The following is a 144,179-nucleotide window of genomic DNA, read 5'->3' as shown; positions in this document are numbered from 1 at the left end:
AGTGATGTTCCACGAGGATCGATGCTGGAACCACTGTTATTCACCATTTACATAAACGATTTGGACTTAGGAATCAAAAGTACAATTTAATGCGGATGACACCAAATTGTGGGGTATCATTACCACTGAGGAAGACTGTGGCAAAATACAGGAAGACATTAATAAACTTACAGAATGGGCTTGTAATTGGCAAATTAATTTCAACATATATGTGTAATGTGGTACATTTTGGTAGGAAGAATAAGGAAGTCATATACTCCTTGGAAAATAAGAGACTAACTGAGGTGGTAGAGCAAAGGATATCTAGGGGTACAGATACACAAATCGCTAAAAGTAGTGACACAGGTTAATAAGGCTATTAAAAAAGCAAACAAAGCACTGGGGTTCAATTCCAGAGGGATAGAATTGAAAAGCAGAGGAGTTATTTTAAATTTGTATAGAACGTTGGTTAGACCACACTCGAGTACTGTGCATAGTTCTGGTCTCCATATTATAAAACGGATTTGGAGGCACTGGAGAAGGTGCTAAAAAGATTTACAAGGATGATACTAGAACTGAGAGGTTATACCTATCAGGAAAGATTGAACAGGCTGGGGCTCTTTTCTCTAGAAAAGAGAAGGTTGAGTGCTGACCTAATAGAGGTCTTTAAGATTATGAAAGGGTTTGATGGGGTAGATGTAGAGAAGATGTTTCCACTTGTTGGGGAGATCAAAACTAGGGGCCGTAAATATAAGATATTCACTAATAAATCCAATCGTGAATTCAGCAGAAAATTCTTTAAGGACATAAGAATTAGGAGCAGGAGTAGGCCATATGGCCCCTCAAGCCTGCTCCGCCATTCAATAAGATCAAGGCTGATCTTTTACCTCAACTTCATTTTCCTGCTTGATCTCCATATCCCTCGATTCCCCATGAGTCCAAAATCTCTCCAGCTCACCCTTGAATATACTCAACGATTCAGCATCCACAGCCCTTTGGGGTAGAGAATTCCAGAGAGTGGTTAGAATGTGGAACTCAATACCACAGGCAGTAAGTTGAGGCAAATAGCATAGATATATTTAAGGGGAAATGAGATAAACACATGAGAGAGAAAGGAATAGAAGGTTATGCTGATAGGGTTAGATGAAAAGGGATGGGATGAGGCTCCTGTGGAGTTTAAACACCAGCAGTTAGGCCGAACGTACTGTTTCTGTGCTGTAAATTCTATGTAACCTAGCATTGTGAGTCACCTTTAAATTTCTCCTGAAGTTTCGTATTGCCATAGCAAGAATTAATTTAACATCTGGCACCAACGCAACTGATCTTTCAGTATAATTGGCTCCTATTTATTTTGGGGGGAGGGGGAGGACTACCACTTGATTTATAATAGAATACATTTATCATAATGCTGGTCTAACAATCTCTTAGCAAATTCCACATTAAACGCTGTGCCTCATCTCTTAGTACACTGTTTATATTCCTTATTATCAGTAATGAGATATTTATTTTCAAGGCCTTACCTAATGCACCTTTGTTTGTTATGAATAAACCCAGTTCTTCCTTTTTCTTCTTCTTCAGTTTTATTCCAGCAAATACCTTCTTTCTGAAAAAACAATACCTGTGAATACTTTGAGCATGAGCCAATAGCGAATCTTTTGAAACAAACGAGAAATAATACAGGAATTAGTTAGCTCCCCTACATCTGATTCATGGGTATATTAACAATGTGAGGATTGGATGCTTTTATTTTTAGCTACCCATTAGTAACAACGCAAAGGACAGCTGGCCTGCAGTCCAGTCTATAATATCTTCCCACCATTTCCCTCCTCACTGTCAGAGAGAAATCCATCACAAGATTAGATATTAAATCCTTTTTTATTAGAATATTGCCAATGAAGGGATAATAACCTAAGAGATAAAAAAATCATCAACCACCTAACATTGCCCGTCACCGCCCCCGTCTCAGCTCATCTGCTGCTGAAAACCTCATCTATACCTTTGTTACCTCTAGACTTGACTATTCCAATGCACTCCTGGCTGGCTTCCCACGTTCTACCCTCCGTAAACTTGAGGTCTTCCAAAATTCTGTTGCCCGTGTCCTAATTCGCACCAAGTCCCGTTCACCCATCACCCCTCTGTTCGCTGACCTACATTGGTTCCCGGTTAAGCAACGCCTCGATTTAAAAATTCTCATCTTTGTTTTCAAATCCCTCCATGGCCTCACCCTTCCCTATCTCAGTAATCTCCTCCAGCTTCACAATCCTCGAAGATGTCTCCACTCCTCTAATTCTGATTTCTTGAGCATCCCCGATTTTAATCGCTCCACCATTGGTGGCCATGCCATCAGCTGCCTAGGCCCTAAGCTCTGGAATTCCCTCTCTAAACCGCTCTGCCTCGCTACCTGTCTTTCCTCCTTTAAGACATTCTTTAAAACCTACCTCTTTGACCAAGCTTTTGGTCATCTGCCCTGATATCTCCTTATATGGCTCAATGTCAAATTTTTTGTCTGTGAATCCTGTGATGCACCTTGGGACGTTTTACTACGTTAAAGGCGCTACATAAATACATTTAGAGGAAGGATATTAAAGCCCATTAGAGGAAGGATATTAAAGTCATGCAATGGGTACAGGGAAGATTCATTCAAATTATACCAAGAATGAAAGATTATAGTTAGGATGAAAGACTCCAAAAATTGGGGCTTTTTTCACTGGAACAGAAAATGGAGATAGAGATTTTCAAAATAATGAAAAAAGGAAAAATAAACAACTTGCGCATTTATACGGCACCTTTCACAACCTCAGGATGTCCTAAAGTGCTGCACAGCCTATAAAGTACTTTTGAAGTGTAGTTACAGTTACGGTCCCACATTACAACAGTGAGGACACTCCAAAAGTACTTCATTGGCTGTAAAGCACTTTGAGACGTCTGGTGGTCGTGAAAGGCACTATATAAATGCAAGTCTTTCTTTCTTTAATGTAGCAAAATGCAGCAGTCAAATTGCACATAGCAAGGTCCCCACAAACAGCAATGGCATGAATGACAGCCAACCTTTTTTTTAAGTAATGTTAGTTGAGGGGTAAATATCAGCCAGGACGCCAGAAGACAGCGAGGGCTCCGGGTGTCGGGGACAGCGAGGGCTCCGGGTGTCGGGGACATCGAGGGCTCCGGGTGTCGGGGACAGTACAAAACAAAGTACCGAGCCAGGATGAATTGTGTTGTGTTACGGGGGGTCTGGGCATTTTTATAACACGGGAGGGAGAGCCTCAGAAGCAAAAACCTTGAGAAGCCCTGGTCTAAAGTGTAATTACTTGCTGAGCAGCAGTGCTCTGCAGTGCAGTGATTGAGCCATTCTCAAAATCCTTCATAGTTAATCAGTTAAATCTCGTTTACATTTATATGCTTGATTGAACAGTGTTACAACTGAAGCAGCCGTCAACAATGGGGAAACTGGCAAAACCAAGTGGCACTGACCACAATAAACAATTAGATTAACAGAGTTTGATCATTATAAGTAAACAACTATAACTGGAAACCACAGTATGACCCAAAATATGAGGTTAGAGAGGATAAATTATTACAAAACAAGGTTACCCAATATGAATAACTGGGTCATGGATATCTCCAACACTACGGCCTAGAAATTCAGTATAGCCACTTTTGGGGCGGAAAAGTCGGGCGGCTGCTAAAGTTTGCGCCCGGCGCAAAGTCGAGGCCACTTCGCCGATATTCAGTAGCTTCGCCCTAAGAGTTTGCTCGAGCGCTAAAACTGGCGTTCCACAACTATCTTTAGGCGCAAAGCCGGCGGTGCTGAGCTAAGCCGCCGAGGCCGGGCGCAGCGCAGGTGCGGTCATTTCTTGATTGACAGCAGACACCCTGGTGCCGGCCAGCTCTTAAAGGGGGAAGGGTCGAGTTCGTCTGCTGCCACGCCCTGGACACTGCAGCCCTCCAGCTAGGCCTAAACACTGCTGCTGAACAGAAATAGCTGGCCCACAATCAGAAGGCCCGTGAACGAGCGCAGCGCTTCTCTGGCCATAATTTGAAGCTGCTGGTTGGGGCTTTGGAGAGGAGACGCAAACACCTGTTCCCGGACAGTGGGAAGAAGCCTGCGACCAGCGTCTACAGGAAAGCCTGGAGGGAGGTCGCCATCAGGGTGACAGCCAACAGCGAGGTCCCCAGGAACTCTGTCCAATGCAGAAAAAAGTTCAATGACCTCACCAGGATTGTCAGGGTGAGCACCCTTTCCAGTGTCCTCCTCATCCTTGCATGTGCACCTCACATTATGGGCAAAGGGACCTGAAAGCCCTAATGGCCAGCCCTCATCCCGCAGCTATGGGACTGGCATGAACATCAATTGCACATTCTGCACTTTCCACACTGGCCAAGCTATTCGACCATGGGAGGCAGTGCACACCAGATCAGGGCTCCACACTGGCCAAGCTATTCGACCATGGGAGGCAGTGCACACCAGATGAGGGCTACACACTGTACTTAGAGGCCGTCCTTTCTCTTGCAGGCCGAGCTGGCCCACAATCAGAAGAGCCGGACTGAGACCGGGGGAGGCGGTCCCCAGATCCAGCAGCTCACTGACCTGGAAGAGCGCGTGGGTCACCTCATGGGAGCCCGGGTGATTGGGCCCGTTGCCAGTGGAGATGCCGACCCTGTTCTGGGCACCAATGGTAAGGACATCACCTTTTGGACCTCTCTCGTCCCACTTACGCATCAGATCTACATCCTTTGCCACTGTCCGACCAATGCGCTGAATGCCACCACTCATGCCTCCCTCGCTGACGCCCTCTCCTCAATCTAAAGCTACTCTTGTCCCTTCCTGCTTTCAGATGGTGAGGAGGAGGTCCCTGAAGCTGCCAGTGACAGCCCCTCGGAAGAGGAGGAGGAGGAGGAGGAGGAAGAGGAAGGCGGCCCATCAGGGGAACCCTCACCCGCGCCAGGGGATGCCAATGTAGGGGACACGTCTTCCCTGGAGGAGAGCGTGGGGGAAGTGTCGGAGGGGAGTGTCGCTCCTGGGACCAGTGGCGTGCAGCAACGCAGGGGGTGTGCGGTTGCTCAGCGGCCTTCTTCCCAGAGGGGTGTAGTTGCTGGGCCCAGTGGCATCCAGCAACGTGGGAAGGGTCGGCCAGCTCGGCGGCCTTCTCCCCAGAGGGAGAGTCCGGCCTCCAGTCCGGCGACGGTCAACTCCGAGGAGCTGCGCCTCCTCGATCAAATGTCCGTGGATTCGGAGCGCCGGCACACCGAGCTCATGGGGGTTGTGGCACGAATGCCTGAGGCCATCGAGTCCCTGGCTCATAGTGTGGCCGAGTTCGGGGCCTCACAGGCCAGGAGTTTGGAGCTATTCGGGGCAGCACAGGACGCGAGTCGTGCCGAATTCGTGGCAGCACAGGCAGCGAGTTGGGTGGAATTCGGGGCAGCTCACGCAGCGAGTGGGCAGGTGATCAGTAGTGCCGTGCAGTCACTGGCTGGTCTGATGCGGTCACAGACCAGGGCAGCACGGGCACTCACTGCTGCCACACTCGCTGCGTCAGCCAGGCATCGCCAGGACACCCGCCGCGCTGTAGCAGCACAGCGGTCTGTCGTTCGGCACATTGCAGCGCATGCTGCAGTGCGGGCCCAGGCGAGTGCCAGTGTGTCACTTGACCAGCGGCCGCCTGCCATACGCCAGCTTGCCCCCATTCCTCCAGCCGCCACTGTCACTCCCCCAGTGGAGCTGCCACGAGATGCTGGTCCGACTGATGCTGGCCAGCCACAGCTGCAGCATTCACCAGCCGGCCCCTCGAGGGCCAGACCTCGTCTAGGCCGACCCCCAAGAGCATCTGCCGTGACGACATGTGCCCCTCAGGAGCCTTCCCCCAGCCTTGCAGCAGCCACTGGGCACGGTTTGAAGAGGAGCAGCAGGGCGGCCAGGGGCCGCCAAAGGCTGGACAAGGAATCGCCCTCGCGGGCCACAAAGTAGGGGGTGTGGACAAATGTTTGTTTATATTGGGATGGTTGTTTTGTTTCTGGGGATGGTTGTTTTGTTAAGGCCGAGGATGAAGGCCATTTTTGTTTAAATGTTTTGTTATTCCTCCCCAGGTTGTGGGAGTGAGTCATGTGTGTGACTGTTTTTTGGGGGGTGTTGTCTGTTTTTGGGTTTCATGTGGGAAGGGCCCTGAGTTTGTTCAATAAAGCATTTTATTTATTCATATTGTCCATGTTTGATCTTTGAAGTGTTTGTTGCCTTAAGCGGCTGAGGGCTTGCGGAGCGGCTGCATTCATGTTCTTTCATTGGCACAAGCCATTCCCTGACAGGGGGCCTAGAAGTGACGTTCAATAAGCCGCCGACGGGCGGCCCTTGGACCTTGTGCCTCCCTCCTGGCCTGGTACTCCTCCTCCTCCTCCTCCTCCTCCTCCTGAGGTGGTGCTCCAGCGTGAGGTGGCAGTGCCTGAGTCCTGCGGATAGCCAGGTTGTGCAGCATGCAGCAAACGACCACGAACTGGGAGACTCACTCCGGCGAATACTGCAGAGATCCGCCGGAACGATCCAGGCAGCGGAACCGTTGCTTGAGGACACCAATTGTTTGTTCTATGATGTTCCTAGTCGCTTGATGGCTCTCGTTGTATGCCTCTTCAGCAGGGGTCCTGGGCGCGCGGAGCAGGGTCATGAGCCAGGTACACAAAGGATAGCCTTTGTCCCCGATAAGCCATCCTCTTGGGTGAGGCTGTGCCTGGAAGATGTCAGCCACAGTAGTCTGTCGCAGGATAAAGGCATCGTGGCTGCTGCCTGGAAAGCGGGCATTGACAGCTAGGATGCGCTGCCTGTGGTCACACACCAGCTGTACGTTGAGGGAATGGTAGCCCTTCCGGTTGCGGTAATCCTCAGGATGGTCCAGAGGTGCCCGCAAAGCCACATGCGTGCAGTCAATGGCGCCCTGCACCATGGGGAAGTCCGCGATTCTTGCAAATCCCACTGCACGCTGCTGCTGCCTCTCCAGGGTCATGGGGAAAGAGATGAATTGGCGTCTCCTTCTGAAAAGGGCATTGGTGACCTGGTGGATGCAGCAATGGACGGCGAACTGGGATATGTTAGCTATGTCCCCAGCAGCTGATTGGAAGGAGCCGGTGGCATAGAAGTTCAGAGCCACCGTCACCTTCACTTCCACCGACAGAGACGTCCTGCAACTCAGCTGTGGACGCAGATCTCTGTGAAGCAGATGGCAGATCTCTGCAACCACCTCCCTTCTGAATCGCAGCCTCCGAACACATTGCGCGCCAGTCATGTTGAGATACGAGACCTGCTGGCGGTATTGCCTGAGTGGGTAAGGCCCACGTTGCCAACGCCTGTTGCCCCCTCTGCGTCTAGCCAGGGCTGCCCCTCTAACACAGCGTCTGCGAGCCCTTCCGACATAATCCTGAAACTCAGCATTGGCACCCCATGCAGCCCCCATAATATGCTGGCAAACAATGAGATATCAGTGAAGGCGAATTGCAAAGCTCTGGCCTGAAGCCAAAAATACCTGTCCTAGTGTTGGCCCAAAGCAGTAAGCTCCCTTCCTTGGTTTTTTTCAAAAAATCCGTTGCACAAGAGTGATTGCTGCAAAATGCCTGCCCTTTATAGTGCAGGGTAAGTGCCCTTTAATTTGCGCTCCCCCGCGGCCCGCTTCGGCTGTGCACCGTTCCACTCCACAGTCGTTAGGGCCACCCGGCGCACAATGGGCCGGCGCGACTGAAGTTCCGGTTTGGGGCGCACAAAGGGCGTTGCACGAGGAAATGACGTCATAATCTGCGCGCGCAGCAGGGCGCGGGCAAAGACTTTGCGCCGGCGCTAAATGTCTACTGAAGTTGGGGCGAGGCGCAGATCGTGCTGCGCCCGGGCGCTAAGCGCCTAGCGCTTGAGATCTACTCCTCCTAAGGCGCTAACGGCTGGCGCACGCAACTGAATTTCTAGGCCTACTTCTTTAAACTATTAGTCTTCATAGCTTTGGCATATTAATAAACAAAATCCTTAAAAGTATTTTGAAATGGTCACAACTGGAAGTCATTCTGGAACAGTTAGTTAAAGTTTACCATCAGATAGAAACATAGAAACATAGAAACACACATAGAAGATAGGAGCAGGAGTAGGCCATTCGGCCCCTCTAGCCTGTTCCGCCATTCAATGAGATCATGGCTGATCATCCAAGTTCAGTACCCGGTCCCTGCTTTCTCCCCATACCTCTTGATTCCTTTAGCCTTAAGAAATATATCCAACTCCTTCTTGAATATATTTAATGAACTGGCATCTACTGCCTTCTGTGGTAGAGAATTCCACAGGTTCACCACTCTCTGGGTGAAGAAATTCCTCCTCATCTCTGTCCTAAATGGCTTACCCCTTATCCTTAGACTGTGACCCCTGGTTCTGCACTCCCCGACCATCGGGAACATCCTCCCTGCATCTAGTCTGTCCAGTCCTGCCAGAATTTTATAAGTTTCAATGAGATCCCCTCTCATTCTTCTGAACTCCAGCGAGTACAAGCCCAATTGACCCAATCTCTCCTTATACGTCATTCCTGCCATCCCAGGTATCAGCCTGGTGAATCGTTGCTGAACTCCTTCCATGGCAAGAATATCCTTCCTCAGATAAGGCACACAAATCTGCACACAATGCTCAAGATGTGGTCTCACCAAGGCCCTGTACAACTGCAGCAAGACATCCTTGTTCCTGTACTCAAACTCTCTCGCTATGAAGGCCAACATGCCATGTGCCTTCTTAACCGCCTGCTGCACCTGCATGCTTACCTTCAGTGACTGGTGCACAAGGACACCCAGGTCTCGTTGCACTTCCCCTTCTCCCAATCTATTGCCGTTCAGATAATAATCTGCCTTCCTGTTTTTGACACCAAAGTGGATAACCTCACATTTATCCACGTTATATTGCATCTGCCATGCTTCTGCTCAATCACCCAACCTGTCCAAATCATCCTGTAGTTTCTCAGCATCCTCCTCACAGCACACACGCCCACCCAGCTTTGTGTTGTTTGCAAATTTGGAGATATTACATCTAGTTCCCTTGTCTAGATCATTAATATATATTGTGAATAGCTGGGGTCCAAGGACCAATCCCTGCGGTACCCCACTAGTCACTGTCTGCCACTCGGAAAAAGACCCGTTTATTCCAACTCTTTGCTTTCTATCTGCCAACCAGTTCTCTATCCAAGTCAATACCTTGCCCCCAATCCCATGTGCCTTAACTTTACATGCTAACCTCTTATGTGGGACCTTATCGAAAGCCTTCTGAAAGTCCAAATACACCACATCCACTGGTTCTCCCTTATCTATTTTACCAGTTACATCCTCAAAAAATTCCAGTAGATTAGTCAAGCATGATTTACCTTTTGTAAATCCATGTTGACTTTCTCCGATCCTGTCACTGTTTTCCAAGTGCTCTGCTATTACATCTTTTATAATGGACTCTAGCATTTTCTCCACTACCGATGTCAGACCGATGTAATTCCCCGTTTTTTCTCTACCACCTTTTTTGAATAGTGGGGTAACATTAGCCACCCTCCAATCCATGGGTACTGTTCCAGATTCCATCGAATGTTGGAAGATGATCAGCAATGCATCTACTATTTCTAGGGCCACTTCCTTAAGTACCCTAGGATATAGATTATTAGGCCTTGGGGATTTATCGGCCTTCAATCCCATCAATTTCCCTAACACCATTTCCCTACAAATACTGATTTCTTTCAGTTCCTCCCTTTCATCAGATCCTATGTTCCCCGACATTTCTGGGAGGTTATTTGTGTCCTCCTTTGTGAAGACAGAACCAAAATATGTATTTAATTGGTCTGCCATTTCTTTGTTCCCCATTATAAATTCCCCTGATTCTGACTGTAAGGGACCTATGCTTGACTTCACCAATCTTTTTCTCTTCACATAGCTATAAAAGCTTTTACAGTCAGTTTTTATGTTCCCTGAAAGCTTACTCTCATATTCTATTTTCCCTTTCTTAATTAATCCCTTTGTCCTCCTTTGTTGAATCCTAAACTGCTCCCAATGCTCTGGATTACTGCTTTTTCTGGCCAATTTATATGTCCTCTCCTTAGATCTTATGCTATCCCTAATTTCCCTCATTAGCCACGGTTGAGTCACCTTTTTTGTTTTATTTTTATGCCAAACTGGGATAAACAAATTCTGTAGTTCATCCATGCGGTCTTTGAATGTTTGCCATTGCCTATCCACCATTAACCCTTTGAGTGACATTCCCCAATCAATCCTACCCAATTCGCGCCTCAGACCATTGTAGTTTCCTATATTTAAATTCTGGACCCTAGTCTCTGAGTCAACTACTTCATTCTCCATCTTACTGAAGAATTCGATCATATTATGATCGCTCTGACCCAAGGGGCCTCGCACAACAAGATTGCTAATTAATCCTTTCTCGTTACATAATGCCAAGTCTAAGATGGCCCGATCTCTGGTTGGTTCCTCGACATATTGGTCCAGGAAACCATCCCGTAAACACTCCAGGAATTCCTCCTCCACAGTATTGTTACTAATTTGGTTAGCCCAATCTATATGTAGATTAAAGTCACCCATGATGACTGCCGTGCCCTTTTTGCACACTTCTCTAATTTCCCTTTTAATGCCATCCCCAACCTCCGCATTACTGTTTGGAGGTCTATATACCACTCCCACTAATGTTTTCTGCCCCTTGGTATTTCTCAGTTCTACCCATACAGATTCCACATCATCAGAGCTAATATCCTTCCTTACAATTGTGTTAATCCCTTCTTTAACCAGTAATGCTACCCCACCTCCCTTTCCTTTTTGCCTATCTTTCCTGAATATTGAATACCCCTGGATGTTGAGTTCCCAGCCTTGGCCACCCTGGAGCCATGTTTCCGTAATCACAATCAAATCATATTCATTTACCTCTATTTGCGCAACTAATTCATCCACCTTATTATGAATGCTCCTCGCATTAAGACCCTTCAGGCTTGTTTTTTTAACGCTCTTAGACCTATTAGAATTATTATTTACTGTGGCCATGTTTGATTTAAACCGTTGGTTTCTCTGACTGCCACTTTTGTTTTTCTTCTTCCTATCTTTTGCTTTTATCCTTGTTTCCCTTTCCTCTGTCCCCCTGCTCAGGTTCCCAACCCCCTGCCATTTTAGTTTAAACCCTCCCCCAGAGCACTAGCAAACACTCCCCCTAGGACATCGGTCCCGGTCCTGCCCAGGTGCAAACCGTCCCACCTCCCCCAGAACCGGTTCCAATGTCCCAGGAATTTGAATCCCTTCCCCTGGCACCATTCCTCTAGCCACGTATTAATCTTGTACAATATGCTTGAAAACTCTCCAATATGATCGTAAAGATTTTTTTTCCAACAGGCTATCATAAAGAATTGTTCTTGAAATTGTCTTTGCACTTGAGTGACTGCAATATCTTAGTGGCTAAGTTGGCTACATGGTCTGTACAGATCAGGAGGATCATAGGTTGGTTCCTGGTCTAACTGAGTTAGCTAATCCTTGACTAGTTATATTATGTTAAATATATTTAAAATTATATAAAGTGTATATGTAAAATGTATATGTAAAGTATAAAAATAAAGATTACCTGCACAGTTATCAGTTTTTACAATACATTTAGAAGGAGAGAATACTTCTCAAAGAACTGTGATTCTCGATATAATTATGAACAAATTGATAAAGTTTGTATTTGGAAACAGCCTATTACATGGTCACTCCCTGGAAAATATATTTCCCGTGGTTACTGACTCTTTAATCACGCGTTATCGAAGCAGTTTTTAATCACAATACAAAGCTCTAATATTTTCTTTAAAGGATAGAACCGAATATTTGGAATCTGTTTATCATAATGCAATTGTTAGCCATAACTTCCTGCGAAACAATCCAATAAAATGTTTCAATATTAATATTTTTTTTGGCCATTAAAATTATTTTACTTGGCCCTTGCGTTACAAGATCGCTTAAAAATAATGACTAGGTTGCACTTTAAAAAGAGGAAATCCATATTTAAAAAATGTTGCAAATGTATTTTCACATTCATTTTTCATTCTCAAAAAAAGAAAACTCACATTTTGAATAAGTCCATGATTATTTGCATTTTTTTGAATCACAGGTAGAAATAAATTCACCTGAAACTAATGTCATTTTTAATTAAGCATCCACGTGAACAGAAAATACATCGACTCATGCTACTTACTTTTGTAGGGTACCAGGCTCCATCTGTTGTAAAATAGTTTCTCTCTCAGGTTCCTGCAGCTTCAGAAACTCGATAACACTATTTCACCGAGCTAAAACAGTGATGGTTTTCCTTCACTTGTGCTCTGGACTGGTTGCTGCAGTCTGTAAAGTTCATGTAACTACATCTCTTTGTGTTTGAGTACTGATTAGCAATCATATTATTACAACAGAGGGAGGTACAAGTGTTTGTGATAGGTGGTTCACGCTGTATGCAATTTGATCACATGGAAATGATTATCTAGGTAAGTCTCAAAATTGGATACAAGCATTAAAGCTGAACCATTCCAATTATTGTTGTAGACCTGTTTCTATAAATGTCCCGTTTACCTGGTGACCTGAAACAGTTACCTAGTGCCAGCTGCACAATTGAGGACGGTTACATTTTAGAGAAAGAGAATGCGATTTGTCTGTGCTGAATTTTCAGTTGGGCATGAAGGGGGAAAGCAGATAAATACTTGAACAGGAAAAAAATTAACATGACACGGGGAAAGGACAGGGTAATGGGATTAAGTCCTTACGGAAACTCGGCACAGGAGCAATGGGACAAAATGGTCATTTACCATTTCTTTGATTCCATCAATTTCTTTGATTCCATAAATAGCCATAAACCCCTTCTTGGATTTTCCGTTGCTTTTTACAAGGTGTGGATATAGGTTTGAATTTTGTGATCATCCATCCAACCCTCCCTTCCTTCCTTCAAGGAGATATGGGGGAAGCAGTGATAAGGAAGTCATAATGTAGGTGACTCAGTTTGCCTGGAATATCGATTTGCATTAGATCTACTGAACTGGGTGCCTGACAGATACAACACACTTGAGGTGCACTGAGGCTGTGAAGAGGCAGCTCTCTGCATTTTTCCTCCCCTGGTTCTTATTCACGGCACGAGAGGAACTTTAGGGGCAGGGAGGAAATCATGGCACAGTTGTATCTGCGCTCTGGGACGGCAGGATCTGGCTGCTGCTGGAGATAAGCAGGTCCAAGCACCTCAAATGTTCCTGTGGGGGGAGGTGGGGAGCGGAGTAATTAAACATAAAGTTGAATACCTGCCTTGGTTTCTTCACCCTGGTCCCCTCTACCCAGTGCAGGCACAGGGCAGGTCACAGCACCAGGTTTTGACAGGGGCCCAACAAGTGGTTGCTCCAGAAAATGAGTCAGGTGGCTGGGTACGTCCCCTCCCACTGCATTAAAATGTCTACACTAGGTAGGTGCAGGCCCAATTTCGACTCATGGGGAAGCTCCAAGAAAACTCAGGGAAACACAATGGCATGGAGACTTGAAATAATAACTTCTTCTTCATCTTTCCTGCAATTCCAGGTTTGAATATCTTCAATCAATTTTCAGCCCTGCAATAGCACTAAAATGGAACTAACCAAAGTCACAGATGATGTCCTCCACATCCATGGTGCATTACCCCTCCTCGTACTCTCTGCAGTCTTTGGCACAGTCAACCACACCATCCTCCTCCAATGCCTTTCCTCAATTGTCCAACGCAGTGAGGCTGCCATCACTTGGTTCCACTCTTAAATATCCGATCATAACCAAAGCATCTCTGACTTCTCTTCCCACCCCAGCACTATTACCTCTGGAGTCCCACAAGAATCTGTCCTTGATCCTGTTGTGTATGTACCTTTAAGAGAATAACTGGTCTCAGACTGCAGTACCGGCAGTGACCACCCCTGTATAAAAGGCGCTAGTAAGCCTCTGTAGTTTCAGTTTCCCGATTGACTCCTTTCAGCAAAGACTTGTTTTGTTCAACTCCTGCTGTCCGTGTCTCAATCATACACGGACATAATACTGGCGACGAACAGATACGAACTTACCTACAGTCTGCACCACTTCCTGGGATCCATTCCTGCAGCGAAGTGAGCAGAGGTCGAGGCCAGAAGGAAGAAAGAAGCAGGAGAAATGGGCGTCGACCATGGGCATCCGCCCCTGTGTTAGCGGAGTTGAAGATTGCTGGAGAAGCTGTCGAAAGCGGGGCGTGGTTCCTGTCGACGGTGCTTCAGCTAATCGGGCTGGTGGCAGGCAGTACACTGATCCTTCCTGGGCTGCGGCGGTCGCGAACTCGAGCGGGTGGCTTGCAAGGGGCCAAGCAGCGTTGTCGGGAAGAGGAGAGAGAGAGGGTGGAGCACACAGGGCGCGGCCGGTGCTATGCAGCCGGGCTGCATATAGACCCGAGAAGAGGGAGGCAAGAGTCCCACAGGGTTGTTCCATGACGGGAAAATAATTTAAAAAAAAGAAATATTAAACGCGCAGGAAACCGCGAGGAGCTGCAGGTTGCAACGGAAACCGCGGATAGCAGCGCTAACAACAGCGGGGAAGAAGGCAAAAGCGCGGGAGGCACCATCTTAATCAGCGGGGGAAGAAGGCAAAGCGCGGGAGGTGCCATTTTGTTCAATCGGGGAAGAAGGCAAAGCGCGGGAGGCGCCATTTTAGATTTTCAAGATGCCGAAGACTGGCTGTATCACTGCCTTTGATAATACAATAGAGGACTGGACCACGTATGTGGAAAGAGTCGAGGTATATTGCGAGGCAAATGAAATAGCCGATGAGAAAAAGGCATCGGTATTGCTAAACGTAATGGGCGCTAGAACGTACGGCCTATTGTGGGACCTGATTACTCCAGCCAAACCGAAGGCGAAGAGTTTTAACGAAATTGTTGCTGTCCTACAGGAACACCTAAACCCTGCACCGCTGTTGATAGCCGAAAGATTTAAATTCCACAGGAGAACTCAGCATAAAGATGAGAGCAATGCTGAGTACCTTACGGAACTACGCAAGCTATCAAAGCACTGCCAGTTCGGAGCAGGACTGGCAGATACACTACGGGACAAATATGTCTGTGGACTTCTGAGTGAAGGAACACAGAAGTTACTCTCAGAGAAAGAGCTGATGCTAGATAAGGCTTTCAGCGTGGCAGTATCGTACAAAGCAGCAGCCAGGGGAGCTGCGGAAATTCAACAAAAGCCACAGGAATACGGCACCCACGAAATGACACGGGGATTTGCAAAATGTTATCGCTGCGGCAGAACTAACCATGACCAGAAGGACTGCTGGTCCAAGGACAAAATATGCAGGCAATGCGGAAAGATGGGACATATTGCACGAGTTTGCAGGTCTGGGAAGAAGAGCAGCGACAACAAAAAGGCTACTAAGGAACCGTACAAGAAAGTACAAAAGATGACGGACAGTAGTTCCGAAGACCAGATGAGCGATAGTGAATCCGGGAACAGGAGACTAAGCTGTCTCAAACTTCACAATGTAATCGCAAAAGAGGATCACCGAACCATTTGGGTCACCCTCACGATAGCAGGGTCCCAAGTTAAAATGGAATTGGATACAGGATCAGCGCTAACCGTCATGAATCGACGAGACTACGAGCGGCTATTCTCACACATACCCTTGAGAGAGACATCCATCGTCTTGACGACGTATACGGGGCAAAAAGTATACCCCAGAGGAAAAATAAGGGTGCCTGTCGAATACAACGGCAAGAAAATACGTAAATTGTACCTCTACATACTGCAAAATGGTGGACCACCGTTATTGGGATGTGAATGGATCAGGAAGATAAGCTTAGATTGGCACTCCATTCATGCAATGACGGTGGACGGTAAAAAACATGAAGACGTCACTCCTGGACGATTGTCAACAATCTTAGCTAACGCCAAAGAGGTATTTCAACAAGAACTGGGCACTCTTAAAGGCGTAACCGCCTCGATAAAAATAGAAGTGAATGCAATTCCCAAGTTTTTCAAAGCAAGACCGGTACCATATGCAATTCGCCCAGCCGTCGAGGCAGAGCTGGAGAATCTGGAGAAGGCAGGCGTGTTGTCTAATGTCGACTGGAGCGAGTGGGCGACACCCATCGTTCCTGTCATGAAGAAAACGTTAAGCAATAAGTCTGAGGAGCCAAGGAAGGTTCGCATCTGTGGGGATTTCAAGGTGACGGTGAACCCAGTCCTTCACACAGTACAATATCCTCTTCCAAGGATAAAAGACATCTTCGCCTCACTGTCTGGAGGGAAGCATTTTACAAAAATTGACCTAGCACAAGCATATTTGCAGATGGAGGTTGAAGAATCCTCTAGGAAGTATCTCACGATAAACACTCACAAAGGTCTTTACCAGTATCATCGGTTGGTATTCGGAGTAGCATCGGCTCCGGCGATATGGCAAAGAGCGATGGAACAAGTCCTGCAAGGGATTCCGGGGACTCAATGTTACTTGGACAACATCTTTGTGACAGGTGAAGATGACAGTGAACACCTTAACAACCTAGAACAGGTGCTCACTAGACTACGGGAACATGGGCTACGAGCCAACCGCCCCAAGTGCGAGTTTTTTAAGAAACAGATATCGTATTGTGGCCACGTGATTGATGAAGAGGGGTTACATAAGTCCCCTGACAAAATTGAAGCGGTTGTTAAGGCCCCAGCGCCTGAAAATGTGTCGCAACTGAGGTCATTCCTCGGATTGGTGAATTACTACCATAAGTTTTTGCCGAATTTGTCGACAATCCTGCACCCACTGAACGCCCTGCTACGAACGGGAGTAGCATGGAAATGGAGCAATGACTGTAAGCGGGCCTTTCAGAAGAGTAAGGACTTAATCACTTCAAGAGAAGTATTGGCTCACTACAACCCAGCACTGCCGATCAGACTGGCGTGTGATGCGTCTCCCTACGGCATTGGGGCGGTACTGTCACATAAATTCCTTGATGGTTTAGAGAGGCCGATAGCTTTTGCGTCACGCTCGTTAACTTCTGCCGAGCGTAACTACGCCCAGATTGACAGAGAGGCCCTCAGCCTAGTGTGGGGGGGAGGTGAAGAAGTTCAATCACTACCTGCACGGTCAAAAATTTACTCTACTAACCGATCATCAACCTCGTCTCCATTTTCAACCCTCAGAAGGGCGTACCGATAATGACAGCGCAATGGCTGCAGAGGTGGTCCCTTTTCCTAGGGGCACACCAATATGACATTGAGTACAAAGGAACTAAACAGCATGGGAATGCTGATGGATTCTCATGCCTACCGTTGCCGACGGTGGAAGAAGAAGACCTTGCAGTGGATCCAATGGAGTTATTCCACTCGACCATAGTCGAATGTCTCCCTGTGACGAATGCAAACATAGAAAAGGAAACACGGAATGACCCGACACTATCACGGGTCTATGATTTAACGGTGAAGGGATGGCCAGCACATGGCGAACCACTGCTGCCAGCATTCTCGCCGAGAAGAGAACAGTTGTCAGTGTGCAGGGGAACCTTGATGTGTGGATCCAGAGTAGTAATTCCACCTAAGTTGACGGATAGAGTGCTCAATGAGCTTCACGAGGGTCATCTGGGTGGGGTAAAAATGAAGAACTTAGCCAGAGCGTTTGTGTGGTGGCCGGGAATCGATAGAGAAATCGAAGAGATGACCAAGAGCTGTGCAGGATGCCAGAAGGTCCAACACGCCCCACCACAAGCTCCTCTACATCCATGGGAGTGGCCCTCATCTCCATGGCAAAGGGTGCACATTGATTTTGCTGGTCCCTTCATGGACTCGATGTTTTTAATTGCGGTGGATGCACGTTCAAAGTGCCCAGAGGTAATAAAAATGTCCTCAACCACCACGGAAAAAACTATCACAGTTTTACGAACCATATTCGCCAGGAATGGGCTGCCTGAACAGATTTGCTCTGACAATGGACCACAGTTTGTGTCTGAAGAGTTCCGGAGGTTCTTAAAGAACAATGGTGTTAAGCATTACACATCTGCCCCATATCATCCAGCCACTAATGGATTGGCCGAGAGGTTTGTTCAAACATTCAAGAAGGCTATCAAGGCAATGTGTAATGAAGATATACCCCTACAACACAAGGTGGACAACTTCTTGTTTGCCTACCGGAATGCGACACATGCGGTTACCAACCAAACTCCAGCCATGATGTTCTTCAATCGAAGACTACGATGCCGCTTGGATTTGGTTAAGCCAAACGTCCGAAGAGATGTGGAGAACAGGCAGTTTCAGAATATGAATGAAAGGCCGACCAGGAGTTTTAAGATAGGTCAACCAGTTTTGGCCCGGGACTACCGCACTGAGAAATGGCAGCCAGGAACGATTTGTACACGGCAAGGACCTCTCATGTATACCGTGGACGTTGGAGAGAGCATTGTAAGACGCCATGCTGACCAGATTCTAGGGTCACTGGAAAACGTCAACTCCACACCACGATCTGATACACCTGGTAATGAAATCGATGTACCAATTGCAGCTACCGCAGAATCGGTGATATTGGAAGCAGATGAACCAAACAACGACATTGATCCCGACTCAACCTTGCCAGAGGAACCTGATACCCCAAAGAGGCGTTATCCAGACAGAATCAGGAAGCCTCCTCAAAGACTGAACTTATAATTGCTTAAACTTAACCAATGTATCTAGCAACCGTAATTGTGATTGTAATTAGTTATCATTTAGTTGTTAAATGAATGTTATGTACTGTTTATCTAAAAGGGGAGGAATTGTTGTGTATGTACCTTTAAGAGAATAACTGGTCTCAGACTGCAGTACCGGCAGTGACCACCCCTGTATAAAAGGCGCTAGTAAGCCTCTGTAGTTTCAGTTTCCCGATTGACCCCTTTCAGTAAAGACTTGTTTTGTTCAACTCCTGCTGTCCGTGTCTCAATCATACACGGACATAATAGATCCCCTTTCACTTCCTCATCTACATGCTGCCCATCCGCAGATATGGGTTCAGCTTCCACGTGTATGCTGATAACACCCAGCTCTACTTGTCCCCCACCTCTCATGATCCAACCATTGTCTGCTTGTCCGATATCTAGTCTTGGATGAGCCGCAATTTCTTTCAGTTAAGTGCTTGGAAGACTGAAGCCATTGTCTTGAACCCCTGTCACAAACTCCGTACTTGTGCCACTGATTCCATCGCACTCCCCAGCCATTGTCTCAGGCTGAACCAGACTGTTCGAACTCTCAACATCCTTTATGACCCCGTATACTCACCATCACAAGGACCACCTATTTCTGTTTCTGTAACATCGCTCCTCCCTGCCCCGGCCTCAGCCCACCCACTGCTGATAACCCTCGTGCATGCTTTTGTCACTTCTGGACTTGATTATTCCAATGCTCTTCTAGCTGGCCTCCCATTCTCCACACTCTGTAAACTTCAACTTATCCAAACTCGGCTGCCTGTGTCCTATCTTGCTCGAAGTCCCGTTCACCCATCACCCCTGTGCTCGCTGACTTACATTGGCTCCCGGTCCTCCAACACCTCAAATTTAACATTTTCCTCAAGTTTAAATCCCTTCATGACCTTGACCCTCTCTATCTCGGCAACATCCTCCAGACCTATAATTCCTCCCTCCGCTTCAGAACTCTCTGTTCCTCTGACTCTGGCATTTTGCTTATCCTCCCTCCCTTCACCCCACTTTGGCTGACTGTGCCTTTAGCCATCTAGGCCCCATGCTCTGGAATTCCCTCTGTATATCTTTCTGTCTCTCCACCTTCTTCTCCTCCTTCAAGATCCTTCTTAAAATCCACCTCTTCACCCTCCCTAATATCTCCTTCTTTATCTCTGTGTCCATTTTCATCTTGGGACATTTCTTCTGCGTTAATGGCACTATATAAATGCAAGTTGTTGTTGTTGGTATTGGCAAAACCAACCAATAGGAGAACCTGTCCATCCCTTTGTTTTTACTCGGGTTTAGCCTCCCGAGAGATTTTTTCAGTTCTCATCAGCTTCTCATTCCAAATTGCAATTGATACCAGTTCAAACAATTATCAAAGTAATCAACATATATCCTGTGTAAATGTACACGTAGAGAATCATATGATCTTCTACACAACTACACTCCCAAGGACTCACTTTACATCTGTTCTCGAACCAGCCCTTGGTAAACATGTGTCTAAGAACGCACGCAAAGCTGGCTGAAAATTACACCTTTCGTGTCAGTGTTTATGTAAACAAAGTAAAATGGAGTTTGCAGAAGACTTTAGCCGGCAATAAGTAACATTATTCTTTGAAATCCCTACAGAGAAAATATCAGATCATCTGTTTATTAAATATTGTTGTAACGCAGGTTCACAAGCATAGACAATTCAACCATTCATCTCTCGGTTACATACCAGGGTTGAGCAATTGACCAGCATTTTGAACCTGAAGTGGCTTGCATTAATAATGCTCAAATTTAATATAATTCAAGTCATTTGAATGGACCAGTTATGTCCCTTCCTGATCCCAGCTGCCTGACTTGTATAATCAGTGGCTGATGGTTGCAAACGTCGAGAGAATGGAATTCCTGTGTGCGAGCTCGTGTAAGTCAACACGTGTACAATCTATAATCTCCTGCACCTTCAGGAATCTTGCCACTTTCAGGTTCGGGCTTCATTTGAATGTAGCCGGCAAACCGCGGCGCCAAACGTGTGCTCGGCTACAGCTCATCCCTTGTGGGAGGACGGGAGACGGTCTCGGAGGGGGTTGGGCACAGGCTGGCATCGGGCCACAGTATTTGTGGAGCTAGGAGGAGCATGCCCGCTCCTCCCGACACCACAAAAACTCACCCCCAAAAATATTTGGGCCTTTTCCGGAGTGGCCTTCAGAGGTCCTTATGAGGAGCACTGGTTCGACCACTCACACCTGAAAATTGCAAATGTAGTCCGCCAAACGGCACAAGAACCCTGATTTATACACATGAGCAGCCTCCTGCCAGAAACAGGTGGGCATGCTGCTCGCCCATTTACTGGTGCGCCTGAAAATTGCATCATGCGGCCCTTAGGCGTTCATGGGAGGTGGAAGTATTACCCTCCCAGCACACCAACAGCAACCCCCCCCCACTCCACACAATTTTCAACTGCCCATTTTTCAGGCATGAAACGAGCGGCCGACAATTGAAATCGCCCCACACAGAGAGACTAAGAAGAGGTTAGAAGTAGTTTGACCAATCTGTGCAAACCAAACAACAGTTATCAAAAAGACAGACATTGAGAGCATTTTCCAATGGAAGTGCTGGTTTAGAGAAAGTCCACCATCGTGTTTAGAAACCGGAAAAAGAATCCAATCAATTATGGTGATGTCATCACAATGCTGATTGCATCATCGTACAGACGGCTGTGTCCGACATTGCAAATTCATCTTAGCTTTAATAAAATTAAAAAATTCACTGGTGGCAATGAACCATGGTTCACGGAAGATCCCATATCTGGTCTCTGCTAAGTTTACAGTTTGCTTGATCGGTGCCTGTTACTGAAAAAGAAAGAACTTGCATTTATGTAGCACCTTTCACAACCTCAGGAAGTTCCGAAGCGCTTTACAGCCAATTAAGTAATTTTCAAGTGTAGTCACTGTTGTAAGATAATTTGCGCACAGCAAGGTCCTAGAAGCAGCAATGAGATCATTGACCAGATAATCTGGGGGGCTGTTTAAGCAATGTTTGTTGAGGGATAAATGTTGGCCAGGACACCAAGAGAACTCCCCTGCTCTTCTTCGAATAGTGCCATGGATCTTTTATGTCCACCTGAGAGAGCAGGCGGGGCCTCGGTTTAACGAACGTCTCATCCAAATAGATGAACACAATAACCACCGCTTCCACCACCAGGGCACACTGGCACGATCTACAGAATGCACTGCAACAACTCACTGAGCTTATTTCAACAGCACCTCCCTCCCTTGCGACCTCTACCAGAGTAGAACAAAAGGAGCAATGTGGTGGGAACACCCTCACCTCTGAGTTCCCCTCCAAATTACATACCGTCCTTATTAAGATGCTTATCGGCGCTGGGTCAGAACCCTTGAATTCCCAACTAAGTTAACACTATTGCGGGAGCACCAGCACCAGAAGGACTCCAGCAGTTCACGGAGAAGGTCCATCACCACCTTCTCAGGGCAACTAGCGATGAGCAATAAATGTAGCCTTGCCAGTGTCGCCCACATCTAGAGAGCAATTTATTTTTAAATCCCACTATCAAATGTCCCAATATGTAAGTTTGAAAAAAGGGTATTCCATCCAGCATTTTAATTGTATTTCTTTTCACACTTCTTCCCGTTACTTAGGATGATTAGTACAGTCACAGTTGTGGGAGGCATTCAAGAGGGGGAAAAAACTGAGCTAAAATTGTTGTAATTTAACAGGAAAGTAACAGAAAATATAACACAAAGGCAACTTTGCTATAAGCAAAACTCAGTATTGTACATCATCACAGCTGACCCATGAAATGGTTAAGGAGGCTAAACATAAATTCTGACTCATATTCCCAAGTTCCCTGTTACTTCAAATTAAGCAAAATTAATCGTGTTGTCAGTGAGTTTAAGGAAATCCTTGTATGTGGTTTAACAAGTCCTGTTCCATGAATTTACATTGCATTGGATTAAATTCACACAAACGTGATTGTTAGGTTACACATCAAAGATGGCTGTATCAGCTTCAGGTGCCAGACAGGAAGCAAATACAAAAAGGCGGGGGGGGGGGGGGGAAGGTGAGCAGGATGAAAGTTCATAATAAGGACACTGAAGGTGATATCACAAGGTATCAGTAGTGTACGATGGTCACCATGAATCAAGCTTAGTCTATCAAACTACAAACAAGAGGATGGCCCCAATCCAGGACAGTAGTGGATTCCACACAAAATTTGATATAATTTACTAAAATAAAAGTGACTTTTTTTTTTAATGCTGCAGAGGTCTCTCAGCATGTGAAAGGTTAAAGCTCAATTAAAAACTGAGTGAGAGGGTTTGCAAAAGCTGCAACCAATTGACAGCTGCAGGACCCTATCTCACAACACCATCTTTTTTGAAGACATGATAGGTGTGGGACTTGGATCATTTCTTTCTTCTTTGTACACATGCCACCGACACGCTTTGGGAAATATTCCAGGAAAAAGAAACCTTAGACCGGTTATGGAGATTTTTCCTTCATCTGGGGATTCTTTATTTTATTGATATATAATTAATGTCCTGAAAAGATTACTGCTAACACTTTCCTGTTTGTTGATCTATCACCATCTCCAGGGGTTTCAAACATCACACAACCACTTCTGAGTTTGAATGTAAGGTGCATTCTTGAAGAGTACAGTAAGATTCACTCTGCTAATCCATAGTTACAATTTAGAACCTAACAATGCTTGATGCTGACACTAGATTCAAGCTCCTAGGCATGTCATGGGGAGAATTCCTGCCCAGGAGCAACATCTGGGACCAAGCCGTGAGGTGGATTTGTGAGAAAAGGGGACACAGTTGCAGGGAGCAAGGTTTCCAGCCCGTCAGCTGGCTTGTCACAAGCTGTCCTCTGTAAGTCCCCTCCCCCCACCCCCCATCACAGTGATGGCAGATATCTAGCTAGGCTGATGAGAACATTCTAAGTCTTGGGATCACAGCTGAAGAAGTATCCTGAAGGCCAGGTACATGAACAAATGTTCATCTATCTAGTGCTCAGTGCCTACCATGTTTGGGTGGCAGAGCTGATATTGGACTTTTGCATTTACAACTGGTGGAGCCACCAATCAATGGGGTATCAGATGTCCATGCTATGGGCCAGGAAGATAGAAACATAGAAAAATAGGAGCAGGAGTAGGCTATTCGGCCCTTCGAGCCTGCTCCACCATTCAATATGATCATGTCTGATCCTCTATCTCAATACCATATTCCCGCTCTCTCCCTATACCCCTTGACGCCTTTTGCGTCTAGAAATCTATCTATCTCCTTCTTAAATATATTCAGTGACTTGGCCTCCACAGCCTTCTGTGATAGAGAATTCCACAGGTTCACCACCACAAGATGGCAAAAATTAATTCATACACTTTACAGTGAGTTGTGCTGTACAGGAGTTGTTGCTGGTACCTGTGGTACAACCAGAGAGGGCTCAAACTCACACTGGTCAGTTGTCTAATGACCAACTTATGATTATCTTCTGTGGCAGACTTGGAATTGGAAGAATGAGCTAGGCTCTTGCACGGCATGTTTGATGATTGATCGGCCAACCAACTGGCTCAATTGAGACACCTGGAGGGAGAGACCAGTCACTGGGGATTGGTATTCTTCCCAGTCAGTTCCATATAGCCTGGCAATGCAGTACCCCAATGGGTACAGTAATCCCAGCTGCACAAGCAACATAAAGCAAATCAGATCCTTTGTCTGCTGCAAATTTAGCCAATTAAACTTTCGTGTCAGCTGTGGCTCAGTGGGTAGCACTCTCACCTCTAAGTCAGAAGGTTGTGGGTTCAAGTCCCACTCCAGGGACTTGAGCACAAAAATCAAGGCTGACACTCCAGTACATTGCTGAGGAAGTGCTGCACTGTCGGAGGTGCCGTCTTTCGGATGATACATTAAACCAAGGCCCCATCTGCTCTCTCAGGTGGATGTAAAAGATCCTATGGCACTATTTCGAAGAGCAGGGAGTTAGCCCCGGTGTTCTGGGCCAATATTTATCCCTCAATCAACATAACAAAAACAGATTATCTGGTCATTATCACATTGCTGTTTGTGGGAGCTTGCTGAGCGCAAATTGGCTGCCGCGTTTCCCACATTACAACAGTGACTGCACTCCAAAAGTACTTCATTGGCTGTAAAGCACTTTGGGATGCCCAGTGGTCGTGAAAGGCGCTATAGAAATACAAGTCTTTCTTTTTACGCAAATTTAGGGCCATAAGCCATGGCACTTGCCAACATGTGCCTAAGTTCAGTAGGTTTATGTAAGTGGGTGTATCCCTATGGAACAGAACACAAGAAGTAGGAGCCGAAGTAGGTTATACGGCCCCTTGAGCCTACTCTGCCATTCAATATGATCATGGCTGAACTTCGACATCAGTGGTGGGCAATATACGGCCCCGGAGCCGTATCCGGCCCTCCAATTGATTCTATCCGACCCGCGGACCCCTGCATGTCCATGGAGGCTTTCCAGGGGGGGCCACGAAAAAGATTCAGAGGCTTTCAGAGGGGAAGGAAATCAGCTTACCTGCTTTTATCTGTATAAGGTAGACCTTGAATGAATGACCACAGGAAGTGGTCCAGAGTAAGCCAATGAACGACGACCAGAGGCAGGCTTGGTGCGAGGTGGGAACGGAGTGCAGTGAGGATGTGAACACGCATGGAGGATGTAAGTAACCCTCTGATTGTCTCCTGCTTTCTGCTGACTTTGTGTTGAACACTGGATCAGAATTCACTGAAATGGTTTAAAGTGCCAGTAAGAATAGGTAAGTTATTAAATTTGCCAGTTACTATGCCCATCAAATATTTTCATTGATCTGACAACAAACATTTATGCTGTTGTGATTTCAATGATTTATTGATCAATAATGATTTCATCCCAATCAAGAACACAAAAGCAATAGTGGAGGAAAATCTATATATCTGATATCTGTTTTGCTAAAAGCATGATTAAAATACTCTTTAAATGCAGCATTTCACATTATGAGTTTTATATAGTACTAGCTGGAGGAGCCCGGCGGTGCTGAGGCTTTCTCGAGGGCATGTTGTTGTTGGAAGAGAGAGAGGGAGCGACTGGGGGAAAGAGAGAGAGGGAAGGAGAGAGAGAGAGGGAATGAGAGAGAGGGAAGGAGAGAGAGAGAGAGGGAAGGAGAGAGAGAGAGAGAGAGGGAAGGAGAGAGAGAGAGAGGAGGGAAGGAGAGAGAGAGAGAGAGGGGGAAGGAGAGAGAGAGAGATGGAAGGAAGGAGAGAGAGAGAATGAAGGAGAGAGAGAGAGGGAAGGAGAGAGAGGGAAGGAGAGAGAAAGAGGGAAGGAGAGAGAGACAGAGAGAGAGAGGGAAGGAGAGAGAGAGAGGGAAGGAGAGAGAGAGAGAGAGATTGGGAGTGTGAGAGAGAGAGAGATTGGGAATGTGAGAGAGAGAGAGATTGGGAGTGTGAGAGAGAGAGAGAGATTGGGAGTGTGAGAGAGAGATTGGGAGTGTGAGAGAGAGAGAGAGAGAGAGATTGGGACGTGAGAGAGAGAGAGAGAGATTGGGAGTGAGAGAGAGAGATTGGGAGTGTGAGAGACAGGTTGGAAGTGTGAGAGAGAGATTGGGAGTGTGAGAGAGAGAGAGATTGGGAGTGTGAGAGAGAGATTGGGAGTGTGAGAGAGAGAGAGAGAGAGAGATTGGGAGTGAGAGAGAGAGAGAGATTGGGAGTGAGAGAGAGATTGGGAGTGTGAGAGACAGATTGGAAGTGTGAGAGAGAGAGATTGGGAGTGTGAGAGAGAGAGATTGGGAGTGTGAGAGAGAGAGACTGGGAGTGTGAGAGAGAGACTGGGAGTGTGTGAGAGAGAGACTGGGAGTGTGAGAGAGAGAGGGAGATTGGAGTGTGAGAGAGAGAGAGATTGGGAGTGTGAGAGAGAGAGAGACTGGGAGTGTGAAAGAGAGAGAGAGATTGGGAGTGTGAGAGAGAGAGACTGGGAGTGAGAGAGAGAGAGACTGGGAGTGAGAGAGAGAGAGATTGGGAGAGAGAGAGAGAGAGATTGGGAGTGTGAGAGAGAGAGAGAGATTGGGAGTGTGAGAGAGAGAGAGAGAGAGTTTGGGAGTGTGAGAGAGAGATTGGGAGTGTGAGAGAGAGATTGGGAGTGTGAGAGAGAGAGATTGGGAGTGTGAGAGAGAGAGAGATTGGGAGTGTGAGAGAGAGAGATTGGGAGTGTGAGAGAGAGAGATTGGGAGTGTGAGAGAGAGGGGGGAAGAGAGAGCGACTGGGGGGGAGAGAGAGCAACTGGGGGGGAAGAGAGAGCGACTGGGGGGAAGAGAGAGCGACTGGGGAGGAAGAGAGCGCGACTGGGGGGGAAGAGAGTGCGACTGAGAGGGGAGAGAGACGAGGGGAGAGAGAGCGACTGGGGGGGAAGAGAGAGCGACTGGGGGGGAAGAGAGAGCGACTGAGGGGGGAGATGAGAGCGACGGGGGGAAGAGAGAGCGACGGGGGGGAAGAGAGAGCGACTGGGGGGGAAGAGAGAGCGACTGGGGGGGAAGAGAGAGCGACTGGGGGGGAAGAGAGAGCGACTGGGGGGGAAGAGAGAGCGACTGGGGGGGAAGAGAGAGCGACTGGGGGGGAAGAGAGAGCGACTGGGGGGGAAGAGAGAGCGACTGGGGGGAAGAGAGAGAGCGACTGGGGGGGAAGAGAGAGAGCGACTGGGGGGGAAGAGAGAGAGCGACTGGGGGGAGAGAGGAGCGACTGGGGGGAGAGAGAGAGCGACTGGGGGGGGAGAGAGAGCGACTGGGGGGGAGGAGAGAGAGCGACTGGGGGGGAGAGAGAGCGACTGGGGGGGGAGAGAGAGAGCGACTGGGGGGGAGGAGAGAGAGCGACTGGGGGGAGAGAGAGAGCGACTGGGGGGAGGAAGAGAGAGAGGACTGGGGGGAGAAGAGAGGAGAGCGACTGGGGGGAGAGAGAGAGCGACTGGGGGGGAAGAGATGGAGGAGGAGCGACTGGGGGGGAGGATGGGGAGGAGAGAGCGACTGGGGGGGGGAGAGAGCGACGGGGGGGAGAGAGAGAGCGACTGGGGGGGGAGAGAGAGCGACTGGGGGGGAGGAGAGAGAGCGACTGGGGGGGAGGAGAGAGAGCGACTGGGAGGGAAGAGAGAGAGCGACTGGGGGGAAGAGAGAGAGCGACTGGGGCGAAGAGAGAGAGCGACTGGGGGGAAGAGAGAGAGCGACTGGGGGGGGAGAGAGCGACTGGGGGGGGAGGAGAGAGAGCGACTGGGGGGGAGGAGAGAGAGCGACTGGGGGGGAGGAGAGAGAGCGACTGGGGGGGAAGAGAGAGAGCGACTGGGGGGGAAGAGAGAGAGCGACTGGGGGGAAGAGAGAGAGCGACTGGGGGGGAAGAGAGAGAGCGACTGGGGGGAAGAGAGAGAGCGACTGGGGGGGGAGAGAGCGACTGGGGGGGAGGAGAGAGAGCGACTGGGGGGGAGGAGAGAGAGCGACTGGGGGGGAAGAGAGAGAGCGACTGGGGGGGAAGAGAGAGAGCGACTGAGGGGGAAGATGAGAGCGACTGGGGGGAAGAGAGAGAGCGACTGGGGGGAAGAGAGAGAGCGACTGGGGGGAAGAGAGAGAGCGACTGGGGGGAAGAGAGAGAGCGACTGGGGGGAAGAGAGAGAGCGACTGGGGGGAAGAGAGAGAGCGACTGGGGGGAGAGAGAGCGACTGGGGGGGGAGAGAGAGCGACTGGGGGGGGAGAGAGAGCGACGGGGGGAGAGAGAGAGCGACTGGGGGGGGGAGAGAGAGCGACTGGGGGGGAGGAGAGAGAGCGACTGGGGGGGAGGAGAGAGAGCGACTGGGAGGGAAGAGAGAGAGCGACTGGGGGGAAGAGAGAGAGCGACTGGGGGGAAGAGAGAGAGCGACTGGGGGGAAGAGAGAGAGCGACTGGGGGGAAGAGAGAGAGCGACTGGGGGGGAAGAGAGAGAGCGACTGGGGGGAAGAGAGAGAGCGACTGGGGGGGGGGAGAGAGCGACTGGGGGGGAGGAGAGAGAGCGACTGGGGGGGAGGAGAGAGAGCGACTGGGGGGGAAGAGAGAGAGCGACTGGGGGGAAGAGAGAGAGCGACTGGGGGAAGAGAGGAGAGCGACTGGGGGGAAGAGAGAGAGCGACTGGGGGGGAGAGAGCGGGGAGAGAGCGACTGGGGGGAGGAGAGAGAGCGACTGGGGGGGAGGAGAGAGAGCGACTGGGGGGGAAGAGAGAGAGCGACTGGGGGGGAAGAGAGAGAGCGACTGGGGGGAAGAGAGAGCGACTGGGGGGAAGATAGAGAGCGACTGGGGGGAAAGAGAGAGAGCGACTGGGGGGAAGAGACGAGAGCGACTGGGGGGAAGAGAGAGAGCGACTGGGGGGAAGAGAGAGAGCGACTGGGGGAAGAGAGAGAGCGACTGGGGGGAGAGAGAGCGACTGGGGGGGGAGAGAGAGCGACTGGGGGGGAGAGAGAGCAACGGGGGGAGAGAGAGACTGGGGGGGAGAGAGAGAGACTGGGGGGGAGAGAGAGAGACTGGGAGAGAGAGAGAGTGCGACTGAGGGGGGAGAGAGAGAGACGGGGGGAAGAGAGTGCGACTGAGGGGGGAGAGAGAGAGACGGGGGAAGAGAGAGCGACTGGGGGGAAGAGAGAGCGACTGGGGGGGAAGAGAGAGCGACTGGGGGGGAAGAGAGAGCGACTGGGGGGGAAGAGAGAGCGACTGGGGGGGAAGAGAGAGCGACTGGGGGGGAAGAGAGAGCGACTGGGGGGGGAAGAGAGAGAGACTGGGAGTGTGAGAGAGAGAGAGATTGGGAGTGTGAGAGAGAGAGAGAGAGATTGGGAGTGTGAGAGAGAGAGAGAGAGATTGGGAGTGTGAGAGAGAGAGAGAGATTGGGAGTGTGAGAGAGAGAGAGAGATTGGGAGTGTGAGAGAGAGAGAGAGAGATTGGGAGTGTGAGAGAGAGAGAGTGGATTGTGAGAGAGAGAGAGAGAGATTGGGAGTGTGAGAGAGAGAGAGAGATTGGGAGTCGTGAGTGAGAGAGAGAGAGAGATTGGGAGTGAGAGAGAGAGAGATTGGGAGTGTGAGAGAGAGAGAGATTGGAGTGTGAGAGAGAGAGAGAGATTGGGGGGAGAGAAGAGAGCAGATTGCCGAGTGTGAGAGAGCGAGAGATTGGGAGTGTGGAGGAGGGTTGGGGGGGAAGAGGCAATAGAAGCCCACTGAATTTCGCTGTTTTTGTTGGGTGTTGTGTTGTCTTTTTTTGGGTTTGTATTTAAGGATATCTTGGCTGAATCAAATATGATCATCCAAAAACTAGCAGCTAAACATTTCCTAAGCTTCAGCTAGCTACTGAAACTAGTACTCCTACTCAGCCGACCCTGACGAAGGCCCTGAGTAGAACTGCCGTCCAGAAAAGCGTAAACCCAATCGAGTGAACCAAATCATTAAAGCAAAGAAAAGTACCTACCTGGAACATTGGAACAAAATAACCAAAAGCCAAAGCAGATTAGAATGTTACCAGGCCCTAAAAAGAGAATATAAACTGGAGGCAGACTTATCTCTCGACATCAGAGACACAAAACAGAGACAGACCCTCACCAGGTACAGACTAAGCGACCACCAACTGGCAATTGAAAAAGGAAGATACAAGAAATCCTGGCAGCCTAGAGAGAGAATAGAATATGTGATCAATGTCTGGCCGGCGAGGTTGAGACAGAGATGCATTTCCTCCTAAAATGCGAAAAATTCAACACATCAAGAAACATATTATTTGACAAGCTCAGCCAAACAACCCCAGATGTCAAGGAATTGGATGACCTGTCAAAATTAAGATTAGTCCTGGGAGAAGGAGACAGACCATACCTTGGTGCCAAATATGTAACAACATGTCACAACCTGAGGACTGTTTAAAATTAATACTGAATGTACCCACTGATGTACAAACTGTTTAAATTAATATTGTTTAAAGTAATATTGTATGTACCCAACGAAGGTCAGAATTGTTTGACACCTACAGAATGTTGGAAAACTGTACTTTTTGTTATGTAAGCTTTGGCAATATGGTTCCCTGTAAACTTTCATGCCAATAAAGCATTTGAATTGAATTGAATTGAATTGATTGGGAGTGTGAGAGAGAGAGATTGGGAGTGTGAGAGAGAGAGAGATTGGGAGTGAGAGAGAGAGATTGGGAGAGGAGGGGGAGGAGGGGGGACGGGGAGGGAGGGGGAGGGAGTCCCTGAGCCCCACCCCCCAATCACCCGAGCCCCGCCCCCCATATCCCGAGCCCAGCCACCCCCCCCCCATCTCCCGAGCCCCGCCCCCACCCCATCTGAGGAGCACGGCCCTCCCCCCGATCTCCCGAGCCCCGCCCCCCCCGATCTCCGGAGCCCCGCCCCCCCCTGAGGGTGGCCCCCCCCGATCTCCCGAACCCCGCCCCCCCCGATCTGTAGTCCGGGCCCGCGAACTCCGGATGTCCCGCCCCGCGATCTCCCGATGTCCCGCCCCCCGATGTCCCGCCTCCCCCCCCCCGATGTCCCGAGCCCCGCCCCCCGCCCTCCCGAGCAGGGGCGTCCCACTCTCCGGAGCCCCGCCCTCCCACTCTCCGGAGCCCCGCCCTCCAGATCGCCGATTGCGGCTGAGAGCCCCGCCCCCCGGCCGAGCCGGCTTGAAGTTTGCCGGTTGCCGGGGTAACCCTTCCCGCTCACCGAGGCCGAGATCCGACGCCGCGTCTCACCTGCTCCTGCTGCGCGCGCACCCTGACCCTCGTGGCTGACGCCGTTGCCCCGGGTAACGACGCGGGGGGGGCGGTGAGGAGCTTAGCAGAAGCCCTAGCTCGGGCCTGGCTGGGCAAGAAAGTCCCAGGCTTTCAGGCCTAATAAAAAAACGGGAAAAGGTAGGAAAAAGAATGTGCAGTTTAGAAAAAATATTGACAAATGAATGAAGTTTTTTTTAAAACAATTTAATAAATTCAATTTTATTTTGCTGGAAATGTATATTTGAAAAGAAAGACGCAGAAAGCAGGAAAAAGAATGGAAGCAAGATGGCGGCCACTCACCTCGGTTCAGAAGGATAAGGCCCGCCCACATACGCACTGATTGGTCGACCGGTCAGGTCACCGAAGCGTAGGATTGGTCAATCGTCGAGTCACTCGACACTCAACTGTAGGACGGCACGCGCCAGGAACCCGCCGTACGATTGGTCGACCTCGACGTCACACGGTCGCTAATGAGATGCTAATGAGCGGAACGCTGAACGTTTTTGGGATACCGCGGGCGGGATTTTTGTCCGGCCGAAACGTAAATACGCCTATGACCGGTCCGGAATTGCAAGCTTTCTTTTGAGGCGACGCGCGCGTCGGTACGCTCTGTAACTTTCAAACGTATAGAGAACGGACAGACAGACATCGGGACAGACAGAAGAGCCGCTTTATATATATAGATTATAATTTAGATGGAGGGTCCATGATTAATAATCCATTTGAAAAGGGGTCTTTCAACCAAAAAAGTTTGAGAATGACTGGTCTAGCAAAAGGAAAAACCATATATAATATTTATCGCTGCACATGAATAACAAAAGCGTTTCTCTGGGGTACAGTACTTGTGAGCGATTTGGGCCTCGCTGGGGTTCATTGATTTTGATGTCACTATGTTACAATGTTGCCAGGTCCGACCAGAAAAATACGCTCGAACCCTAACCCAAATTCGGGAATGAGCTCATCAAAGAAAAGAAAGGCAGACGCTGAATACCAAATATTCAACAAAGAATGGACTTCTCCATATTTTTTTAACCAATGCGGGTGGAAAAGCTGTGTGCTTAATTTGCAAGGAAAGTGCGGCAGTGCTCAAAGAATACAATTTGAATCGGCATTTTGAGAGTAAACATGCATCTAAATATAAAAACCTGTCTGCCGAAGGAAAAGCAAAGAAAGCTGATGACATGGTTGCTCGTATGCTAAAAGAGCAATGGTTTTTTCACAAAAATGATCAGCGGCACAGGATGGAATTACGAGAACGAGCTACATGATTGCACGCAAAATCACCAAGAACAGCAAACCGTTCTCTGAAGGAGAATTTATAAGGGAATGTATGGTTGAATCTGCCACGGTTTTGTGCCCAGACGAGAAAAAGCAGTTAGAGAACATTTGCTTGTCGAGGCGAATTATTGAGAGACATGTCGAGGGTATCTGAGAACCTGGGCCTGCAGTTGAAAAGTGAGGTAAACAATTTCCCCTATTTTGCATTGGCACTCGATGAGAGATGTGATGTCAAAGACACAGCCCAATTGTTGGTTTTCATTCGAGGTATCACCGAAAATTTTGAGCTCTCAGAAGAATTGGCATCAATGCAGTCAATGAAAGACACGACAACAGGAAAAGATTTATTGGAGGCTGTAAATCAGTGCATGTCAACATCAGGAGTGGAGTGCAAAAAATTGGCGAGTGTGACCATTGATTGACGCCCAAATCTGTTGGATTACTGAAAAGAATTCAAGACCAAGCCAGAGAAATAAATCCAGAACAGAAAATTATTTTTCTGCATTGCATTATTCATTAAGAGGTCCTCTGTAAAAGTGTTCTAAAACTAAGCAAAGTCATGGACACAGTTACTGTTGTGTATGTACCTTTAAGAGAATAACTGGTCTCAGACTGCAGTACCGGCAGTGACCACCCCTGTATAAAAGGTACTAGTGAGCCTCTGCTGTTTTCAGTTTCACTATTGACTTCCATCAGTAAAGACCTGTTTTGTTCAACTCCTGCTGTCCGTGTCTCAGTCATTCACGGATGTAATACTGGCGACGAGCAGATACGAACCTACCTACAGTCTGCACCACCTCCTGGGATCCATTCCTACAGCGAAGTGAGCAGAGGTCGAGGCCAGAAAGAAAAGAAAGTAAGAGGCAGTAGAAACGGGCGTCAACCGTGGGCATCCGCCCCTGTGTTTCTGGAGTTGAAGATTGCTGGAAAAGCTGTCGGAAGCGGGGCCTGGTTCCTATCGACGGTGCTTCAGCTAATCGGGCTGGTGGCAGGTAGTGCGCTGATCCTTCCTGGGCTGCGGCGGTCGCGAACTCGAGCGGGTGGTTTGCAACGGGGCCGAGCAGCGTTGTCGGGAAGAAGAGAGAGAGAGGGTGGAGCACACAGGGTGTGGCCGGTGCTACGAAGCCGGGCTGCGTATAGACCCGCGAAGAGGGAGGCAAGAGTCCCACAGGGTTGTTCCACGACGGGAAAATAATAAAAAAAGAAATATTAAACGCGCAAGAAACCGCGAGGAGCTGCAGGTTGCAACGGGAACCGTGGAAAGCAGCGCTAACAACAGCGGGGAAGAAGGCAAAGCGCGGGAGGCGCCATCTTAATCAGCGGGGAAGAAGGCAAAGCGCGGGAGGTGCCATTTTGTTAAATCGGGGAAGAAAGCAAAGTGCGGGAGGCGCCATTTTAGATTTGCAAGATGCTGAAGACTGGCTGTATCACTGCTTTTGATAATACAATAGAGGACTGGACCACGTATGTGGAAAGAGTCGAGGTATATTTCGAGACAAATGAAAAAGCGGAGGAGAAAAAGGCATCGATATTGCTAAACTTAATGGGCGCTAGAACGTACGGCCTATTGCGGGACCTGATTACTCCAGCCAAACCGAAGGCGAAGAGTTTTAACGAAATTGTTGCTGTCCTACAGGAACACCTAAACCCTGCACCGCTGTTGATAGCAGAAAGATTTAAATTCCACAGGAGAACTCAGCATAAAGATGAGAGCAATGCTGAGTACCTTACGGAACTACGCAAGCTATCAAAGCACTGCCAGTTCGGAGCAGGACAGGCAGATACCCTACGGGACAAATTTGTCTGTGGACTCCTGAGTGAAGGAACACAGAAGAAGTTACTCTCAGAGAAAGAGCTGACGCTAGATAAGGCTTTCAGCGTGGCAGTATCGTATGAAGCAGCAGCCAGGGGAGCTGCAGAAATTCAACAAAAATCACAGGAATACGGCACCCACGAAATGACACGGGGATTTGCAAAATGTTATTGCTGCGGCAGAACTAACCATGACCAGAAGGACTGCTGGTCCAAAGACAAAATATGCAGGCAATGTGGGAAGATGGGACACATTGCACGAGTTTGCAGGTCTGGGAAGAAGACCAGCGACAACAAAAAGGCTACTAAGGAACCGTACAAGAAAGTACAAAAGATGATGGACAGTAGTTCCGAAGACCAGATGAGCGATAGTGAATCCGGGAACAGGAGACTAAGCTGTCTCAAACTTCACAATGTAATCGCAAAAGAGGATCACCGAACCATTTGGGTCACCCTCACGATAGCAGGGTCCCAAGTTAAAATGGAATTGGATACAGGATCAGCGCTAATCGTCATGAATCGACGAGACTACGAGCGGCTATTCTCACACATACCCTTGAGAGAGACATCCATCGTCTTGACGACGTATACGGGGCAAAAAGTATACCCCAGAGGAAAAATAAGGGTGCCTGTCGAATACAACGGCAAGAAAATACGTAAATTGTACCTCTACATACTGCAAAATGGTGGACCACCGTTATTGGGATGTGAATGGATCAGGAAGATAAGCTTAGATTGGCACTCCATTCATGCAATGACGGTGGACGGTAAAAAACATGAAGACGTCACTCCTGGACGATTGTCAACAATCTTAGCTAACGCCAAAGAGGTATTTCAACAAGAACTGGGCACTCTTAAAGGCGTAACCGCCTCGATAAAAATAGAAGTGAATGCAATTCCCAAGTTTTTCAAAGCAAGACCGGTACCATATGCAATTCGCCCAGCCGTCGAGGCAGAGCTGGAGAATCTGGAGAAGGCAGGCGTGTTGTCTAATGTCGACTGGAGCGAGTGGGCGACACCCATCGTTCCTGTCATGAAGAAAACGTTAAGCAATAAGTCTGAGGAGCCAAGGAAGGTTCGCATCTGTGGGGATTTCAAGGTGACGGTGAACCCAGTCCTTCACACAGTACAATATCCTCTTCCAAGGATAGAAGACATCTTCCCCTCACTGTCTGGAGGGAAGCGTTTTACAAAAATTGACCTAGCACAAGCATATTTGCAGATGGAGGTTGAAGAGTCCTCTAGGAAGTATCTCACGATAAACACTCACAAAGGTCTTTACCAGTATCATCGATTGGTATTCGGAGTAGCATCGGCTCCGGCGATATGGCAAAGAGCGATGGAACAAGTCCTGCAAGGGATTCCAGGGACTCAGTGTTACTTGGACGACATCCCTGTGACAGGTGAAGATGCCAGTGAACACCTTAACAACCTAGAACAGGTGCTCACTAGACTACGGAAACATGGGCTGCGAGCCATCCGCCCCAAGTGCGAATTTTTTAAGAAACAGATATCGTATTGTGGCCACGTGATTGATGAAGAGGGGTTACATAAGTCCCCTGACAAAATTGAAGCGGTTGTTAAGGCCACAGCACCTGAAAATGTGTCGCAACTGAGGTCATTCCTCGGATTGGTGAATTACTACCATAAGTTTTTGCCGAATTTGTCGACAATTCTGCACCCACTGAACGCCCTGCTACGAACGGGGGTAGCATGGAAACGGGGCGATGATTGTAAGCGGGCCTTTCAGAAGAGTAAGGACTTAATCACTTCAAGGGAAGTATTGGCTCACTACAACCCAGCACTGCCAATCAGGCTGGCGTGTGATGCGTCTCCCTACGGCATTGGGGTGGTACTGTCACATAAATTCCTTGATGGTTTAGAGAGGCCGATAGCTTTTGCGTCACGCTCGTTAACTTCTGCCGAGCGTAACTACGCCCAGATTGACAGAGAGGCCCTCAGCCTAGTGTGGGGGGGTGAAGAAGTTCAATCACTACCTGCACGGTCAAAAATTTACTCTACTAACCGATCATCAACCTCTTGTCTCCATTTTCAACCCTCAGAAGGGCGTACCGATAATGACAGCACAACGGCTGCAGAGGTGGTCCCTTTTGCTAGGGGCACACCAATATGACATCGAGTACAAAGGAACTAAACAGCATGGAAATGCTGATGGATTGTCACGCCTACCATTGCCGACGGTGGAAGAAGAAGACCTTGCAGTGGATCCAATGGAGTTATTCAACTCGACCATAGTCGAATGTCTCCCTGTGACGAATGCAAACATAGAAAAGGAAACACGGAATGACCCGACACTATCACGGGTCTATGATTTAACGGTGAAGGGATGGCCAGCACATGGCGAACCACTGCTGCCAGCATTCTCGCCGAGAAGAGAACAGCTGTCAGTGTGCAGAGGAACCTTGATGTGTGGATCCAGAGTAGTAATTCCACCTAAGTTGATGGATAGAGTGCTCAATGAGCTTCATGAGGGTCATCTGGGTGGGGTAAAAATGAAGAACTTAGCCAGAGCATTTGTGTGGTGGCCGGGAATCGATAGAGAAATCGAAGAGATGACCAAGAGCTGTGCAGGATGCCAGAAGGTCCAAAACCTCCCACCACAAGCTCCTCTGCATCCATGGGAGTGGCCCTCATCTCCATGGCAAAGGGTGCACATTGATTTTGCTGGTCCCTTCATGGACTCGATGTTTTTAATTGCGGTGGATGCACATTCAAAGTGGCCAGAGGTAATAAAAATGTCCTCAACCACCACGGAAAAAACAATCACAGTTTTACGAACCATATTCGCCAGGAATGGGCTGCCTGAACAGATTTGCTCTGACAATGGACCACAGTTTGTGTCTGAAGAGTTCCGGAGGTTCTTAAAGAACAATGGTGTTAAGCATTACACATCTGCCCCATATCATCCAGCCACTAATGGATTGGCCGAGAGATTTGTCCAAACATTCAAGAAGGCTATCAAGGCAATGTGTAATGAAGATATACCCCTACAACACAAGGTGGACAACTTCTTGTTTGCCTACCGGAATGCGACACATGCGGTTACCAACCAAACTCCAGCCATGATGTTCTTCAATCGAAGACTACGATGCCGCTTGGATTTGGTTAAGCCAAACGTCCGAAGAGATGTGGAGAACAGGCAGTTTCAGAATATGAATGAAAGGCCGACCAGGAGTTTTAAGATAGGTCAACCAGTTTTGGCCCGGGACTACCGCACTGAGAAATGGCAGCCAGGAACGATTTGTACACGGCAAGGACTTCTCATGTATACCATGGACGTTGGGGAGAGCATTGTAAGACGCCATGCTGACCAGATTCTAGAGTCACTGGAAAACGTCAACTCCACACCACGATCTGATACACCTGGTAATGAAATCGATGTTCCAATTGCAGCTACCGCAGAACTGGTAATATTGGAAGCAGATGAACCGAACAACGACATTGATCTTTACTCCACATTGCCAGAAGAACCTGATACCCCAAAGAGGCGTTATCCAGACAGAATCAGGAAGCCTCCTCAAAGACTGAACTTATAATTGCTTAAACTTAACCAATGTATCTAGCAACCATAATTGTGATTGTAATTAGTTATCATTTAGTTGTTAAATGAATGTTATGTACTGTTTATCTAAAAGGGGAGGAATTGTTGTGAATGTACCTTTAAGAGAATAACTGGTCTCAGACTGCAGTACCGGCAGTGACCACCCCTGTATAAAAGGTGCTAGTGAGCCTCTGTTGTTTTCAGTTTCACTATTGACTTCCATCAGTAAAGACCTGTTTTGTTCAACTCCTGCTGTCCGTGTCTCAATCATTCACGGACGTAATAGTTACGAAATTGGTCAACTACATTCGAGCAATAGGATTGAACCCAAGGCGATTTGTAACTCTGCTTGAGGAGCCTGAATCCGAGCCGACAGGTGTTCTGTATCATACCAACGTAAAATGGCTTAGTTTGGCTAAAGCTTTGAAAGAGTGTGGGAACTGAGAGCCGAGATTGCTTTTGTCTTTGAAAATGAAAGAAAAAGATTTGCATTTTCCACAGTTGAACAAAGCGGATTGGCTCTCTGATTTTTCATTCGCTGTTGATACCGTGGGCCACATGAATGAACGACTTCGAAGGAAGGGACTTTTTGCTCATGAATTGCATTTCAGTGTCAAGTCATTACTCTTTTTCTCCCATCAGATAGAAAACAAGCAGTTCAACCTATTTTCCACTTTGCGACAGATTACGGTTTGCGATCAAAAGCTGAAAAAGTACACATCATCACTACTCGACTTGGTGCTGGATTTTCTCACCGATTCCAGGGTTTTGAAGTGATAGAAAATGACCGGTCTTTGGCATCCTCACTGTTCTCATTGAATGCCGACAACGCTCCATGTGACCTCCAACTCGCGCCTATTGAACTTCAATGTGACGCACTGTTTGCGGAGCACTTCAAATCGGTGCTACTTCCTGGGTTTTACGCCTCTCTCAATGAACAGAGCTTTCCAAAGATCAAGGCACATGCCCAGAAGATGCTTGTACTGTTTGGATCAACATACATATGCAAGCAGACATTTTCTGTGATGAAATTCAGCAAATCAAGACACAGATCTTCGATGAGCAATGACCACCTTGCAGCAGTGCTCCACATTGCAACTGCGGAGATGATGCTTGACTTCAATTCTCTGATTAACGCACATCGGAGGCTTCATTCTTCCCATTGAGTGAGTTTCTTTGTTTTTCTTCAACCCAATTTTTAATATACAAGTGTAAGACTATATTTTGAGCTATCATGCAATCGCTTCTATACACACTAAAAAAAAATCAGGACAAAAATTATTTTGTAATAAAATTTAAATATTTTACAGTAGATGTTTCATTGTTAGTTTATGATTAGTTTATCGCAAATTAAACTAATCTGTGTCTTGTGAAATACAACATCATTCATGTCCGAGGCCAGGACCCAGGAGCGAGGACAAGGCTCAGTGGTGAGGTCGAGGCCCAGGAGCAGGGGCGGGAGGAGAGCGAGGGCGGGACCCAGGAGCGAGGGCGGGGCCCAGGAGTGAGGACAAGCCCAGCAGCGTTGTCAAGGCCCAGGCGTGGTGCAGCATGGACCAGCAGCGGGGTCGGGGCCCAGGGAAGGTACAGCACGGGCCAACAGCGAGGTCGGGAGGACCACAATGCATCCTATGAAACCCAGGCAGAGAGGGCCTGCGGGAAGGAGGGAGGAGGACAGTAGGAGTATGTTTGTGTGTGTGTGCTAGGCCATTGTAGCAGAGCCTGGTCTCCAATCGCCCTTGCTATTGGACCAAGACCTTGCTCTGTCAAGCCCGTGTGGTAGCTGGTATGCAACGGCCACCCCACGTTAAAAGAATTCACGCACAGGCATCTTCCACCCTTTAAAATGAAGTTCGGGACCTGGAACGTCAGGACCCTCATGGACAACCCCAACAGCGACAGACCGGAACACCATACTGCTATTGTTGCCCGGGAGCTCAGAGTAGTTTATCATCTGTAATTGCTAAAATGATGATATCTTCTGAAAGTTTATAACTGCTTAAAGTTTTTTTTTACAAAATTTTACAACAGTTGTCGAGTAACCAGTTTTAATTATGGCACGATAATAACAATGGCTAAGATAGGTTTTGGGTAAACCTGTATCATGTTCGTTAGCATGTTAATAAGTTGTTATTTTTATTCAAGTGTGGAAACGACAATGGGTTCTTTATACAATAAATGCCATAACAAATTTTAATGGTAGCTGTTGTTAACACATTTCATTGTGTGTGTGCGGTCCTCAACAGCTCACCAAAACTTAAGTGGCCCACCAGCCCAAATAATTGCCTACCCCTGTTCTACAGCAACTCCACTTTCCCGCCCTATCCCCATATCCTTGATTCCCTGAGTGACCAACAATCTATCGATCTCAGTCTTGAATATACTCATCGACTGGATTCCCAAAGCAACTAAAAATCTAAAATATCAACAGAAAATGCTGGAAACACACGGCAGGTTCACAGCAGCATCTGCAAAGGGAAAATAAAGAATCCCTGACTAAAGGTTTCTTCCTGAAGCAATAACCTTTTCAGATTAATTTCCAATCATGAAATGATACAGCACGGAAAGAGGCCATTTGGCCCATCGTGTCTGTGCCAGCTTTTTCAAACAGCTATTCACTAGTCCCATTCCCCTGCTCTTTCCCCATAGCCCTGCAATTTTTTTCCCTTCAAATATTCATCCAATTCCCTTTTGAATGTTACTATTGAATCTGCTTCCACCACCCTTTCAGGCAGTGCATTCCAGATCACAACAACTCGTTGCGTAAAAAAAAGTTTCCTCTTAAGAACATAAGAAATAGGTGCAGGAATAGGCCATTCGGTCCCTTGAGCCTGCTCCGCCATTCAATAAGATCATGGCTAATCTTCTACCTCAACTCCACTTTCCTGCACTATTCCCATTTCCCTTGATTCCCTTAATATCCAAAAATCTATCGATCTCTGTCTTGAATATACTCAATGACTGAGCCTCCACAGCCCTTTGGGGTAGAGAATTCCAAAGATTCACCACCCTCTGAGTGAAGAAATCTCTCCTCATCTCAGTCCTAAATTGTTGACCCCGTATCCTGAGACTATGACCCCTAGTTTCAGACTCTCCAGCCAGGGTAAAAACAGCCTCTCAGCATCTACTCTGTCCAGCCCTCTTAGAATTTTATACATTTCAATGAAATCACCTCTCATTCTTCTAAACTCCAGAGAATACTCAATCTCTCCTCATAACAGCCCTCTCATCCCAGGAATCAATCTAGTGAACCTTTGTTGCACCCCCTCTGGAATCAATTGGCAGGCCGGAAATGACCCCCAGGTCATATTTTGCCCAACACTGATGTAGGCCATCAGATCCAGGAGATTTGCCAGCTTTAAGTCCCATTAATTTCTCCTGTACTTTTTCTTTACTAATATTAATCACATTGACCCGGATTTTGTGGTGGGTATGAAGATGTACTCAGAGTACGCCATCACACTGCCTTTGAAATATACCGCAAATTCGGGATTTCCTGCGCTAAATCCTGAACTTGCAATCCGTCAAGGTACGACTTGACAGATGATCCGCACTGCCTTGGAAATCCCAATTGCTGGCGCAGAGTTGGGCTATCTGCCCATCAACTGTCCAGCAATTACAGACATTTTTCTTACAGTTAGTGAAAGCAGGCGCAGGAGCCGGTTTCACATCTTAAAAGGAGCTCTCTGTATGAACATATTAGCATCGAGAGGGAGGAGGTACTAGCGGTTTTAGCAGGCTTAAAAGTGGATAAATCCCCAGGCCCGGACAAGATGTATCCCAGGCTACTATGTGAGGCAAAGGAGGAGATTGCAGGGGCTCTGACACAAATTTTCAGAACCTCTCTGGCCACAGGGGATGTGCCAGAGGACTGGAGAACAGCTAACGTAGTACCATTATTCAAGAAGGGTAGTAGGGATAAACCAGGGAATTACAGGCCAGTGAGCCTAACATCAGTGGTAGGGAAATTATTGGAAAAAATTCTGAGGGACAGAATTGGTCTCCACTTGGAGAGGCAGGGATTAATTAGGGATAGCCTGCATGGCTTTGTCAAGGGAAGATCATGTCTGACCAATTTGATTGAATTTTTCGAGGGGGTGACTAGGTGTGTGGATGAGGGTAGTGCAGTGGATGTGGTTTACATGGATTTCAGTAAGGCTTTTGATAAAGTCCCGCATAGGAGACTGGTCAGGAAGGTAAGAGCCCATGGGATCCAGGGTGCCTTGGCACATTGGATCCAAAACTGGCTTAGTGGCAGAAGGCAGAGGGTGATGGTGGAAGGTTTTTTTTGTGACTGGAAGCCTGTGTCCAGTGGGGTACCACAGGGATTGGTGCTGGGTCCCTTGCTGTTTGTGGTCTACATTAATGATTTGGATGTGAATGTAAAAGGTATGATCAGTAAGTTCGCAGATGACACGAAAATTGGTGGGGTGGTAAATAGCGAGGCGGGAAGCCTCAGGCTACAGGACGATATAGATGGGTTGGTCAGATGGGCGGAACAGTGGCAAATGGAATTTAACCCTGAAAAGTGTGAGGTGATGCATTTTGGACGGACTAACAAGGCAAGGGAATACACAATGAATGGTAAGACCCTAGGAAAGACAAAGGATCAGAGGGACCTTGGTGTGCATGTACATAGATCCCTGAAGGCAGCAGAACAGGTGGATAAGGTGGTTAAAAAGGCATATGGGATACTTGCCTTCATTAGCCGAGGCATAGAATATAAGAGCAGGGAGGTTATGATGGAGCTGTACAAAACGCTGGTAAGGCCACAGCTGGAGTACTGTGTGCAGTTCTGGTCGCCACACTATAGGAAGGATGTGATTGCTTTGGAGAGGGTGCAGAGGAGATTTACCAGGATGTTACCTGGGCTGGAGCGCTTCAGCTATGAAGAAAGACTGGACAGGCTGGGGTTGTTTTCCTTGGAGCAGAGAAGGCTGAGGGGGGACCTGATTGAGGTATACAAAATTATGAGGGGCATAGATAGGGTGGATAGAAAGGAACTTTTCCCCTTAGTAGAGGTCTCAATAACAAGGGGGCATAGATTCAAGGTAAGGGGCAGGAGGTTTAGAGGGGATTTGAGGGGGAACTTTTTCACCCAGAGGGTGGTTGGAGTCTGGAACTCACTGCCTGAAAGGGTGGTAGAGGCAGGAACCCTCACAACAGTCAAGAACATTTGGATGAGCACTTGAAATGCCATAGCATACAAGGCTACGGACCAAATGCTGGAAAATGGGATTAGATTAGACCGGGCTTGATGGCCGGCGCGGACGCGATGGGCCGAAGGGCCTCTTTCTGTGCTGTATAACTCTATGGCTATGACTCTATGGACATTGTGTACATTTTGGTGGAGGAAACTTTTTTTTGTCGGTCGAGTTTAATTTTAATTACTTGCGAAGTTGAATAAGAAAGTTAAATAAATTGAACATCTATCAGATTTCAGTGACCAATTCAGTCCTTTCAACTCAAAAATGAACATAACAAACAAGATATGTGGTTCACTTTAATAACCTTGATGTGTGCTGCTGCAGATCCTAATTTACAGATCGTTGAGCACCTCTACAGCTTCACACCACACGCATACCCGGCTGGGCTGTTCTCCGTCACTCGCAAGATGCAAACACAATGAGTGGCTTACACAAACACCTTCCCAAATAACCATGCACATGAAAGCATTTACTGACGACAGGAAGGTATCTACGTCTTGTATGGGGCGGAATTCGTACTGTTCTTTTCTCTGGGATTATTAAACAAATCAAATATTCCCACCTCCCAAAATAAAGGTAAACCTGATTAGATAGTAAAACATATATCTGGGAATGTGGCAACCCTTTGTATACGCTCAGTTCAACGTTTAATGGAGATCGTGTCAGAGGGAGTAAGGCGCCTCTTTATAATTTGAGTTGCAATTATTTTGCAGTTGACTTACCAGTGGAAAAAAACTCTCTGGGTAACATAACTTTACCTGAAGAACATCTGAACATGGGATTGTTTCTCAATCTCTCATTCGCGTTACCACTGGTCTGTTCAAAAGTATGACCGTCACCAAATAGATTACTGTCAGAAAATGTGAAGAACAAGATAATCACAGGAATTCGAGCTAGCTAAACATTTATTTCTCTGACTTTTTCATATAAATTATCAACATACTCGACAATAAAACTTTCAAGATGTTACTCCAAAGTAATAAGTAAAGCAGCCTTTAACAGAACGAAAAGCTCAGCGCAGTTAATATAATGCATCTATAACAAGGAACATCAATTTATCTATTACCAGTCTAAATGAGGGCTGAATAATATATTTTAATCCTGAAAATTAGCATTGAATATATGGCTGGGAATCTCTTTCTGAAGTTCAACAACATCACTTGTAGGAGATATAAAACATTGTTAGACCTTTACTGAGTATCAAAAGTTGTATACATAGGAACTAATAAATTGTGAGCTTGGATGAAAAAAAAACAAAATGCTGATATATGAAATAAGTCCAAGTACCAGTTTAATTAAAAGTTTTTAAAATGTAATTTCAATCGAAGAGACTGAAAGAAGTTTCTGTGGGCGCCCCTTAGTTTTGACAGCTTTTGTGGCCGTGCCTTCACTTATGCAGCGCTCCTGGCCTTCCTGATGTCATACACTGCGCAGACCTCTGCAGCACCGAAGAGGAAGTCTCCGTTCCGGGCCTAGAACAAGGTAAATTCGTATTCTTTTCGTAGGTCGGTGGAGTACTCCGTAAATACGCCACTGACTGCAATTTGTGGGTCTTTAAGTTCCTCACTCTCATTAGACCCTTGGTTCCCCACAATTTCTGGTATGTTCTTTGTTTCTTCTACTGTGAAGGCAGACACAAAATATTTGTTTAATATGGAAAGAGTATTTGTGCCCTATCAAGACAAACAGAAGTTCTATTTATCCAGATTTCTCTAGTTTAGTTTGGAGACTCTTACACTTGATGATGAGTTTCCATGTCAAGCATATAGCTGATGAAAAAAAGTGAGGAAATGTTATTAGTCTATGCTGCTGATGGAGCACCTTGTTCACGGGCAGTGCAAATCAGAGATTTGGATTTACACTGTGAGCAATCTTCTAACCATGAAATGAATGATGTGGAAAATCATAGGCAGCGTGCACCTGAATTTTCGATTTAAAATGCCATCAAGCAAGACTCCCTCTCGGCATTGTGTGTAACATTCATTATGCACAGGCCACAAAATGTCGCCTTTCAATTTATTCCATATGTACCACCTGCCCAAGCCAAACCTCACACAACCTTACAGCTCCTTCATTGCGTCCCATGCATTCTCAAACTTTGATAGGCCACAAATTCAAGCCGCAACTTACAATAGAAAGCCTTGCACACTGATATTTTCCAAGCGGTTCGCACATCAAACCATGGTAACAGAAACGTGGTCATTTACTGACACCCTGGACGGCATTCAGGTTAGACTTATGGCAATCATTGGCATCTTGTATTTCATTAAATGCAGCAGTGTAGTGGCATTGAGCAGTTGTGTCACGCTATTCGGTGAAAAAGATGAAAATGATGGCTATGCTGGTTCATCTGAGAGCAACCCATTGGGCCAGAATTTGCGGTCGGAGGCGTACCTCTGGAGTACGCCTCCGACCTGAAAAAAAAATCCGCACCTACTGGCTCCCGGGCTTCGGAGACTTCGGGTCCTAGGCCTGCAGACGTACACCTGCGCAAAGACCCAGGGATCCCAGGGATCCCAGGGACGCAGGCGGTTTGGAAGTGTCCCTGGGATCACCTGGACCAGGTCCTCCAATCAGAAAGGAGGATTCCTCATAAGCTTATGGGGATTCCATTTATGAGCGGAATCCCCATTAGCATGAACCCAATCCACAAATAATTAAATAATTTATACAACTGGGATAAAAATAAATGGTCCCATTTTCCAATTTAAATACAAGTCCCTTCAATTAAGTATTTACAATAAAAATTGAAATTTTTGAAACATAATTTTAATCCAGGCCAAAATTTACATGAACTAATTTTAAATGTTTGTGCGTGGTTTCTTTATTTTTCAATTTTTAATTTAAGATTTATATTAACCCTTGCGCTGGTGAAATCAGTCCCCACGCCTGCTTTTACCAGGCGCAAGAGTTTTGTGGGCATTTGCTGGGCAGTAGTTGGGCAAATAGCCCAACTCTGTGCCAGCGAAAGTGATTTTTGAGTCGGTGCGGTAGATCTGTCAAGGCGAACCTTGACAGGTCGCAAGTTTCGGGTTTTCGTGTATGCGCAGCGCATGCAGGAACCCGGAACTTGTGGGGCCTTTTACAAGGCTTACACTGTGCACACACTGTCATCGGCACTGCAAAATCCGGGCCATTAGCTGATATTGCAGTGTAATGAGTCACAAGCAGAACAACGGAGGGATGTGCTATCCATACGTTGCAGTTTGCCTGCAGTTGGCTTATTGCAGATGGTAAAGCTCTGCAACGAGCACCCTGCTGACCAACATGAGGCTGAAGCAGTTATCCTCGTTCGCAGCTGAGTGCGCCAAGGCCAGCACATACGGTCTGGGAGCTACTGATCTCCAGCATCCTCCTTTTATCTTGTACCACCCAAACTATGAAATACTGTATTTGAGGCACTTTGAAAACAAACTTATCTTGAGATAAACAACGTTTGTCCCCCCATTTGTTCTGAACTTTATTATATATTAAAAGTGACGAATGGTCTCCAGATTATAAAGGTCTTGCAATAGTAGTTGGTGTAGTTAACATGTTACATGACAGATTGAAAACAATGGGGTGCCACCTAACATTGTGACGAGCGCACACAGCAGCCTCTGTGATCTCTAGACATTGACTGGAACTTAAATTTCACAGTGAAGATGTCCTAGGGAGCAGTTGAGCAAACAAAAACAAATTCATCATTTTGATCATAACTTGTGAAAATTAACATAGCAGTGTTCTTGAATCATTGAAACACAGGAATAAGAGATGACTATTCATCCCCTCAAGCCTGTTTCATCATTCTATTAAATTGTGGCTGATCTGCACCTCAACTCCATTTACCCAACTTTGCTCCGTATCCCTTGATACCCTTACCTAACAAATCTATGAATCACAACACTGCACAGCCTTTTGAGAGATTTCCACTACCCTTTGTGTGAAAAAGTACTTCCTGATTTCATTCCTAAATGGCCTAGCTGTAATTTTAAGATTATGCTCACTTGTTCTGGATTTTGGAAATAGTTTTTCTGTATCTTCCCTACCGAATCCCGTTATCATTTTATCAAGGGTTAGGGCATTCCAATCTAAATCTTAGGTGGCAATGGGCCGCTCATTTCCCCTTTAACCAAATAAACCACCACAACATCAGCGTGGGAAATATTCTGTGATGGATGTTTAGAGGAGCAGCTTTGGATTTCACCGACTCAAACCCACATGGCTCCTACCTACATATTCAGGTTGAAGAATATTTCTCTCTGCAGAGTGGTGGATCTATGGAGCAGACTCCAAAAAAGTAGGTGCCAATTAACTTCTGACAAAATATCTGTTTGGAAACAAGATTGAAGGTTCAAAAGGATGTTGAGGCAAGAGAGAGTGAGTACAGTGCCTAGAAAAAGAGTGCCCTGCACTATTGGAACTGTACGAAGATTCTGACGACCCAGACATTGCAAACCACTTGCTTGAATTATTTGCTGCTGCTCGTTGGGAAGAGTCAACCTCACAGATGGATTTTACTCGCTTGTGTTGGAAAAGCTGGAGCCTCATTCATCACCTGGGTGCTGCTCAATGTCCACCAGCGCAGACCTGGTCATCTTTGTCAACCAATGCCGATGCCAGTCACTTACTAAAAGTGGCAAGAGTCCCCTGCAACAAAATCTTACCACCGCTTTTGTCAGAACGTCCCAAACAAGGACCCCCACCAGAACTCGGCAGTCCTGCATAATATGAAGGCTGGTACTGCAGCCACCTACAGCAATATATACCATGAATTTTTGAAGAACCTTGGTCCACAAGCTTGTAATTGGCCATCACTTTTCTTCACTGCTGTCGTCCTTGAAGGCTGAATTCCAGCAGTATGGTGCCGAGCAAAGAACATTGGCCTACTTAAGCCAGGCAAGGACCCACAGTTAGTAGCGAGCTACCGACCAATCTCTCTCCTGAGTGTTTGCTATAAGATACTCGAGCGACTGGTTTGACAACATATATCTACATTCATGGATGCTGCGCTGACCCAGACTAAGCTGGCTTCTGCCATTGCTACAGCACTTGTGAGCAAGTACTCAACCTAACAATCTGCATTGAAAATTATCTTTCGAAAACCTTAAGTTTACTATTGTCTTCCTTGATCGAACAGCAGCCTGTTTGGAAAATACATCGAGAGTCCTGCCATATTGGGCCACTTGCTTGGTTAAATTACTGCTACAGGATTGATGTTTCTACACATGGCTGACCACACCAGCTTGTGGAGATACAAAATCAATGCTTTCCTGCAGGGATCAATTCTAGCACCGTACCTTCTTAATCTGTACAGAAACAACCTGCCTGTGACCAGATCGTGGAAATTCATCTATGCCTATGACAGTGCCTTTGCTACTTAAGTTAGCAACTTTTCCACCCTGGTAACCACACTCACTAATGATATGAAATTTATGGTGGACTACTGCCGCAAACAGCAACTTCAACCAAGTACCACAAAGTGAGGGTACAGTAGCATTGTGGTTATGTTACGGGACTAGTAATCCAGAGGCCTGGACGAATGATGCAGAAACACGAGTTCAAATCCCACCACGAGATTTAAAATCAGTTAATTAAATAAATCTGGAATTAAAAAGCTAGTATCAGTAATCATGAAACTACCAGATTGTCCAATTGCACCAAACTGCTACTAAACAGACCTTCACCACACAGACTGCAGCAGTTTAAGAAGGTGGCTCACCACCATCTTCTCAATTAGAGATGTAGATGCCCACATCCCGCAACTTAATTTTAAAAAGTTTGTGAACTCAGTATAATTCTAAATCATCTTGTTTAATTAACTTACAAAAATCACTGAAAACTGCTGAAAAAGTCAAAACCCAAAATAACCTTATCACCAAGCCAGCTGTTCCTCTGGAGTAAATGTTCATCTACTCTCGCATTCTGCTATTCAATATTACGCTCCCATTTGGCCTCGCTAACTGCACACCAAGCTAGTGATTACACGACTATGCATTTTGAGTCAGGCATATTGCACCCTATTCCACTCCCATGGTTACCAGTCCTCTGCATCATAGCTCCTTCACAACTTTGTTGTTCAGATGCAGTAGCAAAACTGGTGAATAGACTTCGTGGCAAAATCATGTTGCTAATTCACTCTGAGTTGTTCTACCCAATATGGTCAGTCTTTCCTGATCCCTTTGAATTTCCTTACCAACTCGCTGGCGTGAAGAGTGAACAGCAGATGCTCCTAAAAAATCATCTGATCATCTCTGACCCTACAGACTGTTAACTAGAATTCAATTGGCCACGCCATAGTTAGGCATTTCTCAACTGCTTTCGAATTGGACAGAGATAGTGCACCTCAAATCTTCACCTATGGGGCCTTCGTGACGATGAAAAATGTCCTTGCGGACAAATATAAACTAATTAAACTACCTGGTGGCCTATTCGCTTTGCTTTAGGACTTGTAAGGAATATATCATTATTAAAACGTACCAACATTGATTATGCTGTTGTATGCTCCATTATGTTGTATAGTCTTCTAAAGAATATCACTCTCCATGCACCAGTTTTAATGAAGTCTGCCATAAAGCAAGTCATCTGTCCAAGCATTAAAATAAATTTGCCTTTCAATTTTTATTATAAATTGAAACTGGTGATATTTTACAAGCAGTGCTTATTTCAGGCATTTGGTGCAACACACTGACAAGCATTGTCAATTAGTTTGTAGTATCTAATGCTTTTAAACATGTTCTTGGATTGTCTGCATCAAACCATCTTTCTTTCTTCAGCTGTCTATCTCCTGAACTGCTGCTTCATATCTCTGCCTGCCTCTGCAATTGTTAACAAGTTTCTAAAAATAATTGTTTCCTCTAGTAGAAGGTCCCAGTGAATCCCGTCTGTGTAGGAAGTAGCTTTAATCCCTTAAATTTCTCTACTGGACGCCAATTCATATATTGCCACTTTTTCAGCTCTGTAGATATTGCCGTTATCTGCAAGAGTATTTTTGTGATATGCAAAGAGTACAATCGGTCAACATTAAAAATTCTATTGTGGGATTTTATTGGTCAGTTTTTTAATTATTTGCAGTGTGTTAAAAAAGAAAGAATATTTTTTTCTGGCAAAGTTTTCTCCTCTTTTCCTGAAGGCATTGACTCCTCGCTGGGTTATGGTCCCATGAGCTTTGGGCAGTCTTCATTACCTCCCCACATGCCCACTATTTACCTACAAATCCCAGACAGGGTATCCAACTGCACTGGGCTGCGTAACCAAGCCCAATTCTTCCCTCGCCCAGCATTCATGTACTTTTAGCGAGGGTTGGTGGACAGAAATCTGGAGTGGAAACTCTGGCCTATTTTTCTCTTCCTTGAGTGTTGAGGCCTATTGCAAAACTGATGCTGCTCACCTAATGGTGCTCAGTTAACTGAGCACAGCCAGGGACTCAAACCTGGGATCTTCCTGATCAGAATCCATCAGCTGTTCCATCTTTAGAAGCTGTGCCATTGGAGAAGCCCGTTTATAAATCACTAAACTGTAGAAGTAATTCATTCCAAAATCTTTAATGTCTAAAAAATACAAAAGTATGGAGCATGGGTTAAAAAATCTTGTTCATGTAATAAATTTAAAATGCTCAAGCAGGGGAAAAAGCCTGACCTGTACAAGATTCAACGCTGAAAATCTTTAATGCCGCCTACTCTCTTGCACATTACAGCTCTGAAGCCATCAATTAGAGACAAATCCCTTCCATATTACCTTTAATAAGCAATTCCATTTTTATTGCAGGTTTTTTGAAATTTGAGTTTGCTCCTGTGAAGTAAGACATCCTCCATCACTTTCTGCACTCAAAGGAACTTCAGTGACACCAACGCAGGCCTCCAGTGTTTGCACTGTCAAAGTGGATAATTCTGGTTTGAGATTTAATCAAAAGAAATTGTAGGGGTTTTGCAAAATCCCCTATTTCCCTGAAGATTGAAAATATTGGTCCACATCGTGGACGAAGAATTGGGTGATGTGACTTGTCTACAATGTTTTAAAATGTGCCTAGAACTGCAAAAGACTGCTCTGAGATGGAAAGAACGTGGACAACACGGGAGTCGAAGAGATCTGTGGAAAATATTCACACACCTTAGGACAGTACTTTTATGAATAAAATTGTTCCCTGGAGTTTGGGCAATCACAAAAGGTTTTAAAATGGCCACAGAAAGCATTGGCCAAGAAGAATGGGGCTTGAAAAAAAGCAACTCGAGTTGTCTGTGTGAAAAAGTGGGAGGATACAGTGGCAGTCAAAGATCTGCCAATCAAAGGGAGCTTCCCTTCAGAAGCACTTGAAGTTGCTTATTTACTTAAGAGATTAGCCCACTTGAGAATAACCGCAGGACAATCGATTCGAAACTGCTTCTGTTTACACAGCCATTCAAAGCACTCACAGACAATGATAGACTGAAACCATGGAACGGATTTTGATATGTAACAGTTTAAGCAATGAATGGGTTTTTGAATCACCCATTATTGGACAATACGGCAGTTGGATTCCCTTTTGTTTTAGCCCAGGTGAGCTCCGGATGTGGGCGGGAACATTTTGGCCCTACAGTGCAGACACATTAACCCATTCCAACCACTTTGAATTAGCCAATCACAGCATTTCTTTTGTGTATTGGAACTTTTTGGGCGCATTTTCCAGACAGGCAAACAGCAGGGGGCTCACCAGGTATATAAGATAGCTCCTGAGAAGCTATCGCTCTGTTTTTATTTCCTGGGACCACAGGTGAGCTTCTCTCTCTCTCTCTCTCTCTCTCTCTTACTTCACTGGACCACATGTGAGCAGAGTTTCTGACTCCTCAGCAAAGCAACCGGGTGAGGAGTTAGGGGATGGTGAATTAAGGGGATATTGCTAAGATTGTTTAATTAACATTGTAGCCATTTAATCCCTCATTTTTACCGTCTGCATTCCCCCATTTAAGCAATTTTACTGTCATTACTGTGTTCGTGTGGTATAGTTTATAATTTGATGGTAGTTCATTTAGTTAATAAAACTTGATTTTTTTTCTCTCATCCAAACCACGTGTCCGTTTTAATATCATTAATTAATTATAAGTCCTTCAGTGAGAACTGGAAGGTGGGGTAGCGATTCAAAACCGCTGTTTGAAAATTGGTTTATTGGAAATTGGTTTACAGTGTAGCAGCAGGCTACCTGACCAGGTGAATTACCGTAAACCAGGTAAAAGATTGGAATTGGTCAGAGTACAGGCAAAGGCTGCAAGACCAGGTAAATTACCTTAAACCAGTTAAAAGAGGCCCCCCTACAAAATGGCGACCACAGCAAGACTGGAGGCAGTTCTTGATTTGAAGAGTGGTTTGGACCTGGAGAAAGTACCAGCTCTTGTTTCTCTCGTTTTCAGTATGTGGGTAGCCCTGCGAATTTTAGCGGCAGTGTGTAGGCTGACCTATCGGGGTATAGGTGGTTGGTTTAGGAAGGATGTGATGAGGGAGCAGGAGGAGGTTAAGGAGGCCAAGAATTGGGAGTCCCAGTTTGAAAAATGCCAGGCATTTATAGAGCGCCTGGTGCAGGAAGTCACTGAGGCCAGAGATAGCGAGATGAGACTGCGGGAAGAGAATGCCCGCCTCATCTCAGAAGTAAAAGAGCAGGAGGAAAGGTTTAGGGAAGTAAAGGCAGCCTATAAGCTGGCCTGCGCCCAAAGGTTTAGTGAAGCAGATCATGGCCCCTGTAGGGCAGAGAAAGAAAGCCTTAACATGGCTTTAAAAGCAAGGGGGATGATTTGCACGATCAGCCCGAAGGCAGGTCAGCCGGATTTTACTGGCAGCCCAAGTGAAAACATCCCACAGGCAGCACCCAGAACGGGGCTGGATAGGGAATTAGAGATCCCAAGACTGCAGCCCATGGCCCCAAGTCTCCAGGGGCTCTGGCAGCAAGACAGGGTGGACAATGGGGTGGTAGGAGAATGCCAGCAGGTCCCGCTAGGCAGGCAGGGACCAGGACCAGTATACCCCCTCAGACAACGAAGGTACGGTCAGCCCATGAACAATAATGACCCAGGGGCTGTTCAGAATACCTATCTGGTCCCTTATGATACCCCACAGCTCAGGGGTATGGTGAAACATATTCCCATGCTCTCTGAAAAGGGAGACCCCCTCACTGCACTTCCAACAAGTAGACCAGGCAGCCGGTGTTAACGGCTGTGATGATGAAGAGAAAGCCAGAATGTTGCTTTTCTCTGTGGATAGCAAGCTCTATCAGACCCTTTCAGATGAGGCCAAGAGAGGAGAGAAGGGTTTTGAGGACCTGAAGGAGGAAATACTGGAAGCCATGGGTGCGAACGACGGCAATCCGTTTGATCGCGTTGGGAGAACCCTGCAGAAGGAAGGGGAGACCCCACAGGCATTTGCAGACAGGCTGTGGCCAGTCTACAATCGTGCCTGTGCAGGGGGACAAGATAGGACATGACTGAACCAGCGGCAGCAGACCCAATGGCTTCGTTGCCTGGTGTCCAATTGCCTGCCCCAAATAAAGGTAAAAGCTGATACCTGGTTTGACTCCCGAGACCCCCTAGCAACCGAAGAGACTGTAATCCGGCAGCTCATGGTAGCATTTAGGAACAGGAGGAATAGTGAGAGCCCCCAGCAAAAGGGTAAAGTCCACGAGGTTAAACCTGGGGGCTCCATATCAGAAAGAGTGGCACCAGGAGGGGAGCTATCCCTCCCAGAACAAGGTCACTTGTTACAAGTGCGGGGAGGAGGGCCACTGGCGCAGGGATTGTAAAAGGCCTGGGAGAGATGATACAGCCAGGAACCCCACAGCCCCAACTCAGAAGGCAGAGACAGACACAATCGAGTCTGTCCTGGAGAAGTTAAAATCTCTCATGAGGGCTAATCAGGGAAAGGGAGCCGCCATCAGTGGTGCTGCAGCCCCCTCGCCCACCTCTGCCTCCCCACAAGGACTGGAAAGAAAGGGGTTTAAAGTCAACCCCAACCAGGCAGCTGGGAGTGAGGCTGAGAATAGGAATCCTCAGCCCACAGTAGGTACAAGTTCACAGGCAAATGCTATGGCTTGTGTGGGGGGAGGAGTCATTCCTGGGCAGAGTAAGCTGTTTAAGCCAGGGAACAGGGAAGGAGAGTTCTGGGACCCCTGTAGAGCAGGTCCAGTAGCAGAAATCCGGGACAAGGGAGGCACAAAGGGGATAGTTTTGGCCCCAGACCAAAGGCAGGTCCAAGTCCAAAATTCCCCATTTAAAGCCACCCAGGTAAGAGGACATGAGTTTGCCCACCAGACAAGTTCAAGTTCACAGCCTGTAAAGACAGGCACTGTGGCTTGTTCCCAGGGAAAAGAGTTGTCCAGCCCATAAATTGGGACACTTCCCTACCCTAGTGGGACCCTAGTTTTGCCCAAAGTTTAAATTCGAAATGGTTGGGTGGCTTAGGAACAGAGAAACAGCAGCCTGGGATCAGAAATCTACAGGCTGCTGCCACTCCATCCACTGAAACTGCTCGCGCAGGCGCGGTTCCCCAGCCCGTACCCCCAGCGGACCTGCCTCAGTTTTCCCGCACAGGCGCAGTCGCGCGCCTGAGGGGAGAGTTTTGCCAAAAGGAGGTTCGCGCAGGCGCAGCCGCGCGCCCGAGAGGAGAGGTTTCTCAACACCGGGTTCGCGCAGGCACAGCGCGAACCTGGAACCCCCAGCGGCTCTTGCTCACAGTGAGGCCGAGCGCACAGGCACAGTCGGCCATTTAAAGATCCCTGCTGCTCAGTTTTTACGTGCAGGCGCACAGGCCTGCTTGGAAGACCCAGCGGTTCTCCCAACCCTTTTTAAAGTAACCGAACGCAAGCGCAGTTGCCGGCGGGACCCCAGCGGCTCTTTCTAAGTTATCCCGCGCAGGCGCGATCGCCTGTTTGAAGCCAGAGGCTTCACAGCCTCTGCCGTGGGACAAAGAGGAGGCGGTTTGCGCAGGCGCGGCCGCCTGCTTGAAGCCAGAGGCTTCACAGCCTCTGCCGGAGAACTCAGGAAAGGAGGTTTGCGCAGGCGCAGTTGCCGGCGGGACCACAGCGGCTCTTCCTCAGCTTTTTCACACAGGCGCACCTGCTTGTTTAACGACAGAGATTTCACAGCCTCTGCCGCGGGACTCAGGGGAGGAGATTTGCGCAGGCGCAGTCGCCTGTTTAAAGGGACCAGCTTCCCAGCCCGCTTCCAGAGTGGTTCCCCCCCTGATGTGGGACCCTAGGGAGGCAGGGAGAGCAATTCCTCTTGCAGGGGAGCTGGTAATGGGTTTTGGACATGGGGGAGAAGGCTCCCAGCCAGCTAGGGCTGCGACCCTGGCTCAGGTCCGCCAGCCAAAGTTTCCCCCACAGAGACGCCCCTCAGAAGGTCTCAGCGGGCCCGCAAGCCCAAGAAAAGGTGGTCACCAGGGTACCTGCCACAAAGAGCAATCTCCCAAACCGGGGAGAAGCCAAAGGGCAGGGGTCCCCACTCAACAGCCATAAGCTGCGGGGGACCAGAGACAGGAGGCAGTCCAGCTTTGCTGCAGCCAGCAGTAATCTGCGACAGTGCCAGAGATTAGCCTGGCCGTCCGGAGACGGGCGGCATTTGTATTATAGCTATATGTGTATATAGCGTGCTTTTAAGGTTTGTATTTTAAGTTTAGAATGTTTCAAATGTTTTAAGTTAAAGTTTAAGTTTATAAGTGTGCCAAATGTTTGTATTTTGGTCCGAGGTCGAGGGACCCGACCATGTCTCCACCTAAGGCAGCAGGTCAGTGAGACCTGGCTGCATGTCCTTTTAAGTTTTGCAGGAGAGTGGAAGATGAAGCAGCCCTGTTTGCCCAGCCCGAGCTGGGCATCGAATGAAAATATAGATACAGAATGTTGGGGATCACCTCGCCTCCGGGTGAATCCAGAGGGAATCCCCGCCGCGACCTTCGGGAGAAACTGGACAGGGTCCGGAGGAACTTGCCTACTCCTCCTACGCGGAAGAGATGGCCCCAGCTGGGTGGTGCACGGCCCCCAACCCAGCACTATCCTGACCGAAGTTCACTTGCGGGAGACCTCGCTGTTGAGGAGTCATGGTGGGGAAGCGCGGGCGCCTTGCCACAAAGGGACATGTTCCCCGGGGGTGGGTGGTGATGGCCCGGGAAAGATTGTAAAGGGAGGGGGAGGCCCGAGAGTCGCGTGGGTGCGGTCGGGGGAGGGAGGAACTCACCCGGGGGCCCACGGGCAAAGAGGGTAAGTGTGGCTGGGAAGGAGGAGTGGGTGGCCGGATCTGGGATCCAAGTTTCAGTGTGGGGCCAGTGAGAGCCGCCACACAGACACCCATCATTTTCTGCAGCCAGTTGAGGGAAGACGGGAGGGGGAGGGACTGGGAGTCACGATCCCATACTCCCCAGTCTCGGTCTGTGCCAAGGTAATTTTAAACATGAGGGGTACCCCGCCTCCACAAAGGGACAAGGGAAAGGTTTGGGGCTGGCAGAGCAGGCTGATCTGTAAATCCATTCTGTCTGTTTTAAAGTTTAAGATGATCAAAGGGGGGTGGAAGGTACATTTACTGCCCGGGTGGGAGGAGCAATTACCCACTCGAATTTCGCGACCCATCATTGGCACGTGATGGTCGGGGTTTGTTTAAGCATGTTGTAGTGTATGTGCCTTTAAGAGCCCCAGGTGTGCTGTGGTGCCGGTGATTACCACTCGGGCTATATAAGCCTGTGTATTGTGTATATCCGTTAGAACCCCCCCCAGACTTTGCTTAGTAAATACCTATGAACCAACTCCTGTCTTCAGTGTCTTTATCAACAAACGGACACTACAGTGGCGACGAAGTGGAAACGGGCTTACCTGCAATTCGGCAGCACCTCAAGGACATCGATTCCTCGGGCGTCCTGAAGACTCAAGGAAGTGAGAGAAGCTGTGGTTTCACCAGCTGGCCAAGCTGGTGGCAGGTACTGCGCTAATCCTTCCTGGGCGTCAGGCTGGGGCTCCAGCGGCTGGCTCTACAGCTGAGACAGGCAGCGAAATCGGAGGCAAGCAATAACGGACTGGGAGGGAGCACTCGGGAGACAGCCGGCACGGCAAGCAGGTCAGCGTTCAGACCTGGAGAGACACTCCGGCGGGAACGAGTCTCCAACAATAAATTAAAAAATAAAACAAACGGAAACCACAGTAAACAGCGTTGTCATCGGCAGCAGCGGCGGGAAAGCGCGGGAAGCACCATATCTTTTCTACAGAAAAGAAAGAAAAGCGCGGGAAGCGCCATATCTTTTCTAAGATGTCTAATTTTGGCAATGTTGATGTTTTTGATAACGAGATAGAGGATTGGACAACATATGTGGAAAGAGTGGAGGTATATTGCACCGCAAATGGAATAGAAGATGAAAAAAAAGCTTCAGTACTTCTGGATCTAATGGGCGCAAAGACATACAAGCTGTTACAAAACTTAATCACTCCAGCCGAACCGATGGACAAGAATTTTAAGGAGATTGTTGATACCCTACACTGCCAATTCGAGGCAGGACTGGCAGATTCTCTGCGAGACAAATTCGTCTGCGATCCCCTAAGTGTAGAAACACAAAAAAAGCTATCTTCTGAGAAAAATTTAACACTGGACAAGGCTTTCAGTGCAATAGGAGCTGCACAGATACAGCAAAGGCCACAGGACTTCGGCACCCATGAAATGACACGGGGTTTCGAGAGATGTTATTGCTGCGGCAGATCCACCCATGACCAGAGGGACTGCTGGTTCAAGGAAAAAGCATGCAGGCGATGCGGAAAGATGGGACACATTACACGTGTGTGCCGATCTGAAAACAAAAAATCCACTAACAGGAAAAGAATCAATAAGGAAAAGCACAGAAAGGTACAAATGATGACGGACAGTAGCTCCGAAGACCAGAAGAGCGATAGCGACTCCGGGAACAAGAGACTAAGCTCTCTCAAATTACATAATGTAATTGCCAAAGAAGATTACCAGACCATTTGGGTTACCCTCACAATAGCAGGGTCCCCAGTTAAAATGGAGCTAGATACAGGATCAGCTCTGACCGTCATAAATCGACGGGATTACGAGCGGCTATTTCCGCATATACCTTTAAAAGACACATCCATTATCTTGAAAACATATACGGGGCAGAAAGTACACCCCAAAGGAAAAATAAGGGTGCCTGTTGTATACAACGGCAAGGAAATACAGAAGTTGTATTTATACGTTCTACAAGATGGTGGTCCACTGCTGTTGGGTCGTGAATGGATCAGAAAAATACGTTTAGACTGGCACTCCATTCAGGCACTGACGGTGACCAGTAAGGAAAAAAAATGATGATGACGTCATACCTGAACGATTAAAAGACATCTTGGCCAATGCCAAAGAAGTGTTTCAAGAGAAACTAGGAACCTTGAAAGGCATCACCGCCTCAATAAAAGTGGAAGATGCAGCAATTCCCAAGTTTTTTAAGGCAAGACCGGTGCCATACGCAATTCGTCCAGCAGTCGAGGCAGAGCTGGAGAATTTGGAAAAGGCAGGCGTATTATCTAAAATAGATTGGAGCGAGTGGGCAACACCCATCGTCCCAGTCATGAAGAAAGCATTGAAGAATGATAAATCTGAAGAACAGAGAAAAATTCGCATCTGTGGAGACTTCAAGGTGACTGTAAACCCGGTCCTTCACACGGTACAGTATCCTCTTCCGAGGATAGAAGATATTTTCGCCTCACTATCCAGAGGGAAATGTTTCACCAAAATTGACTTGGCACAGGCATATCTACAGATGGAGGTTGAAGAGGCCTCTAAAAATATCTCACGATAAATACACACAAAGGTCTGTACCAGTACAATCGACTGGTTTTCGGAGTAGCATCCGCTCCAGCTATCTGGCAAAGAGCTATGGAGCAAGTCCTCCAAGGGATTCCGGGGACTCAATGCTACCTAGATGACATCCTTGTAACAGGAGAAAACGACAACGAGCACCTTGCCAATTTAGAGCAGGTGCTCACTAGGCTGAGAGAACGGGGCCTACGAGCAAATCGCCCCAAGTGCGAATTTTTCCGAAATCAAATATCATACTGTGGCCACATAATAAATAAGGAAGGGTTGCATAAGTCACCTGAAAAAATTAAGGCGGTCATAAAAGCCCCAGCACCTGAAAATGTTTCACAATTAAGGTCGTTCCTGGGATTAATAAATTACTATCATAAATTTTTACCGAACTTATCAACTCTTCTACACCCTCTTAATGAACTGCTACAAACAGGAGTAATTTGGAAATGGAACGAAGACTGCAAAAGTGCCTTCCATAAATGCAAAGACTTAATCACATCCAAAGAAGTTTTGGCTCATTACAACCCATCACTGCCAATCAGACTGGCGTGCGATGCATCCCCTTATGGCATAGGAGCAGTATTATCGCATAAATTCCCTGATGGCTCGGAACGGCCAATAGCTTTTGCGTCACGCTCATTGAACTCAGCTGAGCGTAACTATGCCCAAATCGACAGGGAAGCACTCAGCCTGGTATGGGGAGTAAAGAAATTCAACCATTACCTACACGGACAAAAATTTACCTTGTTGACTGACCATCAACCCCTCATCTCCATATTCAACCCTAAAAAGGGTGTTCCCATTGTTAAGTCTGTGTGTTATAGTGAGAATTACTACACAGACCACAAGAGTAAATTCAACAGGTCTTTACTGGTTGGAGGTCAGGACTATACTGAATACAATATTATTACACTGTGCTTATATACCGGTGTGGTCACCACCGGTATTACGTATACAGCAGCCAAAGAAAGTAGTACCTTTCTTAAGGTGGACCAGGCTTAAGTTCTCTTAAGGTGGAACAGGTTACATACACCACACCCATAATGACAGCGCAAAGGCTACAGAGGTGGTCCCTTTTTCTAGGGGCACACCAATACAACATAGAATGCAAAGGGTCAAAACAGCATGGGAATGCTGACGGTTTATCGCGCCTACCGTTGCCAACGGTAGAAGAGGCACCTACAGTAGACCCAATGGAGATGTTCCACTCTACCATAGTGGAATGTCTACCAGTAACAAATTCTGCCATTGAAAGGGAAACGAGAAATGACCCGACTCTTTCACGGGTCTACGATTTAACAGTGAAGGGATGGCCAGCACATGGCGAACCACTGTTGCCAGCATTCTCGCAAAGAAGAGAACAGCTGTCAGTGTGCCGAGGAACCTTGATGTGTGGATCCAGAGTGGTGATTCCACCCAAACTCCAGGATAAAGTGCTAAAGGAGCTTCACGAGGGGCATCTGGGTGGAGTGAAAATGAAGAACCTAGCCAGGGCATTTGTATGGTGGCCAGGTATCGATGGAGACATCGAAGAAATGACCAAGAGCTGCCTAGGATGCCAGAAGGTCCAAAATGCTCCACCACAAGCCCCTCTACATCCATTGGAGTAGCCCTCATCTCCCTGGCAAAGGGTACACATTGACTTTGCTGGTCCATTTATGGACTCAATGTTCTTAATCGCAGTTGATGCACACTCCAAGTGGCCGGAGGTAATAAAGATGTCCTCCACCACCACGGAAAAAACCATTACAGTATTAAGGACCATATTTGCCAGGAATGGGCTGCTGGAACAGATCTGTTCTGATAATGGACCGCAATTTGTGTCCGAAGAATTCAGAAAGTTCTTAAAAAACAATGGGGTTAAGCACTACACGTCCGCCCCATACCATCCCGCCACCAATGGATTGGCGGAAAGGTTTGTCCAGACCTTCAAGAAGGCCATAAAGGCCATGGGTAATGAAGACATAAAACTTCAGCACAAGGTGGATAACTTCTTATTCGCATAGAGGAATGCAACACATATGGTTACCAACCAAACTCCCGCCATGATGTTCTTCAATAGAAACCTAAGATGCCGGCTGGATTTGGTCAAGCCCAACATCAGAAGGGACGTGGAGAACCGGCAGTTTCAAGGCATGAATGAAAGGCCAACTAGAACCTTCCAGATAGGTCAACAAGTTTTGGCTCGGGACTACCGTACCGAGAAATGGCAGCCTGGAACTATCTGCACACGACTAGGACCACTGATGTATACCGTGGACATCGGAGAAAGCATAATAAGGCGCCATGCTGATCAAATCATAAAGTCATCCGAAAAGGGACAACCTACACCACAACTCTATACATCTAACGATGAAGTAGAGATACCCTTATCTACCTCCAATCCGGTGATACTGGAACCCGATGAACCCGACACTGGCATTCAAGCCGAATCAGCCTTGCCAGAAGAACCTACTACACCACCAGAAACTACTACACCCCCGAGGCGTTATCCGGACCGAGTCAGGAAGCCTCCTGAGAGACTGACTTATAATTAATTAACTATAGCAATGTATATTATTTTGCTTATAACATGTAAATTAATAATTACTTAAAATATGATGTACTGGTTAGCTAAAAGGGGAGGAATTGTAGTGTATGTGCCTTTAAGAGCCCCAGGTGTGCTGTGGTGCCGGTGATTGCCACTCGGGCTATATAAGCCTGTGTATTGTGTATATCCGTTAGAACCCCCCCCCCCCAGACTTTGCTTAGTAAATACCTATGAACCAACTCCTGTCTTCAGTGTCTTTATCAACACACGGACACTACACATGTTGTTTAAGATTTTTTTTCTTTTGTATTTTGTGTTACAGCGCCAAGTGGAGCAGAGGCGTAGGACCCTCTCCGTGCTTGGGATCATTTTGATTACATTGTGTAACTAAGATTACAACATTTTGTAATAAGCTATAATGTAACAAGCGTTTGTAAATTTTGATTGCATTGTAATTTTACAAGCGTGTAGGGGTATGAGACCCCTTATTGTAAACTGATGTATCTGTAAGATGCCTACCGTACTATGTTTTTTTTCCGAATTTTAGGGGAAATAGACGGGTCGGGGGATCAGTGGCAGATAGCTATTAGGTAAATACAGAAGATGGTTGTTTGTGAGGGGGTCTGAAAATTTTGCTCACTCCTTCGAGTTGATACTACAAGCAAGTTGGGAGTATCAAAAGGGCGGAATGTAGGGGTTTCGCAAAATCCCCTATTTCCCTGAAGATTGAAAATATTGGTCCACATCGTGGACGAAGAATTGGGTGATGTGACTTGTCTACAATGTTTTAAAATGTGCCTAGAACTGCAAAAGACTGCACTGAGATGGAAAGAATGTGGACAACACGGGAGTCGAAGAGATCTGTGGAAAATATTCACACACCTTAAGACAGTACTTTTATGAATAAAATTGTTCCCTGGAGTTTGGGCAATCACAAAAGGTTTTAAAATGGCCACAGAAAGCATTGGCCAAGAAGAATGGGGCTTGAAAAAAAGCAGCTCGAGTTGTCTGTGAAAAAGTGGGAGGATACAGTGGCAGTCAAAGACCTGCCAATCAAAGGGAGCTTCCCTTCAGAAGCACTTGAAGTTGCTTATTTCATTAAGAGATTAGCCCACTTGAGAATAACTGCAGGACAACCGATTCAAAACTGCTTCTGTTTACACAGCCATTCAAAGCACTCACAGACAATGATAGACTGAAACCATGGAACAGATTTTGATGTGTAACAGTTTAAGCAATGAATGGGTTTTTGAATCACCCAGTATTGGACAATACGGCAGTTGGATTCCCTTTTGTTTTAGCCCAGGTGAGCTCCGGATGTGGGCGGGAACATTTCAGCCCCACAGTGCAGACACATTAACCCATTCCAACCACTTTGAATTAGCCAATCACAGCATTTCTTTTGTGTATTGGAACTTTTTGGGCGTGAATTTTCCAGACAGGCAAACAGCAGGGGGCTCACCAGGTATATAAGATAGCTCCTGAGAAGCTATCACTCTGTTTTTACTTCCTGTGACCACAGGTGAGCTTCTCTCTCTCTCTCTCTCTCTCACTTCGCTGGACCACATGTGAGCAGAGTTTCTGACTCCTCAGCAAAGCAACCGGGTGAGGAGTTAGGGGATGGTGAATTAAGGGGATATTGCTAAGATTGTTTAATTAACATTGTAGCCATTTAATCCCTCATTTTTACCATCTGCATTCCCCCATTTAAGCAATTTTACTGTAATTACTGTGTTCGTGTGGTATAGTTTATAATTTGATTGTAGTTCATTTAGTTAATAAAACTTGATTTTTTTCTCTCATCCAAACCACGTGTCCATTTTAATATCATTAATTATAAGTCCTTCAGTCAGAACTGGAAGGTGGGGTAGCGATTCGAAACCGTTGTTTGAAAATTGGTTTATTGGAAATTGATTTACAGTGTAGCAGCAGGCTGCCTGACCAGGTGAATTACCGTAAACCAGGTAAAAGATTAGGGGCTAGATTTTCAGTTGCTTGCGCCAGCACTTAGCGCCTTAAGAGAAGTGATTTTCGGGCGCAATGCGTGTAGCGCCCGGGCGCAGCGCAGTTTGCGCCCCGCCCCAAATTAAGTTGCCCGTTAGCGCCGGCGCAAAGTTTAGCGGCCGCCCGGATGCGCGCGCAGAAAATGACGTCACATCCTCGTGCAACGCCCTTTGGCCGCCCTGAATACAAACTTCAGTCGGGCTGCCCCATTGTGCGGCTGGCGTCCAGAGCGTTTGTAAAATGGAACGCAACACACCCTGGGGAGCGCAAATTAAAGGGCATTCCTCCTGCACTATAAAAGGCAGTCTGCATGTGTTGTGTGGAAGGATCCAGTGTGTTGTTGTGAACGGTGTATTTATGTTTCCGGCCACCACCACCACCACCACCACCACCACCTCCTCCTCCTCCTCTCTTCCCCCCCAGACTCTGCCTTTGACAAAAACACATGCACCCTTCCCCTTTAAGAGCTCACTGGCACCAGAGTGTCTGCCGTGCGCTGCGCCCGAGCTCGGGTGTTGCGCTCTGCACCGCCGGCTTAGTGCCTAAAGATAGTAGTGGAACGCCTCTTTTAGCGCTCCACCAACCTCTTAGGGCGAAGCCACTGAATTTCCGGCAACGGGGCGCTACTTTGGGGTGGGCGCTAACTTCGGGCGGGCGCTAAGGTTAGCGCCCCAAAACTGTCTATACTGAAAATCTAGCCCTAGAATTGGTCAGAGTGCAGGCAAAGGCTGCAAGACCAGGTAAATTACCTTAAACCAGTTAAAAGAGGCCCCCCTACAAAATTATTAGCCATGTTGCAATGAAATAAATCAAAAGGATGTAAGTTATGTGCTATATTTAGAACCTAACTTCACGTCTTTCCACAGTGTTTCTGGTTCAATGTCAGTTTATGGTGTCTTCTACAAGGGGTGAAAGGGGTTAAATTGATAAAATGCACTCTATGGCAGGGGGTCAGTAATAATAATGCTATAACATTTGCTAATAAGTTCCAGCTATGTCGCTATGTAACAGTTACCAGGGAGACTGACCACATTCACAGGGTTCTGGAGCAATGTGCAATATTTTTGATTTATTTACAAAACTCCAGGATTTCGTTTCCCCAGGAAGCTGAAATTTCCAACTAATAAAAGTTGGCACGATAAAATATGAACAGAAACAGCGATAGCTGACATTGTCAGCCAGACTCTCATTTTGAATGCATTAAAATAAATCATTAGGATAAGTGTAAAATTATGAAAGGCAATGGATGCCTCATTAAAATCCACTGCCGACAGGTTCAAGATGCTGCAACCTAAAATGTCAGTCAAATTATGTTCTCTCCTCTATTCATTTGAAATGTCCCACTGAGTGACATCATGACATCACAGCTTAACTGATGCATTAAGACCAAGATTGAGTTTCAACCCATAAATCATCAGAGTAACAGCCCATGTAGAAGGTGAAAAGCAACTTTGTAGGAATTGTCAGATTCCTAATCAAAAGACTGAGATCGAGTCAGTCTGTTAACCAAACGAAGTTTAATACTGTTTTGCAGAAGTAACAATCAAACGCAGGAGAACTAACAAACAGGTCTATGCTCAATGCTGGCTCCACAAGGACTGAGAGAGAGAGCTCCTCCCTCTGGCGTCATGACATCATCACGTTTCCCGCCGTTGGGAACGTCACGTGACCCACGTGGTGACATCATCGCGTTTGGTCTTAACCCTCTAGGGACCGCGCTATTTACATGTAGTAAAACGAATACAGGTACATATTCATTCTCTTACAGATAATTATGTACATCAATATAAGAGTCCCTTGGTGGCTGTGCCACATGCGCCCCCCCAGAATTGTCTTTAACAGTGAAAGTCAATCAAAGAGGAGGTCGGACAAGTCTGTTCGAACGGCTCCTATATTCCCAGAGAGGAATTTGTTGAGCGGTAGATGGGCTGACAGGTGGAACGATCCGTTCGGACATAGTAGCAGCGGGCGGTTGACCATGGCGTGGTGGCTGTGCAGTTTCGACCGGCCGGTCGAGGTCCAGGTGTGCGGGCTTGAGGCGGTCAATCGAAATGTAGTCGGGTTTGCCCCCGATGTCGACCAAAAAACTCTTGTCACCTGCCTCCTGCACCTGGAAGGGGCCCGTATAAGGAGGCTGGAGTGTACCGCGATGGGCATCATGGCGAACAAAGACAAACTCGGCCTGCCTTAACTCCATTGGAATATGAGAGGAAGGAAGGCCGTGGTGTGACGTCGGAATCGGCTTAAAGGAGTCGGCCGTTTCTCGGTGGGTGCTGAGTTGATCAGCCGCGGACCATGGCTTAGTTGGCGATGGCAAGAATTCGCCCGGCACCTGGAGTGGCTGGCCATACACCAGTTCCGCGAAGATGACTGCAGGTCTTCTTTAGGCACCGTGCGCAAACCAAGCAGAACCCACGGGAGTCGATCTACCCATGCAGTGCCCTGAAGGGTGGCCCTTAGCGACGCCTTTAGCGACCGATGGAAATGCTCACACAACCTGTTCGCCTGCGGGTGGTAGGCCGTGGTGCGATGGAGCTTGGTGCCCAAACCTGAGGCTACAGCGTTCCAAAGTTCATACGAAAACTGTGGACTGCGGTCGGACGAAATATCTGATGGGACACCGAAACATGCGACCCACGAGGAGATAAAAGCCCTGGTGACATCAGCGGAGGTAGTAGACGCCAAAGGAACTGCCTCTGGCCACCTTGTAGTGCGGTCGACCATGGTCAGGAGGTGTGTGAACCCTTGTGGCGGCGGAAGCGGCCCAACGAGGTCTACGTGGACATGGTCAAAACGGCGTTCTGGCACTTCGAAAGTGGCCAAGGGGGCTTTTACGTGTCATTGAACCTTAGATTTTTGACACACAATGCAGGTGTTAGCCCAGACGCGAACATCTTTACGCATCCCTCTCCAGATGAATTTAGATGCCAGTAATCTTTGCGATGCCTTCACGCCAGGATGCAAAAGTCCGTGTATGGCATCGAAAACTTTGCAACGCCAGGAGGTCAGAACGATTGGGCGGGGATCCCCCAAGGAGATGTCGCAGAGCACGGAGGAGCCTGCTGAGTGGAACTGCACATCTGCTGGCTGGAGGCAGGAGGAGTCGGAATGGAACGCCTGTGTTTCCGGATCGGTGGCTTGGTCGGCAGCCAGTTGGGAATAGTCGATCCCCAGCTGAACGGCTTGGACGGTCGCACGCGAAAGACAATCAGCCACCACGTTGTCCTTTCCGGCCACGTGCTGGATGTCGGTAGTAAACTCCAAAATAAAGGTAAGTTGTCACTGCTGTCGAGCTGACCATGGTTCGGCGGTCTTGGCCATAGCAAACGTCAGTGGCTTGTGATCCACGAACGCGGCGAAGTGGCGTCCCTCTAATAAAAATCAAAAATGGCGGATAGCCAGAAACAGCGCCAACAACTCCTTGTCAAACGTGCTGTATTTGCGCTCATTACGTCGTAGTTGGCGACTAAAAAACGCCAGTGGCTGCCACGTGCTGCCGACCCACTGTTCTTGCACGGCGCCTATGGCGTAGTCCGAAGCGTCGGTCGTGAGAGCGATAGTGACACCCGGCAGTGGGTGTGCCAACATAGTTGCGCTTGCAAGAGTGGTCTTCGTGTCGCTGAAGGCGCAGTCCATCTCGGGCGTCCAAACCACGGGCCCTTTACCCGGCTTTCCCCTGAGAGCCTCGTAGAGTGGTTGCATAAGTTGAGCAGCCCTGGGAACGAAACGGTGGTAAAAATTTACCATACCCAGGAACTCCTGGAGGGCCTTGATGGACTGCGGCTGTGGGAACGCTGTAATCACCTCTACCTTCGACTGAAACGGCATTGCACCCTCCGAAGTGATGCGGTGGCCCAAGAAGTCGATATGTGGTAGGCCGAACTGACATTTGGCTAGGTTGATTATCAAACCATGTTGATGGAGGCGGCGAAAGAGGGTGCACAACTGGCAGATGTGTTCCTCTTTGGTGGAGCTGGCGATCAGAATATCGTCAAGGTAGACGAATAAAAAGGGAAGGTCCCGCAGCACCGAATCCATCAGACGCTGAAACGCCTGCGCCGCATTCTTAAGCCCAAACGGCATCCGTAGGAACTCGAAGAGGACAAAAGGAGTAATGACCGCCGTCTTTTCGATGTCTTGGGGGTGTACAGGCACTTGATGGTATCCCCGTACGAGGTCGACCTTCGAGAATATTGACTTTCCTGCCAAATGCGCGGAGAAATCCTGTATATGCGGTATTGGGTACCGATCGGGAGTTGTAACATCATTAAGGCGTCGGTAGTCACCGCATGGCCGCCATCCGCCACCGGGTTTCGGGACGATATGGAGTGGCGAGGACCAGGGACTATTCGACCGCCGAATAATCCCCAACCGCTCCATTGCGGCGAATTCTGCCTTAGCGGCCGCGAGTTTGGTGGGTTCCAGGTGCCGAGCTCGTGCGTAAACCGGAGAGCCGGTCGTTGCGATGTGGTGTTCCACGTCGTGTTTGGCGGTGGATGAGGAGAAAGTAGACTTGGTTAGCTCCGGAAATTCCCCGAGCAGGCGAGTGAATTCATTAGGCGCAGGCATAGCACAGGAGACAGTGTGCGACACAACTGTGCTGCGGAAACAAGGGATGGAGTTGAAAGTGGCCGCGTTAATCAGACGGCGATTTCTCACGTCCACCAAAAGGCTGTTGGCGCATAAAAAATCTGTGCCGAGAATGGTTTGCGAGATTTTGGCGGTGATGAAATCCCATTGAAAACGCTGTCCGCCGAAACACACCTGGGCTCGCCGTTTACCGAAAGTACAGATAGCACCGCCATTGGCGGCCTGGAGGGGAAAACCACGCCTCCCAGTCCAGGTGTCGAGGACAGAGGCGGGTAGGATGCTACACTGCGCCCCTGTGTCGCATAAAAACCGTCGGCCGGAGATGGAATCAGTAATATAAAGGAGCTTCCCGGAATCGCCGATCGCCATCGCGGCCGTGGGACATCCCTCAGGGTCGGGCTTCCTTTCCCGGATGTGGCGCTGGTGTTTTTTCTTCGGTTGAGGCGTGAAACTGCAGGGAGGCCGGCAGCATCTGGCTCTCGTGCCGAAATGGGCGTGGTAAAAGCACAAGCCGGGCGATGGAGGCGTCGGGGCGGGATCTGCGAGGGGGGGTCATCTCGTGGCGACGCAGTGCTGCTGCGTGACCACATAAATGGTGTCTGCCTCAGCGGCAAGTGCGACGCAATCCGTAGCATCCGATCTTGCGAGGGCTGCCTGTACCTGCTCGGGCAATTGGCTCAAAAATAACTCTCGAAAGAGGAAGCATTGCGGTTCGGAGCCAAGGAGTGTGAGCATCTGGCACATTAACTCCGATGGCTTGGAGTCGCCTAACCCAGGCAGCGTAAGTAAACGGCGTGCGCGTTCCGCCTTCGTGAGGCCAAAAACCTGAATTAACCACGCTTTTAGCATTTCGTACTTGCCGTCGACCGGGGGGTTTTCAAGCAGGTTGATGATCCTTGAAGCTGTGGAGCCGTTGAGTGCGGAGACCACGTAGAGGTAACGGGTCTGATCCACCACGATGTTTCGCAGTTCAAACTGAGCTTCCGCTTGCACGAACCAGGAGGCCGCCTGTTGTTCCCAGAACTGAGGAAGCTTCAAAGCCACCGCGTTCGCTTCCATCATCTCGTTGCGCGTCTCTTCCTCCGCAAAGATCGTTCGCGAAAGTTCGGGGTCACCACTGTAGGAATTGTCAGATTCCTAATCAAAAGACTGAGATCGAGTCAGTCTGTTAACCAAACGAAGTTTAATATTGTTTTGCAGAAGTAACAATCAAATGCAGGAGAACTAACAAACAGGTCTATGCTCAATGCTGGCTCCACGAGGACTGAGAGAGAGAGCTCCTCCCTCTGACGTCATGACGTCATCACGTTTCCCGCCGTTGGGAACGTCACGTGACCCATGTGGTGAAGTCATCGCATTTGGTCTTAACCCTCTAGGGACCGCGCTATTTACATGTAGTAAAATTAATACAGGTACAGATTCATTCTGTTACAGATAATTATGTACATCGATATAAGAGTCCCTTGGTGGCTCTGCCACAACTTAAATTCAACATAAACCAAAGGCACGATAGCAAAATACTGCGGATGCTGGAAATATGAAATAACAGAAAATGCTGGAAAAACTCAGCAGGCCAGGCAACATCCGTGGAGAGAAAATAGAGTCAACGTTTCGAGTCAAACTCTTTGTCAAGACTGGAAAGGCACAGGAAATGAAATGGATTGAAAGGCCAGGCTGGGAGAGAACAAAAGAGAAATTAAGAGACATTAAGAGGTATTCAAAATGAGATGAGATGGTGCATAAACCAAAGGCATATGGTCAGGATTTTAAATCTCAACTCAGCAGAACTAAAACAATCTCTCATTCGTAAATTTAGATTTAGTATTGAAAGGAAAGCGAGAAGAAAAACCATGATATTTGAGGTTTTACGTTCACGTCTGTCTATTCATTCGAGGTAACAACGCATGTTTTCCAGCTAATGAATGATTTTCTCCGTTAAAAGAGCTGTTGAGATGGGTCACTGCACTTTCCTCCTCTTGTTTATCGAGACTTCTCCTATGCATTCTGGAACATATGACCGATGGGAACTTTGCACTTAAATTTGTAATGATAATGACTCAGCAAAAGGTCACACAAATGTTGCTCTGACACCAGAAGTAAAGGAAGATGAAACACTTGAAACCAGCACTGACATGACTGGCGGTAAAATCTTCTTTAATAATCCCATCTGCATCTAGAACAATTTCCCTAGCTGGTGGAGATTTATCTATTATGTTTGAATACAATTTAAAATATTGTTTCCTATGCAAAAGCAGAATGTTATTACTGCTTGCTGCATATTTTCATATATTAAAAAATGTTAATTTTCAACCTGGCACAAAATATAAATGCTAAAGCAAAATACTGCGGATGCTGGAAATCTGAAATAAAAACAGAAAATACTGGAAATACTCAGCAGGTCAGGCAGCATCTGTGGAGAGAGAAACAGAGTTAACGGGCCAGAAATTCAGGTCCCCATGGGTGAGTAGGCACTGGGTGCTCGCGCGTAGGGCCAACGAAAGTGCCGGTTTCGTGCATGCACTGTGCATGCGCGGGAAAACGGAACTTCAGTTCCCTTGAAAGAAGGGTTCACAGGTCGAACGCGTACACCGGAGAGGCAGTGCGTACGCCTGGAACTTCCATTTTTTTTACAGGTTTCTCCGGGAGGGTATGTGTCCAGCAGCTACGCTTTTAAAAAGCAATTGCAAGGCCTGCTTTTAACAAGGTAAGTGGTGAATTTAGTAAAATTAAAACATTTTTTCCACAGGTTTATTATTTTTAAATAATTTAAAGAAAGGTAATTTTATTTTTTAGCCCCGTTAAAAACTAATTAATTTTTTCAAAAATTTAAATTATTGTTTAAAATAGTTATTTTATGTAATTTATAGTTATTTTAAAAATTTGATGTTTTTTAAAATTTATTTGAAGTTTTAGTTATGTTTTGGGGCTGAACTCTATTTCATAGATTTGACAGGTCTTCCTGTCAAATCTATGAATAGAGATTCCCTGCTACGATTGGCTCTCCATGGCCCACGTGATCCCAGGGGACGCATCGAACTAACTGTGCCCCTGGGATACGTAAGCACTGCGCACCAGCAGTTGGAGGAGGCCCAGGATCGGAATCCCACACAGGCCCACAGCACAACGGCCGGTGCGCTAGGTAAGTGCAGGATGGGGGCTTGCACCCGTGGGAAGCCTCCGACCTGAATTTCTGGCCCAATGTTTCAGGTCGATGACCCTTCGTCAGTACTGGAAAAAGCTGGAGATGGAACAGGTTATTAAGCAAGTGTAGGGCAGGGAGAGGGGGAGGGGAGGAAAGAACAAAAGGGAAGGTCTGTGATAGGATGGAAGGCAGGAGAGATTAAGAGACAAAAGGGATGATGGTGTAAGGTGAAAGGAGATGGTAATGGGACAAGTTAAGAAACAAAAGATGGCTCTAGATGAAGTGTAAATGGCACTGGCAGAATGAAAGACAGCTGCCATGTGAGAGAGAGAAGAAAAAAAAATGGGAAAAAAAAGATGGGGGCAGAGGTTATGGTCTGAAATTGTTGAACTCTATGTTGAGTCCAGAAGGTGCCTAATCGAAAGATGAGGTGCTGTTCCTCGAGCTTACGTTGAGGTTCATTGGAACAGTGTAAGAGGCTGAGGATGGTGAGGTCTGAGTGGGAGTGGAGCTGAGAATTAAAGTGACAGGCAACCGGAAGCTCGGGGTCACCCTTACGGATTGAACAGAGGTGTTCCGTTGCCTTGAAATTCCTGGTGCCAGAGCTTGGGGCAGAACTCAGATCTTCAAAGGTATCATTTTTTCAGCCCCATTGGAAATCCCATAATACGAATGAGTCTGACAAATCTAGTTAAATTGTTTGAGGAGGTCACTAACATGGTGGATAAGAGGTGGATAAGATAGTAAACAGTATTGAATAGTTAAATCTGGAATATTACTTCAAATTCAACAATAGCAATAGGAAAAGCAAAGGGCATCTAACTAGTAAGAGACAAATTTAGCACTGATGTCAGGAAGATCAAATAAAGTGGGGTCAACACATGCAATGGACTTCTATTAAGTCTATGGAGTTGCACCCCAAAATCATTTAAGAAACACTTGTATGACCATAATGGGGTAACAGTAAAGGTTTACTGGATAGGAAAGCTTTTGTGCTCCGGATAGCCTTCATCATCCACATCTCTCGTGAATTGCCATACAATCCCATAGAGGTTAGGAAACCCGACTCCCGAGGACTTCACCAAATCTTATTTGGCCAATCAGTTCATTCACCTGCATTTGCCTCAGTTAGTGTAAAACAGAAATCCAGTGCAAGTTTTTTGTGGTAAAATGTTAAAAAAAATTGTATTTTTAAAAATAATTTCTTTTGATATATATAAAAATATAAGCTACTTATGCAATCGTTCTGAATCATTTGAAGAAGAAATACACTGGCAAGGATTTTATGTATGACTGAGTTAGTACCTTTTTGAAAAGAAACTTCAAAGCTTTGAGAATTTTACTTACTTTGTGAAATTATCCATATTCATTAGTAGGAAATGGCCAGGAATTAAACAGTAAAAGTAGAGTTTGGACTGGAAGAAGATATTATGCTCCATCCCAGTTTACACAAAAGCAACAACTGAGAAATATTTCAGGAATGCCAGCGCCTCACCTATCCAAGACAGCTTTCCAAGGTATAGTACAAAGAACATAAAACTAAGGAAGTGTCTTTCTATAACCTATTGCAAGAATTGCAGCTAACCAAGGGTAGGCATCGCAGGCTCCACAAGGAAGACTTGAGTAAAAGAACTGAATTCACCATAATGGATCTCACATCCCACTGTAAATCGCAGTAAGCAAGTAATAGCTCTGCATTAATAAAGTGAACAATTTGTGTCCTGCTCTCAACATTTACAGGACATTTTTACTTAAGATAAGGGGGATCAGGAACAGTGAAAGGAATATCATTCCACCTTTTGCACTTATCAGTATCATGTATTTGCAAAAATGTGTTTGAACCCCCAAAAAGCTGCAATATTTTCATTTATTGCATTAGCCATCCTTGTGGACCCTCTGACTCAGAATGCTAAATTAGTGCCAATTGGTGCTGAAGTATTATGTCATGGGCACACCAAGAGCGGGAGATTGCTCAAACTTATCTCAATTAGAACCATCACAACCAAAGAACTTAAACCTAATTCGCAAAGGTGAAAAGGGCAGAGTGCTAGCCCACTGTTCGTCTTTAATCCTGTAAAAAGCCATTACTGGTCCATACCCCCAAGTACTTCTTACTCTTTTCTTGGGGTGCATTCATACACCATCTTTAGCATTGCTGTAAAGCAGTAACCCCCATTTCACAGCAACGCTAAAGGTGCTTTATAATCTGGGTAGATCCAATGGCTGTTAGAATCAATCTGCTGGCTAGACTTTCTATCCCGAGCACCTGCTAGTTTCAGCCCCGAACTAGATATCAGACTGCAAACAAATGCTTGCACAGTTCACATCCAATAGACCAAAAATGTAATTGCTGAAAAGAATCCAAGTTGTTTCTTCCTTCTGGGGATAATGTAATAATTTTAATCTAAAAAAAACACGTTGGACAGATTGGTTTGGTACAGGAGCATCATGACATCATATCATCATCATCAAACTATTCCTCACGACCTCAGATTGGGTTCTGGAGGTGCAAATGTTAACTGAGCCTCTAAACCTAAAACAAATTCAGCAGCGATTCACTCCAAGTTCCATCAATGAAGTATGAATGTATCTGAAAGTTGCAAACCCCATGGTTTCCAATTCCGATTGTGTTAAAACTTAGACAGAGGAAGGACAAAGAACAATGCACTATTTGATAGTCAGGCTGGCCAATTTGAATATCTCAGTTTGCAAATTATACTCAATTCCCTTGGAAATGGTTGATTTGCATTACCATGGGAAGTTGGCTTAGCATAATCTGATCCATTTGATTAGTTATCCAGGTGGCAGCATTAATCCTCTAACTGTTTTATGACAAACAGGAAACCTGAATCACTTGATAAAATACTCACCAGCTGTAGGGACGAGCAACAAAGTTAGAATTGTCCATTTCCTGTTTAATGGCACTTTTATGTTGACCTCAAAAACCATTACCATTGACCAATTTCATTTCATCCTTCCAAAATACCAAAGTTACAATCTCCACATTACAACATCCAATTGTTTCGTGTACGAGGCCAGTGACCTGACCACAGCCACCACTCCAGCTGTTGATCCTCTGCAAAACAGTATTGCCTGATGTCTGCTTTAAATTGCCTCTTCATAACCTTGAACTTTTGCCATTATGTACTGTTGACCCAATATATTTGAAAGTATTGTCCCATGTTTACCTTTGTCCCTTTAAATATAAGGTCCCCTTTTTGAGGCTGTGTTGCCCATCAAACACCAGAGATCAGCCTTGCTGCTCTTCTCTCCACTGCTTCTACCATCTGGAGGATCCATATATGTCAAAGCAACCAGAACTATATGCTGCATTCGAGGTGCTGCCTAACCAATGCATTGTACAACGTCAGCATTGCTTCTTGGGATTTGAACTAACTGATTAGCCAACAAACCCCAGCATCATGTTAGTTTCATTTATTGCCAGCTCACACCATTTAGAAGATAGGAGCAGGAGTAGGCCATTCGGCCCCTCGAGCCTGCTCCGCCATTCAATGAGATCATGGCTGATCATCCAAACTCGGTACCCTGTCCCTGCCTTCTCCCCATATCCCTTGATCCCTTTAGCCTTAAGAAATATATCCAGCTCCTTCTTGAATATATTTAATGAACTGGCCTCCACCGCTCTCTGTGGCAGAGAATTCCACAGGTTCACCACTCTCTGGGTGAAGAAATTCCTCCTTACCTCAGTCCTAAATGGCTTACCCCTTATCCTTAGACTATGACCCCTGGTTCTGGACTCCCCAGCCATCGGGAACATCCTTCCTGCATCTAGTCTGTCCAGGCCTGACAGAATTTTATAGGTTTCGATGAGATCCCCTCTCAATCTTCTAAACTCCAGTGAGTATAAGCCCAATCGACACAATCTCTCCTCATACGTCATTCCTGCCACCCCAGGTATCAGCCTGGTGAATCTTTGCTGCACTCCTTCCATGGCAAGAACATCCTTCCTCAGATAAGGTGACCAAAACTGCACACAATACTCAAGGTGCAGTCTCACCAAGGCCCTGTACAACTGCAGCAAGACATCCTTGTTCCTGTACTCGAACCCTCTTGCTACGAAGGCCAACATACCATTTGCCTTCTTAACCGCCTGCTGCACCTGCTTGCTTACCTTCAGCGACTGGTGCACAAGAACACCCAGGTCTCTTTGCACTTCCCCTTTGTAATGTATGTAATGTATATATACCTTAAGGGAGAGAACTACTTTTTACAGCTCCTGTATACTGTAGTACCAGCAGTGAACACACCTGTATATAAACCCTGAGTAGTGATCTGTACATTTAGTTCTAGAGTAACCCTCATTCAGTAAACACCTGTTGAATCGTTACCTGCAGTCTGTTGTCTGATTATTGAAGGACACAACATTAAGATACATGGACCTAACATTGGCGACGAGGCAGATTCGAACCTACCTGCAACTCTGCACCACCTCCCAGGGATTCGCTTCTGGAGAACAGTGGAAGAAGGTCGAGTCTAGAAGCACGGGCGTCGACCACGGGCAACCGCCCAGTCATCCAGCGGAGATTTGAGCATCGCAGGGGAGGCTGTCGAGAGCCAGGCTTGGCTTTCCCGTCATGGTGGTCCAGCGAAATGGGCTGGCAACAGGTACTGCGCAGACCCTTCCCGGACAGCGACGGGCTAGAGCCCGACCGAGCAGCACAGAAAAAGGCTGAGCAGCGTCAATGGGGGAGAGAGAGAGGGCAGAGCGCACAGGGCGCAGCCGGTGATCAGGACCAAGCGGCGTCAACGGGGCAGGGAGACGAGAGAGAGCAGAGCGCAGCCGGTGTTCAAGGGCCGAGCAGCGTCAACGGGGGAGAGAGGCGCGCAGGAAAACGTGAGGCACTGCCATTGCCATGAGGACCGCAGAGAGCGGCGTTGGAAGCAGCGCAGGAGCAGCGCACAAAACCCACAGGGCGTCGCCATTTGCCACGAGGACCGCCGAGAGCGGCGTTGGCAGCAGCGCGGGAGACGCAATTTTAAGCCGCAGCGGGGAAGAAAGGAAAGCGCGGGAGACGCCATTTTAAGCCACAGCGGGGAAGAAATGAAAGCGCGGGAGACGCCATTTTAAGCCAGTCTAACCACACCCAAAAATGCCGAAGTGTGGCAGTATCACAGCGTTCGACAATGAAGTCGAAGATTGGACGACATATGTCGAACGCATAGAAGTATACTGCAAGGCGAATGAAGTGCCAGATGACAAGAAAGCGCTGGTATTGTTGAATTCAATGGGTGCAAAAATGTATGGCTTACTACGAAACCTAGTAACCCCAGAGAAGCCAGTAGAAAAGGATTTTGAAAACATAGTGTCAATCCTACAGGACCACTTAAACCCCACACCGCTGCTGATAGCAGAAAGATTTAAGTTTCACAAAAGGAACCAGCATAAAGATGAAAGTAATGCTGAGTATTTAACGGAACTGCACAAGCTATCGAAACACTGCCAGTTTGGAACGGGACTAGCAGATACTTTAAGGGACAAGTTTGTGTGTGGGCTTCAAAGTGAAGGAACCCAGAAATGGCTTCTATCAGAAAAGGATCTTACGCTGGACAAGGCTTTCAGCATTGCAGTATCACACGAAGCAGCAGCACGGGGCACTGCAGAGATACAACGGAGACCGCAAGAATATGGCACAAATGAAATGTTATACGGAACAGTGAAGTGCTATCGCTGCGGCAGAACAACACGCGACCATAATGATTGCTGGTTCAAGGACAAAGTGTGCAGACAGTGTGGAAAAGTAGGACACATAGCAGGTGGGGAAAGAAAACCAGCAGCAAGAAATCTCCACAGGAGAAGTACAAGAAGGTACATAAGGTGACGGAGAGTAGTTCAGACGAACAGAAGAGTGATACAGACTCCGGAAGCAAGGAGCTGGGTTGTCTGAAACTACATAATGTGATCAAAACGGAGGATCACCAAGCTATCTGGGTCACGCTCAAGATAGTAGGAGTCCAAGTGAAAATGGAATTGGACACAGGATCAGCCCTAACAGTCATAAACTGAAGGGACTACAAGCGGCTATTCTCACATATACCCTTGAGAGATACAAAGATTGTCTTGAAGACGTACACGGGGCAAAAAGTCTACCCCAAAGGAAAAATAAGGGTGAACGTTATATATAACGGCAAGGAAACACCAAAAATGGACCTATATGTATTGCCAGATGGAGGACTACCACTACTAGGACGTGAATGGATCCGGAAGATACAGCTAGATTGGCATTCCATACAGGCACTGACTGTGGCTGACAAAAAGGATGACGACGTCACACCTGGGCGACTGTCAAAGATCCTAACTGACGCGAAAGCAGTGTTCCAGCAAGGACTCGGAACACTAAAAGGCATGACAGCGATGATTAAAATTGAAGAAAACGCAAGCCCAAAATTTTTTAAGGCCAGACCGGTACCTTATGCGATCCGCCCAGCCATCGAAGCAGAGCTGGAGAGTCTGGAATGTTCAGGTGTACTGTCCAAGGTAGACTGGAGCGAGTGGGCTACACCCATCGTCCCTGTGATGAAAAAGTCGTTGAGCAGCACGCCTGGGGAACCAAGGAAGGTTCGCATCTGTGGGGACTTTAAGGTAACAGTGAACCCGGTCCTTCACACCGTACAATATCCACTTCTGCGGATTGAAGATATTTTCGCCTCGCTATCTGGAGGGAAACGCTTCACTAAGATTCATCTGGCCCAGGCGTATCTGCAAATGGAGGTAGAAGAAGCATCAAAAATATACCTCACAATCAACACTCATAAAGGTCTCAACCAATACAACCGGCTGGTATTCGGGGTAGCATCAGCTCTGGCTATTTGGCAGAGGGCAATGGAACAAGTCCTGCAAGGGATCCCAGGGACCCAGTGTTATTTGGACGACATCCTGGTCACGAGCGAAAATGACAGTGATCACCTTGCCAACCTGGAGCAGGTGCTCACTAGATTGCAGGAATATGGGCTCCGAGCTAACCACCCCAAATGCGAGTTTTTTAGAAAACAGATCTCGTATTGTGCCACGTTATCGATAAAGAGGGGTTACATAAGTCCCCAGAGAAGATTGAGGCAGTAGCCAAGGCTCCAGCACCGGAAAATGTGTCACAACTGAGGTCGTTCCTCGGGCTGGTAAACTACTACCATAAGTTCTTGCCAAATTTGTCTACAATACTACACCCACTGAACACCCTACTGCAAACTGGGGTGCCATGGAAGTGGAGTGACGAATGTAGACGAGCTTTCCAGAAGAGCAAAACACTAATCACATCGAAAGAGGTATTGGCCCATTACAACCCGGCATTACCAATTCGGTTGGCATGTGATGCGTCACCCTACAGCATTGGAGCGGTGCTGTCGCACAAATTCTCGGACGGCTCAGAGAGGCCAATAGCCTTTGCGTCACGATCACTAACCTCAGCCGAGCGTAACTACGCCCAGATTGACAGGGAGGCCCTCAGCCTAGTGTGGGGAGTGAAAAAGTTCAATCACTATCTGCACGGGCAGAAGTTCACCTTGCTGACTGACCACCAACCACTTGTCTCCATCTTTAATCCAAAGAAGGGCGTTCCGGTGATGACTGCGCAACGGCTACAAAGATGGTCCCTTTTTCTAGGGGCGCACCAATATGAAATCGAGTATAAGGGCACGAAACAGCATGGAAACGCTGATGGGCTATCATGCCTGCCACTGCCTACTGCGGAGGAAGCACCAGCAGTGGATCCTGTCGAAATATTTCATTCGACTATAATTGAATGCTTGCCAGTAACTAACGCTGGTATAGAGAAGGAGACCCGAAATGACCCGACACTGTCTCGGGTATATGATTTGACGGTGAAGGGATGGCCAGCACATGGCGACTCACTGTTGCCAGCATTCTCATCCAGAAGAGAACAGCTGTCATTATGCCAGGGGACCTTGATGTGTGGATCCCGAGTGGTAATTCCACCCAAGTTAAGGGAGAGAGTGCTCAATGAGCTTCACGAAGGCCATCTGGGAGGGGTGAAAATGAAAAGCCTTGCTAGGGCTTATGTGTGGTGGCCGGGGATCGATCAGCAAATCGAGGACCTGACAAAGAGCTGCTCAGGATGCCAGAAGGTCCAAAATGCACCACCACATGCCCCTCTACACCCATGGGAGTGGCCCTCATCTCCATGGCAACGGGTGCATATTGATTTTGCTGGTCCATTCATGGACTCAATGTTTTTAATAGCTGTGGATGCACACTCGAAATGGCCTGAGGTGATCAAAATGTCCTCCACCACCACGGAGAAAACTATTGCAGTCCTACGGACCATTTTTGCCAGGAACGGCTTGCCAGAGCAGATTTGCTCTGATAACGGACCACAGTTTGTGTCTGAAGAGTTTCGAAGATTTATGAAAAGGAATGGGGTAAGGCATTACACATCCGTCCCGTATCATCCAGCCACAAATGGATTGGCTGAGAGGTTTGTACAAACCTTTAAAAAAGCAGTAAAGGCCATGTGCGATGACAACATTCCACTACAGCATAAGGTGGACAATTTCCTGTTAGCCTACAGAAAAGTGACACATGCAGTCACCAACCAGGCCCCGGCCATGGTGTTCTTTAACCGAAGGTTGAGATCTCGTCTGGATTTGCTCAGACCAAATGTACGAAGAGATGTTGAGAGTAAGCAATTCCAGCACATCAATGAGAAGCCGACAAGGAGCTTCAATGTAGGGCAACCAGTCTTAGCCCGCGACTACCAAACAGAGAAATGGCAACCAGGAACGATATGCACACGGCAGGGGCCACTAATGTACACAGTGGATGTTGGGGAGAACATTGTGAGATGCCATGCTGACCAGATCCTAGAGTCACAGGAACGAGTCAACCCCATGTCTCGGCCATACGTACCTGGTGAGGAACCCGACGTACAGGTCGCATCTACCTCAGAAACAATAGCATTGGAAGCTGATGAATCAACTGACGACAGGGTGCTAGAATCACTTCCGCACCAAGAGCGAGACACTCGGGAAAGGCGTTATCCAGAAAGAATCAGGAAGCCTCCCCAGAGACTGAATATATGAATGGACTATTTTCATATAACATTGTATATTAAAAATGTTAATTGTTAAATGAGTATTATGGTACTGTTAATCTAAAAGGGGAGGAATTGTAATGTATGTAATGTAACCTTAAGGGAGAGAACTACTTTTTACAGCTCCTGTATACTGTGGTACCGGCAGTGACCACACCTGTACATAAACCCTGAGTAGTGATCTGTACAGTTAGTTCTAGAGTAACCCTCATTCAGTACACACCTGTTGAATCGTTCCCTGCAGTCTGTTGTCTGATTATTGAAGGACACAACATTAAGATACACGGACCTAATACCCTTCTCCCAATCTATTGCCATTCAAATAATAATCTGCCTTCCTGCTTTTGCCACCAAAGTGGATAACCTCACATTTATCCACATTATAGTGCATTTGCCATGTTTCTGCCCAATCACCCAACCTTTCCAAATCGTACTGGAGTTTCACGACATCCTCCTCACAGCATACCCTCCCACCCAGCTTTGTGTCGTCTGCAAATTTGGAGATATTACATCCAATTCCCTCGTCCAGATCATTAATATATATTGTGAACAGCTGGGGTACTAGGACCGATCCTTGCGGTACCCCACTAGTCACTGCCTGCCACTCGGAAAACGACCCATTTATTCCAACTCTTTGCTTTCTATATGCCAACCAGTTCTCTATCCAAGTCAATACCTTGCCCCCAATCCCATGTGCCTTAATTTTACATCCTCAAAAAATTCCAGTAGATTAGTCAAGCACGATTTACCTTTTGTAAATCCATGTTGACTTTGTCCGGTCCTGTCACTGCTTTCCAAGTGCTCTGCTATTACATCTTTAATAATGGACTCTAGCATTTTCCCCACTACCGATGTCAGGCTTACCGGTCTACAACTCCCCGCTTTTTCTCTACCACCTTTTTTGAATAGTGGGGTAACATTAGCTACCCTCCAATCCATGGGTACTGTTCCAGAGTCTATCGAGTTCTGGAAGATGACCAGCAATGCATCTATTATCTCCAGGGCCACTTCCTTAAGTACCCTAGGATGTAGATTATCAGGCCCTGGGGATTTATCCGCCTTCAATCCCGTCAACTTCGCCAACACCATTTCCCTACAAATACTGATTTCTTTCAGTTCCTCCCTCTCATTAGTCCCTATGTTCCCCGACATCTCTGGGAGGTTATTTGTGTCCTCCTTTGTGAAGACAGAACCAATATATGTATTTAATTGGTCTGCCATTTCTTTGTTCCCCATTATAAATTCCCCTGATTCTGACTGTAAAGGACCTACGCTTGACTTCACCAATCTTTTTCTCTTCACATATCTATAAAAGCTTTTACAGTCAGTTTTTATGTTCCCTGCAAGCTTACTTTCATGATCTATTTTCCCCCTCTTAATTAATCCCTTTGTCCTCCTTTGCTGAATCCTAAACTGCTCCCAATCCTCAGGTTTGCTGGTTTTTTTGGCCAATTTATATGTCCTCTCTTTGCATCTTATTTTATCCCTAATTTCCCTTGTTAGTCACGGTTGATTTATTGATTTTTGATTTATTTTTATGCCAAACTGCGATAAACAAATTCTATAGTTCATCCATGCGATCTTTGAATGTTTGCCATTGCCTATCCACCGTCAACCTTTTGAGTGACATTACCCAATCAATCCTACCCAGCTCACGTCTCATACCATCATAGTTCCCTTTATTTAAATTCAGGACCTTAGTCTCTGAGTCAACTACTTCACTCTCCATCTTAATGAAGAATTCTATCATATTATGATCGCTTCGACCCAAGGGGCCTTGCACAACAAGATTGCTAATTAATCCTTTCTCATTGCATAATACCCAGTCTAAAATGACCTGATCCCTAGTTGGTTCCTTGACATATTGGTCCAGGAAACCATCCCGTATACACTCCAGGAATTCCTCCTCCACAGTATTGTTACTAATTTGGTTATCCCAATCTATATGTAGATTAAAGTCACCCATGATGACTGCTGTGCCCTTATTGCACGCTTCTCTAATTTCCCTTTTAATGCCATCCCCAACCTTTGCATTACTGTTTGGGGGTCTATACACCACTCCCACTAATGTTTTCTGCCCTTTGGTATTTCTCAGTTCTACCCATACAGATTCCACATCATCAGAGTTAATATCTTTCCTTACAATTGTGTTAATCCCCTCTTTAACCAGCAATGCTACCCCACCTCCTTTTCCTTTTTGCCTATCTTTCCTGAATATTGAATACCCCTGGATGTTGAGTTCCCAGCCTTGGTCCCCCTGGAGCCATGTTTCCGTAATCCCAATCATATCATAATCATTTACCTCTATTTGCGCTGCTAATTCATCCACCTTATTACTAATGCTCCTTGCATTAAGACACAAAGGCCTAGAAATTGGGTATAGCCCCGCTTGGGGCGTTAGAATTGGCGCTGCACAAATTTTATAGCCAGACGCAACTTATCGCCACCTCGCGCGATATTGGGTTGCAGTGCCCCTAAAGGTGATTGAGGCGCAAAATCAGGCATTACACGGGACTCCTAAGGCGCTAACCTGGCGGCGCTACTCAATATCGGGGCGGGCGGGCGCAGCGCAGGTGCTGTCAATTACCGATGACCACGAGACTTTCAGACGCCGGCCAGCTCTTAAAGGGGTGGGTCAGTAAGGATCAGCAGCCACACTCTGCGCCTTGTAGGCCTCAAAATCTGAGCTGCCCATTCTGTGGCGTTACAAACTTTGAGAAGATGGAGAGGGTGAGGCAGTGAGCGGAGTGCTTTACCAATGGGGCATTGGATGAATTGGTAGGCGCAGTGGAGCGCCGGCGAGATGTGCTGTACCTCAACAATGGCAGGAGGCCTAATCAGAAGGAATACCGAAGAGCTTGGAGGGAAGTTTCTCAAAAGGTCAACTCCAACAGCATGGTGACCAGGAGCCCTGTGCAGTGCAGGAAGAAATTCAACAACCTCACTCGGGTCGTGAGGGTGAGTGGTGTTTCGGCAAACTTCTTCATCCCTCCATCTGCACCTGACTTTATGACCAGAGGGTGCGCGATGCCCCATTGGCCATCTGTCAGCAAGCACCCATGGCCCTTTCTGGGAACACACATGCACATTAAACTCAGGGCATGATGTAAGGGCTCTTCCACCATGGGGGGCATGAAATGACAACTCAGGGCATCATGTTTCATCACTTCCCTTCCTTTCTCCTGCAGGCCAAGCTGGCGAGGAACCGCAAGGAGCAGCTTCGCACCGGAGGAGGACGTCCTCAACTCCAGACTCTCACGGATCTCGAAGAGAGGGTCCACCAGATTGTTAGAGGCCGTATGATTGGTCCTGTCACCACTGGAGCTGCCGACCCCATTGTGCACAGCGATGGTAAGGTCCTCACCTTTTTGAGCTGTCTCCTTCCACTTGTTCCCCCCACCAGCATGCTTTTTCACTCTGGACCCATGTCATAGCATTGCAGCAATCTTGCATCTCTTGCTGCCACCCTGTCCTTTCGCTAAAGCCACTCTTCAACCTCGCTGCTTTCAGATGCTGCATCACCAGCTCCGGAGCCGGGCCCTCAAGCTGCCAGTGCCACTGCCTCCAGAGGCGACGAGCAGGAGGAAGCCAGAACATCCGTGCCAGCCTCAGGGGAGCCAGCCCATCTGGAGACTGGGGATAGTAGTTCCCTGGAGGGGAGGCGGGGGGGGGTCTCTGATGAGGAACCAGTTGCAGGAACCAGTGGGCTGCAGCAACGCGAGGGGGGTAGGGAAGCTCGGGGGCCGTCTCCCCGGAGGGCGAGGCAGGCCACGATGACTGCTGCACAGAGTGCAGAGGAGGTGCGTAGCCTTTCAGAAATGAGCGCCCAGGCTCGGCTCAGGCACACTGAGCTGATGGCTGCAGTGGGGAGGATGCCTGACTCCATCGACACACTGGCAAAGAGTGTGCAGGACTTTGGGGCAGCAATGGAAAGGACTGTCCAGGGCTTCGGGGCAGCAATGGAAAGGACTGTCCAGGGCTTCGGGGCAGCAATGGAAAGGACTGTCCGGGGCTTCGGGGCAGCCCTGGAAAGGTCTGTCCAGGGCTTGACCGAAGCAGTGGAAAGGGCTGTCCCAGCCTTGTCCAAAGCAGTGGAAAGGACAGTCCCGGCCTTGTCCGAAGCAGTGGAAAGGACAGTCCCGGCCTTGTCCGAAGCAGTGGAAAGGACTGTCCAGGGCTTCTCCGAAGCACTGGCACCTGCCACGCAAGTGCTCAGTGCTGCCACGCAGTCACTTGCTGGCCTCCTGCATACGCAGATTGAGACCACGCGAACACTGACTGCTGCCACCCTAGCTGGATCAGGCAGGATTACCTGGGGCCCTTGCAGCACCACAGCAGGCCATCAATCTGTGGACTAGCCGATTGTGGCGCATGCTGCGGTGCTGCCCCGTCAGAGTGCCAGTGCGTCGGCCGACCACGGAGCAGGTGTCCGCTCTCAGGATGTAAGCATTCCTGATGCCACCGCTGGCACGTCTCCACTGCAGCTGCCACCACCTGCAGGACAGACTGCTTCCAACCATGCACAGTTGGAGCAGTCAGCATCCGGGCCCTTCAAGCCCAGAGGTCATCCAGGCCGTCCCTCAGGGGCTTCTGCTCTTTCGGACACTCAGCAGGCGTGCCCCAGCCTTGATGCAGCCACTGGGGTCCAATTACGGAGGAGCTGCAGGGAGGGAAGGGGCCGATCTCGTAAGAGAAGTAGATCTCCATCAAGGGGTAAAGAGTAGAGGGAGCTGTTGAGGCGTCTCATTTGTAGAATTCAAGGCCGTCTACACCTGCTGTGAATGTTAGTCATGTTTTGGGTAGTGTCGCGGGTTTGCCAGACAGTTATGTGTTAGTTCATTAGTTATGCTTTCTGTTGCCATTGATTTGTCATGCTGGAAGGAAGCACTTTTTGGAAAATAAAGAAAATGTTATATTTACACTGGAACTCTAGACTATTTACAAGCATGGTGGCCTTCATAGGCTTTGGGCGAACCGGAGGGCACTGTTCCAATTACACCCAGCATTCCGTCAGAGGGGCCTAGAACCAAGTCCTTATGAGCCTCTGATGGACGGCCCTTCCAGTTTCTGGACCCCTCCTGTCTTCCTCCTCCTCCTCCTCGTCCGCCTGCTCTGCTGGACCTTCAAGGTCGGCTGGCATTGGCTGAGTGCGTCGGATGGCCAGGTTGTGGAGCATGCAGCAGACCACAATGATGCGCGACACTTGCTCCGGCGAGTACTGCAGGGCTCCCCCCGAATGGTCGAGACAACGGAACCGCTGCTTGAGCACACCGATTGTGTGCTCCACAATGTTCCTGGTCGCCTGATGGCTGGTGTTGTAATGCTCTTCTGCCGGGGTGCTGGGCAAACGGAGCGGGGTCATGAGCCATGGGCAGAGAGGATAGCCCTTGTCGCCAAGAAGCCAGCCTCGTGGGTGAGCCGGGGCCTCAAAAAGGTCAGCCACTGAGGTCTGCCGCAGGATGAACACGTCGTGGCTGCTGCCAGGGAATTGGGCGTTGACCGCGATGATCATCTGCCGGTGGTCACAGACCAGCTGCACATTGAGGGAGTGGAAGCCCTTGCGGTTGCGGAACTCTTCGTGATTCTGTAATGGCGCCCGCAAAGCCACGTGTGTGCTATCAATGGCGCCCTGCACCATGGGGAAGTCCGCTATAGCCGCGAAGCCCTGTGAGCGCTCCCCCTGCTTCTCCAGGGTCAAATGGAAGGTGATTAATTCCTGCCTCCTTCTATATAGGGCAGCTGTAACTTGCCGGATGCAGCAATGCACCGCAAATTGAGAAATATTTGCAATGTCCCCAGTTGCTGCCTGAAACGAGCCGCTGGCGAAAAAGTTTAGGGCAACAGTGACTTTGACGGCCACCGACAGAAGTCCTGCACTGCAACCGCGGCTGCAGATCTTCAGCAAGCAGGTGGCACAGCTCAGTCACCACATCCTTTCCGAATCGGAGCCTTCGCATACACTGCTCCTCCGACATGGCAATGTATGACACCTGCTGCCTGAAAACCCTGGCAGCGTACGGTCGCATTTGGCGACGTCCATTGCCCCTCCTCCTTCTGGCCATTCCCGGCCCTCTCTCCCTCTGCCTCTGTGCCCTTGCCATATGTTCAGCCAGCAGGACGTTCCCCTCCAAAGCAGCTCCCATTATAATGTGAAAGAAGTAAGACGCAGTAATATCTCACCAGCAAACTGTTGTGGACAGGGCTGAAGGTCCAAAGGCACCGCTGGCTCAATGAAAACTGTGCATTCCCACTGAAGGTCAGCAACTCTCTCCAACAACCAGCAAGATGCCCACCCAAAATGGCTTCCGCTTTTATACTAGTGCAGTCCCCTTTAACTAGCGCCCCCCTAGCCCGAGAAGGACTTGGGAACGTTCCAGCAAGCTGTCACTATTAGCGCCAGGCGGAACGGAGGCGGGCACCACTCAATTTCGGGTCCAGGGCGCCAAAAAGGCGTTGCACACTGAAATGACGTCATTATCTGCCTGCGCCCGCAAGTGGGCGCTAAGATTTAGCGCCGGCGCTAAAACCCACTCAATATAGCAAGAGGCGCTGGGTTCACTGCGCACAGGCGAAAATTGGCTAATGCCCCACTTCTCGGCCTCTTTAGGTGCTAATCGCTGGCGCAACCAACCGAATTTCTCCCCCCAAGCCTTCAGGCTTGTTTTTTTAACGCTCTTAGACCTTTTAGAATTATTATTTACTGTGGTCATGTTTGTTTTAAACCCTTGTTTTTCTCCTTCCTGTCTTTTGCTTCTATCCTTGTTTCCCTTTCCTTTGTCTCCCTACTCAGGTTCCCAACCCCCTGCCATTTTAGTTTAAACCCTCCCCCACAGCACTAGCAAACACTCCCCCAAGGACATTGGTCCCGGTCCTGCCCAGGTGCAAACCGTCCGGTTTGTACTGGTCCCACCTCCCTCAGAACGGGTTCCAATGTCCGAGGAATTTGAATCCCTCCCCCTTGCACCATTCCTCTAGCTACATATTCATTTGAAGTATCCTTCTATTTCTACTCTGACTAGCATGTGGCACTGGTAGCAATCCTGAGATTACTACCTTTGAGGTCCTATTTTTTAATTTACCTCCTAACTCCCTATATTCAGCTTTTAGGCCCTCATCCCGTTCTTTACCTATATCGTTAGTGCCTATATGCATCACGACAACTGGCTGTTCACATGTTTAGACATGATGAGTGAACTAACACCTCCAGGTCTCTCAATTTGCCCCTTGGTAATTTCTACCCATTCCTGGAGTTCATACACCCATTTTTATCTTTAACATGCAGCACCTTGTATCACTCCATGTTTTACCACTGTTTGGCACAGGTGCAAGCCCCGTGAACGTCCTTTAGTAAGATCTTCATTGCCTCCTTTAAGTCCACAGACACCACAGCCCCATTTAGCTTGCTGTCTTCTGTAAATAATAACCTCGGAGATAGGGAATCTTTCTCATATGCATAGTAGTAAAAGCAAGGGTCCCTACACAGAACTCTGTGGCACCCCAAGCAATGCCTCTCCAATTTCAACCCAACTCCCTTAGCCGCTATCCTCTGCTTCTTTCCCGTTCGTCAGTTACAATTCATATCCATGTCCTCGCTCTGATATCCATTTTATAAAGGAGTCATCCATTATATAAAGGAGTGTCATTTGATTCTGTAGTTCTGTATAACCAACATGCATTTGTAAAGAGCCTTTAACAAAAAAAAAAGTGTTCAAGTGTTCGATAATTTGAGAGTTAGCCAAAGGCACAGTCTAAAAGGGAGGTTTTTAAAGATGGGGAGGGAAGACAAAGAGGTTTAAGAGGGAGATCCTGAGGGTGGAACCAAGATGGCTGAAAGTTCTGCCACCAAGTGGGGATTTGCACGGGGGTAGGGGCATGAGAGCCAAGAGTTGGAGAAATACTGGGCGTAGGCTGGAATGTACCAAAGTAAGATGCTCGCTGACCTATATTGGCTCTCGGTCTTCCAACACCTCAAATTTTAAATTCATGTGAATTCCTTCAGCGCCTCACCCCTCGCCATCTCTAATAATTTCCAGCCTTACAACCCTCCGAGAACTCTGCATTGCTCTGACTCTGATGTCTTGTGCACCTCCCAGTCCCTTCACCCCACCATTGGTGGCCGTACCTTCAGCCACCCAGGCCCTATAGCTCTGGAATTCCTTCCCTGACCTTTCTGGCTCTCCACCTCCATCGCCTCCTTCAAGACCCTTCTTAAAACCCTCCTCTGTGACCATGTTTTAAGTCAATTCAATTCAATTCAATTCAAATCGCTTTATTGGCATGACAAGGTACATCTTATGTTGTCAAAGCATCAAAAAACATTCATGGTTGAACACAAAAATACAGATCTATCCATACAGTGTATAAACAGATATATCCCTGAGTGTATAAATATACATTCATATAATTTGTATATACTCTTTTCTTATATTTATTGGTTGTCCCTCTGTTTATGGCAAGCTGTAACATAGTGTGCCGCTAAGGTTACACAATTTCTCTCTTCCCCTAGTAGGTATGGGAGTTTTTGGTTGTCATTCAAATTTCTGAATTCCGGGCATATTTTTGTGAATTTTGGGTAGAAATTCTCCCTTATGCCCTGATATTTTCTACAAGCTGTGAGGAAGTGCATCTCTGTCTCCACCACTCCCTGACTGCAGTGAGAGCATATCCTGTCCTCTCTTGGTAGCTGGGTCTGCCTGTGTCTACCTTTTTCGATCGCCAGGCTATGTTCACTAAGTCTGTACATTGTCAAGGTTTTTCTCAGTTTGCTATCCTTTACCATGGTCAGGTAATCAGCCATGTTGTATTGTCTGTTTAGGGCCAAGTAGCAATTGAGTTTGTTTTGGGTTTTTGTTGTTTCTGCCCAATATGACAGATATTTTTCCTTTTGCTTAGTGACGATTGTGTTGGGTCGAATTCTTTGTGTTACGCTGTCACTGTCCTGGGGCTGGTTATTGTTAGTAGTGTTAGTAGTTACTTCACTGAGTCCCAGGACTAGTTGACTGAGGGTATTCTTCTTTATGGTCCTCTCTTGGCATTTCAGGGCTTCGTAATGATAGCAGTGGGGGTTGCTCATTTTTAGGTGTTTCCAAAATTTGGTGGCTCTTTTTTGGATAGTGATTATTAATGGATATTGGCCTAGTTCTGCCCTGCATGCATTGTTTACGGTTTTCCTTTGAGTCCGGAGGATACTTTTACACCCCTCCTAATATCTCCTTCTTTGGCTTGGCGTCCATTTTTGCCTTAGTGTCCATTTTTGTCAAATTACGCTTCTGTGAAGCACCTCGAGATATTTCTCTACATTAAAGGCGCTGAATAAACATAAGTACAACTTCGCACATGCAGTCACTTTGGGAGGGTTGCATTGTCAAAAAGATATCTCAAATCAATGGACAATACCAGGAATAAGTCACACATTTTGATATGGCCATTGCATGCTCAGAGAGGGCCAGAAAATACTGAAAGTTGGTTTTGGTTTAAAGTAAGAGCACTTCGAGGACAGTGTGGGGGGAAGCCGACGGCAGAACAGTGAACAGAAAGATTCGGGACTACAATCAACTCCAAGGGACAGCTGATCGGGAGTGGGGATTGTATGTTTCAGCCAAATCATAGAGGGGGCTTTTGTGATTGAGTCTGAGTAAGTTTGTGAGTTTCAGTCAGATCACAATAAGGGCTTTGTGATTGAGTCTGGGTAACTTTACATGTAACAGTCAAATCGCGGACGGGTTTAATTGTGTCAATGCAAATGACCCTTGCGTAGGGGTTTGTATTTTGGGGTTGTTAGTCTAGTATAAATCATAGGGATTTATACTGGGGAAGTAATTGCGTGTGTGTGTTCAATAAACGAATGAATCAAAGGTTGAACCAAAACCCTGTGCCGTGTGTATTTTGTTCTTATAAATCCTGACGTCCAAGAACTGTGTGTAACGGGGGACCGGTATCGGAGAAAACCCCTTACAGTTGTTGTTGTTGAAGTTGTTGCTTTCTCTTAACTGAACCTGCTGTGTATTTCCAGCATGTTCTGGTTTTGTATCAGATAGGGTTGGCAACCCTTCTGGCTGGTCCGGGAGTCTCCCGGAATGAAAGATGAATCATCCGGGCACTGCTACTAGCAGCTCGGGAGAGAAGTAAAGCTTCACGCCAGTGTCCTTCCCCGCTACTCCGACACATACCCCCACCAGGCTCATACACCAAAGGCTGTGTTAGGACCATGCAACTACACAGGGCCGCGAGCGAATCCAGTGAGATATCAAAGGCCAAACTCATTTAAGAAAATCAGAGGAAAGTGTGACAAAGTAATGGCATAGCTAGGATTGTCACTTTAAGCCAAGTGTAGAACCAGACAGGATTAAGGATAGGAGAGCAGGAGGTGGGGGTGCGATAACGCATTGCTGTACTAGTGTGCTGTGACACAAACTGCTAGAATGCAGATTTAGCCCTGCGATTCCTCCATGTTAATCATATCTTCATCAGCTTCAGTATCCTTTTAGGAGACTCTTGGAAGCATCATCAATGGCAACATTGGGCAATGCTACACGGTGGGTGTTTGACACTATGGAGGAAAAATTCGGTGGCACCTCCTTTGGGGCGCTAACTTTGCCCTGAAAAAGCTAACGCCCCTGCGCCGTATATTCAGTGGTAGCACCCCAAGCAGGAGGCGGGGCGCTACTGAAAGCACTCCCCCTCCTTCCTGGGGCACTACCATTGAATATCATGGTGCTACGTGCAACAGCGCCACGCGCATCAGCACTTAGCACCACAATATTGCAGACCTCCCTCCCCTGATTAAAGGGGAGGGGCCTGTATGCACCGGGGCCCTGCTGGACCACCGGGGAGCGGGGTGCCAAGAAAACAGCCCGCACCGATCGCAGCCCGCACAAAAAAGCGGAAGGGGGCAGGTGCAGGTAGGTTGCCAAAAAAAAAGGCCACCCAGCACCTGCCCTTTAATTTGCGCCGCCACAACCGCAACCGCAAAAACGCCACCCTGATCCTGTCGGACTTATCATCCGGCGGTGGGTCAGGGGACGCGACCGAAGTTTGCAGTCAGGGCGCTGCGCACAGCGATGACATCATCGCTGGAGGCGCTGCGCTGCTACCGCCGCCACTAACCCCCCGCTAAAATCCGCGGGAGGCATTAGCGGCACTGCGCCCAGGGGCTTTGCGCCCCGTTAAGCAACCCAATTTTTCCCCCATGAATATTCCAGAAGATGCAGAACCATTAATTAATTAATTTATTTCAAACATAAATGATGACTAGACACAGAACGTTGTATCGAAGGCTCTGCAAGACTTTGGTAAACATGGTTGGTATGCTGATAATAGAATATTTTTTTACAGCCATTACTGTGGTGCTATTTATTTATGGCATGACAGAAAACATTACATCAGTTGTTAGAATGAGCAGCAGACTCTCCACACGAGCTACTTTCTCATCCTGAATACTGAACAGTTGTGTAATTATTGCTTCAAGTCTGGTAAGAATATTTGGGGTGCCTGGGGCTTCCCTCTGATATCATGAAATGCTGACAACTAATTTCTTGCCATCGATTGCCACTTCCCCCTACAGTTCTGGGTTTTTGTTGTTTGCTCCTGGCATGCGATCGATACTGGCAAGGCCCATTTATTGCCCATCCCTAATTGCCCTGAGAAATTCTTAAGGGCAGCTACTCTCTTCTCTACTAGCCTTCAGCTGTTGTGTGCATGTCTGAAACAAGGCTGTGGTGAGGCCCAGAACTGAAGGTTTTGGTGGAACCCAAACTGAGTGTCGGTGAGCAAGTTGTTGTTAATTAGTTGTTACTTGCTGGCACTATTGATGAATCCTTCAATCACTATTTATTAGTAGGAGGCCGCCGTTAGGCTAATCTGCCGCATTTGATTGATTCTCTACGTTGAGGATAAGATGTTCCTGGGCAGTTTTCCACATTGTCAGGTAGATGCCAGTGTTGTAGTTGTACTGGTACAACTTATCTCAGAGCATCTGACTCTGGTAAACAGGGCTGCAGCTCTGCCTTTCAACATCTTCTACGTGCAAAACAAATTACTCGCATGACAGCTACTAGCCAAAACCGCAAGCAAGGCTCAATTACAGGGGACCCAACCTTTATAAGGTAAACGCAGTAACATTTACCAACTGCTCAGCCCAAGGACATCGCTGCAGGAGTTCCTCAGGGCAATGTCCTAGGCCCAACCATCTTCAGCTGCTTCATCAATGACCTTCCCTCCAACATAAGCTTAGAAGTGGGGATGTTCGCTGATGATTGTAGTGTTCAGTTCCATTCGCAAATCCTCAGATAATGAAGGAGTCTATGCCCGCATGCAGCAAAATCTGGATGACATTCAGGCTTGGGCTGATAAGTGGCAAGTGACATTTGCACCACACAAGTGCCAGGCAATGACTATCTCCAATAAGCGAGAGTGTAACTGCTGCCCCTTGACATTCAACGGTATTACCATCGCCAAATCCCCCAACAACAACATCCTGGGGGGTCACCATTGACCAGAAACTTAACTGGATCAGCCACATAAATACTGTGGCTACAAGAGCGGGTCAGAGGCTAGGTATTCTGTGGCGAGTGTCTCACCTCCTGACTCTCCAAAGCCTTTCCACCATCTACAAGGCACAAATCAGGAGTGTGATGGAATACTCTCCACTTGCCTGGATGAGTGCAGCGCCAACAACACTCAGGAAGCTTGACACCATCCAGGACAAAGCAGTCCACTTGATTGACACCCCATCCACCACCTTAAACATTCACTCCCTCCACCACCGGCGCACCGTGGCTGCAGTGTGTACCATCTACAAGATGCACTGCAGCAACTCACCAAGGCTTCTTTGACAACACCTCCCAAACCCGCGACCTCTACCACCTAGAAGGACAAGGGCAGCAGGCGCATGGGAACGCCATCGCCTCCAAGTCGCACACCATCCTCACTTGGAAATATAATTGCCGTTCTTTCATCAATCGCTGGGTCAAAATCCTGGAACTCCCTCCCCAACAGTACACTGGGAATACCTTCACCACACAGACTGCAGCGGTTCAAGAAGGCAGCTCACCACCACCTGCTCAAGCGCAATGAGGGATGGGCAATAAATGCTAGCCTTGCCATTGACACCCCCCATCCCAGGAACAAATAAATAAAAGACATCCAGTGATCAGACCTCCAGGTATACATCCAACCAGAGTTGCCAACCCTAGGAACATAAGATCAGGAGTAGATAATTCAGCCCCTCGAGCCTGTTCAGTCATTCAATTAGATCATGGCTGATTTGTAGCTCAACTCCATCTACCCGTCTTGATTCCATCTCCCTTAATACCCTTGCCTAACAAAAATCAGTCAGTCTCAGTTTCGAAATTTTCAATTGATGCCCAGCTGCAGGAGTTTTTTGGGGGAAAGAGTGTTACTGATTTCCACTACCCTTTGTGTGAAGAAATGCTTCCTCACCTCACCCCTGAACAGCCTAGCTCTATTGTTAAGGTTATGCCCCCTTGTTCTGGGCTCCCCCACCAGAGGAAATGGTTTCTCGGTATCTGCCCCATCAAATCTTTAAACACGAAGCATCAGATGGGCTGTGATTTTGGAAAGTGGACTTTATATGTAATTTATCACTGCAAAGGATGATCAGTAAATCTAATAGCTAATGATAAAAGCAACTGTTAATGTAAGGAAAAGGAAAGATACAGGTAACTGGCAATAGCCAGCCTTTTCTACAAACCAACAGCATCCTCTGGTGGTAAAGTATAGTCTGGCAGATATGTTGGTGCAGCCTTGCTCATTCAATTAAGATGTAAGCCTTTGAAATAGAAGTTTTATTGGTAGCTTGCATTATTCCAACCAACTGCTGGAACCCCAGCTCTTTCAAGCTGAACCCTTCACAAGCTGTAAGTTGAAAAGCTGCAAATCTAAAATAAAACTGCAAATGTTGGAAGTACACAACATAAGAACATAAGAAATAGGAGGAGTAGTAGACCGTAAGGCCCCTCGAACCTGCTCCACCGTTTAAGAAGATCATGGCTGATCTTCGACTTCATTGCCACTTCCCCACCCAATCCCAGATATTTTGTATCGGGAGGAGAAAAAGATTAGCACTTTGGGTATGGATTCTTCATCAGTGCTGACTGATCTGTTACGTATTTCCAACATTTTGTTTCAAAAGCATTTTGTTTGAATAATTAACACTCAAATCAAAAATAGCTGGCCATCACACAGCGTGAATAGATTTGAAATACATAGCTTGCTATCGCTCTCAAGCCTGTAACCTTGGCAACAAACTGGCAAATCTCAACATTAATCTATTTGAAATACAAAACTTGCTTTTTTTCCCCCCAGCCTGTAACCATGGCAACAAACCTCAACATTTGTCTTGATTTATGTATACTTTTTAAATGACATGCATGTGACTGATTTAAAAGGACAGCTCCGAGACAAAAACAAGAGAGAATGGTTTCATTTTTGTCACAAAGTCAAGGGTTTTAATGAATATGGAGAAATTGGATCCAGGAAAGTTCTTCTTCTGGGCACAGGATTCAAACACTAAGTGGCACAGCTTAAAGACAAAGGCATTGAAAGTATATAGGACATTTTTTTTTGATAGAATCGTGGAATAGATATCAGTGGGCATGGTGGAGCAGATCGCTGTGACAGATTTAAGAAAGGACTGGATGAACGCCTGTTAGGAATGGGGTCACAGGCCCATTGCAGAACCATGGTAAAGAAACTGTTGCTGCTGAATCTCCAGATGCATCGGACTTGCCCTGTGGTCCAACCTTCTGAGGAATTGTGCCACTCAACCAGGAATTCTACCCCCACCCCTCAACACACAAGGCCCAACTTTTCCAGTGATTCCCCCACATGGAATTAAATAGGAGAGAGGGATAAACAGATATCCTTGTCTCAGTGAGAAGTCAAGGTGGCCCCGAAATAATTTTGAAAAAACGTTTTACTCCACTTGCTGGATTTCACTGGCACACTTTTTGCTGCTTAGTAGTTGCACTACCTGTGTAGTTAAATTGCACTAAATCAGCATTGCTCGGTCAGTATTTACTTTACATAATTAGGAAACCTATGGCCAATGGACACATTCTAGGTCTGGCACTTTGCTAGTTTGATGCAGTGTAACGCACACGATTATGCAAGTGTGAAACTAGAATGTGATGCACACTAAAGTTACACATTTGAGGAGTTTTGTTTAACCGATTTTATAATGATAATGGAATGTACTAAGCTCACCGTGTAATCTTTGGAATGGGAAAACACCGTTAGAAAGTCAGACAAATCATGTTACAGGTTTATTTTACTTTTTTTTATAACTAGTCATTCATCCACCCACTCCCCATGATGAAATGCAAGAGAAACATGTAAACTGTGCGACAGATCATTGAAAAGGCAGGTGGGTGGGGAGTAGTTTATATAGCTTTAAAGAGGCTGTTATAGATAGGAGCACTGTCATATTTCAAATCATAAATCTAAATATTTTTAATATCTAATGCAGTGTGTCTGGTCACTTCAAACTTGATTACTGAATGCAGAGAGATAGAATCTCCCAGCTGTATGTGTTTCTCTGTTGATTAGGGAACAGGCTATTTTAAATCAGCTATTGTGCAATGAGAAAAGGTTAATTAATAGCCTTGTAGTAAAGGGGCCTTTAGGGAAGAGTGACCAGAATATGATAGAATTTTATATTGAGTTTGAAAGTGATTTAATTAAATCCGAAACTAGGGTCTTAAACCTAAACAAAGCAAACTACTTAGGTATGAGGGGCGAATTGGCTACGGTAGATTGGGAAACTACATTAAAAGGTATCACGGTAGACAAGCAATGGCTAGCATTTAAAGAATTAATACATAATTTACAACAAATATACATTCCTTTAAGGCATGAAAACCCCACAGGAAAAGTGGTCCAACCGTGGCTAACAAGAGAAGTTAAAGGTAGTATTAGATCAAAGGGAGAGGCTTATAATGTTGCCAAAAAGAGTAGTAAGCCTGAGGATTGGGAGGATTATAGAATTCAGCAAAGGAGGACCCAGAAATTGATAAAGAAAGGGAAAATAGAATGTGAGTAAACTAGCGAGAGACATAAACACAGATTGTAAAAACTTCTATAGGTACGTAAAAAGAAAAAGATTAGCAAAAGTAAATGTGGGTCCCTTACAGGCTGAGGCAGGAGAAATTATAATGGGAAATAAGGAAATGGTAGAGAAATTAAACAAATACTTTGTGTCTGTCGCCACAGAAGAAGACGCAAAAAACTACCCGGAAATAGTGGAGAACCAAGGGTCTAGCGAGAATGAGGAACTGAAAGAAATTAATATTAGTAAAAAAAAGTACTGGAGAAATTAATGGGACTGAAAGCCGATAAATCCCCTGGACCTGATGGCCTACGTCCTAGGGTTTTGAAAGAGGTGGCTATAGAGATAGTGGATGCATTGGTTGTCATTTTCCAAAATTCCATAGATTCTGGAACGGTTCCCATGGATTGGAAGGTAGCAAATGTAACCCCACTATTTAACAAAGGAGGGAGAGATAAAACAGGGAACTACAGCCCGACATCAGTAGTAAGGAAAATGCTAGAATCTATTATTAAGGACGTAGTAACAGGGCACTTAGAAAATAATAATAGGATTGGGCAGTCAACACAGATTTATGAAAGGGAAATCATATTTGCCAAATCTGTTAGAATTTTTTGAGGCTGTAACTAGCAGAATAGATAAGGGGGAGCCAGTGGAGGTGGTGTACTTGGATTTTCAGAAGGGCCAAATGGCCTAATCCTATTTCTTATGTTCTTATGACTTATTTTCTTCATGTAGGGCAGTTTATGTGTCTTGGAGATACTATGGTCGTTAAATGATAGCTCAATCATAAGTTTGCATTAAAGGTGCTGATTCAGGTTTGATATTCGTAAGGGAGTCAGCAAAGTTTGCAGGGCTATGGGGAAAGGACAGGGGAGTGGGACTAGCTGAAGTGCTGTTGCAGAGAGCTGGCATGGGCTCGAAGGGCCGAATGGCTTCCTTCTGGGCTGTAACTTTTCTATGATTCTGATTCTAAGTTTCACATTTATGTTGTCAGTTAAGTTTACTAATCAAGTAAAATCCAAGACGGATTTTAATTTGCTGCCTACTTTTTAATAATTTTAATTTATAGCTGGCATAATAGTGTTTATTCTTCCATTATCCAAAGATTAGGAGAATACAATGCTCCAATTTTCTGATCTAATTACAGTAACAATTATTTAAATTTTTCCCCTAGGATACACTGCATTACCAGATTTTGTGCATTAAAAGTTGCACTCTGAATTGTAAGGAATGAAGACTCACTATGGGAGTGATCTTTGAAGTGGAGCACAAGACAAATATCAGTGAAGCCCCAAAAATCCTAACGGGATATTCCAGATAAATTCAAATCACAAAAATCTCAATACTCTTCTGGGGTGATTTACGAATGTACCTTGAAATGGAAGTTCCTTTAGAAAAATTGTACTATTTTAAACTTTGAAAACAGTGTGGATATTGATGCATGATGTAAAATATTTGGGTATCTGTTAGTCACCCTTTCTCCTTATCCTTTCCAATAAAAGGCCTTTTTACACTATTCATGTACAACACACATCTTGAAAATTCAGTCGCAAGAGCAATCAGATTGGCTCAATGGTAGCACTCTTGCTTGAATCAGAAGGTTGTGGCTTCAAGCCTCAATCCAAGCACTTGAGCACAAAATCTAGGCTGACACTTCAGTGCAGTACAGAATGAGTATTGCATTATCAGAAGTGTCATCTTAAACCGAGGCCCCGTCTGCCTGTTTAGGTGGACTTAAAAAAGGTCCCATGGCATTATTTGAAGAGCATCAGGAACACATTCCAGCATCTTGGCCAACATTTATCCTTCAACCAACCACACCAAAAGAGACACATTAACTGGTCATTTATCTCATTGCTGTTTGTGGGACCTTGTGTGTAAATTGGCTGCCACCTTTGTCTACGTAAATTATTTTTAAGTGTAGTCACTGTTGTTAAGTGAAGTGGGTGCTTTGGGACATCTGAGGACGTGAAAGGAATTCTATAAATGCAAGTTGTTTCTTTCTAATCTGTATTATTGCTGTTTATTTTTCAGTAGTAAAACTGAAGAAAATAATGGCATTTCAATGAGCTCCCCCGAGGATGACTAGTTAAATTCTGATGAATTCTTGTAGTACAAATATAGGAGTAGGGAAAGGTATTTTTCACTGGTTTCACAGGGACCAGCACTTCCAATTTTTGTCTCAGTCTACATTGAGCAATCCTTATTCGGAGTAAAGAGTCATAAAATAGTCATATTCATAAGTCATAAATCAGCTTAGTGAGGGAAAAGCATTAATGCTTCTGCATCCATATTTCAAAGAACATGAAATGAAGTTCTATTTTTCATTTACTCATCTAGAGCTTCTAATTATACATTTTTCATGTTTCCCTGGTAACCAGTTGCATGCATATAGCCAAGTCCTACTGAGATATAGCATCTATTTCATATTTTGTACAATTAAGTATTGCAAACATATATAAAATAATCTAAACAATTAAAATAAATTATTTTTCAATAACTGGTGGGCAACATATTGTTGAAAAACTTCAACAAAAATCGACAAAGCCTTAATAAAAGCTACTTCCCACCTGTTAAGCTGCACTGTCACCAGTCTCCTAGCACCTTAATTGACCTATTGTATAGTACATCTTGTGACATGCACTTTCCGTTGTGTAACACTAACTTTTGCCATCACACTTTTGTCACATTTCTCCTACTGATTCTCCTAACTCTTCGAATCCTGCAATATCTGGTCTCCCCGGTAGGTGGCACTGTTTCTTCCCTTTGAGGCATCGCAGGTTGTGCTGCTTCAGAACATTCAAGCCTTCCACGCAAATTTGTTGAACAATAAATTAAAAGTAAAATATGTTGTAAAATAATTCTATCCTCCCCTCCCACTGCCAGTGGCCCACAACCACCACCCTCTGGCCTACCCTGGCCCAGCCTGTTTGCTACTGCCATAGCCTTAGGACCTCACTGTTGCCCTTATGCCTGCTCTGGTGTACTCCACAGCTTGTTCCCTGCCACCTGGTAGCCTTCAGGCCTCACCATTGCAGTTCTCACTTCATGTACTCTTCACTAGTTTGCCAGCATTAATCTGGTGAGGGCGGGTAAGGACAAGATGGAATGATGGGCAAAGGATTGAGCTCCACCCGCTTCACATTGCTTTCTGGCGCTACCCTCTGCCCTGGCCAGATCCCCGCTCCCTACCCAGGACCAAAAGCCAGCCTATAGCCAAATTCTCCCACCACTCTTCGCCCAAGTCACCTTGCAATCCACCGCCCCAAACAAAGCTGTAGCTTTAGCAGATTCCACCCCTCACACCTGTTGATCGGTGCCCTGTTTGTATTACTTTATTGACCTCACTGCACCCCATTCACCACCTGTGGCCTTCAGTGGCTCCCTTCCCCACCACACACCAACTCCCACCCAAAAGAAGAAAATGAACAGAGGACAGAGAGGATGGGGGTAGGGTGAGAAAGAGAATAGAAGAGGGCAACGAGGAAGAGAGAAATGGAGAAAAGCAGAAAAGATTAGAAAGTGAGACAGGGAAACAAAAAAGAGAGACAGAGAAGGAACAGTATGAATATAATAGACAGGCAAAAGACCGTATGCTCAGATTTACTTTAGCAGCATCGTAAGAGATCCACTATTACAAAAGTCTTGCATGTAACATGTGCTTCCTGCAAATGTAATTTATTTCTCATTGGTCAATTTTTCTTGGTCACTCTGTTGATTGGCTCAAAGTAACAGCTGCAAATTCAAACTTAAGTGGTAGATTAGTCAAAAACAGGGATAACAGTTAGAAAACTAAAACTACAAAGGACTTATGAAAACTCCAACCAGCGGTCTTTAAAGAGGCTGCTGGAGGTTGCCAATACAAAGATTTTTTTCAATTTTAAACTTACCTTAATGTGGAGCCAGGAAGAGAAGAGCACAACAGGACGTGTGGGGGTTCAAATATCGGCGGAGTGGGATTCACCCTATTCCGCCACACTCGGGCCCACGCCATTTTAACAGGCAAGTTTTAGGCAGATTCGGAGACCCTCATCCCAGGTCTCATCAAAATACAAAAGTTGAGAGTCATTAGGACCCCAACCCAACTTTAACGCGCAGTCTCACATTTGGTGCTGGAACACAGGAGCAAGCCCAGAAAAGGGCAGCGGTCAGTAAATTAAAATTTTTTAAAATCATTTCCATGAGAGTCAGGGCCCCAATAAGGAAACTTTGGGCCTTCCCAGCCATAGACTTCCAACCGTCCTTCCCCGACCGTACTTGTCTGCTGACCACTTGCACCACTTACCTGAATGGCAGGGATCGTTCCTGTGGGTCCCCGGCTGCAGCCTCCCACCCCAAGTGTAGCTTCCACTCCCGCTCGAAGGCCTCCACATCAGTCCCGCCAGGTTTGGCCAGGAGTTGGGACCTGGACTACAGTAATGAGGCCCATTAGTTAAAATGGCCAGGGCCTCAAATTGGCATGTCCGCAAGCCTGCCGCCCCCACGCTTGGAGTTAAAATTGGGGAGAGTGTTCGGGTAAATGTGTGCTCAAACTGGAGAAGGGTTAGGAGTAGTGTATCCCCAGAGTAAGGGCCGGGTCCACGTTTGATATCAGTTAATATACAGATGATTTGTATGTGGGCACAGCGAACACAACCTCCATGTTTGCTAACAACACAAACGTAGGAGGTTTGGAAAACAGTGGGGAGGATTTTAACAGCCTTTGGGGAGATAGACACATTAGGAGAATGGGCAGATGCAATTCATAAGTGAGGTAAAAACAAGGAATGGAGTATATGCTCAATGGAAAGATACTGAAGGGTGTGGATGAACAGCAAGACCTAGGAGTTCAAGTACACAATTCCCTGAAAATGCAAGTACAGGTAAAGCCATAAAAAGGCCAATAGAATTTAGGATTTTATTAATAGGGGCATAAAGGACAAGAGGATAGAATTTATACCAAACAGCAGTTATGTCACAGAGTACCAAGTACAGTTTTGGGCACTTCATTATAAAAAGGACATTAAAGCCAAAGAGCATAGTTTCAGTAGGGTGCCAGGGATAGGAAACTATAGTTATGAAAAGACTTGAAATAGTGGAACTATTTCCATTGGAGCAGAGAAGGCTGAGAGATTTAATACAGATTTTTTAAAATTTTGATAGAATGAATAGGGTGGGGAGTCAGTGGCCAAGTCATCAATTTAAAATCAGAGTGAGGAAAGGGATCAGAGGAAATTTCTTCACACACAAGCTTTTTGGACCGTGGATTACTTTGTGACGTGGATTGGTTGAGGAAGAGAGCATTACATCTTTTAAGGAAATTAGATAAATATTTGAAGCAAAGGTCGAGAATGGAACAGTGAGAATTGTTTCAGACTGCTCTAGGAAAAAGCTGGCACAGAAACCATGGGCTGAATGACCTCCTCCTGTGCTGTAAACTTATATGATTTATTAATTTAAGTGTATGGGCCCGATTTTGTGGCTTGTGTGGGAAATGGTCGGGTTCCCCGAATGTGGGGTTCTGACACACAAAAAAAATGTCAGCCAGCTGCACGCAATTTTCCGTCAAGTGGCCAATTAATTGCCAGCGTGTGAACAGCCTTGCTAATTGCCCATTTCTAGTCAGAAAGCCCTACAGTATGATGTCATCATTCATGGTGCTTTCAAGGTCCACAGCAAGCATTGCTTCCTCTGTTGGCTTCCAAACAAACCATACAGGATGGCAGAGGAGCCTGCAGCAGCTGTGGCTAGTGCCAGACCCCGAGCTGCCTCCAAATTCGATGAAGCTTCACTGCAGGCATTATTGGATGGGGTTAGGGCCCACAGGGAGGTCCTCTTCCCTAGGTCAGGCAGGAAGAGGCCTCCCACTGAGACCAAGGCTGCATGGATGCAGGTGTCAGCAGAGGTCAACTCGAATGTGCATGTAACCTTGGCATCACATCTCTAACTCCTTCCTCTACTCCCCCACAGGACCATCCAGAGCCCCCGTCCCCACTGTGGAGGAGAAAGAGGCTGTGCAGCCAGACTCCTCAGAGGAAGCTCCAACCTCTGAGGGCGCAGCATCAGCAGAAGTAAGCGCACCCAGCACCAGCGCAGACACTCACACCTCAGGGGGACCTTCAGGACATATAGTGTTGTCACCTGGTGTTTCACAGCTCACAAGTGAGCCTCAGCAGATTCTGGAGACAGGGACAGCAGTGGAGAGTCCTCGTCGGAGGGCGCAGGACTCTGCCAGCTCAGCTCAGCTGCGCTGCATGCCGACCCTCTGCCTCTGGGTCCATCCGCAAGAGGTGGTGATGGATCTCCATGCACAGATGCAGGAGTCTCTGGCAGGTTTTGTCTCCAGGGTCGCTGCCGGTGTGGAGAAGTCCATAGCGACCATGAGCAGAGCCTTTGTGGAGTCATTGGCGCATGAACGCATCACCATGGAAAAGGTTGGCAACCTCCATAGAGGAGATAGCTCGCCAGGGTACAGAAAACATGGTGAGTGCTCATAAGAGAATGACATCTCTTGAGAAGCGTTGGCCATCTATTGAACAGAGAAACCAGACCTTCATGGAAGTCCTTCTGAGTAGGACTGCCAGTGCAGATATGGGTCCCCATGGCCCCCTAAAGCGCAGCAAGGTGCTCTCAAACCACTTCCAAGCGCTGGCCCCTTCTGGCCTGTGCAGATTCAGGTGAGTGAGCAGCAGCCTGGTGCTCCTGGCGCTCATCCTGCTGTTCCTGGTTCTGCTGCTGCCACCTCTGCTGCTGGAGATCCTCTAATGGCAAGAAGGGAAGGAAAAAAAGGCGTCCCATGCTTCTCGTAGATGCCTCCGCTGAGGAAGCGCTGAGTGAGGGTGGCGAGAGGGGCTTCCCAGGAGATCACATTGGAGAAGTGTGTGAGGCTCCAACCTTCCACAGCTGTGCCTAAGCCTTAAAGAAGTAGCCCCAAGCCTGCAGCAACAAGGTCTTTCACCATACAAATGCTCTCCGTTTAAATCGCAGCTTTCCCCGAATGACCTGCAGCTGACAGCAAGCAAGCCGGCAAGCTTCACGCCAGGTTTCATCAGTAGGGTTCCCCGCAGGTGTGTTTAGCGTGGGGAACCCACAAAATCGCAACGGCCCCTGAAAATAGGTTTAAAGATGGTAATAATTGCTGATTAGTGTTCCGATGGCCAGTCCCGCCAGCGGCGGGCAGGACTGATTCGGGTCACAGACTAACGGCGGTCCGAAAGTCAGACGGGGCAGGGAATCAGACGGGGCGGGGGGTGGTGGTGGGAGGTCGTGACCCCCTATTTCTGCGATTTTCGGCCCCCGCCCGCCTGAAAACCCGCCCAACAGCTGGCAGAAAATCGGGGCCTATGTGTCAATACATACACACCCAACCAAACAGCCTGCATTTATATCGTTCCTTTAACTTGGAGAACACATATTTATGAAATGCCTTCGGCTGAAAAAAAGAGACACTGAGCCAAAAATGAAGAGATTAGGAAGGGTAACCTAAAGTTTTGCCAGAGATTGACTTTGTGTTCATCACCACAAAGGATTGTGGGCTCAATTGTACAGAAACAAGATTGAGGGAAATAACACTGGCAACCTAGCCTTTAAAATGGTGCAGTGATGCTATTTGGGCCACTTGCACTGCTCCAAATACAGTACTTTAAGAGTAAAACAGTCTAACATATGCAATGGAACAACATAATTTTGTTGTATCAGATCTAAAATTGTTATGGTGCAGTAATCATTTAGAGCATTTTTCAAGTGCACCCAAAACTAAAATGACGCAACATTAGGACATTCTCAGTCCTGTGATACAAATTTAAGACACGAGACTCCATTCTCTAAAATAAATGGAGTGAACTGGGTGCGTAACTTGCAAATATATGGGCAGCATTCCTGCTGGCTCAGAATTAGACCCGGGATATCTACGGCCGACTACTGATTTATTTTTATATCAACTGATCCATACTGTTTCCTTTAAATTTGCTAAGTGAGGAATAATTTAACATTAAGAAACTTCTTCCACTTTCACTCCCAGACAGCACTTCCATTTGTGAAGGTAGGGCGAGTTATCAGCATATACTACAATGCAGGAGATGTGGCTCTTTAATGCGGTGTGTCTGAGCTACTGCAGGGATGGAGAACAGTCAAAATCAGGGCCACGAGACATACATTGCCAAGAATAATGGGAATAAAATATCAGAAAAGGCCAACGTTGTAGAGGGACACCAACAGAACAAAAAGAAAAAAAGGGACACACGAAAGGGTGAAAAAATGGTAAAAACTGTAAGTATATAATTTGCAAGAGGCATTTTAGTGTAGCTGGGATATTTGTTTTGACATATTACTAGAAAGAATCAGTAATGTGAGTAGGACTGAAGCTAACTGGCCTGATAACACATGAACCATGGAAAGTAAGCTTGCAGAATTACAAAATGGCCTTTTGGTCCACGTATAGTATAAAAATAAAATTTGACCTCTAACAAAGACAACACATGTAGAAATGTCATTACGCATGGTTCTTTCCTCCACCCAAGTAGAGTTCTAATTGTCCAGCAGAAACATATTTGCAAACGATGAACAGTAATATTCAAGTCCTGTTTGCACTGTTGAGTCCTGCCACTTAAATCAGTGATCATAAATTATACACTTATATACAAAGCTAAAAACTTAGCTAATTTAACAATTCTGTAATATTAGTCAACAAGATTATTTTTAAACATTATAAAATTACTGAATTTCAAAAGCTGTGACAAATGTTCAACACTGAAAAAACCTTGGTTACCATGGCTTTTACATTTATTCCATATTTTGTAGGCGTGATAAATCATGAATGTTTACAGTGTTTGCACATTGGAGTCATGTTTAAAACATCAGTACAGACTCTGTACATCACATACACATTTTCAATAAACACGATTTGTTACGACCAGTGACCATTTAAAATTCTATGTATCAAACACAGGTAAATAGGTGAAATGATACAAACTCTTCTGCACTATTAATATACAGTTGTAAACAAGGTCTTTCAGGAATATTGACAACCAATGCAGTTTACTGCACAGCACTTCACAAATGAGTTTTTTTTTGTTTTTAAATAATGACTTTGTTTCATAAATATAGATCCAGATTATTGCAGCACATAATTCAATACCTGATTGGTAAAAAAGTACATCAACGCATGTTTTCAAAGGAAACAGCAGCAGACAGATCACAGGACTGTACCTAATTGCAGGAATGAGTAAGCAAACACCAGTTAACCCAGACTTGAAGAAAATTAAGGGACGAGCAGGCATCTGTCCAATACTACTGTAACCCATACTCTAAAAGCCAAGGTGGCTGGAGAAGATTGTATTAGCATTTATTTGAATTCAAGCAGGTTGCAGTCAATCTTGTAATACACATATGGGTAGTATTCCTGCTGGCTTAGACTTAGGCCTGGTATGTCCATGGCAGCCTGCAAAAGAAGAAGTTTAAAAACAAATCAGCATTTGATTTATATTATTCTAGCTGATTATTTACTAATTTTGTTTAAAAAAAAAATCTCTGCTCAATTTCAGATGGTGTCGTAGCTGCCAAAGTATACAGATCGTTTACAGAAAATAAGCTTCTATTTTAGGGAGCCACCATATATTTTCCTGAGTATTTTATTCCCCGTTCCAATTATTTACATGAAATATTGCTCAGACACCACTTTGCAATCAAATACAGGAAACTTTGGTTTATCCGGAGGTTAACTGTCCAGAATGCTCGACCCACCGGCAAAAATCAGGAGCCGTTTCGTTAGGTTTTTTTTCTTCTCGTTGCTTTTTTTCCCACCAGTCAGGCTCTGCAAGGTCTCGCTGAAGCTGTTGCTAAGCTACAGAGATGCTTGCAAGGTACGGCCGACTGTTTAGAAGCTGTTGCTAAGCAACAGGGTTTGTTGCCAGATACGGAGATGTTTCAACATTAGTGCTGGTTTGTCCGGCAGTTTTGATGGGACGGCAACAGCTCGGTCCCGTCGGTGCCGGATATCACAAAGTTTCCTGTAATGTAATTCCAAGGTCAATTTCTTTGTGCAAAATTACTCAAATTTCTATATTACAAAAAAAAATCTCCATACTTCAAACAGAACTCCACTAGAAAATCTCCACCTAATGAAATATTATGCAAGAGTTACAAGGAATAGTTCTATCAGGCAACCATTTTGATGGATATATGTCTGTGCAAAGGAGAATGTATGGAGTGCATTTTTAAATATTTTGTATAGGTTAGGTTTTTGTAAAATAATTAAGGGGTAGGCCAATATGAGTATTTTCAAAGTTATACTGGTCTATTAAAAATAAAAGCAAGCCAAATTTATGGTATGCCTGTGGTAAACCACTGTATTGTATATTGCCACCTCTGGGTGGCGCTGTGTATGGAGGCATGCCTCAGCTGACTCCACCCACCACTGTGTGGGTTTCGTTCAGACTTGTTCAGTCACTCACGAAGAAGCATGGTCTCTTCTTAGCTAATAAAAGCCTTATTCATCTCTTCTTTCGACTCGTCATCTCTTCTTCGACTCATCACCTTTTATGAAGTAATTGATAAGCGTATCAATTTTATTAGCTAAAAGTTAAATGGCGACACCTGAGGAGCAACAACAGCAACGGATACAGCAGACATTGCTGAGAGCCCTCAGACCACCACGCCTGGACCTCGACCCTCAAGAGGTGGGTGCATCAGCCAAGTTTGAACACTGGCTGAGCTGCTTTGAATCCTTCCTCGCAATCTCACAGGTTACAGAGGAGGATCACAAACTGAAAATTTTGACCGCCCAGGTGAGCCATCAAGTATATATGCTAATCCGGGACTCTAATACGTACGTGGCGGCCCTCGAGCTACTAAAAGGGCAATATACGCGCCCAGTGAACACAATTTATGCCCGACACCTCTTGGGATCCCGCAGGCAGCAACCGGGAGAATCGGTAGGGGCATTTGCACGGGCGCTACTGGCACTCTGCAGAGACTGCGATTGTAAAGCGGTAACGGCTGTGGAGCACGCGCAGGGACTCGCCTGTGATGCCTTCGTCAGGGGCCTCCAGTCAGACCACACCCGGCAGAGACTGCTAGAAAGCAAGGAACCCGACCTGAAGACGGCCATTGCCCTTGCGCTCTCGTTAGAGGAGGCCCACCGAAACCTCGAGGCATACCCCCGTAACGGCGCCGAGACATGGCAATCGAAACCGTGGGACACGGGACCGCCGCCCCCGGCACCAACCGCTGCAGCGACCCAACCGAGACAGCAGCCTCCGGTAAGAACTGCTTCGATGCCCAGTAACCAGGCCCAAAAATGCTATTTCTGTGGCCAGTTAAAACATCCCAGAGCGCACTGCCCAGCTAAGACAGCTACCTGCTCGGGCTGCGGGAAGAAAGGCCATTACGCTAACGCCTGCAAGGGGAAGCCAGCCAGCAGTGCAGCGTGCGGGCCGTGGGAGCAGCCATCTTATCCGCCATTTTGTGTACCCCCGGCCGCATGGCATCCGCCGCCATTGTATCCAACGCACTCAACCGCCATTTCGTCACCGGAACCGACCACCGTCTCGGCGGATGACTATAGTGACTCACTAAGCCACATACTGGCCTCCGTGACGCTGGATCAAGCCCTCCCTCACCATCTATCCAGCTCCATGATGGATATCGCGGTAAACGGCCGCGCCACCAGTTGCCTGATCGACAGCGGGAGCACAGAGAGTTTCGTCCACCCCGACACGGTACGTAGCCACTCCCTCACGATTCTGCCAACGCACCATCGCATTTCTATGGCGTCCAAGTCCCAGTCAATGGACATCAGCGGCTACTGTGTGGTGACCCTGTCAGTAGGGGGCACTGAATATAAAAAATTTAAACTGCTAGTCCTGCCCCGTCTTTGCGCTGCCGTCCTGCTAGGGTTGGATTTTCAGTGCCACCTTAAGAGTGTCACACTAGCATACGGTGGACCCCTCCCCCCACTCACAGTCTGCAACCAACAACTTTTAAATCGCCCGCTGCAAACCACCTGCAGCCTTTCCACATTAAAAGTCCCCCCCCTCCCCTGTTCGCTAACCTCACCCGCGACTGTAAACCCATCGCTACCAAAAGCAGGCGGTACAGTGCCGGGGACAGAGCTTTTATCAGCTCTGAGGTGGAGCGGCTATTGAAGGAGGGCATTATCGAAGGTAGCACTAGCCCCTGGCGAGCCCAGGTTGTAGTCGTTAAAACCACTGCAAAACGCCGCATGGTAATCGACTACAGCCAAACCATAAACCGGTACACCCAGCTGGACGCGTACCCCCTCCCTCGCATATCTGATATGGTCAATCAGATGGCGCAATACAAAGTATTCTCCACCATCGACCTTAAGTCAGCGTACCACCAGCTGCCCATCCGCCATGAGGACCGCCAGTATACTGCCTTCGAGGCAAACGGCCGCCTCTACCACTTCCTTAGGGTCCCCTTCGGCGTCACCAACGGGGTTTCGGTCTTCCAAAGGGAGATGGACCGAATGGTTGACCAGAACGCGCTGCGGGCAACCTTCCCCTATTTGGATAACGTCACCATCTGCGGCCACGACCAGCAGGACCACGACGTTAATCTAGCAAATTTCCTCCGTACGGCCCAACGGCTGAACCTAACGTACAATAAGGAAAAATGTATGTTTCACACCAAGCGCCTGGCCATCCTCGGCTGCGTGGTGGAGAACGGAGTCATCGGGCCCGACCCCGACAGAATGCGCCCCCTAATGGAGCTACCCCTTCCCCACTGCCAAAAAGCACTGAAGAGATGCCTGGGGTTTTTCTCCTACTACGCCCAGTGGGTGCCCCTCTATGCAGACAAAGCCAGGCCCCTCATCAAAGCCACCTCCTTCCCCCTGACACCAGAGGCGTGTGCAGCCTTCACTCTTATCAAGAACGATATCGCGAAGGCCGCAATGCACGCGGTGGATGAGTCCATCCCCTTCCAAGTGGAGAGCGATGCCTCCGACTTCGCCCTAGCCGCGACCCTTAACCAGGCGGGCAGACCCGTGGCCTTTTTCTCAAGGACCCTCCAGGGCCCCGAGACGAGACACTCCTCCGTCGAAAAGGAGGCCCAGGCTATTGTAGAAGCGGTGCGTCACTGGAGGCATTACCTGGCCGGGAAATGATTTACCCTGCTCACTGACCAGCGTTCAGTAGCTTTTATGTTTAATAATAAGCAGAGGGGTAAAATCAAGAACGACAAGATCTTGAGGTGGAGAATCGAACTCTCCACCTACAATTATGATATCTTGTATCGGCCAGGGAAACTCAATGAGCCCCCAGATGCCCTATCACGTGGTACATGCGCCAACGCGCAGAGTGATAGGCTGCAGTCCCTCCACAATGACCTCTGCCACCCGGGGGTCACCAGGTTTTTCCATTTTATCAAATCCCGTAACCTGCCCTACTCCATCGAGGAGGTCAGGACCATGACCAAGAGCTGCCAAATCTGCGCCGAGTGCAAACCGCACTTCTATAGGCCGGACAGAGCAAGCCTGATCAAGGCCACCCGCCCCTTCGAACGCCTGAGCGTTGATTTTAAAGGGCCCCTCCCCTCCGCTGACCGCAATGTGTACTTCCTCAACATAGTTGATGAGTACTCCCGTTTCCCCTTTGCCATCCCTTGCCCAGACATGACCAGTACCACGGTCATCAAGTGTCTGAATGACATCTTCGCTCTGTTCGGGTTCCCCAGCTATATACATAGCGACAGGGGCTCATCGTTCATGAGCGACGAACTTCGGCAGTACCTGCTAACAAGAGGTATCGCCACGAGCAGGACCACCAGTTACAACCCCCGGGGGAACGGCCAGGTGGAAAGGGAGAACGCGACGGTTTGGAAGGCAGTCCTCTTAGCACTAAAATCTAAGGGCCTTCCGACCTCCCGCTGGCAGGAGGTCCTCCCTGCAGCGCTCCACTCCATTCGGTCACTGCTTTGTACTGCCACTAATGCGACCCCTCATGAGAAAATGTTCGTTTTCCCCCGGAAGTCTACATCGGGAACCTCGCTACCGGCATGGTTGACTTCTCCTGGGCCCGTCCTACTGCGGAGGCACGTGAGGACGCATAAAACGGACCCCCTGGTCGAGCGGGTGCACCTCCTACACGCCAACCCCCAGTATGCCTGGGTGACATACCCAGACGGGCGGGAGGACACGGTCTCCATACGAGATCTCGCACCCTCGGGTACCCCTGAATTACCACCGTTATCCCCCTTACCACCGTTATCCCCCTTACCACTGTTATCCCCCACCACCCCTCCCAACCCAACCCCTGCAGACGGCATGCCAAAGCCCCAGGAATCTTCGCCAACCACCCAGACACCAGACCCGACGTCGGATGCTGCAACACCACCGCCGCCACCACGACGATCAGGACGTCAGACAAGGCCTACTGATAGACTTAACTTGTAGTACCCTTCACCCCGCCGGACTTCACATTAAACAAGGGGTGAATGTGGTAAACCACTGTATTGTATATTGCCACCTCTGGGTGGCGCTGTGTATGGAGGCATGCCTCAGCTGACTCCACCCACCACTGTGTGGGTTTCGTTCAGACTTGTTCAGTCACTCACGAAGAAGCATGGTCTCTTCTTAGCTAATAAAAGCCTTATTCATCTCTTCTTTCGACTCGTCATCTCTTCTTCGACTCATCACCTTTTATGAAGTAATTGATAAGCATATCAATGCCCACTTCCCAACAGGGAGCACTTGAGTAGTTGTGTTTTAACGAGACAGGACAGGTTCGCAGCCATACAGCACAACTAGCCTCCTGAACCCAGATTACTGAGCAACACCACGGGAGATTTCCAGAGACCACTGGTTTAAACACAAAGACAGCCGACACTTAAACACACCAACCTCAACTAGCTCAGTTGGCTGTTAGGATGGGTACCTTGTAATACTGGAACATTCCACTTTCTGGTAGGGGGAAGAAGGGAGATAAAGAAATAACAAAACTTTATTCTATGCCCAAATTGTGTCAGTAAAGATAGAGATGTATTCAGCCTACACCATTCTCCCCTAAAAGATGGTGGTGTGTGCAGGAGAGAGAGGAGAGAGAGATTAAAAGGGAACATGTCTACATCTTTGAAGGGAACTTTCAAAGAGATTGCTAAAACTGAAATCACAAATTGCACCTCCCTGCACCAACTCCTTGTGCTGTTTTTCAGTAATACAGAAGTCTAAACTTGGGGGTTGGGCAGGAGGGAGCGAAAAGGGAGCGAAGGAGGGGGGAGGGTCCAGGAGAATTTTTAGGTTGCTTTATATCATGTTGCTGCTGTTAGGAGTTCACCCCTTGTGGACCAAAATTAACCTAACTAGTATATGGATTACATTTCATTAGGTCGGACCAAACAAAATAGTTAACAGAAATCTCTCATCAGTTTCAGACAATGAGATTGGTTAGAAAATTCCCGAGAGGAATTGGATGTGATGTTAGAATGGCTTCCATTTGTTGCCACGATCCCCACATCAAGGAGGGAAGGGTGGAGGCGATGATAGTACAATTGTTGGCTCAGTGAGCAAGTCCTTGGCAGAGAGTTGGAAAGGCCGAGAGATTAAGCTGGTGGATTTTTTTCTCCCCCTCTGGGGGAAAAATGCATTTCTCTTAATTTTGAATTTGGAAGCCAAAGGGGCGGAGAACACTTTTTTCCTAAAGTCAGTGCCGGTCAGTTCAGCAAATACTGACTTGTAAAGTGAGGCAGGGCCCATTATTATTCTTGATGTTACAAGGAACAGGAAATAGACTGAATTTCCATGAAAACTGTATTCTGACGCAATGTGAGATCATGGAATCCAGCTAGGGGTCATTGTTGGGACCTTCAGGTTACACCATTATATGACTATCATGGTACAAGACCTTGGTTAGGCCTCATGTACAATACTGCATTCAGTTTTTGGTGAATTATAGGCCCTTAGAAAGGTTCAGAGGAGGGCCACTAAATTGAAACCTACTTTAAAAGCCTTTAGTTATCACAATAGGTTTAAAGAGCTGGGTTTCTTTTTTACTCTAGAAAAGCATAGACTTCGGGGAGATTTGATTGAGACATTTAAAATAATGGAGACACTAAAATGCACCCATGTGGTTAGACTATTTGAATTACAAAAGCAAAATACTGCAGATGCTGGAAATCTGAAATAAAAACAGAAAATGCTGGAAATACTCAGCAGGTCAGACAGCATCTGTGGAGAGAGAAACAGAGTTAACGTTTCAGGTCGATGACCTTTCATCAGAACTGGGCAAAGTTAGAGATGTAACAGGTATTAAGCAAGTACACAGGCAGAGAAAGGGGAGGAAATAACAAAAGGGAAGGTCTGTGATAGGGTGGAAGGCAGGAGAGATTAAATGGCAAAAGGGATGATAGTGCAAGGCACAAGGGAAGGGGCAATGGGACAAATAAAGAAACAAAAGATGGGTCTAGAGGAGGTGTAAATGGGAATAGCAGAATCATTAGACTGTAACAATTTCAGATCATAACCATTGGTCCCATTTTTTCACCCTATTTTGCCTTGCGCCATCATCCTTTTGTCATTTAATGTTTTCTGCCCTCCACCCTATCACAGACCTTCCCTTTTGTTATTTCTTCCCCTCCCACCTTTCCCTGCCTCTGTACATAAGAACATAAGAAATACGAGCAGGAATTGGCCACTTGGCCCCTTGAGCCTGCTCCGCCATTCAATAAGATCATGGCTGATCTTGGGCTCAAAGCCACTTCCCTGCCTGCTCCCCATAACCCTTCATTCCCTTATCTTGCAAAAATTTGTCTATCTCCACTTTACATGTATTTAATGACCCAGCCTCCACAGCTCTCTGGGGCAGAGAATTCCACAGATTTACGACCTTCAAGGAAGAAATTCCTCCTCATCTCAGTTCTAAAACGGTGACTTTATTCTGAAACTATGCCCCCCGAGTTCTCGATTCCCCCCGAGGGGAAACATCCTCTCTGCATCTACCCTGTCAAGCCCCCTCAGTATCTTATGTGTTTCAATGAGATCACCTCTCATTCTTCTAAATTCCAATGAGTATAGGCCCAGCCTGCTCAATCCTTCCTCATGAGTCAACCCCTCATCTCTGGCATTAACCTAGTGAATCGTCTCTGAACAGCCTCTAATGCAAGTATATCCTTCCTTAAATAAAGAGACCAAAACTGTACGCAGTACTCAAGATGTGGTCTCACCAATACCCTGTACAGTTGTAGCAGGACTTCCCTGCTTTTATACTCCAATCAACTTGCTTAAAATCTGATACAGCTCTAACTTTTTCCAATTCTGATGAAAGGTCATTGATCTGAAACGTTAATGGTTTCTCTCTCCACAGATGCTGTCTGAACTGCTGAGTATTTCCAGCATTTTCTGTTTTTGTTTATAATTAGAAAAACTAATTGTTCTGCTTTATTGGTAGCATCCATCGACAGAAAATCAAATTTTGCCATGCAGATACCTACATCAATGATGGCAGCTGCACTGCTGTCCAGGTGTTTGTATAGATCATTAAGAATTTCTCGAAGCTTCTTCAACATCTTTTTGTTGGGTTGTAACAGCATTGCCTGGAAGTTTACTGGCAAACCATATCTGAATACAAGAGGCAAGGCAAAATTACAAAGTGACAAAGAATGATGCCAAGATATTAGCAGTATTTCCTGGTCTTTTCATGTGTAAAATACGGTGCCAAACACATGTAGAGATGCTTTATAACTTTCACGTTAAACTGAATTTTAACCAACCCTTTCTTGAAGTTTCAAATATAATTCTTTTCAAAAATTTCTACACAGATGAAAAACTGAAGAAAACTTTATTGAAGCTTAGCACAAAGTAATTCTTTGGGAGAAACTAATTTAAGTTTTCCACGTACAACATAGCAGTCCACTCCCTATTAAAAAAATTCCAATGCAATATAGGAACCCTATGTACCCCATTATAATACAAAATTTCTTACAACTGCACGTACTATGTGTCACACTTTTAACTTCCTGTGTCATGATTTTGTCACAACTTGTGGCAATGTAGTAACACTGATATACATTATTTTTAAATGGGTATGATGAAACGCCTCCTTTAATATACTTACCTTTCAGTCCTGCTACACTAGGTGACGCTGCTACCCTTCTTTCACTCTACTACCTCTGTTCATTGCCCTGAGCCTGCCTGAGCTTCTTGCCTCACTGTAACAAAGTTAAAGGTATTTCATCACAACCAATAGCCTGTAAATAGTTTAAATATGTTTATAAACTTTATTCTGCTTAGAATTAATATTTTAGTGTCTCATATTTAAGATTTTCCCGATATTATTTTAATTCTACTGATAAATAAATGGCAGTCCTTCAACTGCAAATGCTCCAAGTATCAGATGAGACCGTAAAGAGATTTTATCCGGTTTTCACTGGGGTCATTTCCCCAAATTTTTCACACTACCAATAAACTGCCAGTTGCCGTTGCAGCTGCTGGCTGCTTGCAGTGCACATCAAATGATATTTCACAGTAATTAAAATTCTGCTATTTGTTCAGTTGCTCTGTGTGCACATCCCTTCAGTAGCAGGCTCCGTCACGCACTGATTTGAGGAGTGCTTTCATCACATTCTTTTGGAATAGTGAAATAAACATTAACATTAGACTGATCTTTCCTCGCCATGTGCAACTGCACAGGAGATTGACTAGTTTATTTATATTTTTCCCCCCCATGCTTGGTTTATTTATATTTTTCCCCTCCATGCTTGGGGACCACATTTTGGTTCCACAAATTATTTCTCAACTGCCTCTCAGCACACACACAGCTTCTCTAGTCAAAATGATCGTGTTCCCGCTCTCTGCTAATCTACAGCAAAGGAAGCAACTTTGGATGACTGGGCTTTTGATTTATTCCAGAGTATGCAGCGCCCCCAGCTGGTAGCAGGTTTTCCTGAATTGGAGTCGCTTCAGATCAGCCTGAAGCAACAGCCCCATCACAATCAATGAAGCTACTGAGGGGCGCAGGGAGTTGATCCAGAGAAGTCACCAGGACAGCCGAGATGCAAGGAGATCTAGCGTGGCAAGTCTCCGTTTTGACATTTAAAATAAATGTCAAGTCATATTTTCATCAGTATATATATATTTTCAAACAGACAGTTTGAAGGAATACTTTAAACAAAAATATTCTCCACAGACTTTTCTCCCCCTCCTGTACTTCTGCATAATTGGAATACATTGCTTTCATGACAAGCTCAATTATGAAGGAATGAGTGGAAGGTGCTTGTATTCTTCAGACCTAGCTTCTGTATTAGACATTTCACATATACTCTTATTCATTGTACTTTGGATAAAAGTACATCTGATTCTGTAAGTCAATCACACACTTTAAACTATGAGAGATAAATTTACAGGACTATCCTGGTAAAGGAGGTGTTTCTCAGTAAAGCTAGTCCTTTCTATGCCACGGGAAAACTACCATTTTCATTCCCCTCCCAATGATATAATACAAAGTTAATTACAGCAGTAATGCAAGACATAGAATTTAACAGAAAAAACATTATGCAAAAATAGAGATAGCTGGCATGGTCTTAAGGGTTGAAACACGGTAATTGGGGTCTGATGATCCTATAAACCACACGCTAAGCTGCTGTACCATCCTTCTAACGTATATTCTTGCCAAATTGAGGGTGCTGAAATAGGTTTTTTCTTCATGTTTGTAAAGAAGTGTCCATTGAGTATATTATAATCAAACTGAAGAGATTTCAAGCCTCTTATTCTACAATTCCATACTTACTGTTGTGTCAAATCAAATCAATGTTTCTTTTTCCATACAGCTATATTTCCATCATCTGCAGACTAAACCAGTATAATATCCTAGCAATACCACAGCATCACCATGCCAGCCTCAATCAAACGTAAATGTCTTTCGGCCGATGGGCAGCCATCATTTTCAGATTTCAAATTTTTTTTTAAAAAGAGCTGAAAACAAAGACTTTTTCCCCCACCAAAAGTATACATCGTGGATCAACAGCTTATCAAGGGGAACAAACTGTAAAGACACATGTCCTTTTGAGAGTTCTGCACTTAAGTTCTCTTTCATGGAACTTTAAATGGGTGCTCATCTGCAGTTCTTTCTGACCACTATAAGCATTAACAGATTTCAGCAAGTAACTCAATGAAACCCTAAACATTTCATGGGAGGGAAAGAAATATGTGCTGTAAACCAAAGATAAAAAGTTGGACGAACTAATTGATCACCAAGAAAGATTGAAAAGGAAGGAAGCATTTGGTTTGCAATTTGGTTTTCCTTTTTAAACCTGAAGTTGTGATTATAAACATTCACCCAGAAAATCATTTATTTGCTCAAGGTTGCTATCATCTGATTTTTGGACCTAAATTCAAGAAAAATACAACACAAATTACTCCCAACCTGTAACCTGACCAAGAGCCCTCGAATGTTGGTGGCCCCGTTATTAGAAGGGGTGTGCGCAATTGAGACCTGGGTGATTTAACTTGAAAAGATTTCATCACTCGGGAAAGGCTGTGAACACACATTTTGTAGAATGGTCCCCAGATTCAAGAATTGACCCAACTCCATAAATATTGTTGTAGCTGTGTCTGAACAGATTGGCCTGCTGGGCCTCCAACAACATAGATGTGCATACTACCAAGGAAAGAAGCACCAACAGTCGTGTAATCTGCTTCAGCTGGCTCATACCAGTGCCTGATATGGAGCTCAATTTCAAGGTCACACCCTTGAAGATGACCTGAACTGGCATAAAAGCAGCAGAGAATTTTTTTTTCTGTGCTAGCTCTGAATATGGAGTCTTTCTTTGACTAACTATACTTGATTCTGTCTCCAACACTGGTGCAAAGTTCTGGATAACGGTGATAAATTTGGTGTAAGTTTAGCAGCCCAATGTACAGTACTCAACATTTCTCTATTTCTAAAAACATATTCTATGCAGCATTCAGTTCATTCTTGATGTTGTTTTTTTTTTATATAAACGTAAAATGAGAAAAGGCAGCCCCATGATTTGAAAGCCTGCGTGTTTCTACCCAGATGAAGGGCAATAATCAATGAAGCAATAAACTTCAGCAGATCTTTAGAAGGTGGTGTTGGGCAAGAATCATTGAAGCTTCTTGCCCAACACCTTCTTCTAAAGATCTGCTCAAGTTTCATGTGAACTGAGACTACAATTGAGGGGAGAAAACCTACCCTGCATGGTTGTCAATAGTGGAGATGGGTCTTACCACTCGATGCATGATTTAAACTGCACCATAAACAATTTTAAACTTTTTCAAAAATTGCAAAAGAACCAGTGGTGAATGAATATCTTGTGAATTAGACATGGCTGGGCAATTATATAGTTTATGTTCATATTTCCTTCATTCTTTAAAATCACAATTCAAGTTAGTGGAAATTCTGAGAATTTACATTTTAGTTAAACACATTTCCCACAATCCATCTTTGCTTGAAATACTTGGGGTGGAAACACACCATCTATCAAAAAGCAAAATACTGCCGATGTTGGAAATTTAAAACAATGCTGGAGACACTCAGCAGGTCAGACAGAATCATTCAGCAAACAAGTCAGTTGATGTTTCAGGTTTGAACCCTTCCTCAGAACAGAGTGGATTTTGCATATAAACCAATATCCAATTAAATGTTTTATTCAGTACAAGATAGTTTGTGGCTGAAGTCAGTCATTACTTGTAATTCTGAATTACCAGCTTGAAACATCATTTAACAAAGGTACCACCTCTCCTTATCTCATACTTCATTTGTATAGCAATGTCATTCATCAGTGTGGCTGAGATAGTTATAAAAATATAATTCAAACCAAAGAGAGATACTTATTTTCAGATATGATACAGCAAGCATAATCCAACTCAAATCGAAAGTGAAAGAAATAGAAAAACAAAAGCTGATCACCAACCAGAGATTACCTTAAATAGTGCAAAAGTTGGAAGATCAAACAATTTCATCTCCAAAGTTGGATTTCTGGAGAGGTGATTTACCTTGAGTGAGATGTCAAGTACATTCGAAGAAGAGGCTTCTGACCAATAGTCAAATAACCAACCTCAAACATTATACTGTACTAATTTAGTGGAACTATTATGCAATGATTATAAATTAAATTGATGATAAAAGTAAGCGTTGAAACTAAAGAAAAGCTTAAAAAGGAGATTGTGAGATAGCATTTGCAATTGCATCGTGAGAAATTTCAAATTAGTGAAGTTACTAATCAACCATACCTTAGAACAGACTCTACAAAAACCCGTAATGCTTTCACATGAATCCATGCAATGAAAGCTTCACTGAAGTTAACTTTCAGCCATCGCACCAAGGGACCCTGTAAACAAACAGTTTAGCACTTTAAGCAAAGACTAGTTTATTGCAATGCTGTTAGTCTTCTGTATCTTTTTCCACAATATCACTTGTTTAGCTTCAAGCTTTATGATAATCATTTACAAAACTGTTGATATTTATTTTTCAACTAGGATGTATAAAACAAAATCTGTGCACTTGGTTACCTGTATTTACTGTTTCTTATAAAAGTAATATTGCAAAATATGAAGGAATCCTCTATTTTAATTTATTCAAGTGCTGCATTAACAGATTTACCACCCAAATTGGATAATTTGCTTTTATTTTATACTCTCATTACTTGTACATGTTTTAGCCTTCTTGAGTACAAAATGCCTATTGCAAGCAAACATTATGTCAAAGGTCATTTGCAACAGCAGTTTTCATATAAACGTTTAAAATTGTAAGACAGGGACTGCAGCACATGGTTGTGGCGAGGCATGGTGCTGATGATCATCGGGTATTTTTTATCATTTTCCCTCAACCAAAAATGAAGCACCCATTTAACTCAATCTATCCATATTAAATTCTGTACATACACCGTGCACTCATCATTCCTCACCATTTCTGTCATGCCTCTAGGTGGTATCTCAATACTTGCAATTTTAATTGCAATATTTTCTCTATTTTTTTTTAAGATCTTGCCACATTTCAGCCTCCTGCCTCCCCTCTAAAATTTGAAGTTTAATTGGATGCCTGCTTCTGGCTGGCTTCATCACCTGCAACTGGTGCCCCTAGGCTACTCTTTGCAAATGTGTTTTACTTTACATTTTTATATGAATATACATATTCCCAAGTTCTAGAAATACATATATTCCACACGAAATGAATATATTCCCTAGCTCCCAAATGCAATATAATTAGCAAGCCTCCCTTGCAGAGCTTCATTCTGCTCCCCGCTGTCTTCAGCTGACGAGGCTATCGCTGTCCATCTCTCCCACCCTCCATTGTCTGTCTGCCATAGCTACTCACATTCTGCACCAGTCACTGCTTCCTCACTGTGGCTGCTTTCTCGCACATTTCCAAGCCTAAATGCTCTCAGGGCCCGGATCGCACTTCTGCCCCTCCGAGTTCATGTTTGCCTCACCACAGCCTGCCGCTGCTAATAAATGCAATTAATAATCAACTGAACCTTATCAAGAAAGGATTTGTGGGCAAGTGTCCAAACCATTTGTCCTCATTTGCTTCCCTTTAACATTTAATTTAAATTATTGCAGCAATGGAACCATCTGGGGAAAGCTGAACTGATCAGCAAAAACTAATGGTGCCATGCTAACATGCAACACTTGCAGCTCAAAAGGAAGATGTGGCCGTTGTTTTCTAATTGTGAGAAATACAAACAGGGCAATATACATCATTCCTATGGTTCCTGGGCTATGTTGCTTTTTTTTAATTCCTGGCAACTTTAGTTTTCTTGAGGTAGAAAAAAATGGGGTGGGGTGGGGGAGGGAAGAGAAAACCAGGGGAGAAATGAGGAAATACAAGTGGAATTTGATGTAATGACATTCAAACTTCTGTGCCTTCTACTAGTAATACAGACCTTTTACATTTCATTGTTGCTTTTTTTTTTCAGGTTATAATTATTTAATGTTGTGATGTACTGGATAGCAATAATACAGACCACATCACATGCAGTTGAAAGGCACAAAGAACCAAAACGAGAGAGAGAGATTTGGGGAAACTATGCTGGTTGACATCCGTCAACATTTTGGTGAATTGGAATTTACAATACTAAAATTTTATTTCATTGAATTTCTCTCTTGAATCCTTTTAAGATGCAAGAATTTGTCAGTCAACCAGTTCATCAAGTCACACATTAAGCAGCTCTGCGGTGGACTTTGCCTGTACTCCACTAGGTTGCAAGCTATTGTCATGTTACTTTGCACCTATTTTAATATGAAATCAATTAATTTAAATATCCAATTAGTCCTAACACCTTACATCAACCAGCCACTTAAAAAACATATTCTTTTATTTAAAATTAACCCAAAAAAGTGACAATCCCACATAACTAATACTTGTTCAGTTAATCATATTGATTACCTCAAATACCCCACTAAATGTGAACCAATAAAAAACAAGTTCCATTCCCTAGAAAGAGCAGCAACCAACAATCACCAATATGCAAACCTAAAAATAACAATTAAACAAAATATAACTGGATACCCATAAACCTACAAATGGGCTGCTCCAAGTCGTTGCAGTTGATCTTTCAAGTATATGTTCTAAATTTGTTTATGGAATTCTTTAAAAAATCTAAGCGGTGTTCATGGAGTCAAGCTACTTTGCAGGTGATTTCTTTCATTACTGAAATCATTAAAATTGTTATTTCCAAGAAAAAACAAAAACTTGTATGTATATAGCAACTTTGATGTCATAAAGACATTTCAAAGTGCATTACAGCCAATTAATTACTTTTTAATTGTAGTCACTGTTGTTTTGTAGGCAAACACGACAACAATTTGCGCACAGCAAGGTCCCACAAACAGCAATGTGATTAATGGCCAGTTTTTCTGTTTTTGATGATGTTGGTTGACGGTTAAATGCTGGCCAGTATGAAGTCATTCCACCAAAACCCCCAGAAATCAAACATTCCACTTGCTTGAAGGATGCAATACGAAAAACACACTTAATCTAGAGAGAAATAAAAACAGCACCCATGGCATCCCTCCTGCAAGCAACACTTCATATTTGCCGCAACGTTTGTTACTCTGGTGATGCGGTTGTGTTCCATGATTTGACTTATAAGAACATAAGAACATAAGAAATAGGAGCAGGAGTAGGCCAATCGGCCCCTCGAGCCTGCTCCGCCATTCAATAAGATCATGGCTGATCTGATCCTAACCGCCAATCTATCACTGAACCATCTCCTGAATCTAACAGAATTAGACACACGAAATAGGAGCAGGATCAGGCTACACGGTCCCTGGGCCCGCTCCGCTACCCACAGGGCCATGTCCGATCCGAACCTAGACTCATGTCCAAATTCCTGCCCGTTCCCCGTAACCCTTAATTCCCTTTACTTCTAGGAAACTGTCTATTTCTGTTTTAAATTTATGTAATGATGTAGCTTCGACAGCTTTTTGGGGCAGCATATTCCATGGACCTACCACCCTCTGAGTGAAGTAGTTCCTCCTCATCTCAGTTTTGAAAGAGCAGCCCCTTATTCTAAGACTATGCCCCCTAGTTCTAGTTTCACCCATCATCGGGAACATCCTCCCCGCATCCACCCGATCCAACCCCTTCACAATCTTATATATCTCAATAAGATCGCCTCTCATTCTTCTGAACTCCAATGAGTAGAGTCCCAATCTACTCAACCTCTCCTCATATGTCCATCCCCTCATCCCCGGGATTAACCGAGTGAACCTTCTTTGTACTGACTCGAGAGCAAGTATGTCCTTTCTTAAGTATGGACACCAAAACTGTACGCAGTATTCCAGGTGCGGTCTCACCAATACCTTGTACAACTGAAGCAATACCTCCCTATTTTTATATTCTATCCCCCTAGCAATGAAAGCCAACATTCCATTGGCCTTCTTAATCACTTGCTGCACCTGCATACTAACCTTTTGAGTTTCGTGCACCAGGACCCCCAGATCCCTTTGTACTTCAGTACTTTCCAGTTTCTTGCCATTAAGATAATAACTTGCTCTACGATTTTTCCTGCCAAAGTGCATAACCTCACACTTTCCAGTATTGTATTCCATCTGCCAAATCTCTGCCCACTTACTTAGCCTGTCTATGTCCCCTTGCAGGTTTTTTATGTCCTCCTCACTCACTACTTTCCCTCCCATCTTAGTATCATCTGCAAACTTTGATATGTTACACTCGGTCCCTTCCTCCAAATCGTTAATATAGATTGTAAAGAGTTGGGGACCCAGCACTGACCCCTGCGGAACACCACTAGTTACTGATTGCCAGTCTGAGAACGAACCATTTATCCCAACTCTCTGCCTTCTGTTAGATAGCCAATCCTCTATCCATGCCAGAATATTACCCCCAATCCCGTGATTTTTTTTATCTTAAGCAATAATCTTTTGTGTGGCACCTTGTCAAATGCCTTTTGGAAGTCTAAATACACTACGTCCACTGGTTCCCCTTTATCCACCCTATATGTTACTTCCTCAAAGAACTCCAGCAAATTTGTCAAACATGACTTCCCCTTCATAAAACCATGCTGACTTTGTCCTATTAAATTATGATTATCCAAATGTCCTGTTACTGTCTCCTTAATAATGGACTCCAAAATTTTACCTACCACAGATGTTAGGCTAACCGGTCTATAGTTTCCAGCCTTCTGTCTACTGCCCTTTTTAAATAAGGGTGTTACATTAGCAGTTTTCCAGTCTGCCGGGACCTTTGCTGAGTCCAGGGAGTTTTGGAAAATTATCAATGCATCCACAACCCCTACCGCCACTTCCCTCAAGACCCTAGGATGTAAGCCATCAGGTCCAGGTGATTTATCCGCCTTGAGTCCCATTATTTTACCGAGTACCACTTCCTTAGTGATTTTGATTGTGTTTAGCTCCTCCCCCCCTTTAGCCCCCTGTTTGTCCAGTGTTGGGATATTCTTAGTGCCTTCTACTGTAAAGACTGATACAAAATATTCATTCAGTGTTTTTGCCATCTCCATATTTCCCACCATTAATTTCCCGGTCTCATCCTCTAAGGGACCAACATTTACTTTAGCCACCCTTTTTCTTTTTATATAACTATAAAAACTCTATCTGTTTTTATATTTTTTGCTCATTTACTTTCATAATCTATCTTCCCTTTCTTAATCAATCTTTTTGTTATTTTTTGCTGTCTTTTAAAGTTTTCCCAATCCTCTATCCTCCCACTAGATTTGCCTACCTTATATGCCCTTGTTTTTAGTCGAATACTAGCCTTAATTTCTTTACTTAGCCACGGATGGCTGTCTTTTCTTTTACACCCTTTTCTTCTCAGTGGAATATATATTTTTTGGAAGTTGTAAAATAACTCCTTAAATGTACACCACTGATCATGTATCGTCTTACCCTTTAATCTATTTTCCCAATCCACTCTACTCAATTCCGCTCTCATACCTTCATAGTCTCCTTTATTCAAGCTTAGCACGCTTGTTTGAGATCCAACCTTCTCACCCTCTAATTGAATATGGAATTCAACCATGTTATGGTCACTCATTCCAAGGGGATCCTTTACTAGGACATTTTTTATTAATCCTGTCTCGTTACACAGGACCAGATCTAAGGTTGCTTGCCCCCTGGTCGGTTCAGTTACATACTGCTCAAGAAACCCATCCCTAATACACTCAATGAACTCATCCTCAAGGCAGCCCTGCCCAATTTGATTTGTCCAATTAATATGATAGTTAAAATCCCCCATAATTATAGATGTTCCCTTATCACAAGCCTCAACTATTTCCTGATTGATACTCCGTCCCACAGAGTTGCAACTGTTCGGAGGCCTATAGACTACGCCCACTAGTGTTTTTTTCCCCTTATTATTCCTTACCTCCACCCAAACTGTTTCATTATCCTGATCTTTTGACCCAATATCATTTCTCTGTATTAGTGATTCCTTCCTTTATTAACATAGCCACCCCACCTCCCCTTCCTTCCTGCCTGTCCTTCTTGATCGTTAAATAACCTGGTACATTTAATTCCCAGGCATTGTCACCCTGCAGCCATGTTTCTGTAATGGCCACAAGATCATACCCATATGTAGTTATTTGTGCCATTAACTCGTCTATTTTGTTACGAATGCTACGTGCATTCAGATAGAGAACTTTCAAATATGTTTTGTGACACTTAGTTCCTGCTTTTGCCCTTTTTATTACTTTACCTTTTACTCCATACCTTCTGCCCCTTCCTGACACGCTCTGGTTTTTAATTTCCCCACTGCTACCTAAGTCTATGACCTTCTCTGTTGTCATTTTTATTATTTGCTCTCTAGGAACCTTCCCCCCCCCCCCCCAGTTAGTTTAAAGCCCTCTCTACAGCCCTAGTTATATGATCCGCCAGGACTCTAGCCCCAGCACTGGCCAAGTGAAGCCCATCCCAACGGAACAGCTCCCTCCTGCCCCAGTACTGGTGCCAGTGTCCCAGGAAGCAAAGCCCATTTCTCCCACACCAGTCTTTGAGCCACGCATTTAACTCTCAAATTTTATTTGTCCTAGCCAAATTCGCTCGTGGCTCAGGTAATAATCCAGAGATTATTACCCTTGAGGTTCTGTTTTTTAATTTGACCCTAGCTGCTCATACTCCTTTAACAGAACCGGCTTCCTAGTCCTATCTACGTCGTTTGCACCAACATGGACCACGACAACTGGATCCACCCCCTCCCACTGCAAGTTTCTTTCCAGCCCAGAGGAGATGTCCTTAACCCTGGCACCGAGTAGGCAACACAGCCTTCGGGACTCTCGCTCTCGGCTGCAAAGAACTCTATCTATCCCCCTAATACTATCCCCTACCACTACAACATTTCTATTTACTCCCCCCTCTTGAATGGCCCCCCGTTCCACGGTGCTGTGGCCAGGTTGCTCATCCTCCCTGCAGTCCCTGCTCCTGTCCCCACAGGGAGTAAGAACCTCAAACCTGTTGGTCAAGAGCAAGGGCTGCGGCTCCTCCAGCTCTACCTCCTGGATCCCCGTACCTGCCTCACTCGTAGTCACACCGTCCTGTCCCTGACCATGGGCTACATCTGAATTAATTAACTTCATAGGTGTGACCACCTCCTGATACACAGAGTCCAGGTACTTCTCCCCCTCCCTGATGTGTCGCAGTGTCTGAAGCTCAGACTCCAGCTCATCAACACGGAGCTGGAGTTCCTGTAGCAGCAGACACTTGTCACAGACGTAATCACTGTGAGCCTCAATGGGGTTCACCAGTTCCCACATCGCGCAACAGTAACACATCACCTGCTCCATTCTATGTCATTAATTAAATTTTTTATTGTTAGTTATGGACACCCTCTGCCCGATTTTAGATGCTAGTATCCCCTTTAATTAATTGGATTTAAATTAAATCAATCCCTCTAGTTACACCAGTTAAATGGTTTACCAACAGTCACTCTGCACCAGAAAGGCCTTATTAACTACAACCCACAGAGTTAAAGTTTGAAAAGAGCACCTAACACCCCACTTACCCAAACTCACAGCACTCTCTGATGACTCACACTTGGACTGGTCTTTTTATACTGTTTGTTTGTTTACAGCCAAATGAGTCACCCCTGCTGATTGGTTAGAAAGCTGGTTTCCACTGCCTGCTGTGCCAATTTACTCCTACTGCAGTGTAACCTTGTTTTACTGTTCTTAAACCAACAGAATCCCAAATATTTAACTTTTCCCCTTTACTTAAACTGCTTAAGTAATCTTATCAAGAATGATTTAAAGAGAAATAACAATTAAAGAACTCTCACACTTACCCAAACTCACAGCACTCTTTGATGACTCGCACTCATGGGCTTATGGGCTTCTCGGTGCTGCTCCCTCTATACCTAGACAATTGTCTGCAGGAGGGTAAATCACCAGGTCTGGGAGGCCATTGTTAAATTTAGTGTTTCAGTAGGCCAGAGCTTTAGTACAGTGTGGTCCGCCTACTTTGAAATTACTTGAATAGGGTGAGGTTCTATTGTAAATGTTTATTAGAGAGTAGCTACCTATTAGATTAGCAATGTCCTGGCAATTTTAATTAAGACACGACGATCCTCAAATTTCTTCACCTGATGTTAAATTACTAACTGCTCAAAACCAATCCAGTACAAGTAATAAGAATGCCACTTCATATTTTTTTGTTAAGTTTCTAAATGGTCATCAACCTACAGCACAGATTGTGCACTAAGTTGTATTGAATGACCAGTTACATGCTCATTCTGGGAGTACACTGCACATGAAGAGCATGACTTTTACAGCTGCATAGGCTGTGGCTTGTATCACAGTTTAGATTTGAATACATACAAACTGTTTCTTTTTGTCAGTTGAAAGTCGAGTCATTTCTTCTTTATCTGCTTTCAGCTCCTCTTCATTATACTGGAAATCCCGAACAATAAACCTGAATGGAAGGGAAGGAAAGAAAACTGAGTGCAACCATTTCTGAAATGCAGATCTCTAAAGGAAATTATTTGGAAAGAAATCCTTACTTGTTCTCCCTGGCCTTTAGTCGAAAGTCATCAACTGCCTTCCTGAACAACGTGACCGTGAACAAGCCACTATCGTTGTCATCACATATCAACCTTTCAGGAGGGGAAAAAAAAGTCTCTCATAAAAAATGGCACATCTAAAATCGTTATACATCATTGCTTAGATTTCGGAGGCCTGATATTTAAAGTACAAGAAGATTGTTATCCTGTTCACAAATGTACCCACTCTAAATGTAGGCTGAGCACTGAACTTGCAATGTTGTGGCTGGGTCTCACCCAATGTTCACTCACAGCATGTTAAGCACAAGTGACAGATCTATTTTAAATATAAATCAGTTCTTTTTAATGCTAAAAAGCAGAGCAGTTCAATCCATATTGCATGCCTGACCAACGTACAAGATATTTATTTAAAAGTATGCCCAACATCTTCTCCCCTCTTCTTCTCTTGCCATCTTGTACACCACAGGTGAGCAAGGGACCTCACTCTTTTGAGAACACTGGAAAAGAATGCAAGAATGAGGCAGGTAACTTCTGCCCCAGTTCACCAAGACACGATACCCCGTCCAACTCTCGCCCTGTCAGCTAACACCCAGCCTCTGCAACATCTCCCCTTTGGAATGGCCACCGGAGTTCCAAACTTCACCATGTGAGGAATTATAAGCAACATAGAAAATTAGCAAAAGCTGACCAACAGCTTCAAAACAGCTGACATCGTAAGAACAGCCCTGATTATAAGCCTACAACATGTGAAAACAGGTAGTTACACAAGCTTTGTAACAGGTTGTAGGTATACCAAACATTCCTTCACTTGTGTTGGAGGAAAGTAAACTTAAGTACATGAAATGCTGAAGAAGGAAATGCTAAAGATATAAAATTGGTGCTAATGGGTCCGGGAGCATGCTCCGCTTGAAAATTTGACATTAAAAATGATGCATTCTGGTTAATTGTAAGTATTTGTATGTTTCACACAAAGATTTTTTAAACTGAATTACTAACATACCACCATTTTCTCAAAAGTCACTCTTCCACATAAATTCTAAGTAAATTTACTCATGACTGTACCCATCCAACTCTCCACGCTTTCAAAGGGGCACTTTCTCCTCCTCCAACCCTTCCAGTTCATAGTACTCTTCTCCCTTTTCCTCTCCCTCAATTCTTTTCTTCCTCCACCCCTTCTCCCCCCGCCAATTCAACCTGTGACTCTTCTCCCCCCTCCAACTCCGTATTCTTTCACCACTCCCCTCCCATTGAACCTGGCATGCTTTCTCTCTTCCCCCCCCCCCCTTAGTTCATGTCGGCACTCTGCCTCCTCCCCTTCCCAAAACACTGCTGAGCCTCTCCCCTCTTAGCCCCAGCCGAAGTTCCACTCCCAGGTTCTTACTCCCCTCCACCTCTCCCTTCCCTTTCCCATTCAGTTGACATCCATTTCCCTCCCTCCTGTCCCTGCAGCGCCACTCCTATAGAGTCCTGCTGCTAATTGAAAGGGTTCCAGCTGTTGCATACAGTAGATGATAATTCCTGCCTACAACATGCACCAGCTAGAATCCCTTCCATTAGCCGCAGGAGTCTCAAAGGAGTCTCACTGAGGGTAGAGGAATCCAGTCCAATGTGTGTTGAATGTTGTCAGCAAATACTGACCATCAGCATGAAACTCTCAGTTGGTATGCATGTATAGCAGTTAATTTAGTGCCCTATGTTACAGAATAGCATGTTCATATTAAAATGCTGCACTATTAGGCTGCTAAACTTAAGTATACCAGGAATCTCTATCATCGCTAACTGAAAGTTAAGTTAGTTCAGCCTTAAATTAAGCTTAGACCCAATAACTACACTGCTTCTAAATAGTTGGATTAAGCTGCTCCACACCAAAATAAAAGTCAGAGGTTAGAATGCATTGCACAGGTTTTCAGCTTATACTGGATAGAAAGATTACAGAAAATAGATCAAAGACCTCCCTTACTTGCTTGACCGTGGGACCACCATCTCCGCCAGAGTTTCATAAGTTTTCTCCCATTCAAGATAACTTGTTCTAAAGAAAAAAAGTGGTTGAATAATTATGCAATGGTTCAGGGGCCAGGGTGATATTTTCACATCCAATTGGTCATTTAACTGTAATCATTTTTAGTTATATGATGAAGTTATGTATGCCATGAAGTTGATGATTGCTGAAGACTATTTAGACTTCACAATGTATCCCTTTATAGTTTGTCCATTACTACTTGCGGATACCAATTTTCTAATTGTGATGGCCTAAAGCACTGAAACAAAAAAAGTACCTGCTCGCCACAACTACTTTAATCTGCAATCAAATGGTTGCTTTTACTATTTTCTAAATTATACTAAAATACAAAAGCATCTTACTCAACATGTCATCCTGTACCCAATTCAAAATTGCTGGACATCAACACTAGATGACTTTAATGACGGTAAAATAAACACCAAAATGCATAATTATGAGAGTACGGCACTTGTGCTCATGCAACAAGTTTCTAATTTTCTGTTGATGCATTCGTGAATAGGTGGGAAAACACTTTTCTAACAAATTAGCAAGTACTAGTTTACGAGAGCATGCACCACTTCTTTTTCTTCAGCAGTCCCTCGGAACTGAGGATGACTTGCTTCCAGACTAAAAATGAGTTCTCAGGTGACTGATGAGTCCAATGCGGGACCTGCAGTCTCTGTCACAGGTGGGGCAGACGGTGGTTGAAGGGGCGCTTGGGTTGACGTGCGCTCCTTCCGCTTGCTCCCGGCGAAGAGACTCGAGGTGTTCGGCACCTTCCCGGATGCTTCTCCTCCACTTTGTGCAGTCTTGGGCCAGGGATTCCTAGGTGTCGGTGGGGATGTTTCACTTTTTCAAGGAGGCTTTGAGAGTGTCCTTGAAGCATTTCCTCTGCCCACCTGGGGCTCTCTTGCCGAGTAGAGCGCTCGTTTTGGGAGTTTCCTATCGAGCATGTGGACAATGTGGCCCGTCCATTGGAGCTGATCGCGCGTGGTCAAAGCTTCGATGCTGGGGATGTTGGCCTGAGTGAGAACATGCACTAACAGATGCAGTTTTACCATTGCACTGCATTATTGGTGAAACATCACAAAAATTTGAAAAATGCCACTTTTTTTTTATTCGTTCCTGGGATGTGGGTATCACTGGCAAGGCCAGCATTTATTGCCCATCCCTAATTGCCCTTGAGAAGGTGGTGGTGAACCGCCTTCTTGAACTGCTGCAACCGTGTGGTTCTTCTAGATGGTAGAGGTCGTGGGTTGGGAGGTGCTGTCAAAGAAGCCTTGGCGAGTTACTGCAGTGCATCTTGCAGATGGTACACACTGCAGCCACGGTGCACTGGTGGCGGAGGGAGTGAATGTTTAAGGTGGTGGATGTGGTGCCAATCAAGCGGGCTGCTTTGTCCTGAATGGTGTCGAGCTTCTTGAGTGTTGTTGGAGCTGCACTCATCCAGGCAAGTGGAGAGTATTCCATCACTCTCCTGACCTGTGCCTTGTAGATGGTGGAAAGGCTTTTGGGAGTCAGGAGGGGAGACACTCACCACAGAATACCCAGCCTCTGACCTGCTCTTGTAGCCACAATATTTATGTGGCTGGTCCAGTTAAGTTTCTGGTCAATGGGGACCCACAGGATGTTGATGTTGGGGGATTCGGCGATGGTAATGCCGTTAAAATTCAAGGAGCGGGATTAGACGCTCCCTTGTTGGAGATAGTCATTGCCTGGCACGTATGTTACTTGCTACTTATCAGCCCATGCCTGAATGTCATCCAGGTCTTGCTGCATGCAGGCATAGACTGCTTCATTATCTGTGGAGTTGCGAATGGCACTGAACACTGTGCAATCATCAGCAAACAACCCCACTTCTGACCTTATGATGGAGGGAAGGTCATTGATGAAACAGCTGAAGATGGTTGGACCTAGGACACTGCTGAGGAACTCCTGCAGCGATGTCCTGGGGCTGAGATGATTGGCCTCCAACAACCACAACCATCTTCCTTTGTGCTAGGTATGACTCCAGCCAGTGGAGAGTTTTCCCCAATTCCCACTGACTTCAATTTTACTAGGGTTCCTTGATGCCACACTCGGTCAAATGCTGCCTTGATGTCAAGGGCAGTCACTCTCATCTCACCTCTGGAATTCTGCTCTTTTGTCCCTGTTTGGACCAAGGCTGTAATGAGGTCTGGACCCGAGTGGTCCTGGCAGAACCCAAACTGAGCATCGGTGAGCAGGTTATTGATGAGGAAGTGCTGCTTGATAGCACTGTCGATGACACCTTCCATCACTTTGCTGATAATTGAGAGTAGACTGATGGGGCGGTAATTGGCCGGATTGGATTTGTCCTGTTTTTTGTGGACAGGACATACCTGGGCAGTTTTCCACATTGTCGGGTAGATGCCAGTGTTGTAGCTGTACTTGAACAGCTTGACTAGAGGCACGGCTAGTTCTGGAGCACAAGTTTTCAGCACGACAACCAGGATATTGTCGGGGCTCATAGCCTTTGCTGTATCCAGTGCACTCATCCATTTCTTGAGATCACATAATACTATCTTAAAATTTCTAAACCAAGGTAGGGCCATTTTGCCTTAATTATAGTTTGAGAGCAGTTGGGATTGCACAATGCCCTATTTTCAGGGCCAGGCATGGCACAAGATTAGATGGAACACGCTAGATATTGCTGCCTTCATTGTGACTGACCCTGAAAGAAGCCTCCAGCAAAACTGGTTTAACCGAGAATCTACCCAATCTGAAATAATGACTAAAGATATAGGAAGTTAACCTTTGGAATGTTTACCTTATGCAAAACTCAAACAGCCTGCCCCCTACATGCAGGTTCATATCTAGGTGCCTGAAAATTCAATCCTGATTACAATTTAGGACAAGCAAGTATAGACAGTAGTCACTATTCTTGGCTACAGAGATGAGAATTCAAAAGGTGCAGGAAAAAAAACTAAATTATAATAGGGAAGTAACAGACTTGTAAGGCCCAAGAATAACTTATTAGCTCCCTTCAATATAGTTCGACCTTGTGGTAAAGTTCAGGTTAGTAAATGTGGGATCAATATACTGTGTATATGCACTGAACTATAAATTGTACCCTTCAACTATTGCTCTGCCTTATGAAGCATCAAACGTTGAATGGCAAGTCTAATGTTATTTTTGCAATTCCACTTTCAAACACTGGATGGAACCAGAAACACCACATTCTGACATTTAATGATAAAACTCCAGGAAAAGCACTTGGAAAATATTCAGGAGGTTTGTATTGTTACAAGATTTCAACTTCTGGTCTACCCAGAAGTCAACAAAACAACACTAATTGTTATAATAGTGACTATAATGGATAATTGAATGGACATCAAAGAATCATGCAGCACAGGAGGCCCTTCAGCTCTGTGCCGACTCTCAAAGAGCTACCAATTAGTCCCATTCCCCTGCTCTTGCCCCATATCCCTGCAATTTTTACTTTTTAAACATATGTCCAATTCCCTCTTAAAAGTTACTATTGAGTCTGATTCCACCACCCTTTCAGGCAGTGCTTTCCAGATCATAACTCAGTGAAAAAATCTCATCTTGCCCCCCTGGCATTTTTTGCCAATTATCTTAAATCTGTGTCCTCTCGTTACCGATCCTCCTGCCAGTAGAAAATGTTTGTCCCTATTTACCCTATCAAAACTACTCAATTTTGAACACCTAGAATCAGAGAAATTTACAGCACAGAAGGGGGCCATTTGGCCCATCGTGTCTGTGCCGGCCGAAAGAGCTATCCAACCTGATCCCACTTTCCAGCTCTTGGTCCGTAGCCTTGTAGTTACCGCACTTCAAGTGCATATCCAAGTGCTTTTTAAGTGCAATGAGGGTTTCTGCCTCTACCACCCACTCAGGCAGTGAGTTCCAGACCCCCACCACCCTCTGGGTTCTCCTCAACTCCCCTCTAATCCTTCTACGAATTACTTTTAATCTACGCCCCCTGGTTATTGACCTCTCTGCTAAGGGAAATAGGTCCTTCCTATCCACTCTATCTCGGCCCCTCAATTTTATACACCGCAGTCAAGTCTCCCCTCAGCCTCCTCTGTTCCAAAGAAAACTACCCCAGCCTATCCAATCTTTCCTCATAGCTAAAATTCTCCAGTCCTTGCAACATCTCTAGTGCAATCACATCTTTCCTGTAATGTGGTGACCAGAACTGTATGCTGTACTCTAGCTGAGGCCTAACTAGTGTTTTATGCAGTTGAATAACCTTCCTGCTCTTATATTCTATGGCTCGGCTAATAAAGGAAAATATCCCATATGCCTTCTTAACCACCTTATCTACCCAACCTGCTACCTTCAGGGATCTGTGGACATGCACTCCAAAGTCCCTCTGTTCCTCAATAACAGAAAATGCTGGAAAAACTCAGCAGGCCAGGCAACATCCGTGGAGAGAAAATAGAGTCAATGTTTTGGGTCAAACCCTTTGTCAAGACTGGAAATGCACAGGAAATGAAATAGATTAAAAGGCCAGGCTGGGAGAGAACAAAAGAGAAGTGAAGAGACATTAAGAGGTATTCAAAACGAGACGAGATGGTGATAGGACTAGTGGAGACAAAAGACGGCTCTAGATTAGGTGTGAAATGCGCTGGCAGAATGAGAGACAGCTGCCATGTGGGAGAGAAAAAAAAAGTGTGGGGGGGGGGGGGGAGAAAGAGGGCCAAAACAAAGGTGTGGATAAAAAAAAGTAAAAATGTAATGGGGGCTGAGGTTATGATCTGAAATTGTTGAACTCAATACGGAGTCCAGAAGGCTGTAAAGTGCCTTATCGGAAGATGAGGTGCTGTGCCTCGAGTTTACGCTGAGCTTCCGTGGAACAATGCAAGAGCCCGAGTACAGTGAGGTCTGAGTGGGAATGAGGCGGTGAATTAAAATGACAGGTGACCGGAAGCTCAGGGTCACCCTTACGGACTGAACGGAGGTGTTCCGCAAAGCAGTCACCCAATCTGCGTTTGGTCTCCCCAATGTAGAGGAGACCGCATCGTGAGCAGCGAATACAGTATACTAGATTGCAAGAAGTACAAGTAAATCGCTGTTTCACCTTGAAGGGGTGTTGGGGCCCTGGACAGTGGGAAGGTATAAGGGCAGGTGTTGCATCTCCTGCGCTTGCACGGGAAGGTGCCGGGCGAAGGGGAAGGGGTGCTGGGGGTGATAGAGGAGTGGACTAGGGTGTCGCGGAAGGAGCGGTCTCTACGGAATGCTGAAAGTCGAGGGGAGGGGAAGATGCGTTTGGTGGTGGGATCACTTTGGAGGTGGCGGAAAATGATCCGTTGAATGCGGAGGCTGGTGGGGTGAAAGGTGAGGACAAGGGGAACCCTATCGTGGTTCCGGGAGGGAGGGGCAGGGGTGAGGGCAGAAGTGCGGGAGATAAAATGGACACGGTCGAGGGCTGTGTCAGCTGAGTTTTTCCAGCATTTTCTGTTGTTATTTCGGATTTCCAGCATCTGCAGCATTTTGCTATCGTCCCTCTGTTCCTCTACACTTCTCAGTATCCTACCATTTATTGTGTATTCCCTTGCCTTTTTAGCCCTCCCCAAATGCATTGCCTCTATTAAATCTCCCCTTAACCTTCTTTGCTCCAAGAGAACAATCCCAGCTTCGCTAGTCTCTCTACACACCTGAATTCCCTCATCCCTGGCACCATTCCAGGAAATTTCCTCTGCACCCTCTCCAAGGCATTGACATGCTTGTAATAATATGGAGGATAATGAACTTTAAAGTAAAACACTTAACAGCCATATCACCTTGTCCTGTCACCTTCAAAGATTTGTGTATGTGAACCCCCAGGTCTCTGTTCCTGCACCCTGCTTTAAAATGTCACCATTTAGTTTAGTTTTTCCTCAGTTTTCCTTCCAAAATGCATCTCTTCACATTTCATCTGATTTTTCTTAGAACTTTCAGCTTTTACCATCAATATTTGGGTTTTTTCATATTAACCAGCCATGTTGAACTAGTACACAATTTTTAAACTTTTGACAACTTTTTTAAAAAAACAATTAAAAAAAGTTTCTTACTTCGGCACAACTACCAACAAAGTAACAAGATATTCAGAGTCCATTACAAAGTCTTCCTTCTTCACAATATCAGCAAGGCTTCTCGTCATCAAACTTCCCCTACAAATGACCATACAAACCAATTATCAGCACAAGGTAAATACTGCAGTTCTCCTGGGGAAAATAATATATCATTAATACTTACAAGCGCTTCGAAAGGACACAATAATGGTTGAGGCCAAGGATGAAGAATTAATTCTCAAAAGGTTACATTTACATTTCCTAATTCGAATGGACAAGAAATAGGCTACAAATGGGAATAACCACTTAATCCCAAAGTGGTCCCACCATAACTTCCAACATTCCCATCATTGAAGCAACTGTAAACCCCAGTGACTGTAAAATGACTATTTGAGGTATCTAACTTCTTAAGCTGGGGATGTGGCATAAAAAGGGAGAACAAAAGAGCAAGAGGTAAAAATACTTATACTTCTAACTTTACAGTAATTGTAAAGCAGATTAAATGCAAGGCAATTCAATTTAAATTATGATACACATGAAAAAATAACTTACACATTCTTCCTCTCTAGATTCTGTAAGTTTCCTTTCAGATTGTTGTATGCTGATGCTCTTGCTTTTAGATCATTGTCAATCTGTGATACTTGCTGCAAATTTCCAAACAGCATATAATAGTTAATGGATCTTTCAAATGGCCCAGGAACAGTGTGCAAGTAAAAATAAGTGAAAACCTTCTGTAGCATTTGGAAATCAAATATATGCTAAAATTCAGTGTAAATTGAAACTATCCCCTTTTCACAGACAACCAGTATCCCAGCAGTCGATTACTTATTTAAAACTTCTCTGCAAAAGTTATAAATGAACTAGGGCCTACCTAGCACATTCGCAAAAGAATGAATGTCGAAATCAGCAAGAATTATGGCCTGAGCATATGTAAAAGGACAAAAAAAGGCCATTCACCCCATCAGCACTGAATCTTCCAGTGCAGCTTGCGTATTAACATCCAACTGCATTTTGAATGCCGTTCTGTTTGTCTCTACTATATACTTACAATGTATGCTACTTTGGGTCCCTGACAACCATGTGTGCGGGAAGTGTATCCAGCTGCAGCTACTGGCAGACCGCATTGCGGTGTTGGAGCTGCGAATGGATACATACTGGAGCATTTGCGATGCTGAGGACATCGTGGATAGCACGTTTAGGGAGTTGGTCACACCGCAGGTAAAGGCTGCACAGGCAGGACGGGAATGGGTGACCGTCAGGCAGAGTAGTAGGTGCAAACAGATATACCGCTTTGGATATTGTTGGAGGAGATGGCTTAACAGGGGAAGGCAGCAGCAGCCAACTTCCTGGCACCATGGGTGGCTCTGCTGCACATGACGGGAGGAGAAAAAGCGGGAGAGCTATATTGATGGGGGATTCTATTGTAAGGGGAATAGATAGGCATTTCTGCGGCCGCAAACGAGACTCCAGGATGGTATGTTACCTCCCTGGTGCAAGGGTCAAGGATGTCTCGGAGCGGCTGCAGGGCATTCTGAAGGGGGAGGGAGGGTGAACAGCCAGTTGTCGTGGTGCATATAGGTACCAACGATATAGGTAAAAAACGGGATGAGGTCCTAAAAGCTGAATATAGGGAGTTAGGAGGCAAATTTAAAAAATAGGACCTCAAAAAGGTAGTAATCTCAGGATTGCTACCAGTGCCACGTGCTAGTCAGAGTAGAAATAGAAGGATATTGCAGATGAATACGTGGCTAGAGGAATGATGCAAGGGGGAGGGATTCAAATTCCTGGGATATTGGAACCGGTTCTGGGGGAGGTGGGACCAGTACAAACTGGGCGGTTTGCACCTGGGCAGGACCGGGACCGATATCCGAGGAGGAGTGTTTGCTAGTGCTGTTGGGGAGGGTTTAAACTAAAATGGCAGGGGGTTGGGAACCTGTGCAGGGAGACAGGGGAAAGGGGAGCAAGAATAGAAGCAAAAGACAGGAAGGAGAAAAGCAAAAGTGGAAGGCAGAAAATCAAGGGTGTAAATCAATCAGGACCACAGTAAATAATGATTCTAAAAGGACTAAGTCTTAAAAAAAGACGCCTGAAGGATTTGTGTCTTAATGCAAGGAGCATTCGTAATAAGGTGGATGAATTAGCTGCGCAAATAGATGTAAACGGATGAGATATAATTGGGATTACAGAGACATGGCTCCAGGGTGACCAAGGCTGGGAATTCAACATCCAGGGGTATTCAATACTCAGGAAGGACAGGCAAAAAGCAAAAGGAAGTGGGGTAGCATTGCTGGTTAAAGAGATTAACAATAGTAAGGAAGGATATTAGCTCTGATGATGTGGAATCTGTATGGGTAGAGCTGAGAAATACCAAGGGGCAGAAAACGTTAGTGGGAGTTATATACAGATCCCCAAACAGTAATGTGGAGGTTGGGGATGGCATTAAACGGGAAATTAGAGACGCGTGCAATAAGGGCACAGCAGTTGTCATGGGTGACTTTAATCTACATATACATTGGGCTAACTAAATTAGTAACAATACCGTGGAGGAGGAATTCCTAGAGTGTATACAGGATGGTTTCCTGGACCAATATGTCAAGGAACCAACTAGAGATCAGGCCATCTTAGACTGGGTATTATGTAATGAAAAAGGATTAATTAGCAATCTTGTTGTGCGCGGCCCCTTGGGGAGGAGCGATCATAATATGATCAAATTCTTCATTAAAATGGAGAGTGAAGTAGTTGACTCAGAGTCTAGGGTCCTGAATTTAAATAAAGGAAACTACGATGGTATGAGGTGCGACTAGGCTAAGATGGATTGGGGAACGTTACTTAAAGGGTTGATGGTGGATAGGCAATGGCAAACATTTAAAGATCGCATGGATGAACTACAGAATTTGTTCATCCCTGTTTGGCAAAAAAATAAAACAAAAAAGGTGACTCAACTGTGGCTAACAAGGGAATTTAGGAATAGCATAAGATCCAAGGCGAGGACATATAAATTGGCCAGAAAAAGCAGCAAACCTGAGGATTGGGAGCAGTTTAGGATTCAGCAAAGGAGGACAAAGGGATTAATTAAGAGGGGGAAAATAGAGTAAGAGAGTAAGCTTTCAGGGAACATAAAAACTGACTGTAAAAGCTTCTATAGACATGTAAAGAGAAAAAGATTGGTGAAGTCAAGCGTAGGTCCCTTGCAGTCAGAATCAGGGGAATTTATAATGGGGAACAAAGAAATGGCAGAACAATGAAACACATGCTTTGGTTCTGTCTTCAGAAAGGAGGACACAAAGAACCTCCCAGAGATATCGGGGAACATAGGGTCTAATGAGAGGGAGGAACTGAAAGAAATCAGTATTTGTAGGGAAATGGACAGGATTGAAGGCCGATAAATCCCCAGGGCCTGATAATCTATATCCTAGGGTACTTAAGGAAGTGGCCCTAGAAATAGTAGATGCATTGCTGGTCATCTTCCAAAATTCTATAGACTCGAACAGTTCCCATAGATTGGAGGGTAGCTAATGTAACCCCACTATTTAAAAAAAGGTGGTAGAGAGAAAACAGGGAATTATAGACCGGTTAGCCTGACATCAGTAGTGGGGAAATGCTAGAGTCCATTATGAAAGATGTAATAGCAGAGCACTTGGAAAACAGCGACAGGATCGGACAAAGTCAACATGAATTTACAAAAGGTAAATCATGCTTGACTAATCTACTGGAATTTTTTGAGGGTGTGACTGGTAGAATAGATAAGGGAGAACCAGTGGATGTGGTGTATTTGGACTTTCAGAAGGCTTTCGATAAGGTCCCGCAAAGTTAAAGCGCATGGGATTGGGGGTAAGGTACTGACTTGGATAGAGAACTGGTTGGCAGACAGGAAGCAAAGAGTTGGAATAAACAGGTCTTTTTCTGAGTGGCAGGCAGTGACTAGTGTGGTACCGCAGGGATCGGTGCTAGGACCCCAGCTAGTCACAATATATATTAATGATCTAGTTGAAGGAACTGGATGTAATATCTCCAAGTTTGCAGGTGACACAAAGCTGGGTGGGCGTGTTTGCGGTGAGGAGGATGCAGAGAAACTCCAATGTGATTTGGACAGATTGGGTGATTATACTGCATCTGCCATGCATCTGCCCAATGTGGATAAATGCAAGGTTATATACTTTGGTGGCAAAAACAGGAAGGCAGATTATTATCTGAACAGCAACAGATTGGGAAGGATGTTCTTGCCATGGAGAGAGTGCAGCGAAGATTCACCAGACTGATACGTGGGATGGCAGGAATGAAGTATGAAGAGAGATTGGGTCGATTAGGCTTATATTCGCTAGAGTTTAGAAGAATGAGAGGGGATCTCATTGAAGCTTATAAAATTCTAACAGGACTAGACAGACTAGATGCAGGATGTATGTTCCCGATGGCGGGAGAGTCCAGAACCAGGGGTCACAGGCTAAGGGTAAGGGGTAAGTCATAAGCCATTTAGGACTGAGATGAGGAGGAATTTCTTCACCCAGAGTGTGGTGAACCTGTGGAATTCTCTACCACAGAAGGCAGTTGAGGCCAATTCATTGAATATATTCAAGAAGGAGTTAGATATATTTCTTAAGGCTAAAGGGATCAAGGGATATGGGGAGAAAGCAGAGACAGGGTACTGAATTTGGACGATCAGCCATGATCTCATTAAATGGCAGAGCAGGCTCGAGGGGCCAAATGGCCTACTCCTGCTCCTATCTTCTATGTTTCTAAAACAGTGCTCAGTGCTTTACATAAGTGGCCAGTTATACCAAGCTATTGTATAACATACTGTTGAGCAATAAAATCTATCATATAGCAAAACACAATGAAAATTTGATTCAGAAGTGTTGTCTTGTGGGAGAAAGTAGGTTTCAAAACACTTCTGGAGCTCGATATTTCACTCCATCCTAAATCTAATGGAAAGAATCCAAGACTCTAACATTCAGTACCAAGCAGAGCATACAATGGTATCCATTCAGTACTGAACATTCCCATTTCAGACCATTCGAATAAATAACAAAACTTGAAAGCAATCCTTGGGATGATCCGCCAGAACCAGTTAGCTGACCAGGCCAGAGACGACCTAACCACCTTCACCTCAATCTTATTCCTTTAACAGAAAGACTCGAAGTATTAAGTACCATCAAGTGGGAGATCATTGCAGGGAGCTCAGAAATGTTGCCACTACTGTCCCTTTCACCTCCTCTGTAGTAACTCCGAGGCTGTCATCAATCATTGCTGCTTGGAAGATTAACCAGCAATTGCTCCTGAAGTTTCAGGTAAAGAATCCACACTCCCACTGCTACTTGGAAATGGTAGAGAGAGTTGATGCTAAATTTTATGTTGCAGAATAGCATCTGTACCCAACTGTTATGACCATGCCATTGACTGGTGCCAATGACATGCAACCCACTGCTTCCAAGAACATTACATCTGCATCAGCCACTGCTATCAAGGGTTCTTTGGCAAATTTACAGAATAAAAGCTCTATTCATACCAAACTAAACTTCAACTCTACCATAGTTGGGAATGTGGGCATGACAAAAAAAAAATGTAGCAAGCTCTAAACAGTAGCTTTCTGGTTCTCGGCAAACCATTTTAAAATCACCATTATCAACAAGTTGACAGTCCATAAAACACAAACAATTGTTCTATTTTCCTGTACGTCACTGCTACCCTGCATTTTGGCAGAAGGAACAGGGAGAGGCAATATACACTTGATGACACAGTTTTAAAGAGTGTGCAGGGACAGAGGGACCTGGGAGTTAATGTGCATAGGTCCCTAAAGGTGGCAGGATATACTGAGAGAGTGGTTAGCAAAGCTTATGGGATCTTGGGCTTCATAAATAGAGGCATTGAGTACAAAAATAGAGGTTATGCTGAATCTTTATAAAGCGCTGGTTAGGCCACAACTGGAGTATTGCATCCAGTTCTGGTCACCACACTTTAGGAAGGATGTGAAGGCCCTCGAGAGGGTGCAGAGGAGATTTATCAGAATGGTTCCGGGGATGGGGGGTCTTGGCTACAAGGACAGGTTGGAGAAGTTGGATTTGTTTTCATTAGAGTCAAGGAGGTTGAGGGGTGATTTGATAGAGGCGTACAAGATTATGACAGGTTTGGATAGGCTAGACGGGGAAAGGCTGTTCCCACTAGTTGATGGTACAAGGACTAGGGGACACAGATTTAAGGTTTTGGGCAAGAAATACAGGGGGCATGTAAGGAAAACTTTTTTTTAAATGCAGCGAGTGATGACGACCTGGAATTCGCTGCCGACGGAAGTGGTGGAAGCGGAGACACTCAATGTTTTCCAGGAGAGACTGGATAGGCACTTGAGGGAAATAAACTTGCACAGCTATGGGGATAGAGCGGGGGAATGGGACTGACTGGATTGCTCTACAGAGAGCCAGCACGGACTCGATGGGCCGAATGGCCTCCTTCTGTGCCGTATGACTATAACGTATGACTATGTATCCTCAATAAAGCAAATAAAATATTAGAACATCTGTTATGGACATTACAGTTGTACGTTATTTGGCCTTAACACAGAAGAATATTTATATTCCTCCGCAACTAGATAATGTATGGAGTAAAATCTAAACATTACTGTTAATTTCTGCTCACAAGTTTCCAAAGTGATTCTAACAATTATAAAATTAGAAGATAAAAACACTCAAAACTAAACCATTTGAAATATCTTTAGTGAACACGAAATATTTACACACAATATCCCTTGGAAATTTTGGCAGACTGCAGAACTTGTGTTAAAGGCACATTATTGAGTTCCAAAAATGAATTTAAACACCGACCTTAGTAATGATTTCAGAAATGTTTTTCAGAGACTGTTTGATTGGATACTTTGCCATGTCCCACTGAAAACTTGTGATATAGGTGACCAAGTCAACTAGGGGAAAAAACACAACCTGTTTTAAAAATGTAATAGAACAAAGATTCTCAGTTTTTGTTAGAATAAAAACAGCCGTGACCAGTTAAACAAATTCTATGTACCCATCTGAATTATTTTGATTGTGAGCCGACAGTATTTCGCACAGGTATGTTGGCGCACTAAGCAGTCAAAATTTCAGATTTTTTTAAACAAATCCCACTAGAGTAGAAACAAGCTGATATTGTACTAATTTTCAAAAACTGTGCCAAAATAGATTTGGCAATCCTATGTCAGAACAAGGTAAATAACAGAATCAATGATAAATTAACTAAAGGTTTACTATATGACAATCATCTAGTAAATAGCAGTCAGCGATTTAGATGGGGAAAGTCCTGCCTGTAAGTTTGACAAAGCAACATCTCAAATGGATGGTAGAAAGCTATACAATATGGTCTACTTGGACATTCAAAAAGCCCTTGCTACAGCTACTTAAGCATAAGGAATTCAATGCAAAAACCTGGGAATGCCTATGAAATTGGCTGAAAGATATGAAGCAGTTGATATTTGTTAGGAGCATTACTCAGTTTTTTTTTATAAAAGGGCGGTGGGGGGGGGTTGGGTGCAGGGAAGGGCAAGAAAGCAGTGCTGAGTACAGTGCCCCCAGCATCAGTGCTGTCCTGAAGTCAGGAAGTTCTTCACACAAAGTGATCAACAGGTGAAATGAACTTCCAGGTGAAGTAGTGGAAGCAATAACTCTGGAATCATTTAACAGCTGGATATTGTGGCTCAGACTGCAGCATTTCTTTCTGGAAGGAAGAGCTCGGATGGGCCAAATGGGTTTCCTTTTCCATCTCTACCTGGTGTAAAAGCTTGACCCACAGCCTTGAACACTGTTCATCTATTAATTAATTAAATAAAAGCCTTGTGTATAGGAACATAGTTTCAGAATCATAAGTAGCTAGAATCTTAGAGAATTGACCTTGAAAAGCAAACTTTACACTGCAGTAAAATGGAAACTTTATTTGTACACAGGAGCACAGATATGAAACTACTGTAATAAGTAGCTAAGCTAAATCACAAGAATTCAATATGAATAGTATACTCCATGAAATTTAATTTCGTACAAAAAGATCAAAGTTAACCATTTCATGGTTATATACATAATTCTGCATTCAACATTTAAAATTCAAGTTCAAATTCAGCCTGAAACAAGTTACAGTGAGCTCTTAACATTAGGGTGGCAATGAACACTGTCAATTGTTTAAAAGCATATAAAACTAAAGTCACCCAACAGTGAGTGGAAGCGGCAATCCAGGAGATCATTCACTTGATTATAAAGCCCATTTAACCCACAACTGCTTCACCAAATCAACTATTTAAAGTAACAAGAAGCTGAGCCATATGGACCTGGGGGCAGGTAGGGGTTCAATCCCCATTCTTGGCTGAGTTAGTTGATCATTGCTGTCCACCTGCACCAAGCTGGCTATCTACACAAGGACACTGAGCAAAGACATGATCGGATTCAACAACGATGCCCTTGCAACAGAATAGATGAGAAATGCAACATCGAGGTTCATATTATATAGGGTACCCGTGGATCAGTGCCGCAAGAGGTCAATGCCTTCATAAGAGGAATAAAATTGGCAGGGGAAAAAAAAGCTAAGTATTCCAAAAAGCATTAATGAATGAGGTGTAAAGGAAGATTATAAATACTATACAACACACTATGAAACTAGCATGAAGATAGCACATGGCGTGGAAGGTGTTACAAGGTAGTAAGCTTATAAAAGGGATTAAATAATATCAAAAGCCACAAAGTAAATCTCAGTCTCATCTGAATAGAGATACGGTATAATCTTAACACATTTGTGTTCTTAATGGTTGTTTGTAGCACCAGTTTTATTCAGTTTTCAAAAGTCTTGTTAAGTAGGCAGCAAACTGACGAAATAGACAGCAGGTTCCTGTGCTCAAACCACATTACTTGAAATTAAATGGTGAGGGGGGACAGGGGGGTTTTGAGAGAATTCGAGCATGTCTGGTTTAGATGGCACAGCTGACAATGATGAATAAAGGGAGTGGGAAGTACACAAAAGGCCAGAGTCAAAGTAAGACTTTGGGGGAGGGGTTTGTAGGGCTGGAGGAAGTTACAGAGATAGGGAGGGGCGAACCCATGAAGGGATTTAAACACGAGAATGAGAATTTTAAATTGGATGCATCGGGAGCCAATGTTGTAGTGTATGTAACTGTTCCACCTTTAAGAGAACTATTTTAGTAACCGTTCCACCTTTAAGAGAACTATTTTAAGAGTTGCACTACTTTCTCTTGGCTGCTGTATACTGTAATACCGGTGGTGACCACATATAAGTGCTGTGTAATGATTTATTGGGCATTTCCGCCCTGACCTTCAACCAGTAAAGACCTGTTAAATT

General features: G+C 45.8%; 1 protein-coding gene and 1 long non-coding RNA gene across 2 annotated transcripts; one reads left to right on the top strand and one right to left on the bottom strand.

The window, feature by feature from the left end:
- The first annotated feature begins 72,549 nt into the window (after nt 1-72,549).
- LOC147081298 (uncharacterized) lies at nt 72,550-97,921 on the top strand. The gene is made up of 2 exons (XR_015076732.1): nt 72,550-72,788; nt 97,580-97,921. It is a non-coding gene; the product is annotated as an uncharacterized LOC147081298 (long non-coding RNA).
- Nucleotides 97,922-105,143: 7,222 nt separating this feature from the next.
- On the bottom strand, nt 105,144-141,792 carry LOC147081297 (V-type proton ATPase subunit C 1-A-like). Its single transcript, XM_085980837.1, has 9 exons — nt 141,674-141,792; nt 135,414-135,505; nt 134,862-134,960; nt 128,785-128,853; nt 126,825-126,917; nt 126,643-126,736; nt 118,589-118,686; nt 113,830-113,956; nt 105,144-105,823 (listed from the first exon to the last, which is right to left on the bottom strand). Exons 1-9 carry the CDS (start codon nt 141,728-141,730, stop codon nt 105,728-105,730), a joined length of 825 nt encoding a protein of 274 aa, XP_085836963.1. The 5' UTR covers nt 141,731-141,792; the 3' UTR covers nt 105,144-105,727.
- Nucleotides 141,793-144,179: the final 2,387 nt, after the last annotated feature.

Source organism: Somniosus microcephalus, unplaced genomic scaffold (assembly GCF_052327205.1).
Source record: "Somniosus microcephalus isolate GS21.2 unplaced genomic scaffold, FLI_Smic_1.0 scaffold574, whole genome shotgun sequence".
Lineage (NCBI taxonomy): Eukaryota > Metazoa > Chordata > Chondrichthyes > Squaliformes > Somniosidae > Somniosus > Somniosus microcephalus.
This window is presented reverse-complemented; position numbering and strand designations above follow the sequence as displayed.

Bases quoted from the DNA above. Each gene is read 5' to 3' on its own strand.
- LOC147081297 (XM_085980837.1), bottom strand. From the start codon at position 141,730: ATGGCAAAGTATCCAATCAAACAGTCTCTGAAAAACATTTCTGAAATC. The intron at 134,961-135,413 runs GTAAGTTATTTT...GGTCATTTGTAG, and splicing joins AATCTAGAGAGGAAGAATGT to GGGAAGTTTGATGACGAGAA. The intron at 126,737-126,824 runs GTAAGGATTTCT...CCTTCCATTCAG, and splicing joins CTAAAGGCCAGGGAGAACAA to GTTTATTGTTCGGGATTTCC.